The sequence below is a fragment of the Salmo salar genome, chromosome 13 (genome assembly GCF_965601325.2).
Source record: "Salmo salar chromosome 13, fSalSal1, whole genome shotgun sequence".
Lineage (NCBI taxonomy): Eukaryota > Metazoa > Chordata > Actinopteri > Salmoniformes > Salmonidae > Salmo > Salmo salar.
Window position 1 is genome coordinate 32,223,017 of NC_138303.1, and position 122,062 is coordinate 32,345,078.

The 122,062-nt window shown below is 41.8% G+C and overlaps 3 protein-coding genes and 2 long non-coding RNA genes across 13 annotated transcripts; 3 read left to right on the forward strand and 2 right to left on the reverse strand.

Annotated features, from left to right (window-relative positions):
* Nucleotides 1-2,837: 2,837 nt before the first annotated feature.
* LOC145859996 (uncharacterized) lies at nt 2,838-4,695 on the reverse strand. The gene is made up of 2 exons (XR_014379932.1): nt 4,025-4,695; nt 2,838-3,719 (listed from the first exon to the last, which is right to left on the reverse strand). It is a non-coding gene; the product is annotated as an uncharacterized LOC145859996 (long non-coding RNA).
* Nucleotides 4,696-19,398: 14,703 nt separating this feature from the next.
* On the forward strand, nt 19,399-24,043 carry LOC106566873 (uncharacterized). 3 transcript variants are annotated; one of them, XR_001319960.3, is made up of 4 exons: nt 19,403-19,916; nt 20,432-20,502; nt 20,648-20,792; nt 21,772-24,043. It is a non-coding gene; the product is annotated as an uncharacterized LOC106566873 (long non-coding RNA). The 3 variants fall into 3 exon arrangements; XR_001319959.3 differs by having other exon boundaries at nt 19,406-19,916; nt 20,659-20,792; XR_001319958.3 differs by having other exon boundaries at nt 19,399-19,916; nt 20,432-20,792.
* Nucleotides 24,044-27,777: 3,734 nt separating this feature from the next.
* Nucleotides 27,778-102,163, forward strand: LOC106566874 (E3 ubiquitin-protein ligase MIB2). 4 transcript variants are annotated; one of them, XM_014135383.3, is made up of 19 exons: nt 27,778-27,935; nt 46,931-47,320; nt 55,171-55,342; nt 67,083-67,189; nt 69,298-69,492; nt 71,202-71,344; nt 71,706-71,813; nt 72,516-72,620; nt 76,815-76,977; nt 77,872-78,005; nt 78,088-78,236; nt 78,991-79,147; nt 83,929-84,083; nt 92,128-92,254; nt 93,622-93,903; nt 95,106-95,284; nt 95,508-95,701; nt 99,048-99,113; nt 99,297-102,163. In XM_014135383.3, the coding sequence occupies exons 2-19, from the start codon at nt 47,098-47,100 to the stop codon at nt 99,536-99,538; spliced, it is 2,901 nt and encodes a 966-aa protein (XP_013990858.3). In that variant the 5' UTR covers nt 27,778-27,935; nt 46,931-47,097; the 3' UTR covers nt 99,539-102,163. The 4 variants fall into 4 exon arrangements, with proteins under 4 accessions (XP_013990858.3, XP_013990859.3, XP_045549084.2 ...); XM_014135384.3 differs by lacking the exon at nt 27,778-27,935 and adding an exon at nt 33,456-33,625; XM_045693128.2 differs by lacking the exon at nt 27,778-27,935 and adding an exon at nt 34,607-34,755.
* Nucleotides 102,164-107,740: 5,577 nt separating this feature from the next.
* LOC106566876 (ubiA prenyltransferase domain-containing protein 1) lies at nt 107,741-110,285 on the reverse strand. 3 transcript variants are annotated; one of them, XM_014135389.3, is made up of 3 exons: nt 110,073-110,285; nt 108,746-109,346; nt 107,741-108,628 (listed from the first exon to the last, which is right to left on the reverse strand). In XM_014135389.3, the coding sequence occupies exons 2-3, from the start codon at nt 109,302-109,304 to the stop codon at nt 108,141-108,143; spliced, it is 1,047 nt and encodes a 348-aa protein (XP_013990864.1). In that variant the 5' UTR covers nt 109,305-109,346; nt 110,073-110,285; the 3' UTR covers nt 107,741-108,140. The 3 variants fall into 3 exon arrangements, with proteins under 3 accessions (XP_013990864.1, XP_013990863.1, XP_013990866.1); XM_014135388.2 differs by lacking the exon at nt 110,073-110,285 and adding an exon at nt 109,849-110,056; XM_014135391.3 differs by lacking the exon at nt 110,073-110,285 and adding an exon at nt 109,849-110,055 and having other exon boundaries at nt 108,746-109,308.
* Nucleotides 110,286-110,929: 644 nt separating this feature from the next.
* LOC106566877 (matrix metalloproteinase-23) lies at nt 110,930-120,387 on the forward strand. Of its 2 annotated transcripts, none has more exons than XM_082959995.1 (8): nt 110,930-111,294; nt 116,515-116,654; nt 116,851-116,990; nt 117,440-117,607; nt 118,038-118,202; nt 118,583-118,693; nt 119,675-119,801; nt 119,897-120,387. In XM_082959995.1, exons 1-8 carry the CDS (start codon nt 111,166-111,168, stop codon nt 120,069-120,071), a joined length of 1,155 nt encoding a protein of 384 aa, XP_082816121.1. In that variant the 5' UTR covers nt 110,930-111,165; the 3' UTR covers nt 120,072-120,387. The 2 variants fall into 2 exon arrangements, with proteins under 2 accessions (XP_082816121.1, XP_013990868.1); XM_014135393.3 differs by having other exon boundaries at nt 110,953-111,294; nt 116,519-116,654.
* The last annotated feature ends 1,675 nt before the right edge of the window (nt 120,388-122,062 follow it).

A 122,062-nucleotide genomic window follows, 5' to 3' on the forward strand; every position in this document is an offset into this window, starting at 1 on the left:
GGTGAATGCACCAATTTGTAAGTCGCTCTGGATAAGAGCGTCTGCTAAATGACTTAAATGTAAATGTAAATGATTAGCTAGCACAACGTGCCATTGGAACACAGGAGTGATGGTTGCTGATAAATGGGTCTCTGTACGCCTATGTAGATATTCCATAAAAAATAAGCCGTTTCCAGCTACAATAGTAATTTACAAAATTAATGTCTACACTGTATTTCTAATCAATTTGTTGTTATTTTAATGGACAAAAAAAATCTGCTTTTCTTTCAAAAACAAGGACATTTCTAAGTGACCCCAAAATATTGAACGGTAGTGTAAATATAAAATAATTTTGGGGTAACAATTAAGTACCTTACTTTCCATTAAAATGGGGGGGGGGGGGCGGGGGTGCGGGGGGGGGGACATTTTGGGGGGCAAAAATAAATTGTTCAAGCAAGATTTGGGCTAGGACTGTCGGACTGGTCTGAGTGGGGAGGGGAAGAATGAAAACTAGCTGTTAAAGGCAGAGAGGTTTGGAACTCTTTGTTATTGGTCTATTAACCAATTTAACGCATGTTGATGTCACCATGGAAAGCCGAAACTCCCACCTATGTAAACCTGCTGATTAGAAAGTCCTGTGTAGATTCTATTTTCAAACAGCAACTACATCTCTGTAAGTTGTTACAGTATGTCTGATATGTCTCAAACATTGTTTCCCCCTGCTGCTGTCTTGGTTGGACCAGGTCTCTCTTGAAAAATAGATTTTTATCTCAATGAGACAAACCTGGATAAATAAAGGTTAAATCAAAAATATATTAAAATCAGGAAATAACACTGATCAAATATGTTTTGTCAACTGTTTTACAGTATGATATAAAACACAGGAAACCTGAATTTTGAATGGACTGGTCCTATAGGTGAAATTAATGGTTGTTTTGTAACCAAGTTACACTACCCAAAATGTACTATATTCGTGGAAAGACTCCTACATTATTTTCAAACAACTTATTTTGACAAATGGTTTCAACAAGTCATTCCATTATACTCACTAATAATTATATGACAGTAAAATGCATGTGAATGATTATATTCTATTATTCCAAGACATGCCTGTTTCCTGTCATAGTGACAGGTAGACACTTGGTAGGTGTGAGACCACCTTCTGCCTTAAGTCCTGGTGACCTACCTCTTGATGAACATGACCTGTGCCCTGGAAGAGAAACAAGTCCAGCCATCTCCTGTTCCCCAGGAAAACAAAGAAAACACCACCATGCTCCACCCAGAAACAACTACTTCTGATATGCAACCTCATATGTCAATTTCAAACTCTCCAAAAACTCCAAAGACTGCATACACTTACTTAGCCTACTTGGTAACAGGATCTAAGCAAGAGCTAAAGAAAGAAGGCTTGGGGGGGAAGAGAGAATTTGGCAGCTGTGATGGGTGTTGAGAAGAATGCACCAGCGTTATCACTGTGGGTTATGCAAGAACAGCTTGGTGGAAACCTTTGCCTGGTACAGCGCTGGGTCCCAGCCTCCACGCGGCCAAGGAATCCTGCCCTGAAGAATTCCTAATTGCCCTTCCTGAACGGGAGGCTGTCAGAAAAGTCAGACTCACCCAGGGTCTACTGCCTGGGTTATCACACTTGCTTCACGGGCCTCCCTTTTTTCCCAACATTACTATTTTTAGATTTCATGTTTAAGGCTTTATTTTTATTTTTGACAACTGCGGGCATTAGGTGTATGGGAGGCATGAGGATGGACTCCATCATTGTACTGTATAGCATGAGCCAAAAACCCTTAAAAGCATTTACAGTTAGATAGAGACTTTCCCTCCCCCTGAACTGCAGTGCGTTGCCATTTAATATAATATAAACCGCATGATCACTTTCGTTGTATATATAATTCCTTCTCGCATCTACACTCTCTCCTCCTCGCCTTTTCCCTTCTCGTGTGGACTTCAGTGCACAATACAACAGCTGTCTGTGACCAGATGAAAAAACCTTTCCAAGCCAAACGCTACACACAGTCTACATCTATTTTCACCATATTAATGTCATAGTCAACATAGCTACTAGAACTAACACGTTAGTAAATCATGCAGTACAGTGTACAGCAAGCAGTTTAGCAGTTACACCGGCGGGCCCCGGTGCCAATACATTTATAAAATCAAAAGCTTACTTTGACTTGGAAGAGTTCCAGTGTTGGATAGTCATAGCCAGCTAGCTAACATAGCATCCCTTTGTTTGAGCTGAGTGTTTGAGTAAGCTAAACTAGCTAGCTGCATTCACTAGTAAGTAAGTGAAATGTAAAATATATGTACACTACCATTCAAAAGTTTGGGGTCACTTAGAAATGTACTTGTTTTGAAAGAAAAGCACTTTTTTTGTCCATTAAAATAACATAAAATCAGAAATACAGTGTGGACATCGTTAATGTTGTAAATTACTTTTTTATGGAATATCTACATAGACGTACAGAGGCCCATTATCAGCAACCATCACTCCTGTGTTCCAACGGCACGTTGTGTTAGCTAATCCAAGTTGATCACTTTAAAAGGCTAATTGATCATTAGAAAATCATTTTGCAATTATGTTAGCACAGCTGAAAGCTGATGTCCTGTTTAAAGAAGCAATAAAACTGGCCTTCTTTAGACTAGTTGAGTATCTGGAGCATCAGCATTTGTGGGTTCGATTACAGGCTCAAAATGGCCAGAAACAAAGTCCTTTCATCTGAAACTCAGTCCATTCTTGTTCTGAGAAATGAAGGCTATTCCAAGCGATAAACTGCCAAGAAACTGAAGATCTCGTACAACGCTGTAACGTCCATCGTTCAAGGTAGACCAAGGCGCAGAGTGAGTTGAGTTCATCATCTTTTATTTTAAAGGTGAACCAGCAAAAAACAATAAACAACACAACGAACGAAAAGCTTCGTAGTGCAAAATACATGCAACCAAACAAAGACAAGATCCCACAACTAACTGTGGGAAAATGGGCTGCCTAAGTATGATTCCCAATCAGAGACAACGATAGACAGCTGCCTCTGATTGGAAACCATACTAGGCCAATCAAAGGAAAAAACAACAGAATTACAACACATAGAATGCCCACCCCATGGCACACCCTGACCTAACCAAACAGAGAAAAACTGGCTCTCTCAGGTCAGGGCGTGACAAACGCTGTGTACTACTCAATGTAATTTATTTATAAAGCCCTTCTTACATCAGCTGATGTCACAAAATGCTGTACAGAAACCCAGCCTAAAACCCCAAACATCAAGCAATGCAGGTGTAGAAGCACGATGTCTAGGAAAAACTCCCTAGAAAGGCCAGAACCTAGGAAGAAACCTAGAGAGGAATCAGGCAACGAGGGATGGCCAGTCCTCTTCTGGCTGTGCCGGGTGGAGATTTGAACATCTTGGCTATTTTATGTTATAATGTTCATAGATGACCAGCAGTGTCAAATAATAATCATCACAGTGGTTGTTGATGGTGCAACAGGTCAGCATCTCAGGAGTAAATGTCAGTTGGCTTTTCATAGCCGATCATTCAGAGTATCTCTACCGCTCCCGCTGTCTCTAGAGAATTGAAAATAGCAGGTCTGGGAAAGGTAGCAACAGGTCAGGGTTCCATAGCCGCAGGCAGAACAGTTGAAACTGGAGCAGCAGCACGACCAGGTGGACTGGGGACAGCAAGGAGTCATCAGGCCAGGTAGTCCTGAGGTATGGTCCAAGGGCTCAGGTCTTCCGAGAGAGAGGAAGAAAAAAGAGAGAAAGAAAAAAGAGAGCGAATTAGAGTGAGCATACTTAAATTAACACAGGTCACCAGATAAGACAGGAGAAATACTCCAGATATAAGACTGACCCTAGCCCCCCGACACACATCTGCAGCACAAATTATGGAGGCTGAAACAGGAGGGGTCGGGAGACACTGTGGCCCCGTCCGACGATACGCCCGGACAGGGCCAAACAGGCAGGATATAACCCCACCCACTTTGCCAAGCACAGCCCCCACACCACTAGAGGGATATATTCAACCACCAACTTACCATCCTGAGACAAGTCCGGGTATAGCCCACAAAGATCTCCCCCACGGCACAACCCATTGGGGGGGGTCGCCAACCCGGACAGGAAGCTCACGTCAGTGACTCAAACCACTCAAGTGACGCACCCCTCCTAGGGACGGCATGGAAGAACACCAGTAAGCCAGTGACTCAGCCCCTGAAATAGGATTAGAGGCAGAGAATCCCAGTGGAGAAAGGGGAGCCGGCCAGGCAGAGACAGCAAGGGCGGTTCGTTGCTCCAGTGCCTTTCCGTTCACCTTCACACTCCTGGGCCAGACTACACTCAATCATAGGACCTACTGAAGAGATGAGTCTTCAATAAAGACTTAAAGGTTGAGACCGAGTCTGCGTATCTTACATGGATAGGCTGACCATTCCATAACAATGGAGCTCTATAGGAGAAAGCCCTTCCTTCAGCTGTTTGCTTAGAAATTCTAGGGACAGTAAGGAGGCCTGTGTCTTGTGACCATAGCGTATGTGTAGGTATGTACGGCAGGACCAAATCGGAAAGATAGGTAGGAGCAAGCCCATGTAATGCTTTGTAGGTTAGCAGTAAAACCTTGACATCAGCCCTTGCCTTAACAGGAAGCCAGTGTAGGGAGGCTAGCACTGGAGTAATATGATCAAATGTTTTGGTTCTAGTCAAGATTCTAGCAGCCGTGTTTAGCACTAAGTAAAGTTTATTTAGTGCTTTATCCGGGTATTCGGAAAGTAGGGCATTGCAGTAGTCTAACCTAGAAGTAACAAAAGCATGGATTAATTTTTCTGCATCATTTTTGGACAGAAAGTTTCTGATTTTTGCAATGTTACATAGATGGAAAAAAGCGGTCCTTCAAACAGTCTTGATATGTTTGTCAAAAGAGAGATCAGGGTCCAGAATAACGCCGAGGTCCTTCACAGTTTTATTTGAGACGACTATACAACCATCAAGATTAATTGTCATATTCAACAGAAGATCTCCTTGTTTCTTGGAACCTATTACAAGCATCTCTGTTTTCTCCGAGTTTAAAAGTTTTAATTCTGAGAGGAATGGGGGAATCGATATTGTCCGATAGGTTTTTATATTTTCTGGGTCAAGGTTTGGCTTTTTCAAAAGAGGCTTTATTACTGCCACTTTTAGTGAGTTTGGTACACATCCGGTGGATAGAGAGCCGTTTATTATGTTCAACATAGGAGGGCCAAGCACAGGAAGCAGCTTTTTAAATAGTTTAGTTGGAATAGGGTCCAGTATGCAGCTTGAAGGTTTAGAGGCCATGATTATTTTCATCAATATGTCGAGAGACATAGTACTAAAAAACTTGAGTGTCTCCCTTGATCCTAGGTCCTGGCAGAGTTGTGCAGACTCAGGACAACTGAGCTTTGGAGGAATACGCAGCTTTAAAGAGGAGTCTGTAATTTGCTTTCTAATGATCATGATCTTTTCCTCAAAGAAGTTCATGCATTTATCACTGCTGAAGTGAAAGCCATCCTCTCTTGGGGAATGCTGCTTTTTAGTTAGCTTTGCGACAGTATCAAAAAGAAATGTTGGATTGTTCTTATTTTCCTCAATTAAGTTGGAAAAATAGGATGATCGAGCAGCAGTGAGGGCTCTTCGATACTGCACGGTACTGTCTTTCCAAGCTAGTCGGAAGACTTCCAGTTTGGTGTAGCACCATTTCCGTTCCAATTTTCTGGAAGCTTGCTTCAGAGCTCGGGTATTTTCTGTATACCAGGGAGCTAGTTTCTTATGACAAATTACTTTTGTTTTTAGGGATGCGACTGCATCTAGGGTATTGCACAAGGTTAAATTGAGTTCCTCAGTTAGGTGGTTAATTGATTTTTGTACTCTGACGTCCTTGGGTAGGTGGAGGGAGTCTGGAAGGGCCTCTAGGAATCTTTGGGTTGTCCGAGAATTTATAGCACGACTTTTGATGATCCTTGGTTGGGGTCTGAGCAGATTATTTGTTGCGATTGCAAATGTAATAAAATGGTGGTCCGGTTTCTTTTTATTGGCCAGTCTGAGATATGGCTTTTTCTTTGCAACTCTGCCTAAATGGCCAGCATCCCGGAGTCGCCTCTTCATTGTTGACGTTGAGACTGGTGTTTTGCGGGTACTATTTAATGAAGGTGCCAGGTGAGGACCTGTGAGGCGTCTGTTTTTCAAACTAGACACTAATGTACTTGTCCTCTTGCTCAGTTATGCACCGGGGCCTCCCACTCCTCTTTCTATTCTGGTTAGAGCCAGTTTACGCTGTTCTGTGAAGGGAGTAGTACACAGCGTTGTACCAGATCTTCAGTTTCTTGGCAATTTCTCGCATGGAATAGCCTTCATTTCTCAGAACAAGAATAGACTGACGAGTTTCAGAAGAAAGGACTTTGTTTCTGGCCATTTTGAGCCTGTAATCGAACCCACAAATGCTGATGCTCTGATTGGGTGGACAACATGCCAGTTCATGCTGCGAGAGCTCTGATAGGTTGGAGGACATCCTCCGAAAGTTGTCATAATTAAGGCTGTTGCGGTGACCGTATTATCGCCTGTTACAGGTTTAGATTTTTCCATTTATGTTTTGAGGTTGAACTTTAGCATGTATAGCTCGTTAGTGAGTAGGGCGCACCGATTGGTGTCACCTCGTTAGTGGGAAGATGTTTTACCTGTACTGGCTCAGGTGTTATTTAAGAGCAGCTGGCCCAGTGCTCAAGTTGTCTTGAGAGATGTGGAGGGTCAACACCTTTAGTTGGCGCTTCCTATTTGAGTTCAATAAAAAAAATATTTGATTTGGCTCTACCTTTTTGGTTTGCTTCCTGTCTTTAAGTTTGGTGTGGGCGTTTCTTTTGCTTTCCTCTTTGGCAAATTTAGTGGCTGCTCATAATTGGTGTCTTTAGGTTCCAGTTGTTGTTGCTAGTTAACTTTCAGTGGACACCCACATGAGTGTCTTTCAGAACCCACCCGTTTCGTTTTGGTTGTTGGTCAGTGACTCTTTGTTAGTTCCCCCTTCTGTTTGAGAGACAGGGGGGGGGGGGGGGGGGGGGGGGTTGCTGGAGAATGTAACACCGGCAGTCATGACTCATGACCGCAGTAAAATTGTACATGGCCGTTGAGTCATGGTAATCTCCTTTATTGCACTCTGGGCATGCATTATATGTAGCCTACCCAATTCTAACGATCATCAGGTCGCTAATGGCCTGGGACTCAGGGCTCTATTGTCCCTCTAACATCAATGCAAAAGCATTCGAAAATCACATCAAACACTTTCCAAAACAGTATGTGCTTTTAAAACTCATCTCATTGTGATTAATCAATTTGAAGACAGAAGTTCAACAATATAGGTTGAAACTGAATGGAAAACATGGTCGTTGTGGATGTTGTTTCAAAGCCTAACACAACGAAATGGACAGCGCTTTCTAAGGCGATGATTAATTCAAAACACTATGCTTATGCGTATTAGTTTAAGCATAAGCATAGGCCTATATGAGTCCAAGCGAGACAAAAAATACAGAATAAAAATAATGATTGTCCCGCATTTTACACATGCCAGAATAACATTCATGAGTCTAGTACAACAACATTTTCCCCCTCATAATGAATTATAGACTGACACATTACCTATATGTAACAGTGTAGGTTCCGTCCCTCTCTTCGCCCCAACCTGGGCTCGAACCAGGGACCCTTGCACACATCAACAACTGACACCCCACGAAGCATCGTTACCCATCGCGCCACAAAAGCCGCGGCCCTTGCAACGCAAGGGGCAACCCTACTTCAAGTCTCAGAGCGAGTGACGTCACCGATTGAAACGCTATTAGCGCGCACCACCGCTAACTAACTAGCCATTTCACATCGGTTACACTCACCCCCCCCTTTGACCTCCTCCTTTTTCCGCAGCAACCAATGATCCGGGTCACGGCACCAATGTAACAGTGTAGGTTCCGTCCCTCTCTTCGCCCCAACCTGGGCTCGAACCAGGGACCCTTGCACACATCAACAACTGACACCCCACGAAGCATCGTTACCCATCGCGCCACAAAAGCCGCGGCCCTTGCAACGCAAGGGGCAACCCTACTTCAAGTCTCAGAGCGAGTGACGTCACCGATTGAAACGCTATTAGCGCGCACCACCGCTAACTAACTAGCCATTTCACATCGGTTACATATAGCTACAGAATATTTCACCACCGTGAGTTTACATATCCTTCATTCCTTTCTCCAGCGCGCAGAGAGTGGCTGTCAACAGTTTAAATTAATAGGCTAGGGTTTCGTTGTGAAAACATGTTACTATCGATGTTCCCGAACAGATTTCACTTGGTTTCCCAAATTAAGCACTGGGGTAGCTACAGGAACAGGGTTGGAGTGCCCATGGCATACAGATTTTTTGGCGGAATATCACCTGTGGCACAGCGAAATTACCGTGTTACTACAGACCTTGGTTCGATCCCGGGCTGTATCACAACCGGCCGTGATCGGGAGTCCCATAGGGCAGCGCACAATTGGCCTAGCGTCGTCCGGGTTAGGGGAGGGTTTGACCGGGGTAGGCAGTCATTGTAAGAATGTGTTCTTAATTAACTGACTAAATAAAGGTTCAATTTAAAAAAAATACCAGCGGAAAAGTGGGCTCCATTCGCTATTCACCTGTTCTTGCCCATTTGATGATGGGCCATTCTAAATCGAAACTTATTTCACATATTAGTAAAAACAAGATTAAATTGAGAATAGTCTGACCAGTGGAAATATGATCAATTGATGAGAGAACAGCGTGTGCAGCCTGAGGCAAGGAACAGAGCGCTATTTTTTGTTGTTGGGACTTTCACAAATCAAGAGCCTATTGTCGCATCATGCAGCCCATATATCTTGTGATTTCTAAGACATTCTAAGGTTTGTATCATTCACAACTAAAGTTGCCAAATAACTCTAAATCTAGCATATATGACCTGTTTCAACGTAGCCACTTCATATGCGCCCACCCTCACTCGGGAATGGGAAAAATATCCATTATATTTTATTAAGCTAAATTCAAATATATTATTCTTACGATAACGTCATAAAATAATGGCACGGGACGTATAAGCATATCTTGTGTACAAGTCTACAGCCTATGGCATGATGCATAGCCAGATAACATACAGTAGCATAACTCATATTCTGTTCTTCTGAAATACATTTTCTTAATATAATAATGTTCCTGTAGACATGTGATGGTGTAAATTCAATTGATTTGTTATAGTTCTTTAAATGTAGATGTTCCAAACGTGTGCATCAGAGGCTTGTATGCTGCTTGTACGAGTGGAGCCTGTAGATACTAAACATGTTTATTTTAATTAGTCTTAGTCATAGTTACTGTGGAAGTTTATGGAAGGGGGTGAGAAGCATGAGCCTCCTAGGTTTTGTATTGAAGTCAGTGTACCCAGAGGAGAACAGACAATAGCTGTCCTCCAACTACACCATGGTGCTACGCTACAGAGTGCTGCTGAGGCTACTGTACACCTTCATTGCATAACTGTGTTTTAATCAATTATTTGGTGACTTGTGAATATATTTAGTATAGTTTTATCTATACTGTACACAAATAAATGCAACTTGCAACATTTTAAAAGATTTTACTGAGTTACGGTTCATATAAGAAAACAGTCAACTGAAATAAATAAATGAGGCCCTAATCTATAGATTTCACATGACTAGGAATAAAAATATGCATCTGTTGGTCACAGATACCTTTTAAAAAAGAGGAGCGTGGTTCAGAAAACCAGTCAGTATCTGGAGTGACCACTATTTGCTTCATGCAGCGCGACTCATCTCCTTCTCATAGAGTTGATCAGGCTGTTGATTGTGGCCAGTGGAATGTTGTCCCACTCATCTTCAATGGCTGTGCGAAGTTTCTGGATATTGGCGGGAACTGGAACAGATCCTTGCGGCATGGGGCCGTGCATTATCATGCTGAAACATGAGGTGATGGCGGTGGATGAATGGCACGACAATGGGCCTCAGGATCTCGTCAAGGTATCTCTGTGCATTCAAATTGACATCGATAAAATGTAATTGTGTTCGTTGTCTGTAGTTTATGCATGCCCATACCATAACCCCACGTCCACCACCTGGCACTCTGTTCACAATGTTGGCATCAGCAAACGGCTCGCACAAACAACGCCATACACGTGGTCTGCGGTTGTGAGGCGGGTTGGACGTACTGCCACGTCTGGTTGGACATACTGCACATTTTAGAGTGGCCTTTTATTGTCCCCTTGCCTGTGTAATGATCATGCTGTTTAATCAGCTTCTTGATATGCCACACCTGTCAGGTGGATGGATTATCTTGGCAAAGGATAAATGTTCACTAATATTTATCTGGGATCTTTCATTTCAGCTCATGAAAAATGGGACCAACACTTTACATGTTGCGTTTATATTTTTGTTCAGGATAAAAAGGATCACTTTTTTAATGTTTCACTTTCTTTCTTCTGAAATTCACTGAGGAGGATAGTCTTCCCTTCCTCCTCTGGGGAGCCCGGCAGAAATCCTGACCCCCCCCCCCTCAATCTACACACAATAGCCCATAGTGACAATGCAAAATGTATTAAAAATACAGAACTGAAATATCACATTTACATAATTATTCAGACCCTTTACTCAGTACTTCATTGAAGCACCTTTGGCAGCGATTACAGCCTCGAGTCTTCTTAGGTATGAAGCTACAAAATTGGCACACCTGTATTTGGGGAGTTTCTCCCATTATTCTCTGCAGATCCTCACAGGCTCGGTCAGGTTGGATGGGGAGCGTCGCTACACAGCCATTTTCAGGTCTCTCCAGAGATGTTCGTGCTCTGGCTAGGTCACTCAAGGACATTCAGAGACGTGTCCCAAGCCACTCCTGCGTTGTCTTGGCTATGTGCTTAGGGTCATTGTCCTGTTGGAAGGTGAACCTTCACCCCACTCTGAGGTCCTGAGCTCTTTGGAGGTTTTCAAGGATCTCTCTGTACTTTGCTCCGTTCATCTTTCCCTCGATCATGACTAGTCTCCCAGTCCCTACAGTTGAAAAACATCCCCACAGCATGATGCTGCCACCACCATGTTTCACCGTAGGGATGGTGCCAGGTTTCCTCCAGACGTGATGCTTAGCATTCAGGCCAAAGGGTTCAATCTTGGTTTCATCAGACCAGAGAATCTCATTTCTCATGGTCTGAGAGTCCTTCAGGTGCGTTTTGGCAAACTCCAAGCGGGCTGTCATGTGCCTTTTACTGAGGAGTGGCCACTGTACCATTAAGGCCTGATTGGTGGAATGCCTTAGAGATGGTTGTCCTTTTGGAAGATTCTGTCAGAGTGACCATAGGGTTCTTGGTCACCTCCCTAACCAAGGCCCTTCTCCCCCGATTACTCAGTTTGTCCAGGCAGCCAGCTCTAGGAAGTGTCTTGGTGGTTCCAAACGTCTTCCGTTTAAGAATGATGGAGGCCACTGTGTTCTTGGGGACATTCAATGCTGGAAACATTTTTTGATACCCTTCCCCAGATCTGTGCCTCGACACAATCCTGTCTTGGAGCTCTACGGCCAATTCCTTCAACCTCATTGCTTGGTTTTGACAGTGCTCTGACATGCACTGTCAACTGTGGGACCTTATATGGACAGGTGTGTGCCTCTCCAAATCATGTCCAATCAATTTAATTTACCGCAGGTGGACTCCAATCAAGTTGTAGAAGCAACTCAAGGATGATCAATGGAAACAGGATGGACCTGAGCTCAATTTCAAGTCTCATAGCAAAGAGTCTGAATACTTATGTAAATAAGGTATTTCAGTCTTTTATTTCAATAAATTAGCAACATTTTCCTAAACTGTTTTTGCTTTTTCATTATGGGGTATTGTGTGTAGATTGATGTGGATTTTTCTTAATTTAATCCATTTTAGAATAAGGCTGTAACATAAAATGTGGAAAAAGTCATGGGGTCTGAATACTTTCCGAATGCACTGTATCATGAACCGGCTCATAGCCCATAACAAAAAGGGAGACAATGTGGAGATCAAGGAATAACAAAAATATATTTATTAATTAACTAAAGTAAATTATAAACAAGTAACAATGGGGTGTGTGTGTGTAGTCAGTAGTGTAAGTGAGTGGTTGCGTGTATAGATGTGATAATGAGGGGTGTTGAGAGGTGCAAAACAAAACAGCCACAACACAGCCACAACCAAAATCCAACCGTTTGTCTGCGTGGAGAGTCTCTCCAATGAATAGGGGAAAGGTGTATTTATCCCCAGGACACACCCGAGCCCAGGTGTGTCGCATTTAGCTGATGACCCTCCGGGCTCCGCCCACTGACATCCTATTAAGGAAAACAAGAACAAAGAGAAAAAATTCGGAAGACAGAGTGGGAGAGTTGTCACAACTGTATATACAGATTTTTACACAAACCGGTTTTCTATTTCTTTGCCATCAAATCTTGATATCTAGCTTCATGCAACATTATTTAGGTATACTCTTGCCTTGGATGGTGTGTGTGATAGCAAGTAACACCAGCAACATGAATTATTTGTGGCCAACTGCATATTAAAAATGGAGTTTACAGGATGCAGTGTAGTAGTAACTTTGAGCCCAGGGACATATACCTTTTTTTGCAGTGACAATGGGGTGAGTAAAGTGGCAATCAAATGTACAGATGAAAGGTGGCATGTAGATTTAAGGCTTTTTGTCTTTGGTCGTTCAAAGGAAGCAGCTGCCGACTGCACAGAGCCTGGGCCTATTCATGTGGTGGTGGGGCACAGACACTTTAAAGGAAGAGAGAGGTGTGTGTATACTTGCGTGCGTATACGTGCGTGTGTGTGTGTGCGGCAGATTCAGGACTTTGAAAATCAGACAATTCTAAGGATTGGAAGGAATGTAATTTAATGTATCATACACCACAGCCAGAATATTGAGTCTAGTACTGTGGCTAAAATAACCACGTATTTAACAATGACATCATGCATCCCCTCATGGTTCAAGAATAGTGTGAATCCAAATGTTTGAAAAACAACCAAGGATAAGCCCATAGAATATGAAAAACCCTTTCCATTGTTGAGATTAAAATGTGTCCCAGTCTTCTGTATCGTGCTGCCTGCAGCTTGAGCCTCCATGCCAAGCACAACAGTTGGCATTTGCATCCGAGGCAAATCTGTCTCTGTCCACAGAGAAAGTCTGGTATACTTCCTGTGCAATTATGGGTGTGGAACTGTGGATAGTGTATAGGGCTTCACATATAGGCCGACAGAGGGAAGACTAAGCAGACATACAATTATCTGAAAACATGGTACAATGAGCATAATGTATATTTAATCTTTTGAGTAGTAATTAAAGTTGACTGTAAATGAGGTTGGACAGTACTATAATAAAATGGGTTGGAGGGTGTATAACCCACAATCTAAGATTTACTTATCAATAAATACATCGATCAGATAATGATTTTGTGCAGAGACACATTTTCAACTCTTTCTTGTAGAATAGGTTAGTATTGGTCTCGCAAACCAAGAGATCCAGGTTCGGTTAGTACTAAATAGTTATGTTAACTTCAATGTCGAAGAGATCCAAAAGTAATATATGCCTAGCTAACTTTCCAGCCTTCAAAGACTACACTTACATTTTCCTATGCAAATAGCTTTGCATTAGTTGAGCGGATGCTGTGCTGGGTTAGGAGACAAGGGTGCTCTGTACCACCCTGTCCCTGCCCCAGTAAAAACCAAACCAAGATGCAAAGCAACCTTCCACAGGGCCCTTAGTCAACACTCACCCTCCATTAGGGCTCAAACATAGGATATCAACAGATAACGACAAATTCTAGGTCCGTTTCTGTGCCATGGGTCTTGCACTAACTAAGCACATGGGTCTTGCACTGACACCAGGGTTGGGAAATAACTGATTACAGGAATTTCACCCTGGCTCTGCCACGGCATATAGTCGTTAATATATCCACAACATTACGTTTTTATCATAAAAATCACAATGATCCAAACCACAAGCTAGAACTCTCACATTTTAATTTCACTGGTAGAATCTGGAAGTTTCGCCTCCCTGTGTATTTGTCTGCTCAGTGAACCACAAGGTCCGGTATTCATAGCGAATGCTGATATGCCCGCTAGGTAGAGGGGACGTGCTCACAAACTTGAATGATGGCGTTGTTTACTTCGAACGACCACCACATAGGTGCGCATACCTGCCAACGCCCCGCGCAGAGGTGAAATGTGTGATAAAGAATAGAAAATAGTGGAATCAAAGAATGGAAAAAAATGAGCAAAATTTGTGGTAGAGTCGGGTGAAGGAGGTCGAGGTGTCAAGGATCAGGGCTGTGCATCGGATCTCCTATGTGGAGGTGGTGAAGAAAGTCGAAGGGGCAAGAGCCAACAGTGTTGAAAATAATGGCAGTGGATGCATTGCAACCAGTTGCTAGTGTTTTAAGTCAATGGGTAATCTGGATGCACTCATTGTAAAGAAGGTGGATTTTGTGGCATTTATTGCCACAGTGATTAATTGTACAGCACAAGTGTCTAAGAAGTCAAAGAAGCTGGATATCACTATCGTATCCAAGATGGCGTAGCAGTCGGACATGTGCTTGTTTTGTCCCGTGTTAATTAGTCTGTAAATAGTGTGTTTTCGTATATATTTTAATCTCACTTTCCATCTACAAACTAAACATACTTTCCTGCAACCCGCCTCACCCAATGTGGTACGGATCTGCTATTTTTTCATACCTTATAACTGGAACCTCCATCAGAAGCTAGCCAGCAAACTAGCTATTAGCTACTGGTCATTGTTTGCCCCTGCTAGCGGTCTTCACCTTTTAGCTCGGACACTAGCCAGCTTTAGCTCAGACAATTACCTGCCAGTCTGCACAGCGCGATATCAACCCAGAGCATATCGGACTGCTTTTCTCTACCACATCACCGGATTCCTGCTGCAAGCTCTGGACCATTACACCGGATCATCGCAGCTAGCTAGCTGCAACCGAGTGGCTACTGTTGGCTAACGCCTCTGTCCCGAAGCAAGCACCAGTTAGCCTTGAGCTAGCCTTGAGGTTGACCCATCTCCCGGCCAGCCGACCGAGTATACCAGCTAATTCTTGGGCTATTGGCCTGGACCCTTTATTGTCAACATGGAGCCCCGCCGATCCATCACGACTGGTCTGCCGATGTAATCATCCGATGTGGTTTCAACAGGCTTTTCCGTTGCGATGTCGCCAAAGACCCATTTGCTAGCCCCGGCCCGCTAGCTTTCTGAACACTGTGTCTCCCATTCGCCTAGTGTAATAGCAACTACCGAACGGCTCCCTGACTCACCTATTACTGCTCATTGGACCCTATGATCACTCGGCTACACAGCTGATGCCTGCTGGTCTGTTCATTAACACTGTACCTCATTTTGTTTATCTGTCGGTCCCAGCCTCAAACTCAGGTCCTGTGTGTACCTAACTGACCCTCTCTGCCCATTCATCGCCATTTACCCGTTGTCTTAGCTCTCCCGACCAACACCCGTGATTGCTTTATCCCAATCTCTAATGTTAATATGCCTTGTCTACTGCTGTTTCAGTTAGTTATTATTGTTTTATTTCACTGTAGAGTCCCCAGTCCCGATCAACATGCCTTAGATAGCTCTTTTGTCCCACCCCCCACGCATGCGGAGACCTCACCTGGCCTAACTGGTGCCTCCAGAGACGCAACCTCATCGTCACTCAATGCCTAGGTTTACCTCCACTGTACCCACATCCTACCATACCCTTGTCTGTACATTATGCCATGAATCTATTCTATCACGCCCAGAAATCTGCTACTTTTATTCTCTGTTCCCAACGCACTAGAAGACCAGTTCTTATAGCCTTTAGCCGTACCCTTATCCTATTCCTCCTCTGTTCCTCTGGTGATGGAGAGGTTAACTCAGGCCCTGTAGCCCCTAGTCCTACACTTATTCCCCAGGTGCTCTCATTTGTTGACTTCTGTAACCGTAAAAGCCTTGGTTCCATGCATGTTAACATCAGAAGCCTCCTCCCTAAGTTTGTTTTATTCACTGCTTTAGCACACTCCGCCAACCCTGATGTCCTAGCCTTGTCTGAATCCTGGCTTAGGAAGGCCACCAGAAATTTCCATCCCCAACTACATCCTTTTCCGTCAAGATAGAACTGCCAAAGGGGGCGGAGTTAGCCTGCAGAGTTCTGTCTTACTATCCCCAAACAGTTTAAGGTTCTACTTTTAAAAATCCACCTTTCCAGAAATAAGTCTCTCACTGTTGCTGCTTGTTATAGACCCCCCCTCAGCCCCTAGCTGTGCCCTGGACACCATATGTGAATTGATTGCCGCCCATCCATCTTCAGAGTTCGTACTGTTAGGTGACCTAAACTGGGATATGCTTAACACCCCGGCTGTCCTACAATCTAAGCTAGATGCCCTCAATCTCACGCCAAGGAACCTACCTGGTACAACTCTAAATCCGTAAAAATGGGCACCCTCATAGATATCATCCTGACCAACTTTCCCTCCAAATACACCTCTGCTGTCTTCAACCAGGATCTCAGCGATCACTGCCTCATTGCCTGCGTCCGTAATCGGTCCGTGGTCAAACGACCACCCCTCATCACTGTCAAACGCTCCGTAAAATACTTCAGCGAGCAGGCCTTTCTATTCGACCTGGCCCAGTATCCTGGAAGGATATTGACCTCATCCCGTCAGTAGAGGATGCCTGGTTGTTCTTTAAAAGTGATTTTTCTCACCATCTCAAATAAGCATGCCCCATTAAAAAAAATGTAGAACTAAGAACAGATATAGCTCCTGGTTCACTCCTGACTTACATTTACATTTAAGTCATTTAGCAGACGCTCTTATCCAGAGCGACTTACAAATTGGTGCATTCACCTTATGATATCCAGTGGAACAACCACTTTACAATAGTGCATCTAAATCTTTTAAGGGGGGGGGGGGGGGGGGGGTTAGAAGGATTACTTTATCCTATCCAAGGTATTACTTAAAGAGGTGGGGTTTCAGGTGTCTCCGGAAGGTGGTGATTGACTCCGCTGTCCTGGCGTCGTGAGGGAGCTTGTTCCACCATTGGGGTGCCAGAGCAGCGAACAGTTTGGACTGGGCTGAGCGGGAACCGTGCTTCCTCAGAGGTAGGGGGGCCAGCAGGCCAGAGGTGGATGAACGCAGTGCCCTTGTTTGGGTGTAGGGCCTGATCAGAGCCTGAAGGTATGGAGGTGCCGTTCCCCTCACAGCTCCGTAGGCAAGCACCATGGTCTTGTAGCGGATGCGAGCTTCAACTGGAAGCCAGTAGAGAGAGCGGAGGAGCGGGGTGACGTGAGAGAACTTGGGAAGGTTGAACACCAGACGGGCTGCGGCGTTCTGGATGAGTTGTAGGGGTTTAATGGCACAGGCAGGGAGCCCAGCCAACAGCGAGTTGCAGTAATCCAGACGGGAGATGACAAGTGCCTGGATTAGGACCTGCGCCGCTTCCTGTGTGAGGCAGGGTCGTACTCTGCGAATGTTGTAGAGCATGAACCTACAGGATCGGGTCACCGCCTTGATGTTAGTGGAGAACGACAGGGTGTTGTCCAGGTTCACGCCAAGGTTCTTAGCACTCTGGGAGGTGGACACAAGGGAGTTGTCAACCGTGATGGCGAGATCATGGAACGGGCAGTCCTTCCCCGGGAGGAAGAGCAGCTCCGTCTTGCCGAGGTTCAGCTTGAGCTGGTGATCCGTCATCCACACTGATATGTCTGACAGACATGCAGAGATGCGATTCGCCGCCTGGTTATCAGAAGGGGGAAAGGAGAAGATTAATTGTGTGTCGTCTGCATAGCAATGATAGGAGAGACCATGTGAGGATATGACAGAGCCAAGTGACTTGGTGTATAGCGAGAATAGGAGAGGGCCTAGAACAGAGCCCTGGGGGACACCAGTGGTGAGAGTGCGTGGTGCGGAGACAGATTCTCGCCACGCCACCTGGTAGGAGCGACCTGTCAGGTAGGACGCAATCCAAGCGTGGGCCGCGCCGGAGATGCCCAACTCGGAGAGGGTGGAGAGGAGGATCTGATGGTTCACAGTATCAAAGGCAGCAGATAGGTCTAGAAGGATGAGAGCAGAGGAGAGAGAGTTAGCTTTAGCAGTGCGGAGAGCCTCCATGACACAGAGAAGAGCAGTCTCAGTTGAATGCCCAGTCTTGAAACCTGACTGATTAGGATCAAGAAGGTCATTCTGAGAGAGATAGCAGGAGAGCTGGCCAAGGACGGCACGTTCAAGACTTGACTGCCCTTGACCAGCACAAAACATCCTGTGGCATACTGCATTAGCATCGAATAGCCCCGCAATATGCAACTTTTCAGGGAAGTCAGGAACCAATATACACAGTCAGTTAGGAAAGCAAAGACTAGCTTTTTCAAACAGAAATTTGCATCCTGTAGCACTAATTCCAAAAAGTTTTGGGACACTGTACAGTCCATGGAGAATAAGAGCACCTCCTCCCAGCTGCCCACTGCACTGAGGCTAGGAAACACTGCCACCACCGATAAATCTACGATAATCGAGAATTTCAATAAGAATTTTTCTACGGCCGGCCATGCTTTCCACCTGGCTACCCCTACCCCAGCCAACAGCTCTGCGGTGAGATCTCTATACAAAAAAACTGTCCAACCGCTAGAGCCAGGATTCTTACAGTGTTAAAGTTCAGTGTCTAATTTAACTGATTAATGCTTAATATATGCTATAACGACAACTTACACTGTCATAAATGCTAGGACAGAAAAGTAATGTTTTACGTCACACAATTTTGGACAAATCCATCAAGACACCAACCATGAGAAAGGGTTAAACAGGTTTTAAATCAACTGCTGAATTTTATTGAACATAGCTTTTAATGTAATGACATGAGAAAAAAATCTGATTATTATAAATGACAAGCTGTAACAAGTTGTCCAGTGTAGGAAATCCTCACTGGTACACTAGTTTATAGAAAGACCCACACAAGTTATAATTTGTACTTCCAAGTTTCAGACAACATTCAGCAGCAGCATCTAGACAATACACATAAACTGTATAGGCATAATGCCTGTGATTTTTCAACAATCAACCAGCATTAGTTTCAGTGATGTCTGATCAATGTCAATAAATGAAAAAACAGCTTAAATGTATACTACACTAGAAGGGTCACTCAAACAAACCCATGAGGCATAGCTCAAGCATAGGGGTACATAGGATAAATTTTTGAGTAACAGAGTATATTATCACATATCCTGTATGGTTGGATAGACAGTGATAACCTCATTGTCCCAAAACAGAACTAATTAAAATAAAATAAAAGTTGCGGCCGATAAGTTTTTGGGGCTCCAAGACAGAAGCACTACAATGATGTTTGTCGCTAGGAAATGTCCCGCCCTCACAGGAGGCTTCTGAGCCTGTGTTGGGACCTGATTAGAATTAGGGTTTTACAGAAAAGCAGATTGATTTTGTTTGGTTAATTAATTTTTTGAGTAGTTAGTATGATATTTTATTTTTACCCAAATGTTAAATTGGCTATCATTATCCACTCGCATTGTAGCTGGCGGAATGCACATTTAATTGTTGCGAACGCCATTATACCATAGAAGAAGATCACCACACAGTTTTTTTTTTTTATATCGTGTCCGTGTGGTGTTATGTGGCTGGCTGTACTAATTACAAACAAGTGCAAAAATGTGTTACCTTTTTTACCGTTCTACCTACCAGAGATTCTACAAGTAGTTGCGGTTATCAAGAATAACGTGACCAACGATTATCCGCGGGGGTTTTCAGGCTGAATTGATGGGTAATGCATTTCGACGACAGCTGAGAAGTGATGTGATACTATCGATATACTTTCCTTCACAACAAAATGGAAGATTCTCAATTAGAATTAACCTAACGTTAGCTAGCCTAGTTGGAATAGCTGGGTAAGTTAGCTAGCTAACGTTACAGTCCTATTGAACTCTGAAAGCCATCAGCTAACGTTAAATCATATCGCTAAGTTATCTTTTAGTGTACACTGTCAATCAATTATGCTTATGGTTGCCATGGTAATCACTGCTAGACTGGTAGCTAGCTAAGTTACCTTTAGCAGGGTGAACATGTTTGTTCATTCTGATGCTAGCTAATGTTACTCTTATTTGGTATTTCAATTTGGTAGCGACCCATTCACCCTTGTGTTGTAAACACTATGTTATTAAAAATAGAATTGTCGATATAGCTAACTCACGCTCTGTTCGTGTGTTGGTATTAATGATGAATGTGTATAAACCGTCTATAGTTGGCTAACAATCGTGGTGCCAATTTAGTGACGCTAGTTAGCTAACAGCAAACTGACAATATTGAAATGTCCATGTTCGGTATGCTTAGTTAGCCAGTCTAATAGAGATCAATACAATTGTTGGGATGGTTAAGTTGTGTATTGTTCTATATTTTGTTGCAGGTGGTATAGAATCTTCCACCATGATGCGCGCTAACTCAGCACAAGGTGAAGGCAAGTTAGGTCAATTCACAGTAAGTATGGTATTAACATGAATTGGGTAGTGTTTGTGTTATGGGTTTAGAGGTAGCTTCAGGACCACAGAGTACCTTCCTGACCATAGTTTACCCCTCCTCTCTTTTTACCTTTTTCTTTTTGGAAAACTCTGGTTATCTGGAGTCATTCCACAGTGTCCTGCTGTTAAAATACCCCAATGCACGGGCATTTTGGGAACACAAGCATGAGGGAGTGGACACACCTTGCCGTTATGGAGCACAACAAGATTGTGGGACAGAAACCAGCAAGGGACACTGAAACTACAACAGTAATGACAGAACCACCTCATTCTTCTCTCTGCAGAAAACACAATAAATACAAAGACATGTCTACAAAATTCCCATGCAAAGGGCTACTATTGACAAGAATAATTTGTCAAAGTCAATGGGCTGGGGGGTGTTTACAGAGAGTATTTTGAGATGAGGAAAGGGATTTTGGTTCTGCTTAGACAGTAAATATATTGTTAGTGGTGGAAAAATGACCCAATTGTCATACTTGAGTAAAGGTAAAAATACCTTAATAGAAAATGACTCAAAAGTGAAAGTCACCCAGTACAATACTACCTGAGTAAAAGTCTAAAAGTGTTTTGGTTTTAGATATACTTAAGTATCAAAAGTTAAAGTATAAATCATTTCAAATTCATTATATTAAGAAACCCAGACGGCACCATTTTTATTTACGGTTAGCCAGGGGCACGTTCCAACACTCAGACAACATTTACAAATGAAGCATGTGTTTGAGTCTGCCAGATCAGAGGCATTAGGGATGACCAGGGATGTTCTCTTGATGTGTGTGAATTGGACCATTTTCCTGTTCTGCTAAGCATTCGAAATGTAACAAATACTTTTGGGTGTAGGACATTTTTGGAGTAAGAGGTACATTACTTTCTTTAGAAATGTAGTGGAGTAAAAGCTGTCAAAAATATAAATAGTAAAGTACAGATACCCCTAAAAACTACTTAAGTACTTTACACCATTGTGTATGAGAGCGATTAAGGTAACATTTCTCCTCAATCTCCCATACACAACAATTCATACTGTGTAAGGACTTCCTTTCAAAGACTTTTCACACTTCCTTGAGCCCGCCCCAGCCCATTCACTTTCCTCTCAAAAGCAGCTCTCAATGTTCCCTAAACAATACGCTAGCTGGTCCCATTCGGTTGATGCCTTTGCCACCAAAGGCGTGTTGCCCTACATCCCTTCCACAAAAAGTGTAAAATGCTAACACCACAACCATGTCTTTTCCAGGAGATGTGCAGTACCAGGAAATATTCTGCAAGAGGACCAAACAGTTGGTGGTTAAGAAGCCCTACACCACTTTCGGCAGAGTTTTATCCAACTGGCCATTCACCGCAGACAGGATAAGCCCATCGCCATTGCACAAAGAGTCTCCACTTCCCCAGTGCACCATGCCAAACACAATTGCCAGTGTACCGAAGCCAGATAAAGGACTATTGCTGCATTTACACAGGCAGCCCAATTCTGATATTTTTTTCACTAATGGGTCTTTTGATCAATCAGATCTGAAAAAGATCTGTTGTGAAACAATATTAGAATTGGGCTGTCTGTGTAAACGCAGACAGTGTGGCTCAGCATAAGATCATGTAGAACACACTGGAGGATGGCTCATAATAATGGCCAGGACGGCGCAAATGGAATGGTATCAAACACATTGAAACTATGTGTTTGATGTATTTGATATCGTTCCACTCTAGCCATTACCACGAGCCCGTCATCCCCAATTAAGGTGCCTCCAATCCTGTTCCTGGAGAACTACCCTCCTGTAGGTTTATGCTCCTACCCTAGTTGTAACTAACCTAGTTCAGTTTATCAACCAGCTAATTATTAGAATCAGGTGTGCTAGGTGAGGGTTGGAGTGAACCTACAGGATGGTAGCTCTCCAGGAATAGGGTTGGAGAGCCCTGATTTAGAACCACCATCAAATAAATATAGATATTTTCTATTAGTCTTTTAAATTTGTCTGCCCTTACGAATTCACAGAAGACATATATATTAAAACTGTACAGGGCTCTGTAGCATCAAACAGATGCTAGACATTCAGATATCCTCTGTAGACTCTCTACAGATGGGACTTATTCACCATAGTAACCACCTTAACCAAGCCTCAGAGCGTCAGGGACTGACTGGGCCAACCCAACAGCAGGTCCCTCACAATGAGGGGTGGGCTTCAGCTTAGCACACAATTCCAAAACCACATGAGTGGGCTTGGGCTATATGGAGATTAGCATAAGTGCTATGTACTGGTTGTGCATCCCACCTAAACTTATCTGTAATTACTGTATTGGGCTGTAGTTCTGCTCTTGTTTTTAGTGTATTTTTTAAAAATACTGCATTTTTGGTGTCCTGTTGTGCATATAAAATATGCCATAAAGCAATGATGCGCAAATATTTGGAACTCATTGTACAAGATGAGATGTTATATTTTACGTAATTTATTTAAATATATATATATATATATATGCATAATAATATGTGCAGTAGAGTGGGAAAGCATGGATGAGAATAAAGACTCAGAAGTTGTGGCACCCCTTTGGGTGGGTCATAGTGCAAAAACATTTTGGGGACCATGGCCACAAGCAACACATACTCCCTCTGTTGGACTCCTGTGATAAAGCACTTGCATCACTCAGTTACTGTTGCTGAAAGAACATTGTTTGAACATCATTGCATTGTTCGTAATAACGTTGAAAACGACTAATTCTCTCTCAGTTGTAAAGTACCTGTAGATTAACTATAGACAGACCGAATCAACAAAGTGGTAATGAATAGTATAGTGATCTGGATGCACCTTTTTTAAATAAACAGATTTGGTGTAACATGACAAGGGAATGGAATGGAGTACAACTTGTATGGAGTCATTTGATGGCACAAAAAAAACGAATGATTTTTTAAAAATGTCCAGAACACATGGTCTGTTTTTCTGCCACCATCAGAGAGCGCTATTTCCACTTTAACCTCAACTAGCCTGGACCGCCACTCTTCGCAATTTGATGTGTTTATTTTGTTAGTTGTGAGAACGACGCTTCAATGGCACTTTTGTTTTGAAGAGAGAAGTCAAGCGAAAGGTTGATGCAGCGTTTAGCTAGTTACCTACGGAGGTTGACTAGCTAGGTGGCTTGCTTAGTTGCTGCCTCAAGCTGAAGTATACTGAACAAAACTAAAAACGCAACATGCAACAATTTCAAAGAATTTACTGAGTTACAGATCATATAAGGAAAGCAGTCAATTTAAATCAATAAATTGGGCCTTAATCTATGGATTTCACATGACTCGGCAGGGGTGCAGCCATGAATGGTCCTTGGAGGGCACACATCTAGTAAAAATGTTGGATTACATAATGAATAGTGCTGAACAATTTGTGCTTTTTGAAGTCGTTTATGTTCAATTATTAAAATAATCACTGTTTGCAATTTCAATAATTTTGTAGACAGTAAATGCACTATGCATTTTGTGGGTTGAATGCTATAACACAAAATAAAAGAAAAGTAGTGTCTGCCCATTACTGCTTATCACTTATTAACCATAATTTATTCACATTAATATTTGTTTTATTTGATACATTTATTTTTTCATTCCAAGTCATCTCATCTCTATAGAGCTGCTGCCTATGCTGTCTGACAAATTCACTATTTTAGTAGTTCTTCAAAGTAAAAAAGGCATGCTTTTATATGACTGCTGAATGCCAAAGTATCAAACACTTATATAATGTATTTTCAGGTAGCGATACCAGTGGTGTAAAGTACTTAAGTAAAAAGTACTACTCAAGTAGTTTTCTGGGGGTATTTGTACTTTACTATTTATATTTTTGACAGCTTTTACTCCACTACATTCCGAAAGTGTCTTGCAAAAGTATTCACCCCCTTGGCGTTTTTCCTATTTTGTTGCATTACAACCTGTAATTTAAATGGATTTTTATTTGGATTTCGTGTAATGGACATACACAATATAGACCAAACTGGTGAAGTGAAATAAAAAAAATGTCTTGTTTCAAAAAATTATAAAAGGAAAAGTGGTGCGTGCATATGTATTCACCCCCTTTGCTATGAAGCCCCTAAATAAGATCTGGTGCAACCAATTACCTTCAGAAGTCACATAATTAGTTAAATAAAGTCCACCTGTGTGCAATCTAAGTGTCACATGATCTGTCACATGATCTCAGTATATATACACCTGTTCTGAAAGGCCCCCAGAGTCTGCAACACCACTAAGCAAGCAGCACCATGAAGACCAAGGAGGTCTCAAAACAGGTCAGGGACAAAGTTGTGGAGAAGTACAGATCAGGGTTGGGTTATAAAAAAATATCTGAAACTTTGAACATCCCACTGAGCACCATTAAATCCATTATTAAAGAATGGAAAGGATATGGCACCACAACAAACCTGCCAAGAGAGGGCTGCCCACCAAAACTCACGGACCAGGCAAGGAGGGCATTAATCAGAGAGGCAACAAAGAGACCAAAGATAACCCTGAAGGAGCTGCAAAGCTCCATAGCTGAGATTGGAGTATCTGTCCATAGGACCACTTTAAGCCGTACACTCCACAGAGCTGGGCTTTACGGAAGCATGGCCAGAAAAAAAGCCATTGCTTAAAGAAAAAAATAAGCAAACACGTTTAGTGTTCTCCAAAAGGCACGTGGGAGACTCCCAAAACATATGAAAGAAGGTACTCTGGTCAGATGAGACTAAAATTGAGTTTTTTGGCCATCAAGGAAAACGCTATGTCTGGGGCAAACACAACACCTCACATCACCCCGAGAATATCATCCCCACAGTGAAGCATGGTAGAGGCAGCATCATGCTGTGGGGGTGTTTTTCATCGGCAGGGACTGGGAAACTGGTCAGAATTGAAGGAATGATGAATGGCGCTAAATACAGGGAAATTCTTGAGGGAAAGCTATTTACGTCTTCCAGAGATTTGAGACTGGGACGGAGGTTCACCTTCCAGCAGAACAATGACCCTAAGCATACTGCTAAAGCAACACTCGAGTGGTTTAAGGGGAAACATTTTAAAAGTCTTGGAGTGGCCTAGTCAAAGTCCAGACCTCAATCCAATTGAAAATCTGTGGTATGGCTTAAAGATTGCTGTACACCAGCGGAACCTGATGTACAGGTTCCGCTGCCTTGAAGAATGGGCAAAAATCCCAGTGGCTAGATGTGCCCAGCTTATAGAGCCATACCCCAAGAGACTTGCAGCTGTAATTGCTGCAAAAGGTGCCTCTACAAAGTATTGATTTTGCATCTTCAAAGTGGTAGGCATGTTGTGTAAATCAACAAACCCCCCCAAAAATAAATTTTAATTCTAGGTTGTAAGGCAACAAAATAGGAAAAATACCAAGGGGGTGAATACTTTTGCAAGCCACTGTATATAAAATGATGTACTTTTTACTCCATACATTTTCCCTGACACCCAAAAGTACTCGTTACATTTCGAATGCTTAGCAGGACAGGAAAATTGTCCAATTCACACATCAAGAGAACATCTCTGGTCATCCCTACTGCCTCTTATCTGGCAGACTCACTAAACACAAATGCTTCATTTGTAAATTATGTCTGAGTGTTTGAGTGCCCCTGGCTATCCGTAAATGAATCAAAACTAGAAAATTGGGCCGTCTGCTTTGCTTAATATAAGGAATGTAAAATTATACTTTTACTTTTGATACTTAAGTATATTTTAGCAATTACATTTGCTTTTGATACTTAAGTATTTAAAACCGAAAACTTTGATAAATTAGTATTTTATTGGGTGACTCACTTTTACTTGAGTCATTTTCTACTAAGGTATTTTTACTTTTACTCAAGTATGACAATGATGTACTTTTTCCACCACTGAGTGATACCATGCAAAGCAACTGCTTTCTGTCCCTCACGCGTTCTCTCTTCTCTGTCTGCTCCACACAGATCCGACAGTAAGTGAGCAGGCAATGGATTATGGTCATTGTAGTGAATTACCACGTTTTCTGTGCTAAACTATGTAGAATATTGGCCTGTTTGAAACTTCAACTCCCTACTACATGGCACGGTTTGATCAGATTTATCTTTACAGAAACTAGCATCAAGCTCACAGAAAAAAAACCTACGAAATAGAGTTCAAATAATTTCACCAATGTAGGTCAATTAGTTATTTAAAACCCCCAAAATAACAGACATTTCGGTTAATCATTCAGCACTAATGTTGAAAAAATTTGACTGCAGAATTTATTACCCAGCATTGAATCAATGATGCTGTCGGTCTGATCAAGAAGTCAATCTGCTAGTTAAATTACGTTACTAGATAGGTGACAAACTATGTTCCTCTGAGCAGGCTATTGTTATTGAATGTTTACAGGAAACATGTGTACATGCAATACATGAATAGATACATTTTATGCAGGGGTTAGCCAACCATAAATTTCTGTGCATGAGAAATCAAGAACTGACGCACTGTATTTCCTCCACAATTCATTGTATGGGCACAGATAGAACAATGAGCCAGATGTTTCACCGGATGTGTAAATCTGAAGCATCCAGTTGGCTTTTTCACTCACCACCAAATATGATGATAAGAGGAAACCCAGTGGCTGGCGGTGGGAGAAGATGGAGCACAAATTAGAAAACCCGTTGCCAAATGACAATTGAAAATATTTTGTTTTCCACTGAGACAGCTTTTAAACAAATTAAAACAGAACTGAAAAGGAGAAGAACAATCTAAACGAAACATGTCCATATTTAGTCCATTTAATTTTTAAATAAATATATATAATAAAAATTAAAAAAAAATCATAAATGGAACAAAGCCAGAGAATGCAAACACATTTATGTATCTCTTGAAAGCGAAAAGTATCAGTGAGCTTTGGTTTTAAAGCTTTAAAGTTGATCATGTTTTAAAAAAACATTAAAAAGGAGAGGATTTTGGCCAACGTTCTGCTTATTTTCTCATCTATGAAACATTTGATCTCAGTACAGTTTTCTGTTCCCCAAACTAGACTCTGTTACGGACAGTGGACTAAGTTTAGTAGACTTTACCCTTTGCCAAAGTTTTTAAAATTGCTTGTTTAGAAGGAGTTCAAGGGCAAATTGAGTTAATGCACACGCCCACTTTAGAGTTCCCTAACCGAAATATGCAAATAGATGCTAGAACGCGCCAATAGGATCACGCTAGCTAGTGCCTGGCTCGGCCCACCTCCTTGGTTGTTCTGCCCACTATGGTTCATTTGCCCCCATTGGAAACGACAGGCTGTGGTCTATCTTGGGTTAGTTCTAAGAAATCTTTGGTATGGGCGTGTGGCTGACTGGCTAGGTTGCTACTTGCTAGTTAGCCAATCAACTTCCGTCCTGAGCACAGCAGACGTCAACCATGACCATAGACACCCATATGGAGTTACACGTTAACACCGATTAAATATTTGAAGTCGGGTAAGGAAAGCACGACAAAACATTTTTTTCGAACTAGTAGCTTAGCTAAAATGTTAGCTAGAAGTTTTTAGAGTTAGCTAGCTAAATGTGTGCTAGCTAGCTAACGTTAGCTTATCAGGACTACCAGCTGTACCAATGAATGTAGCTAACGTAATGCATATCAGGGGTGTAACTGATCCATTAAGGCGATTCTGTTGCAAAACGTTTCGTCTGTTCGTAAACGTTTTGTAACAGAAACCGTTGACTCCAAACGGAAAACGTTTCTATTGGATAAATGCAGGTAGGTCCCGCCCCGTTTCGTTCAGGATGGTTCTGTTTGGATCTTAAACGGTAAACGTTTTCACGACGTAATCAATAAACCTCAGTCCATGCATGGCAGCTGTTGTCGCCTAATGTCATTATGGCCATTGAAAAGGATAGAATTACGGCATTTTAAGCAGCTATGTGGATTGCACTTTAATGTATATCCACTTACTTTCACACATTTAAAACCCACGTGGGTCTAACGTTACACCTATACCTCCTGAAATTCAGGAGTTGCCAAAGTGTTTACATTGTGTGTCAGTCAAGTAGTTTATGTTCATTTGGTGCAACGTTCATTACATTTTTGTAGGCTGATTGGCTAAACTAGCAACATTAGACCTGCTGCCAAAGAATAGCCTCAAAGCCTCAATATGGTTGTATTGCATAAATGAAGTCAGCTACATAATAAGTAGGCCTATGCCTTTAGTTAGCCCAAAGCCTTTATCAGGGGTGGCAGGTAGCCTAGTGGTTAGAGCTTTGGACAAGTAACTGAAAGGTTGCAAGATCGAATCCCTGAGTTGACAAGGTAAAAATCTGTCATTCTTCCCCTGAACAAGGCAGTTAGGCCATCATTGAAAATAAGAATTAGTTTTTAACTGACTTTCCTAGTTAAATAAAGGTTAAAAAAAATATACATGAAAATCTCTGTTTAGCCTAACATCGCACCATAAGGACAATTATGTGACCTTACCCCTCTTACCTTACACACTATGTTTGGTTTCAATAGCAGGTGTGAGCCTGCTTCTTCACTGGTATCAGAAGTGTCATAACTTAAAGATAAACTCCAGATTTTGATGATAACATTGCCCAATGCCCCTGATTTGCAATGACCCCTCTCTGGGGTGACCCATTGATTTGCATACTCCTCAGCCAGAAGAAATATGACTTGTGTGTGGGTCTTTCTATAAACTAGGGTACCAGTGAGGATTTCCTACACTGGACAACTTGTTACAGCTGCTCATAAGTCATTTATAATAATCAGATTTTTTTCTCATGTCATTACATTAAGATTTATTCATAGCTATATTCAATCAAATTCACCAGTTGATTTAAAACCTGTTTAACCCTTTCTCATGGTTGGTGTCTTGATGGATTTGTCCAAAATTGTGTGACATAAAACATTACTTTTCTGTCCTAGCATTTATGACAGTGTAAGTTGTCGTTATAGCATATATTAAGCATTAATCAGTTAAATTAGACACTGAACTTTAACACTGTAAGAATCCTGGCTCTAGCGGTTGGACAGTTTTTTTGTATAGAGATCTCAGAAATGAAGTATAACTACATTTCGTGTCTCCTTATGTGATGGGGTGAAAACAGTTTTCATGGGCACACAAATCCCCCAAAATGTACATTACCAGTCAAAAGTTTGGACACACCTACTCATTCAATGGTTTTTCTTTATTTTTACTATTTTATACATTGTATAATAATAGTGAAGACATCAAAACTATGAAATAACACATGGAATCATGTACAGTTGAAGTTGGAAGTTTACATACACCTTAGCCAAATAAATTTAAATGCAGTTTTTCACAATTCCTGACATTTTATCCTAGTAAAAAATCCCTGTCTTAGGTCAGTTAGGATCACCACTTTATTTAAGAATGTGAAATGTCAGAATTATAGTAGAGAATGATTTATTTCAGTTTTTATTTCTTTCATCACATCCCCAGTGAGTCAGAAGTTTACATGCACTCAATTAGTATTTGGTAGCATTGCCTTTAAATTGTTTAACTTGGGTCAAATGTTTCGGGTGGCCTTCCACAAGCTTCCCACAATAAGTTGGGTGCATTTTGGCCCATTCCTCCTGACAGAGCTGGTGTAACTGAGTCAGGTTTGTAGGCCTCCTTGCTCGCATACGCTTTTTCAGTTCTGCCCACAAATTTTCTATAGGATTGAGGTCACTGATGGCCACTCCAATACCTTGACTTTGTTGTCGTTAAGCCATTTTGCCACAACTTTGGAAGCATGCTTGGGGTCATTGTCCATTTGGAAGACCCATTTGCGACCAAGCTTTAACTTCCTGACTGATGTCTTGAGATGTTGCTTCAATATATCCACATAATTTTCCCTTCTCATGATGCCATCTATTTTATGAAGTGCACCAGTCCCTCCTGCAGCAAAGCACCCCCACAACATGATGCTGCCACCCCCGTGCTTCACGGTTGGGATGGTGTTCTTCGGCTTGCAAGCCTCCCCCTTTTTCCTCCAAACATAACAATGGTCATTATGGCCAAACAGTTCTATTTTTGTTACATCAGACCAGAGGACATTTCTCCAAAAAGTATGATCTTTGTCCCCATGTTCAGTTGCACACCGTAGTCTGGCTTTTTTATGGCGGTTTTGGAGCAGTGGCTTCTTCCTTGCTGAGCGGCCTTTCAGGTTATGTCGATATAGGACTCGTTTTTACTGTGGATATCAATACTTTTGTACCGGTTTCCTTGACAAGGTCCTTTGCTGTTGTTCTGTAATTGATTTGCACTTTTCGCACCAAAGTACGTTCATTTCTAGGAGACAGAACGCGTCTCCTTCCTGAGCGCTATAACGGCTGCGTGGTCCCATGGTGTTTATACTTGCATACTATTGTTTGTTCAGATGAACGTGGTACCTTCAGGCATTTGGAAATTGCTCCCAAGGATGAACCAGACTTGTGGAGGACTACAATAGTTTTTCTGAGGTCTTGGCTGATTTCTTTAGATTTTCCCATGATGTCAAGCAAAGAGGCGCTGAGTTTGACGGTAGGCCTTGAAATACATCCACAGGTACACGTCCAATTGACGCGAATGATGTCAATTAGCCTATCAGAAGCTTCTAAAGCCGTGACAATATTTTCTGGAATTTTCCAAGCTGTTTAAAAGCACAGTCAACTTAGTGTATGTAAACTTCTGACCCACTGGAATTGTTATACAGTGTATTATAAGTGAAATAATCTGTCTGTAAGGAATTGTTGGAAAAATTACTTGTGTCATGCACAAAGTAGATGTCCTAACCGACTTGCCAAAACTATAGTTTGTTAACAGGAAATTTGTGGAGTGGTTAAAAACTAGTTTAAATGACTCCAACCTAAGTGTATGTAAACTTACGACTTCAACCATACATACATACATGCATACATGCATACATGCATGCATACATACATACAGTGCCTTCAGAAACTATTCATACCATTTTGACTTATTCCACATTTTGATGTTACAGCCTGTATCTCACCCATCTCCACACAATACCTCATAATGACAAAGTGAAAACATGTTTTTAGAAATGTTTGCAAATGTATTCCAAATGAAATATATATATCTCGTTTACATAAATATCAACACCATTGAGTCAATACTTTGTAGATTCATATTTGGCCCTTCTATTGCAGCTGTGAGTCTTTCTGGGTAAGTCTCTAAGTGCTTTCCACACCTGGATTGTGCAACATTTTGCCCATTATTCTGAAAGGACATCCAGCCAACTTGAAAAAGTCTGCGGGAAGCATTGGCGTAAACATGGGCCTGCATCCCTGTGGAACACTTTCAACACCTTAAAGAGTTGAGGCTGTTCGGAGGGAAAAGGTATATTTTGATCTCTTTTTTTTCTGTGTGAAAAACACCGAATTCTGCATTAACGAGACCCCTGGGGTGTGTCTATTTGAAGGGACTTTTATCCGGAGGTATCCGGCTAGTAACTGACTAAGGTTCAGGGCAGGGCACTGGGCGGAGGCCGGCTAGTGGTGACTATTTAACACACTGATGGCCTGGAGATAAACAGCTTCAATCAGTCTCCCGGTCCCAGCTTTGAAGCACCTTTACTGTCTCCTTCTTCTACATGGTAGCGGGGTGGCTGAGGTCCTTGATTATCTTCTTTGCCTTCATGTGACACGGGACTGTTTAAGTTCTGGAGGGCAGGCAGTGTGCCCTCATGCATTCGGCTGACCGCACCACCCTCTGGAGAGCCCTGCGGTTTGCGGAAGGTGCAATTGCCATACCAAGCGGTGATACAGCCAGACAGGATGCTCTCAATGGTGCATCTGTAGAAGTTTGATGGTCTTAGGGGCCAAGCCAAATTTTTTCAGTCTCCTGAATTTGAAGAGGCACTGTTGCGCCTTCTTCACCACACTGTCTGTGTGAAGGGACCATTTCAGGTCGTCAGTGATGTGCACGCTGAGGAACTTGAAGCTTTTGACCCTCTCCACTGTGGCCCCGTCAATCTCAATCTGCTGTGTGGCGCACCACAACCCCCTGTTCCTCCTTTTCATTGGCTAGTTGGCAGTAGGAATGCCAGCTGCATATTAGGTAGCTTGTTCATGAGCCAGTGACTGTTAGTAGAATGGCTGGCTGCAAAATGCACTGTCCGGTCCATGCCCTCCACAGCTGTGCCCATTACTGTATTACTGTGCTGTTCAAGGCTGTGAGAACACACACTATCCCCATTCCTCTTCCACTTCCCTTGCTATACCTCAACACACACACACAAACACACTCAGGTCTACTCACAGTCCGTGATTGAAAATTGGAACCAGTGCCAGGTGCTCATCCTTCAAGTCCCCATCCATCCTGCCCCTTTTCTAACACAGAAAAGCACAGCCTTTCTCCAAACACACTGCCCCTCCCTTCCCCCTGCTCTCGCTGCCCCTCCCCCTCATCTCGGTTCTCCGGCCGTCTGTTCACTGGCAGCAGAAAGAGAGAGAGAGGTGTCCCTGGGTATGGAATGGAAGCTGTGCAGCGCAGTGTGTAAAATACGCACACAGGCATAGTGTGTTGATGAGGGAGACAACGCATACCCGTGTGTGTCACTGGTGTTCGACAGTAACAACGGATTTAGCAGCTGAAGAGAATCCTGTCCGCCTGTGTGTGAGAGTGGGTGTGTACGTGTGCATGCATACACGCCAACCCGAATGGCCTGCCTGGGCAGCTAATTTCCTCACTGCCCTCCTCTGATAATCCCTGCTGACACTGCACACAAAGGACTAAACGCTGGCCGCATCCTCCAGAAAGACCCTCTTCACTCAGCTTCTCTGCCTGTCTCGTTCCGGTTCCCCACACCCAGGCTGGCTACAGGGAGGATGCTGCTGCCGTAACGCTGTATGCCTGCTGCTACATCACCTCTTGTTACTGGGCTGCTACCTCCTCCTTCACCTTCTCCTCTGCTGGTCCATTCTGCTGGTCCATTCTGCTGGTCCAGTCCCCCTCCACCACAGCACAGCGCTCTAGCCCCAGGATCCTCCCCCCTCTCAATCTCTCGCACTGGAGGTGTTCCTAGGCAGCTGGTGGAACCGCTGCATGGTCTCTTTCTCCTCACCATCTTGCGCTGATCTGAGGAGGCTGTCGCCGCTGCCTCCTCTCCTCCTCCCCCGTTTTTTTGTCTCTCGCTGACTGTGTCGCACGCGTCTATTCCAACAGGTAAACCTGTGAACCGAGCCACAATTTGTAGCCGTGACACAATATTTCACAAAATTGGCGCTAGTTTCAGGGCGACATGAGAATGATATTTGGAAATTCTGACAGTAATGTTTTGCCTTATCACATTTCTGGTAATGCAGTGCATGTATTGCTTTTAATGTTGCTATAGCTATTTAATTGTTTCGGTTTGAAGGATCACTAAAATTAGGGGAGTGTCTTTTGAAAACATGGCTGTAACCTGGAAACGTTTGTGTATTTATTTTATTCTGAAATGGAGCATGGACCATCTTATTAGATTTTTTTTCTTTATCGATAAATAGGACAGGACTGTCTTTTTTCCAGTAGGGCACAATGAAAGGTGGACCAGTGAAATATTTTAATATTATATATTATTAATAATAATATTTTATTGTTTGGAGAGGTGGCAAATCTCGGAAAACTGTTTATACATTTTGAGTTAGACAAATTTCTCACGTGAAAGGTATGCTATTTGATCATTTATTTTATTTAACTAGGCAAGTCAGTTAAGAACAAATTCTTATTTTCAATGACGGCCTAGGAACAGTGGGTTAACTGCCTTGTTCAGGGGCAGAACGACAGATTTTTACCTTGTCAGCTCGGGGATTCGATCTTGCAACTTTTCGGTTACTAGTCCAATGCTCTAACCACTAGGCTACCTGCCATCCAGCTATGAAAATAATTTTACACGTGTAATTTAATTCCCTCAATGTGGGTTGATCTAAGGGCCTACTCTAAATATTCAAAGCTATCATCAGTAGGCCTACTTCTGTAACTCATCAGTGATATGAATGCAGTTAGTGATACAGGACTACCATGGGTCTATTGCTACAACCCTTTGACAGACTTTCTTTACCTTGTTTTTTGTCACAGATAGTGAGTCCAGCATGTTCTGTTCCAAAAACAAAGAGCAAACTTCACCTCAAAGCAAATACTGTAGGACAGAAACTGCTTGAACATGTTTATTCCTCTAATAGCAGGATGACTGGTCCATAGTGCTAAGACAGTCACATTCACAAGGCAGTGACACAGCACAAAGCTGCTCATGGTGTCCTGCGACTCTGGAATAGAGCTCTTTGAGATGTTCAGGAGTGGGATGAAGGTCATGGGGAGTGAGTTTACTTCTCTCTTTTTACCAACTAGTGGATATGCTGACTCAATGTTGCATTATTTGGAGCAATGATATAATACAGAAATAGAATACTCAGTAGGATTGGGTACTGTTCAGGCTTCTGTTTAGATATTGTGTTTAGGATTGTTATGTGGTTTGTGATAATGGTTCAGAGGCTCTGGGATGCAAAAATGGCTTCTTTCTCAGCCACAGGGCGTCCAGTGAGAGTACATTGAGTTTTTGCCACATTCTGGCAATTTTCAATATGACTTAAATCTAAATACACACCAAATTATAAAAAAAAATAAAATAAATATATATATATACACTGCTTTACTCCAGTTGGCATATACTGATACAATGTAAACAGTCAATAATTACCTTGTACAGCAAGCTACATTAAATCAAAACCAGGGAAGTCACGAGCCTGAAATGGAAAACGGCAAATGAAGTTGGTCCAGTGTTTTAGCCAGGGTGAGCTAGGTGATGTAATCTTGCCAGATGGGTTGTTTATCCAGTATCCTTATTAATTTTCAGAAAACCCTGTGTCACCAGATGTTTCTGACATGCGTCAGTTCCATCAAGATTCCACCAAGTTTCTAGCCTAATTCTAGCAATACACACAGCCTATATACAAAGGCCTACCTACTTCAAAATGTGTGTATGCCTAGCCCTAGCATAGGCCTATATGATTTAAATAAATGATTATCCATATAGAATGTAAATAAAGCACATTATTACAGCGGTCTAGATGTAGATGGGCATCAGATGTTAGTGTGATAGAATATGATAACATGGCCGTGTGGGCACTCAATCCTACCTTTACCAGTGCTTCACATTATCACACTGTTGAAATTTAGTCAAGTCAATCAAATGTTCACAGTAAAGCATTGGACAGATATAGCATTTTTCTTCCGATATTTGTTGTTACAGACGGGCAAAGAATCCGAAAAATGTCATTTATGCTTGGGTAACTTTGAATATTTCGCTATTGATAAATCTGTGTCAACTTGCATTCAGTCCATGCACCTTGCCTCATATATAATGCTTAGAATTGTGGCAAAGGGCCACTCTCTTTGAAAATAGTGATTTCATTAGTAATGTTTTTTATTAATCCACCTATACAGGGTTGGAGACTTGGGTAGGCTATGTGTCTTGTGCACTGTTATCAGAAAATGCCCTTTAATTTACACTCTTATTATGCACCTAGAGAGTATTACCTTGGAGGTATGCTATTTCTGTCTCTGTCCGAGCGTCAGTGTGTGTGTGTGTGTGTGTGTGTTGGTGACGTCAGCTTCACAAGGCTAACATCCCAGAGTCGTCTCTTCACGTTTGATGTTGAGACTGGTGTTTTGCGGGTACTGTTTAATGAAGCTGCCAGTTGAGGACTTGTGAGGCGTCTGTTTCTCGAACTAGACACTAATGTACTTGTCCTCTTGCTCAGTTATGCACCGGGGCCTCTCACTCCTCTTTCTATTCTGGTTAGACACAGTTTGTGCTGTTCTGTGAGGGGAGTACTACACAGCGTTGTACTAGATCTTCAGTTTCTTGGAAATTTCATGGAATAGCCTTCATTTCTCAGAACAAGAATAGACTGACGAGTTTCAGAAGAAAGGACTTTGTTTCTGGCCATTTTGAGCCTGTAATCGAACCCACAAATGCTGATGCTCCAGATACTCAACCAGTCTAAAGAAGGCCAATTTTATTGCTTCTTTAATTAGCACAACAGTTTTCAGCTGTGCTAACATAATTGAAAAGGGTTTTCTAATGATCAATTAGACTTTTAAAGTGATAAACTTGGATTAGCTAACACAACGTACCATTGGAACACAGGAGTGATAGTTGCTGATAATGGGCCTATGTAGATATTCCATAAAAAATCTGCCATTTCCAGCTACAATAGTAATTTACAACATTAACAATGTCTACACTGTATTTCTGATCAATTTGATGTTATTTTAATGGACAAAAAATGTGCTTTTCTTTCAAAAACAAGGACATTTCTAAGTGACCCCAAATTTTGAACGGTAGTGTACATTTCTCATTACCGCAACACAATCTTTTCTGAATATTTGTTTTTGTCATAATTACTTGTGTATAGCCTACATGTTATTTTTATGGGCACATATTTGGATAAAGAACAAAAGGCACACTTTCAGATTAAGTCAAAATTACTAAAGTATACATTTTATTTTTCCTAATATTTCCTAAATATTGGTGCATTACGGTAATGATTGGCAGGTTTTGGAAATGAGAATGTATGTTTTGGTAGTTTGCCATTGAAAAACTGTAGTGAGCTCTTAGAGATTTAGTAACCCATCCATTGAAAAACTGTACTGAGCTCTTAGAGATTTAGTAACCCATCCATCATCAAACTGTGTCATTTGTTAATCCCAAATGACTTGCATAATTCTAAAATCACTGATTTTAATGCAATTGACTAAAATACCTTATTTTAGAATAGGTACTCTAATTACTTGCATGTACTTTCAAAAGTGAACTTAAGCATGAAGTTACTTTTTTAGAAAAAGTAATTTCTCCAAGGTCTTTACAGGTAATTTTGGTGTATTAGGATGTGGATATTTGTAGTTCTAAGGTATGTTAGATGTATTTTTAAATTGAATGGGATCCTATGGGCAAATTGCATAATATGATATGCCTATAAAGTATCTAAATACAGTACCAGTCAAAAGTTTGGAAACACCTACTCATTCAAGGGTTTTTCTTTAGTTGTACTATTTTCTACTTTGTAGAATAATAGTGAAGACATCAAAACTATGAAATAACACATATGGAATGATGTAGTAACCAAACAAGTGTTAAACAAATCAAAATATATTTTTGATTTTCGATTCTATCAGCAAGGCCCTTTGCCTTGCTGATAGCTTTGCATACTCTTGGCATTCTCTGAACCAGCTTCACCTGAAATGCTTTTCCAACAGTCTTGAAGGAGTTCCCACATATGCTGAGAACTTGTTGGCTGCTTTTCCTTCACTCTGTGGTCCAACTCATCCCAAACCATCTCAATTGGGTTGAGGTCGGGTGATGGTGGAGGCCAGGTTATCTAATGCAGCACTCCATCAATCTCCTTCTTGGTCAAATAGCCCTTGCACAGCCTGGAGGTGTGTTGAGTCATTATCCTGTTGAAAAACAAATGATAGTCCCACTAAGCGCAAACCAGATGGTATGGTGTAAATAAATTACTCTCCGACAGTGTCACCAGCAAAGCACCCCCACACAATCACACCACCTCCTCCAGACTTCACGATGGGAATCACACATGTGGAGATAATCCGTTCACCTACTCTACATCTCACAAAAACACAGCGGTTGGAACCAAAAATCTCACATTTGGACTCAGCAGACCAAAGGACAAATTTCCACCGGTCTAAGAAAGTCTCTTCTTCTCATTGGTGTCCTTTAGTAATGGTTTCTTTGCAGCAATTCGACCATGAAGGCCTGATTCACGCACTCTCCTCTGAACAGTTGATGTTGAGATGTGTCTGTTACTTGAACTCTGTGAAGCATGTATTTGGGCTACAATTTCTGAGGCTGGTAACTCTAATGAACTTATCCTCTGCAGCAGAGGTAATTCTGGGTCTTCCTTTCCTGTGGCGGTCCTCATGAGAGCCATTTTCATCATAGCGCTTGATGGTTTTTGTAACTGCACTTGAAGAAATGTTCAAAGTTCTTGAAATTTTCCGGTTTGACTGACCTTCATGTCTTAGTAATGATGGACTGTCGTTTCTCGTTGCTTATTTGAGCTGTTCTTGCCATAATATGGACTTGGTCTTTTATCAAATAGCCCTATCTTCTGTATACCACCCCTACCTTGTCACAACACAACTGATTGGCTCAAACGCATTATGAATGAAAGAAATTCCACAAATTAACAAGGCACACCTGTTAATTGAAATCCATTACAGGTGACTACCTCATGAAGCTGGTTGAGAGAATGCCAAGATTGTGCAAAGCTGTCATCAAGGCAAAGGGTGGCTACTTCGAAGAATATAAAATATTATTTGATTTGTTTAACACTTTTTTTGGATACTACTACATGTTATTTAATAGTTTTGATGTCTTCACTATTATTTTACAATGTAGAAAATAGTAAAATTAAAGAAAAACCCTTGAATGAGTAGGTGTGTTCAAACTTTTGACTGGTATTGTATGTGGGGTATGGACCAAAAACACACATGTCAAAATGAAGGATATCCTCCTTTTAGTGCTAAAATGCAAACTCCAGATTGTGGCTTTAAGTACATTTAAAATGGGGTTTATACACCCATATTTCCTGACAACCCCTACTTAATCAAATAACTGATGTTTCACAAAAAATATATACTATAGGTATAAGTAGTGGTCCTAGTAAATCATTCAAGTTACCAGCACAGCACACCCATTGACTATACATTAAAATTAGCTTATTATCCTTACTGAAATTAAGGTTCTCATTACCGAAATGGACCCCAAATATTATGTGTTTGTGAAAAATGTGTGTTTCGGTAATGAAAGACCCTGAGCTGCAAGTAATAGCAGACAACCATTATGAGTCAGCAAACAATTGACCACATCAATAAACCCTATTCATCCTTCCATGTTGGTAAGGTAATGGTTCTCTAAGATTTCCCAATTTGAGCTTTTTAGTAATTTCGGTAATGAGAAGGTCAGGTGTCGTAAAGGGGGTGTTTAAGAAGAATCCTCATTCTGAAGGCATATAAGTGAAGTAATTAAATGAACTTGTGCTCATCTAAAGACTACTCCTCTAGATGATGCATCATGGTTGAATAATAATATTTAGAAATAAAATATTGGGGTTTTTACAGCAACTTGAAAAAGTGTTGCGGTACTGAGAAACATGGCCACAGATGCAGTGTTTTTACGTAATAAATATTATAGTTTAATGTAGACTTCAAGTAGTATAACATTTGTATGAATTATGGACAAACTACAGCAACAAATTTTGTTTTATTCAAAAAAATTATATTTTTCTAAAGTAACATTTTATAAGTGACCCAAGAATTTAAACTGGGCGCATTTCGGTAATGACGACAATTTTGGGATGAAAATGTACAAAGTTCTAGGGAAATTTTGAAAACATTTAAGACTGCCATAAACTAAGCATCTTAGTCTTCAGAATGATAGTTGATTGTGGCAGATGCATCATGGTTTTCTAATGATTTGTTACTGCAATGGCTAAAACTGGTTTCATGCGAATCACCCAACCACAGGCCCCTGTAGGGCCCACAACATAATATGGACCTTTGCTGTGTTGGTGTTGTTGGTTTTTGGCTTGCTTGCGCTCTTGCTTGCCCATTCTGCCATAGGCCTTACAGTAATTATAGGTGGGTACAATTTGGTGGCTGAGAATCCTTTTGAATAACCTGGTTGTCCTTTATGGCAGTCCTACTCCTTTTTCATGTTGATTTATTGATTAGGTCCTAAACGTGGTCCACCCAGAAGTCTGCTGCACACCTTTGTGGGAAGATCCGTTTAGCATGCCACAAATGTAACCCATTGATTGTGAATATCGATTCCCAGTTTTTCTTCTTTGGTCCGATGTCAGCCAACTAGCCACTGTATCCTACTGGGTTGAGCTAAGCTCCCACTGTGGAACAGTGTTCTTCTAAAGCCAGGATAAGGGCTTGTTGTGTAGGTAGTCACCCCCAGATTCATCCATGCTGGGAGTGTACTTGGCACAGTCAGTCCTAGTCCAATTTAATTCTGATTAGATATCAGTATGCTCTGGCAGGCCGGTGAAATCCCTGCCTGATCAAGATGCACAAGCATGGAGGGAGATTGGTAGGCAAATGTCTCCTTTCCCTAATCTCCATAGATCTCTCCATCCAAAGGATGCATCTCAGTCATTTCAATTATCCCAACCTTTTCTGTTCCGGGGACCAACAAATCACTGTCAATCTCTTTAGGACAACCAGTCAATTTTATCAGTGAATATAACAGATTAAAGGTTTTATTATTATTATTATAAACTATTTGCTTTGTGAAAAGTAATGTAAAATTGCTTATAATTCCATTAGTCTAATACTCCCATGTCCCAACTGTGAGGCCTATTCTTTTTGGAAGAAACATATGTTAAAAACATTCGGACCACCTGCAGTAGAAAGCAACTGGCCTAGACGATCTCTTTCTCCTAGTTTATTTTCCTGTATCAAGGGTGATCTGAAAGAACTGCTAGGATTTCTAATTTATTGCTTTCACCTCACCGGTAGATCAGAGCAAAAGGAGAAGAGTAGCCAAGGACAGGAAGCTACTTTAGACTATCGATACTCACCCTGAGGCTCCCCTTTAACACAGTGTCAGATGACTGGCCAGAGCTATTAATCCAGTGAAGGCAGGCTAAACTGTGATTTTAGGGCTGGAGAAAGTGAGTATGAACCCCCCACTCCACATGTTTTCACGCTTAAGCAGATACCTTTAATACACAGTAATCCCTGTAAACATACAAATATAATCTCAAATTTAGTATAATAATTTTGTTCGGCCTATTGCTGCTGGATTAAGATGGATTAGGCCTATACTAAACCAAGTATCTGAATACTTATCATGGGATTAAGACTGAATTAGGCACCAACAAAAAAGGCATTTGGTCTACACTGTCAGTTGTATCACCCAGGGTGAATAAATGTCGTTTGTAAGCATAAAGCTTCATAGGTAGTGTTGTATGCATGGGTAGATAATGGTTGCAGGTTCTCTCTGTTATTGGAAGCTGTGAGTGTGAAATAGTCTTTCCAGTGAGATGTGACAATTTAAAGGGAGAGCTGTCAAAAGTTCAGAACTTCTGTAGATTAGGCTACATGTTTGGTTTTAACAAGGGAATATGTCAAATTTGAGTGTGTTTCACTTTCCGATCCATTTGTGACAGGCCTGTTTTTCTTGGATTCGTCTCTGCTTTTTTTCTTGTCCTCACACAAATGCACAAACAAAATTCTGTAGGCCGTTACGTAAAGGCTGCAAGCCCACAGTAGGCAGCCCAGGCAGGCAGATGAGGAGGATGCAGAGAGACAGGCTGATCTAGTGTGCTCCACATCTACAGGCGGCTGGACTGCCTGCCTCTATCTATGCAGTCGCACCCCCTCGATTCCCCTGTGTACTGTAGACACAGACCGAAGCAGCATCCAGGAATGCCATCACCAACATGATCAACCAAAGCCAAGCATTTGTTGGCCGAGGGACAACCGAGGTAGGCCTCCCCCGCCTTAACAACGGTAGGGAAACTGGTTCAATACCATTGCTAAATAGCATTGTAAATTCATTGACCGTGGTTAACTCAGCGGTTTAAAAAAGGTGACTGTGCTTTAGCCTCTTGTTGTGGCTGTGTAGACAGACAGTGTTTCAACAACCTGTCAGCTGAGACATTCCTCCTAGTGGTTAAGAGCATTGGGCCAGTAACCAAAAGGTCGCTGGTTTGAATCTCCAAGGTGGAAAAATCTGCCATTCTGTCCTTAAGCAAGGCAGTTAACCCCCAACAACAACTTCTCCCCGGTTCCCGATGACGTCGATTAAGGCCGGACCTCTCTAATTCAGAGGGGTTGAGTTAAAAGCAAAAGACACATTTTGGTTGAATCCATTCCGTTATGAATGGATTCAACTGACTACACTACATGACCAAAAGTATGTAGACGTGCTCGTCGAACATCTCTTTCCATAATCATGGGCATTAATATAGACTTGATCCTCCCTTTGCTGCTATAACAGCCTCCACTCTTCTGGGAAGCCTTTCCACTAGATGTTGGAGCATTGCTGCGGGGACTTGCTTCCATTCAGCCACAAGAGCATTAGTGAGATCGGACACTGATGTTGGGCGATTAGGCCTGTCTCTCAGTCGGCGTTCCAATTCATCCCAAAGATGTTCGAAGGGTTAAAGGTCAGGGCTCTGTACAGGCCAGTAGAGTTCTTCCACACCAATCTTAACAAACCATTTCTGTATGGACCTCACTTTGTGCACGGGGGCATTGTCATGCTGAAACAGGAAAGGCCTTACCCAAACTGTTGCCACAAAGTTGGAAGCACAGAATCGTCTAGAATGTCATTGTATTCTGTAGCGTTAAGATTCCCCTTCACTGGATCTAAGGGGCCTAGCCCGAACCATGAAAACACTCCCAGACCACTATTCCTCCTCCACCAAACTTTACAGTTGGCACTACGCATTCGGGCAGGTAGTGTTCCCCTGGCATCCGCCAAACCCAGATTCGTCCATCGGACTGCCAGTTGGTAAGCGTGATTCATCACTCCAGAGAACACGTTTCCACTGCTCCGGAGTCCAATGGCGGTGAGCTTTACACCACTCCAGCTGACGCATTGCACGTGGTGATCTTAGACGCTTGGCATTGCGCAGGGTGATCTTAGGCTTGTATGCGCCTGCTCGGCCATGGAAACCCATTTCATGAAGCTCCCGACGAATAGTTCTTGTGCTGACGTTGCTTCCAGAGGCAGTTTGGAACTCGGTAGTGAGTGTTGCAACTGAGGAAAGACGTTTTTTATGCGCTTCAGCACTCTGGTCCCCTACTGGGAGCTTGTGTGGCGTACCACTTCGTGGATAATCTGTTGTTGCTCCTTGATATTGCCACTTCACAATAACAGCACTTACAGTTGACTGGGGCAGCTCTAGCAGGGCAGAAATTTGATGAACTGACTTATTGGAAAGGTGGCATTCTATGACGGTGCCACTTTGAAAGTCACTGAGCTCTTCAGTAAGGCCATTCTACTGCCAATGTTTGTCTATGTCGATTGCATGGCTGTGTACTCGATTTTATACACCTGTCAGCAATGGGTGTGTGGCTGAAATAGCCGAATCCACAAATTTGAAGGGTGTCCACATTCTTTTGTATGTATAGTTTAGATATCCCCTTTCCCTATTCAAGACAGAGCTAAAGTAGGCCATGTATGCAGCCTGACCGGCTGGCTGTCTGACTAGTGGGCTGTCTGATTGGCATACCTCTCTTATTTGTGAAGGTTCATGCCATTCTGCCGACTCAGTCCTCCACATGAATAAGCACTTCTTTCCTGCGTTTGTTGGGTTTCAAGTGGCTGCCGGGCGCTAATGCTACATGCCATAGTGTCATTATGAGGGCATGACTGTGTGGCAGACTGTGGCTGCTGTGTCATGTCAGGGGTACAGAGGAAAGCAGTTAGGGGAGTCTAATGTCCAGCTGCTCCTCTCTGAGTCAGCCCATGTCACACAGCATGGGGCTCAGTGAATGTTGAAGAAGGGACAGGATAAAATCACAGGGCTTCAGTACATGGGTTAATGAGACAAAAGGCATGCTGCTGCAGTGTCACTGACAGTATCTCTGCGAATGGTGTAAAGCTCTCTGAGTATTGAGACCATGGCAGCCATATTGGTCAGGGAGAAATCCAAACGAACTTCATTGGAATGAATGGCAGTAGAGGCATAATTGGGATTTTATTTACGCAGGAAAATTTAAGTAAGGCATGTGATCTATCAGAAAATGTGTAATAGAATTATTTTTATCCAATAATATTGTCATATAATTATAAATACGGCTTATATGGGTTTTAAACAATTGTTCTGTGATATATACAGTGGCAAGAAAAAGTATGTAAACCCTTTGGAATTACCTGGATTTCTGCATAAATTTGTCATAAAATTTGATCTGATCTTTGTCTTAGTCACAACAATGTGCGGGGGGGGGGGGGGGGGGCAATATGTGTTGGACCGCAGAGTGAAGGAAAAGCAGCCAACAAGTGCTCAGCATATGTGGGAACTCCCTCAAGATGGTTGGAAAAGCATTCCAGGTGAAGCTGGTTGAGAGAATGCCAAGAGTGTGTGCAAAGCTGTCTACTTTGAAGAATCTCATATCAAATATATTTTGATTTGTTTAACACTTTTTTGGTTACTACATGATTCCATATGTGTTATTTCATAGTTTAGATGTCTTCACTACTATTCTACAATGTAGAATATAGTCAAAATAAAGAAAAACCCTTGAATGACTAGGTGTGCCCAAACTTTTGACTGGTACTGTGTGTATATATAGCCTCTAAAATATATGTAAAAAGACCATACAGTTCAACATTTTTGTTTTCTTGAAAAGCTATTATATGATACAGTACTTGTTGCATTTACAACGCGTCAAAGTCCAATCAACTGATTTCAGCCAATGAATGGCTCTGGATTGACTGCATTGTTTGAATGGAGTGTTAGCATATTGACAGTTAATTTGGAAAAATGATGGAATCATAACTGTCTGGCTAGCTAGCTAACAAACAGAGTGCAGATTAAAGGTGCGTTTCGTAAATTCACTCCGGCCATCTACTCCAATTTCAGAGCGCTCTCATCTGAGTGTGCCAGAGCACAGACTAACTGATGAATTTATGAACGCTCAACACCTGTTGAATATACATTTACATTTTAGTCATTTAGCAGACACTCTTATCCAGAGCGACCTACAGTAGTGAATGCATACATTTCATTTCATGCATTATTTTTTTGTCTTTTTTTTTTTTTTTTTACTGTCCCCCCGTGGGAATCGAACCCACAACCCTGGCGTTGCACACACCATGCTGGCGTTGCAAACACCATGCTCTACCAACTGAGCCACAGGGAATATGGCCGGTGTCGGTAAACGTCAGCAAAAAAACATTATTAAATTGTTACCAGCAGCACAGTTACAGTCACCAATGCTCTGGATAACATGAAAACAGCCTAACCAGCTCTGCAAGGGCGAGGAAAATGGTCAGTGAGTTGTTTTTTCATTTGTGTCTGGAAGTAGCTAGCCAACGTTAGCCAGTTAGCTCAGGTGCTCGACTGTCGTAGTGAGGTCAGAACGCTTGGATCAACCCTACTCCGAGAGCGTCCAGTGTGCGCTCTGAATGTTCCGAGAACAAAACGCTCTGAATTTAAGAACAGACAATCTGACAATGCTCTGAATTTACAAACGCCCAGAGCGCACTCTGGCACGCCAAAATGAATTTACTAACACAACCAAATTCTTAATTCATTATTTATTTATCTTATCAATAGAAATAGAATGGAATTCAAGTCAATGATTGCATAATGGATAGCCTCCTGAGTGGCGCAGCGGTCTAAGACACTGCATCAGTACAGAGCCGGGAGACCCATGAGGCGGCGGACAATTGGCCCAGCGTCGTCCAGGTTAGGGGAGGGTTTAGACGGCCGAGATGTCCTTGTCCTATTGCGCTTTAGCGACTTCTTGTGGCGGGCCGGGAAGGAGTGCTGGGTCGTTTTTTGGAGGACACATGGCTCTCGACCTTCGCCTCTCACGAGTCCGTATGGGAGTTGCAGCGATGGGATATTCAATTTGGATATCATGAAATTGCGGAGAAAAAGGGGTAAAAATATGGCATAACGGGTGGACTGGAGGCCAAGATTACAAGGTTAAGACAACGTGGTTATAATTTCCCATAACTCTTTGCAATTTCATGGGACTTGCGTTGCTAGTTAGCAACGGCGTTAATAGTTATCAATGGCACTGGTCCCATTAATTTGTTTATTTAGAGCGCTTTCGCATGGAATTATTACATTGTCTTAACCTTTTGTTTTTTTTTACCTAGAAGAAAAGCCGGATGTAAAAGCAGGAAAGGGAACCCATCAATCTGGAATGTGATTTGTTGAATCAACTCAACTGACATTACAAAAAAATACATTCCATTGCGTGAGCCACATCAGTTAGCATCATTTGAATGAACATTCGACATTACCATGGAAATTATTGCATCACAATACCAGGCAGACATTGCGAGTGTACCCATGAGTTTACCAGTCATATTGCCAGGGTTAGAGGTTCCAAGCCCATTCTATTTCTATGATCTTATCACAGCACTGGCAAACCATGTTTTACCAATTCCCTGACAAACATGGCTGACATTTTTCCCATCATAAGACGGTCCATGTCCATTCTAGTGTTCTAATTCTATGATTGAGACCATTGTTTTAGGGCTTAGGCTGACTTCTTTTTAAAAAAATTGTCAAGATCATGAAATTGTTTACCAATGAAGAAGTGGTGGTGAATGGCCAATCTGAGCTAGCCTATTTACGGAAAAAGATGCTTGGCTGCAATAACTATTTGTCACAAAATGAAAACTCAAATGCCGGTTCTCATTCACATCTCTGCTAGTAGACGGCGCCCCAATTGATTAGACATCTTTTTCTTTCTCTCTCCTTCTCCCGTCAGTCACCCCTGATCTAGTCCCGGAGCCCCTGGTGCTACCCGTGGTGCCCTCCCTGCCCTCTGTGCGGGTCCGGCCTGCCCTTCACAGGCCCCGGAGGCGCAACAACAGCAGCAGCGGAAGCGACCCCACCAGGCCGCGGCCCTTGGGCCCGGCTGGCCCGAGAGGCAGCATGGAGGTGGGCATGCGCGTGGTGCGCGGCCTGGACTGGAAGTGGGGGAACCAGGACGACAGTGAGGGTCACGTGGGCACAGTGGTGGAGATCGGGCGGCAAGGAAGCACCACCACGCCCGATAAGACGGTGGTGGTGCAGTGGGACAGCGGCACGCGTACCAACTACCGCACAGGATACCAAGGCTCCTACGACCTGCTGCTCTACGACAATGCCCAGATTGGTGAGCATAGCACCCCACCTCAGCTGTTTACACACATACTGGCTATGTACTTACAGTGAATTTGGAAAGTATTCAGACCCCTTCACATTTTGTTACATTACAGCCTCACTCTAAAAATGACTAAATTGTTTACGTCATCAATCTACACACAATACCCCATAATGACAAAGTGAAAATGGGTTTTTACAATTTTTTGCAAATGTATTAAAAATAAAAAATATAAATATAAGTATTCAGACCCTTTGCTATGAGAATCGAAATTGAGCTCAGGTGCATCCTGTTTCCATTGATCATCCTTGATTGGAGTCCACCTGTGGTAAATTCAATTGATTGGACATGATTTGGAAAGGCACACACCTGTCTATATAAGTTCCCACAGTTGACAGTGCATGTCAGAACAAAAACCAAGCTATGAAGTCAAAGGAATTGTCTGTAGAGCTCCGAGACAGGATTGTGTCGAGGTACGGATCTGGGGAAGGATACCAAAAAATGTCTGCAGCATTGAAGGTCCCCAAGAACAGAGTGGCCTCCATTCTTAAATGGGAGAAGTTTGGAACCACCAAGACTCTTTCTAGAGCTGGCCGCCCGGCCAATTTGAGCAATCGGGGGAGAAAGGCCTTGGTCATGGAGGTGACCAAGAACCCGATGGTCACTCTGACAGCGCTCCAGAGTTTCTTCTGTGGAGATGGGAGAACCTTCTAGCAGGACAACCATCTCTGGAGCACTCCACCAATCAGGCCTTTGCCTGACGGAAGCCACTCCTCAGTAAAAGGCACGACAGCCCGCTTGGAGTTTGCCAAAAGGCACCTAAAGGGCTCTGACCATGAGAAACAAGATTCTCTGGTCTGATGAAACCAACATTGAACTCTTTGGCCTGAATGCCAAGCGTCACGTCTGGAGGAAACCTGGCACCATCCCTACGGTGAAGCATGGTGGTGGCAGCATCGTGCTGTGGGGATGTTTTTCAGCGGCAGGAACTGGGAGACTAGTCAGGATCAAGGGAAAGATTAGCTAAGCAAAGTACAGAGAGATCAATGATGAAAACCTGCTCCAGAGCGCTCAGGACCTCAGACTGGGGCGAAGCTTCACCTTCCAACAGGACAATGACCCTAAGCAAACAACCAATACGATGCAGGAGTGGCTTTGGGACAAGTCTCTGAATGTCCTTGAGAGGCCCAGCCAGAGCCTGGACTTGAACCCGATCGAACACCTGAAAATAGCTGTGCAGCAGCACTCCCCATCCAACCTGACAGAGCTTGAGACGATCTGCAGAAAAGATTGGGAGAAACTCCCCAAATACAGGTGTGCCAAGCTTGTAGCATTATACCCAAGAAGACTTGAGGCTGTAATTGCTGCCAAAGGTGCTTCAACAAAGTACTGAGTAAAGGGTCTGAATACTTATGTAAATGTCATATACATTTAAAAAAAAAAATTTTTATATACATTTGCAGAAATGTCTAAAAACCTGTTTTTGCTTTGTCATTATGGGGTATTGTGTGAAGATTGATGAGGGGGAAAAAATGGTTTAATACATTTTAGAATAAGGTTGTAACATAGCAAAATGTGGAAAAAGTCAAGGGGTCTGAATGCTTTCTGAATGCAGTGTATATACTGTACAGTGCCTTCAGAATGTATTCACACCCCTTGACTTTTTCCACATTTTGCTGTGTTACAGCCTGCATTTAAAATTGATAAAATTGCCATTTTTTTGGCACTGGCCTACACACTATACCCATAATGTCAAAGTGGAATTTTGTGACATTTTTACAAATTAATAAAAAATGAAAAGCTGAAATGTCTTGCGTTAATAATTATTCAACCCCTTTGTTATGGCAAGCTTACCGTAAATTCCGGACTATAAGCCGTAACTTTTTTCCCAGGCTTTGAACCTCGCGGCTTAAACAATGACGCGGCTAATATATGGATTTTTCCCGCTTTAAATTTTTTTTTCTCCAAAAAAACACATTCTGTGATGTGTTCAGTTTTTTGCCGGCATGAAGCTTTCATTAGACCAATGAAATTGCCGAACGGGTTAAGGTCAAACAACTTTTTTGTTTACTGTTTAGATTAAATTGAGCGCTCTCAAACTTCCCATCATTCTGATTACGGTAGTCATTTTGTCACCCTCATCATGGCAAACACACGGAGAAATGCATATGATGCAGCTTTCAAGTTGAAGGCGATTGATCTGGCTGTTGGAAAAGGAAATAGAGCTGCTGCACGGGAGCTTGGTCTTAATGAGTCGATGATAAGACTTTGGAAACAGCAGCGTGAGGAATTGACTCAGTGCAAAAAGACAACTAAAGCTTACTGCTAATTTTTTATTTTGTGTTACAAGCTGTGTTTCGATAAAGCCTATTTATTTTTGTTACAAGCCGTGTTTCGTTAAAGCCTATTTATTTTTGTTACAAGCCGTGTTTCGTTAAAGCCTGTGTAATGTTCATTTGTTTCAATGTACCGGTAGGCACCTGCGGCTTATAGACATGTGCGGCTTATTTATGTTGAAAATAAAAAATTTAATTCAGTGGGTGCGGCTTATATTCAGGTGTGCTTAATAGTCCGGAAATTACGGTACATAAGTTCAGGAGTTAAAATGTGCGTAACAAGTCACATAATAAGTTGCATGGACTCACAAAGAAGGGCACCTATTGGTCGATGGGTAAATATACACTGAACAAAAATATATACGCAACTTGCAAGAATTCAAAGACTGTACGGAGTTAATGTTCATATAAGGAAATCCGTCAATTGAAATAAATTAATTAGGCCTAATTTATGGATTTCACATGACTGGGAATACAGATGCATCTGTTGGTCACAGATAACTTTGTTTTAAAGGTTGGGACATGGATAAAAAAAAACAGTCAGTTTCTGGTGTGACCACCATTTGCCTCATGCAGCGCGACATCTCCTTTGCATAGAGTTGATCAGGCTGTTGATTATGACCTGTGGATTGTTGTCCCACTCCTCTTCAATGGTTGTGCGAAGTTGCTGGATATTGTTGTGAACTGGAACATGCTGTCTTACACATCGATCCAGAGCATCCCGAACATGCTCAATCGGTGACATGTCTGGTGAGTATGCAGGCCATGGAAAAACTGGGACATTTTCAGCTTCCCGGAATTGTGTACATATTCTTGCAATATGGGGCTGTGCATTATCATGCTGAAACATAAAGTGATGGCAGCAGATGGATAGCACGACAATGGGCCACAGGATCTCGTCAAGGTATCCCTGTGCATTAAAATTGCCATTGATAAAATGCAATTTTGTTCATTGTCCGTAGCTTATGCCTGTCCATATCATAACCCCACCGCCACCATGGGGCACTCTGTTCACAGCATTGACGTCAGCAAACCGCTCGCCCACACGACGCCATACACGCCATCTGCCCGGTACAGTTGAAACTGGGATTCATCCATGAAGAGCACACTTCTCCAGCGTACCAGTGGCCATCGAAGGTGAGTATTTGCTCCCTGAAGTCAGTTATGACGCCAAACTGCAGTCAGGTCAAGACCCTGGTGAGGACGATGAGCACGCAGATGAGCTTCCCTGAGAGGGTTTTTGACAGTTTGTGCAGAAATTCTTCGATTGTGCAAACCCACAGTTTCATCAGGTGGCTGGTCTCAGACGATCCCGCAGGTGAAGAAGCCGGATGTGGAGGTCCTGGGCTGGCGTGGTTGCACGTGGTCTGCGGTTCTGAGGCCGGTTGGACGTACTGCCAAATTTTCCAAAACCTGTGTAATGATCATGCTGTTTAATCAGCTTCTTGATATGCCACACCTGTCCAGTGGCTGGATTATCTTGGCAAAGGAGAAATGCTCACTAACGGGTATAAACACATTTGTGTACAATATTTGCGAGAAATACGCTTTTTGTGTCTATGGAACATTTCTGGAATCTTTTATTTCAGCTCATGAAACATGGGACCAACACTTTACATGTTGCGTTTATATTTTTGTTCAGTGTAAAAAAAGACAGACCATTGAATATCCCTTTGAGAATGGTTAAGTTATTAATTACACTTAATTACACAGTCCCTACAAAAATACAGGCATCCTAATTGCAGCATTACCGCAAAAATGGAAGATGCAATTGGAAGGGGGGAAAAAGTAAGGAACTTGTCTGTCGACCCTGCATTAAAGACCAAAATTGGTTAAAGAAAATGGAGATAAATAAAAATGTATACCAGTTTCATTTAAGGACCAAAACATTGACAGCTGTGCCATATAGATTGCAAAATAGTTGGGAATAGATTTTCGATGTACCGATTTCATGGCACGTGGTTTATGAGCTGATACACAAAACGATGCCGGATTGAAAACTTCGAATTTTCCAATTTAAATGATACCAAAATTATACCAAATTCTTGCAACCAATAGAATGTTTTTTAAATATATTTATATATTACAGTTACATACAGTTGAAGTCGGAAATTTACATACACCTTAGCCAAATGCATTTAAACTCAGTTTTTCACAATTCCTGACATTTAATCCTAGTAAAAATTCCCTGTTTTAGGTCAGTTAGGATCACCACTTTATTTTAAGAATGTGAAATGTCAGAATAATAGTAGAGAGAATTATTTATTTCAGCTTTTATTTCTTTCATAACATTCCCAGTGGGTCAGAAGTTTACATACACTCAATTAGTATTTGGTAGCATTGCCTTTAAATTGTTTAACTGGGGTCAAATGTTTCTGGTAGCCTTCCACAAGCTTCCCACAATAAGTTGGGTGCATTTTTGGCCCATTCCTCCTGACAGAGCTGGTGTAACTGAGTCAGGTTTGTAGGCCTCCTTGCTCGCACACGCTTTTTCAGTTCTGCCCACAAATTTTCTATAGGATTGAGGTCAGGGCTTTGTGATGGCCACTCAAATACCTTGACTGTGTTGTCCTTAAGCCATTTTGCCATAACTTTGGAAGTATGCTTGGGGTCATTGTCCATTTGGAAGACCCATTTGTAACCAAGCTTTAACTTCCTGACTGATATCTTGAGATGTTGTTCAATATATCCACATAATTTTCCTCCCTCATGATGCCATTTATTTTGTGAAGTGTACCAGTCCCTCCTGCAGCAAAGCACCCCGACAACATGATGCTGCCACCCCCGTGCTTCACGGTTGGGATGGTGTTCTTCGGCTTGCATGCCTCCCTCTTTTTCCTCCAAACATAACGATGTTTATTATGGCCAAACAGTTCTATTTTTGTTTCATCAGACCAGAGGACATTACTCCAAAAAGTACGATCTTTGTCCCCATGTGCAGTTGCAAACCGTAGTCTGGCTTTTTTATGGCGGTTTTAGAGCAGTGGCTTCTTCCTTTCTGAGTGGCCTTTGTTTGTCGATATATGACTAATTTTACTGTGGATATAGATACTTTTGTACCTGTTTCCTCCAGCATTCTTCACAAGGTCCTTTGCTGTTGTTCTGGGATTTATTAGCACATTTCACACCAAAATACGTTCATCTCTAGGACACAGAACGCGCCTCCTTCCTGAGCGGTATGACGGCTCCGTGGTCCCATGGTGTTTATACTTGCGTACTACTGTTTGTACAGATGAACGTGGTACCTTCAGGCATTTGGAAATTGTTCCCAAGAATGAACCAGACTTGTGGAGGTCTGTAATTCTTGTTCTGAGGTCTTGGCTGATTTATTTTGATTTTCCCATGATGTCAAGCAAAGAGGCACTGAATTTGAAGGTAGGCCTTGAAATACATCAACTGGTATACCTACAATTGATTCAAATGATGTCAATTAGCCTATCAGAAGCTTCTAAAGCCATGACATAATTTTCTGGACTTTTCCAAGCTGATTAAAGGCACAGTCAACTTAGTGTATGTAAACTTTTGACCCACTGGAATTGTGATACAGTGAATTATAAGTGAAATAATCTGTCTGTAAACAATTGTTGGAAAAATTACTTGTCGTGCACAAAGTAGATCTCCTAACCAACTTGCCAAAACTATACATTTGTAGAGTGGTTGAAAAACGAGTTTTAATGACTCCAGTGTATGTAAACTTCCGACTTCAACGGGGTGTGTGTGTGTGTGTGTGTGTGTGTGTGTGTGTGTGTGTGTGGTGTGTGTATATATATATATGTGTGTATATATATGTGTGTATATATATATAATATATGTATATATAATATATGTATGTATATATGTATATATATATATATATATAATATATGTATGTATATATGTATATATATATATATATATATAATGTATGTATATATAATATATATATATATATATATATATATAGATATAGTATATATATATATATATATGTATATATATATATATATATATATATATATATATATATATATATATATATATATATATATATATATATATATATATATATATATATATATATATATATGGGGGATACAACCATCCCAGCTCTGCAGATTTTGCTACGAAGAGACAGAATCATGAGATAATTTGTTTGGTAATGTCCACATGTAGCTTGTTTTTGGTCGCAGGTTCAGGAATGGCTGAAGAATTGCAACATTTACCTGGAGCTAACTCTGTAAATAGCACTGCTGGGTGATTTGAAAAGTTTATAGTCAATCGATCAATAATATAATACTTTTAGAGAAAAAAAAATCTTTAATTTACAATCTGTAGAAACTATGAGAATAGAAAGGTTCAGAACTTCTGTGAAACATCATAGCAGATTAGAAAAATATATGGGAAATGGAAATCAAAACTGGATGGTGTTAATAGGAGATAGATTGGAAGCGTTGAGTGGAGCTGAAGGGGGAGACTAAAAACAACAAGATAACTAATGTAAAATATACTGGGTCCGTAAAATGTTTATAGGTTCAGAACTTTTGTGAAACAGCACAGTTAAAAAATATATTGCAAATAGAAATCAAAACTGGATGGTCTTCAGAGATAAATGGGAGGGGTTGAGGGTAGCTGACAGAGGGGATCAAAATAAAATAAAAAGTGAACTATTGTCAAATACATTGTGTCCGTAAAATGTATATTGTATGACTAAGCTGGAAGTAGAAGCCTAAGTGTTGTTGTCCATTGGTTTACTCCAATTAGGGGAGGGGTGGTAGGATTAGGGGAACGTAATACAGCAACATATAAAAACAGGAAACAGGATGCATCTGAGCTTAATTTGGAGTGTCATAAGAAATTTCTGAATATTTACGTAAATAGGGTATTTCTGTTTTTTTATTTTTTATAAATGTGCAAAAATGTCTAAACCTGTTTTCTCTTTGTCATTATGGGGTATTGTATGTAGATTGATGAATGAAAAAATGAATTTAATAATTTTTAGAATAAGACTGTAATGTAACAAAATGTGGAAAAAGGGAAGGGGTCTGAATACTTTCCAAATGCACTGTATCTAATGTATTGTTTGTATATCATTTGTTATTTTTAGGTATTGGTCTCATCTTTGTGTCTCAAGCAAGGTTCCTCAAGCTCATGTTTACTCAGCAACGCAGAGCAAAGGGCATCTCTCTCCATCTCCATTTCTCTCGACTCAAGCAGGAGACAGGCAATACAGCCCTGTTTTAGAATCGGCTGTATTAGATTCGAATGCCAAGTGCTAATGCAGGATTCATCTGCATTTTGCTCCATTAAAACAGAATTCTTCTGCCTCAGAAGTCAATAAGGCTTCAATTAATGGAGCGAAAGCAAAGAGAAGGAGAAAGAGAGTGAGGAGGGGGAGGAAGATCAGCATTTCTCGTCATCTCTGTCATCAGTCAATTCTTCTCATTTGCTGTACTTTTAACTAATTCTGGACTGGCTTGTCTTAACCTCCTTCAACCTCGCTCTGACTTTCTCGCTCTCTCTCTCTCTCTCCCCTTTTCTCTGTCTCAGGTGTGCGCCACTCCAACATCATCTGCGACAGCTGCAAGAAGCATGGCATCATGGGGATGCGCTGGAAGTGCAAGGTGTGCTTTGACTACGACTTGTGCACGCAGTGCTACATGAACAACAAACACGACCTGGGCCACGCATTTGAGCGCTATGAGACAGCCCATTCCCAACCGTGAGTACCATGCCCCCCCCCCCAAACTCTCCATTCCTTCAAAACCCTGTCTCCAGATTCACTTGGGTTGATTTCTATTAAAATTCGCTTCAAAATACAGTTTGTGATTTGCTGAATTTGATTACAATTTGTTTTACTTTTCAAATAATAACTTGTGCCAGATTAACTTGAGAGGGACCGTTCTAATTGTCCCTGTGTCTCCGACTCCCCTAAGTTGATTCCCATTGTCTCCTCTGCCCGCCTTCTCTAATTAAGTGATCATGCCAGAGATTTGCCGATCTTTGGAGGATATATTGGCATGGCTGTTGTTAGGCCCAAGACGATGTCGAGGGCCGGAAAACCGTGCCAATATATCCTCCAAACAATGGCTTCGAGGGCATTATCACTTTTATACAAGTACGTGAATTATCCCCTCCTCTCTCCCCATCCAGTCCATACTTATCAGTTCACAGTAAAGCTCCCAGCCCCTACAGGCACTGTCTGAATGTCAGCTGGGTGGACAGTTCCTTTTATAATATTGGGTGATACTCATGGCACACTGAATTTAAAATGGGGCACAGAATTCTTCTACTAGTCCACCAGTGAAGAGCCAGCTCAAACCCCTGTATTCCTTTGTGCTCGCTGGTGAGTGTGTTTCTGGGCTTTTTGAAGCTTGAGACTGAATTTCTCAAGAATTCTCCATTCATGTAGTATAATACACTTAGTATTACACAGACATGGGCTGATCATCTGGCCAGGAGCTAAAACTCAAAATGGGAGAACGACACTTAAGCGAATGTGTTCAGTGATGCCAAGCAGAATACTGTTGGCCAATAGTACAGTAATTCCTTATGTGGAACCGATTCCCTCTTATCTGTGATCGGCACACATTTCATTGCATAATTAGTTTCCTCAAATGAGTGACGCCTTTTGGAGATCATAGACATTGCGAAAGACATTAGGTGAAGATAGAGGAACTGTGTCAGAGAACAAGCTTACCAACCCTTCAATGGCTGTATGCCCCTGCTGCTTAGGTTTATGGCTATTCATTTAAAACTGGTTGTCCTGTTCTTAGGGTTAGAGTAGCCTGAACTACTGAAAAGCCTGTATGAATTAGTCTTCATCTTGAAATTCAAACAAACCCAATAAGCAGATAGTAGGACCCCCCCAGTTTACATTTTTCTCTCATAACGAGAGAATAGATCAAATGTATTTGACACTGACGGCCAGCTCTCATATTCTGTATCAGGGTTCAATACTGCAACTAAAACAGTCGCATTTGCAACTGTTTGACTTGGCAGTGCAACACACATTTTTATTTGGTCGCAAGGGTTCCAGCAAAAACGTTTTTTTTACCTGGTCATGTTCGTTTTTGGATCACAATTTGCTCTCTTTATCATGTTTTATTCAAACAGTAATGTGCAATTCACCAAAAATAAACCCAACTGTATGAAGCGTCAGAGATCGACTTACAGGGGAGGTCGATCATCCCCATCAGTGGGCCACTTGGGCCAGTGAAAGAAATATTGTAATAATGCTATTTTTAACCTAGGCTATATAATTGAGCAACTCAACGAAGAACGACAGCGGTAGGAAAGATGTTCCAAGTTATGAGGCAAGAATGGGTATGCAAACCAGATATTTAAAAAGTTATAAGTCTTGGTTGAATATTTGCGATGTGCAATTCAGTCATCATGGAATGGCGTACCTTGAAAATCTTGGCTATTTGGTCTTTTGAAAAGTCATTGAAGTTATGGTAGCTGATTTAGAAGTTCTACTGCTCCAATATAATTATTCCATGATTTCATTTCTGATCCGTTTTAATGAGAGATGAAGGCACTTTCTTTTGTTTCCCGCTGTTTCAATTGAAGGGTGTTTTTTCTGTAGGCTATTACAACAAATATACAATCTTGGTCCTTGAAAAATACAATTAAGTGCTTGAAAATGTCCTTGAATTTGACCCTGTAAAGGCTACTTGCTCAGCCTGTAAATGAAAGGTAATATATTCTTAAATCTATGAAAGCATAATTTGCTTTCCTGTCAGCTCTTGACCCGGGCCAGTATTTTTTTCATTCGAGCCAGTAGCTTTAAGTTGGCACTGGCCCGGTGTGACACTGGCAAATTTACCTGAATGTCGAGCCCTGATGTGTGCAGTGCGCGTAGGGCCTATATGGCTACCACTTTGTGTAGCTGTTAGCGATGCTAATGATAACAGTTTTCAGGCAGATTGAAAGGCAATTAAAAGGTAACTACAAAATAGCCTATGTCTACCTGGCATAATCATAATTATTTGCGTCAATCCAGTGACCATTTTCTTTTGAAAATTCCATCACAAGTGTGCTACAGAAACACTGCTGGCCAAACACAACTGTCTGGCTGGTGCACACCTGAATTAAAGGGTAACTACAAAACAACAAAGAATATGGTTAAAGCATTGTTATGGACTTCGAACATCCCATTTTGAGAGCGAAAACCTGTAAAAACTGGGGGAAATATATATATATTTTTTGTGTTATCGTTTTGGTATCAAGTATCGTTTTCCAATTCTGCCCTCTGCAGGATTTCGCAGGAAAGAACACATGGCACTTTGAAATCGGCAATAAATACATTTTGCACTTTATTTTAACAGTCTCTTTTCTTTGCTGTCATAGTAAATATATCAAAATCAATGTAAGAACACAAGGGCATGCTAATTTAAAAGATGGCAAAAATAGTTGGTGCCACCAGTGTAAAAGGTTAGTGTAGAACCCTGTGTACAGTACAGCAGTGGTTCCCAACCAGGGGTACTAGGACCTCTGGGTGTACTTGACCTATCCACAGGGGGTACTTGAGAAGACTCATGAGACCATCGGCCTACTGGTAAAATGCACATGAGGGGGTACTTCTGGGGGCAGAGCAAAATTCAGTTGGTGGTACAATAACCAAACAATTTTGGGAACTACTGCAGTACAATACAGTCTGACAGAGACTCCTTCCCCTCTCACTTCGACTCCCACCTCAGTTTCTCTACGGTATTGATTAAACATTGGGCATGTATGCTGTTTGGCTCAGCAACGTCCTTCATTAGAAGAGAGCCCTTCAGACATTCCTCAGGATGGATGGCTCTGCTGTTCCTGGAGACTTCAGGCCAAGAACAGTGGCCAGTGCTTTCTTAGTGGAAGGCAGGGATTCATCCCACTCACTTGAATGAGTAAAGATTCATTTTGTAGATTCAGTGACGGGATGCTTGCCATTTACTCATTTCTCCTATTGTGGTAAATGTGATTTGATTAAGGTTGTTTGGTTTTTAAAATGTTCAAGGTTGTTTGATTTAAACTTAAAGGTAATTACCTTGCGTTATCACATAAAGAGATGGGCTAAGTCTGGAGTGAAAAAGTTATAAGGTCGGATTTATACTTAACTCTTTATTTGAAACAAAGTAGTTAAGTCTGGACTTGAGGGCCGGAAAGCTGTCCAGAGAGGTAACACAAGGCCAAATGTTTTATTTCTGTCCTTTGAAAACACTAGCGGACAGCAGTGTTTCCCATAAGACCACTAAGATCTAATCGTCTTATTGGTCTTGTTATTTGCAGGTTGTTTACAAACTACTCAACCCCAGAGTAGGACTTACGCTAGCTACCTGATGAGACTGCAAATCTCTACCTTTTTCAAATATATATCCTCTGCTTATTACAAGTAAGAAGATTGATACATATGGTGGGTGTGGTGATGGGATAGTAGTAAACACACAGACCACCACACTGCCACTTTGTGGTGAGGGAAATAAAAGCCTATTATTTAGTTAGTTCACTATTGATGAAATTACTCCCACACACACACATTAACTTAAGACACGTAAAGGCAAATGCAGGATTAGATATCGCAGTAGTTGAGTCCTGTGCATGAATGATAATGGAGGTTTTGAAATGGGGGGATTTGACCCAAAATGGCTGATGGTCAACACACGTTTAGTGCGTGCGGTCCATGCAGGAATTGATCTGCACTCACAAAAAACAGAGGGAATGGTTTGAATATGAAGTGGTTCTTTGGAGGGATCTCTGTCACCCCAATACTAACACATTATGAATCTCAGAGCCATCTCTCTGAGACATCTTTAAGTAATGGAGTATTTAGTCTTAAGTGGAATGAAAGAATGTGACTCAGCTAAAGTCAGTTGCCCTGCAGTGATGTGATGGACCCTTTAGACTTCTCTGGCCTTGGCTAGAGAGGACATACAGTAACGTGATGAATGGAGTGCAGACGTGACGAGGAAAACCATTGAGTGAACAGACGGGCTCTTACGCAACCCTCATCCCGACAGAACATTCATTTAGATGAATCTGTTTATTTAGATGAATAATGTTTTCCCGCCATTACCACTGAGGATTTGGAGAAACTAATCTCACGTGGACAGTTTTACTTCTTGGTAACAGATTAGAAGAAATGGATGATACAAAGAGCCATTGATGGTCTTTCTCAGTTCTGTTTAGGCCTCGCTACTTAGCCTAATTCAGACACTTATGCCTTTTGTAGTCACACAGCTCATGTGGTAGAGCAGACGTCTTTAGAGAAACCCACTGAATCGTAATTAGTTTATTTGAACTATGAATCCCATTGGCGTTGTTTTGAATTCGCTAGATTGGTGTCAAGCAGGAGGCTGAGTCGGTTTCAGTTCTCCTTTGACCAAATATGCCATATGCACGAAATATAGCCAGTCATTTATATTTCTACACCTCATCATACCAAAACTCATCCATACTTCATTAGATCACATCATTAGCATTTTAGACATACTTACACACACAACATTCCATATTTACCGTACAAGATTACGAAACATTGCACTCGTTCGTTGCAAAAAGCGTATCCGTATAAGGTTTCATTATGAATTCAACAGTTTATTGATCAGCCTGGTCTCATAGTAAATCCGGGACACTCAAGTTAGTATGATATGTCACGTTTGGTATGGTTATAAAAGACCGAAGGTTAATTAAGGCAAAAACAAAAGGAGGGTGGTTTGTCGGGGTGTATGTATAATGCGAACGTATAGCAACAATTTTAGCTAACCCTTCCCCTAACTTTAACCTAACTCCTAACCCCTAGCTAACGTTAGCCAGCTAGTTAACGTTAGCAACCTAGCCACATAGCTAACGTTAGCCACAACAAATTGGAATTCGTAACATATCATACGTTTTGTAAATTCGTAACATATTGTAAGTTGTGCAAGTTTGCAAATGCAGTGCATTCGGAAAGTATTCAGACCCCTTCACTTTTTCCACATTTTTTTTACGTTACAGCCTTATTCTAGGAGATACAGGAGTAGATCAAGGTAGGGAAATGGTGAATAAATTAGTCAAAGTTTATATCCAACCATTTGATCACAGTTCTGGTTTAGATGTATTTGTGATGTCATTCATTACACACAGTGAAGATAAATTCAACAGAACACTGACTGTTGCTGCTCCAAGACCCAGCTCTAAAGCAAAGGGGAAAAACATCATATGAAAGTCACGCCCGCAACCCCTCGTTCTTCTTCATGCTTGTTGTGCATGGGGCAAAACACAACAGAGCCCCTCTATACAGAGCCTTCAGAAAGTACTCACACCCTTAACTTTTTCCACATGTTGTTGTGTTACAGCCTGAATTTAAAATTGATTAAATTGAGATTTCTTGTCACTGGCCTACACGTAATAACCCATAATGTCAAAGTGGACTTATGTTTTAAATTGTTTTTACAAATTAATTAAAAGCTGAAATGTCTTGAGTCAATAAGTATTCAACCCCTTTGTTATGGCAAGCCTAAATAAGTTCAGGAGTAAAAGTTTGCTTAACAATAATAACATAATAAGTTGCATGATAATCACATAATAAGTTGCATGGACTCACTCTGTGTGCAATAATAGTGTTTAACATGATTTTTGAATGATTACTTCATCTCTGTACCCCACACATACAATTATCTGTAAGGTCCCTCAGTCGAGCAGTGAATTTCAAACACTGATTCAACCACAAAGACCAGTGAGTATACAGTGAATGTTCCTGAGTGGCCTTACAGTTTTGATTTAAATCTACTTGAACATCTATAGCAAGACCTGTTAATGGTTGTCTAGCAATGATCAACAACCAATTTGACAGAGCTTGAAGAATTTTGAAAAGATAAATGGGCAAATGTTGCACAATCCAGGTGTGGAAAGCTCTTAGAGATTTAACCAGAAAGACTCACAGCTGTAATCGCTGCCAAAGGTGATTCTACAAAGTATTGACTCAGGGGTGTGAATACTTAGGTAACTTAGATATTTCTGTATTTCATTTTCAATAAATTTGCCAAGATTTCAAAAAACATGTTTTCCCTTGTTCATTATGGAGTATTTAATCAACTAAAGTCAAATTGTATTTGTTACATGTGACAAATACAATTTGTACAACAATGAAATGCTTACTTACAAGCCCTTAACCAACAATACAGTTTTAAGAATATACAGAAAAAAAGTAAGAGATAAGAATAACAAATAATTAAAGAGTAGCAGTAAATCACAATAGCGGGGCTATATACAGGGGGTACCCGTACAGAGTCAATGTGCGGGGGCATTGGTGTCGAGGTAATATGTACATGTAGGTAGAATCCATTTTGAATTCAGGCTGAAACACATTCAAATGTGGAATAAGTCAAGGGGTATGAATACTTTCTGAAGTGTGTGTGTGTGTGTGTGTGAGTGAGTTAGTTAGTGAGAGAGTCCTCAGTGATGTCATCCAAAGCGCTACAGTCTGTCTCGCATCTCATAAGACCTGGTCCGTCTTAAGAAAATGCAGGCATTCAATCTGTCCCAAATTGATATTGGGGGAGCCGAGAAGTTGGCTGGCTTCTATGATGAGGGAGGCCCTGCTTTATTTTGCTCATCAATTGTGATAGAGGGATTGGATCTGGGCTCAGCAGCACAGCTAATGGGATTAATTTAATGTCGGAGACGGAGAGAGTAGCCGAGCAGGTGGCTCAGCTGAGGGTTTAAAGCAGAGAGAGAGCCACTGTTAGGCACACACTGCCATGGGTTCGGAGGGTTCTTATTGAGTAGTACAGGACCTGCAGTGCCAGAGTTTTGTTGTATTGTAATTAACCCACTTAATAATGGGATTAGCATGTTAGCAAAATGTCATGTAAATTCTAATCAAGCAAGAGAAAAGACTTTCAATTTCTTCAAACAATCAACCTATAATACCGATTTAATTATTGCAATAATGGAGCTGGTCAACGACCACCCGTAGGTGATCATTGGGAGCCCAATAATACAGAAGATGCAAGAGGTTTATATAGAAACCCCAAAACTGCTTAGTCATGGTTGGTTCCACCCCTCCCCAGCAGATCGGGGCATCATAAGCTACTGTGGTTTCTTCTTTGTCTTATGCCTTGTGACCAAGTTACTCAGAAGCAAAGATGATTGGAAACAATACAGGTCTATTCTGTTCCTCAAGTTTATCTCTATCCCATGTCCTTAACTACACGCCCAGACCAGCTGCGGTGAGTGAACGTGGAAGAGAGGAACCATCCCTGAGGCGGGGGAAGTGGTGAAACTATCTTGTAGTTTCAACCCTCCATATGTGCACAGCAATATGCCTTCTTTATTCCTTTAAGCAGAGAGCTCTTTACGATCACTAAGTTCCAATACTAAGATCCTATTATGAAGCTACAGATAATTATATAGGTACCTAATATCTAATAGATCCTGAAAATACATGTTTTTTTCCCTCACAAGTCTCACCTTCCTCATTGAAGTGTGTTGTGAGGTAATTAATAGTGGCTGAGTGTGAATACAGATTTGGAAGTGAGGTGCCAGTGGATGTTCTGTGATTTTCCTTAATACAGGATGTTCATTACCATGTGTGTGCCCAGTCTGTGATCATCTGGATAGAGGCTGGGTCATCTGGATACACTCTAATAATGTAGTGTATGTGTTTTGTAGAGTGTTTTGTCACATGTGTGTATAATAACCAAGTGTTCACAATGACATGTTTGGTCACCGTTGTTCATGGTAAGTGGTGTGTATCGTCTTGACGTGTGTGTGTAGGTTATGGCGTGTTGACGGTGCCCTGTGCAGCATATGGGTGTCCATATGTTTACTGAGGGGGGGGGTGGAAACGCAACAACAACTTTGCGGTTGGCTAATCGTCTCCGGCACACACACATACTCCTCTCTCTCTCTCACACACACACACACACACACACACACACACACACACACACACACACACACACACACACACACACACACACACACACACACACACACACACACACACACACACACACACACAGATGCAGAGGCCCTGTCAAGTAGGCTCAGTTTAATCCTTATCCTGCATATCTGGCAATTCAGCATCTCTCTACCTCCTACTGGTCATGTTTCAGCTCACCACATCCTCTATCTCAGTCTGTATCTCACATCCTCTATCTCAGAGAGACCGTTGGTCAGGCAGGATTACATATTTTGCCCAATGGTATCTGGACCCATAAATTCCTTAAAGTGGTGTTTTTAATCTGGCTAACATCTATTGTTGAAAGCAGCCCATTAACAACCTCCACCCTAATCTACCAATCTACCAACTCAGGAAATCCTGCTGTATAAGCCAGCATTGTTTTATTCAGGTCTTATCCCCACCGCATCATCATCTTTCCATGGAATTCTCTGAAAATCATGTTGCGTACCAACCCTCTCACCGCCTGTGGCCGTACACAGTAAACGCAGTGTCTGCAGCAAAGGCCTATAGTTGAAGTTGGAAGTTTACATACACCTTAGCCAAATACATTTAAACTCAGTTTTTCACAATTCCTGACATTTAATCCTAGTAAAAATTCCCTGACTTAGTTCAGTTAGGATCAACACTTTATTTTAAGAATGTGAAACGTCAGAATAATAGTAGTGATTTTATTTAGGCTTTTATTTCTTTCATCACATTCCCAGTGGGTCAGAAGTTTACATACACTCAATTAGTATTTGGTAGAATTGCCTTTAAATTGTTTAACTTCGGTCAAACATTTTGGGTAGCCTTTCACAAGCTCCCACAATAAGTTGGGTGAATTTTGGCCCATTCCCCCTGACAGAGCTGGTGTAACTGAGTCAGGTTTGAAGGCTTCCTTGCTCGCACACGCTTTTTCAGTTCTGCCCACAAATTTCCTATATGATTGAGGGGTCAGGGCTTTGTGATGGCCACTCAAATACCTTGACTTTGTAGTCCTTAAGCCATTTTGCCACAACTTTGGAAGTATGCTTGGGGTCATTGTCCATTTGGAAGACCCATTTGCAACCAAGCTTTAACTTCCTGACTGATATCTTGAGATGTTGCTTCAATATATCCACATAATTTTCCTCCCTCATGATGCCATTTATTTTGTGAAGTGTACCAGTCCCTCCTGCAGCAAAGCACCCCCACAACATGATGCTGCCACTCCCGTGCTTCATGATTGGAATGGTGTTCTTCGACTTGCAAGCCTCCCCCTTTTTCCTCCAAACATAACGATGGTCATTATGGTCAAACAGTTCTATTTTTGTTTCATCAGACCAGAGGACATTTGTCCAAAAAATACAATCTTTGTCCCCATGTGCAGTTGCAAACCGTAGTCTGGCATTTTATGGCGGTTTTGGAGCAGTGGCTTCTTTCTTGCTGAGCGTCCTTTCAGGTTATGTCGATATAGGACTCGTTTTACTGTGGATATAGATACTTTTGTACTTGTTTCCTCCAGCATCTTCACAAGGTCCTTTTGGTGTTGTTCTGGGATTGATTTGCACTTCTTGCACCAAAGTACGTTCATCTCTAGGAGACAGAATGCATCTCCTTCCTGAGCAGTATGACGGCTGCGTGGTCCCATGGTGTTTATACTTGCGTACTATTGTTTGTACAGATGAACGTGGTACATTCAGGCGTTTGGAAATTACTCCCAAAGATGAACCAGACTTGTGGAGGTCTGCAATTGTTTTTCTGAGGTCTTTGCTGATTTTTGTCATTTTCCCATAATGTCAAGCAAAGAGACACTGAGTTTGAAGGTAGGCCTTGAAATACATCCACAGGTACACCTCCAATTGACTCAAATTATGTCAATTAGCCTATCAGAAGCTTCTAAAGCCATGACATAATTTTCTGGAATTTTCCAAGCTGTTTAAAGGCAAAGTCAACTTAGTGTATGTAAACTTCTGACCCACTGGAATTGTGATACAGTGAATATAAGTGAAATAATCTGTTTGTTAACAATGGTTAGAAAAATTACTTGTGTAATGCACAAAGTAGATTGCCAAAACTAGAAATTTGTGGAGTGGTTGAAAAACGAGTTTTAATAACTCCAACCTAAGTGTATGTAAACTTCAGACTTCAACTGTATATATGTACACCCGTATGTATGCTCACAGGACCATTTGGCACAGAAAGCTTAATAAGGGCCATATGTTATCTCCGTGGTGACGCGGATGTATTTTTGTAACATGCACTATCTTAGCTGTGCTGTCTGACATTGTGCTTCCTGATTGCGCTTCTGTCTAGGGATTAGTCCTCAAATCTCTGATTTTAGACACATGCCACCTCACCCCCCCATTGTCCGTGGCCACACAGCCCACACCAGGATTTACTGTCAGTCTACAGTCAGCCTCCAAGAAGCAAAGGTGCCACCGGCTTCTTCTTCTAAGGCCAACGTGCCTCACAATCTGACCTGATTAGTTCGGAAGATAACCAGGGCTAGCTTCGTTTTTTTCCCCCACGTTTGCATTGGACACCACTCGCAGCCGAAGGGAGAGTGACGCGTAGGTGTAGCAAAGCCTCTCTTCATCCCAGAGGAAGAACACCCACGGGAGGATTGTTTTACTTTGATTATAGTGGATTGAGAGAAATTCAAGTCAAGTATCCAGTCTTTCCCCAAGCTGCATGGCAGAATGAAACCTCAATGCTGACCTCGCAGAGAAAGTATGGGAATAGGCAGTTAATTTGCCCCTTTGAGATCTGACCAAATCTTTACCATAAGGTACGGCTCCTCCTAGACCCCTCCCCCTTTCTGATTTCTGAGGAATTTGATATAACTGCCTGCTTGAACCTGTTAAACAGGTCTGGGTTTTTGGCAGCCATATTCTGCTTGGTCTTGTGGTTGTGATGACATTGATGTCCCCTGTTGAGTAATTTAAGGGTTTTGCAGCATGTGTTTTCAGTTCACACCTCTCAGCCCACACCTCTCAACACCTCTCAGCCCTCAGCGATGCTGAACGACCCATCAAAAACAAAGACCTCTCCTTAATTTGGATGAGCAATCGAGCGCATGTATGCCATCTCCCCTTGGCAAGCATCCACCACAGAATAGACTCCCCTTTGTCTCCCCACCACCCTTACTGATTCAAGTGTCTTCTGAGTGTGTCTCAGTAACATAGCCCCAACATTGCTGTATCTTATAACCCTCTCTGACTTTCAGGCTAGTGTCTGTGACATAGCGTGTCTCTAAGCCAGAGAGCTGTTATATCTGGGCTGTTTGCCTGTGCCACTTAGTTGGACTATAATGTAGGCCAGACGGTTGGCTTACTTATTCGAGATAGCTATACGTTTTAAAGGGTTTTAGCTTCGGTTTTTCTGGAGGCCGATAAGAGAAGCATTTCGAACAAGCTTCTGTCAGTCAGTGGTTATGTTTCTGAAACTGTACAATGTCATTTGGACAGAACATTCTGGATACACTCCATGATGTTGTATCACAAGTCATAATGCTATCTTCTTGCCATAGTGTTTCATTGAGAATGTGGTTTGTACTTTTTGCCTTTCACAGAGTGTGCTTGGCCCCGAGGCAGAATCTCCCACGGATCATCCTCAAAGGAATCTTTCAAGGGGTGAAAGTGGTACGCGGACCTGACTGGGACTGGGGAAACCAAGACGGTGAGGGAGTGAGCGGAGAAATCCATCCATAGTGACCAGGGCCTCTTGTTTACCAGTGTGGCAATGTTGTTGTTTCAACTGTTTCACCATGACCCCTTAACCTCATTCCATTATACTCTAATGTTCTCTAATTACCCTGCAAAGTGACAGTGTGAACTGGTGTGTTTGTGCTTCAAGATTCTTTCCCAACCCAAAAGTGTCTCATTGAGTCTGTTTAACAGTTGTTTCTTAACGATCAGGTTTATTTTTCCTTTCGTACCGTTTCCCCTCTAGTGTAGTTGAATATACCAAGAAGTCACATGAATTCTAATTATAGAATGTGCTGCAACTCCGGGGAGGAAAAAAATTGTCTTTGGGGTTATTTAGTTAATTTTGGGACATGGCCTTTGTGGCTACTGTGCTGTTGGGTTTCTGTGGGTTCGCATAACATTTAGAGTCAAGAGAATTTGTCTCTCAATGGCAAATTATTAGGAAAGAAACAGATTTTCCATACAAGTACTAAATTAACTCTTTGCAGTCTGTGGAAAGTTTGATAATTGTTCCTTTCAATTTCAAAACCCTTGAATATCATTGCCTCTAAGGCTGGAGAAATCTGTCATTAGCTCTTTGTATTACCTCATGTGGGGTCAGAACCGGGAATGGCATTGGGTCCTCTCTGTGCTAAAGCACTGGCGAATGAGTCAAAATGTCCTATGGTGTCTTTGAAAGTGAACCACTGGGGTCTAAGTCAGTCATCATCAATCTTTAAGCAGCATGCGGTAAGTGCATAGGGACATTCTGGGTATGCTTAGAGGAGAGGCTGTCCCTTACCTGAGTCCTGTCCTGAACTGAAGTTACCTGGCAGGCTGTGTAATCCTTGATTACATTATAATCCTTGATGTAACTGTTAACCTGCATAAACTAGGCTATACAATGTCAGGTTCTCTATGTTTGTGGTGGAAACTGAATGTAGTATTTGATGACATTTTACCTTGAAGCAAGTCAGTATGTAATAAAGTAGATGCGTATCGTTGTGGTAGTAAATCAATGTATTTTATTGTATTGCATCTTGTGTCCGGTACAGTAGTTGAGAATGTGAGGGGTGCTAGCCCCAGCCTCTCAGTTTGCTTTGTTTTGTGTTCTTCTTTGTTTGATCTCTCACTTCTAACCAGAGTCAAAGGGATGATTGGAGAAACCTTGTTTGGATTATCCATTTAGATTGGTCTTTGAAAACCTTTTCAGCATCCAGAGCACAGATTGGAGTCATGATCCTACTTGTTGTTTCTTACTTTCAGTATGTGATGTTGAATTAGCCAAGTCTATAATTGACAAGATTCCTGTACCAGAGTATGGTCTTTGTGCAGTGTGTTCCCACAATAAGATTGAACATGTGGATGTGAAACACTGATGGGCACCATCTCCTGTTTAAACATTGGGTGTGTTTGTAAATTCATCCTGGCTATCTACTCTGATTTCAGAGCACTCTTGTCAGTGAGCGCAGAATAACTGATTAATTTATGAACTCGCAACACCCATTGAATATGACTGGTGTCAGTAAATGTCAGCCAAAAATATAACTCAATTGTTGCCTTCAGCACAGTTACAGTCACCAACCCTCTGGATAACATGAAAACAGCCTAACCAGCTCTGCTAGGACCAGTAAAATGGTCAGAGTGAGGTGTTCTCTCATTTGTGTCTGGAACTAGTTAGCAAGCTAGCCAGTTAGCTTGGGTGCTTTACTGCTGTTGAGGTCAAAACGCTCGGATCAACCCTACCCCTCTGCCGGAGTGTCCAGTGTGCGCTCTGAACGCTCAGAGAGCGAAACACTCTGAATTTACTTACGGACAGTCTGACAACGCTCTGAATTTACAAACACCCAAAGCGCACTCTGATCACAGTCTGGCACTCCAAAATGCATTTACGAACATACCTATTGTGTCTTTGAAGGGGTAATGTCCTACCTATGCACGTAATCAAACTACACAAAATATAATTGTTTCCATTGTGCTTGATATATTCACCCTAACTATCTTCTCATTATTCTTAATTTTTCCCCAATAAGCCTATTTTACTTGCTCTCTTCGGTTTTTCACTTCTCTCATACTCCTACACCGCGTGTGCGTGTGCAGGAGGAGAGGGTAAGGTTGGAAAGGTGGTGGACATCCGTGGCTGGGACACAGAGTCTGGTCGCAGTGTGGCTAGTGTCACCTGGTCCAATGGCACCACCAACGTCTACCGATTGGGTCACAAGGGCAAGGTAGACCTCAAATACGTGTCGGACGTCCAGGGAGGCTTCTACTACAAAGACCACCTACCAAAGCTTGGTATGAACCAAGGGGGATAGACTTTAAGTTTCTGCCTGTTGTTAAAGAAGCATGCTTGTTTTCGTAATTCATCAAATTGTATACACTACCGAACAAAAGTTTTAGAACACCTACTCATTCAAGGGTTTTTCTTTATTTTTTACAAATTTTCTACATTATAGAAAAATAGTGAAGACATCAAAACTGGGAAATAACACATATGGAATCATGTAGTAACCAAAAAAGTGTTAAACAAATGAAAATGTATTTTATATTTGAGATTCTTTAAATAGCCACCCTTTGCCTTGATGACAGCTTTGCACACTCTTTGCATTCTCTCAACCAGCTTCATGAGGTAGTCATCTGGAATGCATTTCAATTAACAGGTGTGCCTTCTTAAAAGTACATTTTTAAAATCTATTTCATTCTTAATGTGTTTGAGACAGTCAGACAATCTGTTGTGACAAGGTAGGGGGGTTATACAGAAGATAGCCCTATCTGAAAAGACCAAGTCCATATTATGGCAAGAACAGCTCAAATAAGCAAAGAGAAACGACAGTCCGTCATTACTTTAAGACATGAAGGTCAGTGAATACGGAACATTTCTAGAACTTTGAACATTTATTCAAGTGCAGTCGCAAAAACCATCAAGTGCTATGATGAAACTGGCTCTCATGAGGACCGCCACAGGGATGGAAGACCCAGAGTTACCTCTGCTCCAGACTATAAGTTCATTAGAGTTACCAGCCTCAGAAATTGGAGCAAAAATAAATGCTTCACAGAGTTCAAGTAACAGACACATCTCAACACCAAATGTTCAGAAGAGGCCGTGTGAATCAGGCCTTCATGGTCAAATTGTTGCAAAGAAACCACTACTAAATGACACCAATGAGAAGAAGAGACTTGCTTGGGCCAAGAAACACAAGATTTTTGGTTACAACCGCCCTGTCTTTGTGAGACGCGGTGTGGGTGAACGGATGATCTCCGCATGTGTATTTCCCACCGTAAAGCATGGAGGAGGAGGTGTTATGGTGTGGGGGTGCCTTGCTGGTGACACTGTCAGTGATTTATTTAGAATTCAAGGCACACTTAACCAGCATGGCTACCACAGAATTCTGCAGTGATACGCCATCCCATCTGGTTTGGGCTTAGTGGGATTATCACTTGTTTTTCAACAGGACAATGACCCAACACACCCCCAGGCTGTGTAAGGGCTATTTTACCAAGAAGGAGAGTCATGGAGTGCTGCATCAGATGACCTGGCCTCCACAATCCCGACCTCAACCAAATTGAGATGGTTGGGATGAGTCGGACTGCAGAGTGAAGGAAAAGCAGCCAGCAAGTACTCAGCATATGTGGCAACTCCTTCAAGACTGTTGGAAAACTATTCCAGGTGAAGCTGATTGAGAGAATGCCAAAAGTGTGCAAAGCTGTCATCAAGGAAAAGAGTAGCTATTTGAAGAATCTAAAATCTAAAATATATTTTGATTTGTTTAATACTTTTTTTGGTTACTACATGATTCCATGTGTGTTATTTCATAGTTTTGATGTCTTCACTATTATTCTACAATGTAGAATATAGTAAAAATAAAGAAACTCTTGAATGAGTAGGTGTTCTAAAACTTTTGACCGGTAGTGTATGTATCCTACAGATCAATATGAAAGCCCTGCAGTAGAGTATGTTGTCACGTGTGTGTGTGTGTTTTTATCTATGGTTTGTGTGTACACAGGTGAGCATGCAGAACTGCAGAGGCAGGAGAGTGCAGAAGGCCACACCTTCAACCAGGGGGACAAGGTGAAGTGTCTCCTGGAAGTAGACATCCTCAGACAGATGCAAGAGGGCCACGGAGGGTGGAACCCCAAAATGGCAGAGGTACTAAACTAAACTCTCTCCAAGTCAATTGGTGGAATTTCTCTGACATAATCTTATCAAAAGAGTCTTACCTCATTCCAAGCTTTCTCCAGTCGTAGAACTACTTTGAAGTGTATGCCACGTTGTCACTGCATGTGCTATGTTAGGCAAGTACTGGTTCAAATTCTGAGTACCGTATCCCCATTTTGAACCTTTGAACCCAGGTTTATGTAACGTTGCCGGCGTGAATGGTCTCTGGTGTGCAATAAAACAAAATCAACAAGCACGTATTACTTTCAAATCAATTGAGCCAGCGAAATGACAATGCCAAGGCCGGCCACAATCGGCGACTGCAAATCAAATCTGATTTGTGTGTTTACAGTACATCTGCAAAATCGGGACGGTACACAGAATCACTGACCGGGGAGATGTCAGAGTCCAGTACAGCAACAACATCCGCTGGACTTTCCACCCAGGTGCCCTGACCAAGGTACTCTAGTTCTACCAGTGAGAAATGAATACAGGCTCACAGCATGGTCTTATACTGGCATTAGCTAGCGATGTGATGCTAATCAAATCAAATTGTATTGGTCACATACACATATTTAGCAGATGTTATAATGGGTGTAGCGAAATGCTTGTGTTTCTAGCTCCAACAGTGCAGTAGTATCTAACAATTTACAACAATACACGCAAATCTAAAAGTAAAAGTATCGAATTAAGAAATATATAAATATTAGGACGAGCAATGACTATGACTATTAGGACGAGGGGCATTGACTAAAATACAAAAATAGAATACATTATGTACATATGAAAAGAGTAAATCAGTATGTAAACATTATTAAAGTGACTAGTGTTCCATTATTAAAGTGGCCAGTGATTCCATGTCTAAGGTGCAGGGTTGAGTAACCGGGTGGTAGCCGGCTAGTGATGGCTATTTAACAGTCTGATGGCCTTGAGTTAGAAGTTGTTTTTCAGTCTCTCAGTCCCAGCTTTGATGCACCTGAACTGACCTCACCTTCTGGATGGCAGCGGGGTGAACAGGCCGTGGCTCGGGTGGTTGATGTCCTTGATGATCTTTTTGGCCTTCCTCTGACATCGGGTGCTGTAGGTGTCCTGGATGCTGACAGATTAGCATTAGCATCACATCGCTAACAATTCGCTGTCTTCATCCCCTTTCTTGCCGTAGGTCAACACGTTTGGTGTGGGCGAGCTGGTGCGAGTACTAGAAGACATTGACAGTGTAAAGAGGCTTCAGGCTGGCCACGGAGAATGGACAGACAGCATGACACCAGTACGTTGACATAGGCTGAGGCTAACTACAGTGGGGGGAAAAAGTATTTGATCCCCTGCTGATTTTGTACATTTGCCCACTTACAAAGAAATGATCAGTCTATAATTTTAATGGTAGGTTTATTTCAACAGTGAGAGACAGAATAACAACAAAACAATCCAGAAAAACACATGTCAAAAATGTTATAAAATTATTTGCATTTTAATGAGGGAAATAAGTATTTGACCCCTCTGCAAAACATGACTTAGTACTTGGTGGCAAAACCCTTGTTGGCAATCACAGAGGTCTGACGTTTCTTGTAGTTGGCCACCAGGTTTGCACACATCTCAGGAGGGATTTTGTCCCACTCCTCTTTGCAGATCTTCTCCAAGTCATTAAGGTTTCGAGGCTGACGTTTGGCAACTCGAACCTTCAGCTCCCTCCACAGATTTTCTATGGGATTAAGGTCTGGAGACTGGCTAGGCCACTCCAGGACCTTAATGTGCTTCTTCTTGAGCCACTCCTTTGTTGCCTTGGCCGTGTGTTTTGGGTCATTGTCATGCTGGTGTCGTGTCTTTGGCTATGCCGGATTAAGTGATATGACATGCTAACCTATAAAATTCTTTCTCTGTAATTAATATTACCTGATTAAGCTAATCATGTAAATGTAATTAACTAGAAAGTCGTTATCTTCCGAATAAACTCTTAAAATACTTAGTAAAATTTTACATCGATAGCAGTCAATATTAACCCTTATCTTATTTTCAGTCTCATAATGAAAGTTGTAAATTCTTGGCTATCTTCACGAACCCTGGCTAACAAGTTGAATCAGCAATACAAAATTGGGTTTAATTATTTATTTACTAAATACCTAAACTAATCACACAGAATTACAAATACACAGGATACAAATGATGTCATACAGAAAACATCCCTGGTGGACGGAACCTGTATGATGGCTGGTTACACAAAGGAAAGGGGGTTGGGCTTGAATGAAAGAGCGGGAAGACTTAGGAACAACGAAACAGCAGCTATGCTATCGTAAATACATTATCTTATGCATTACTAAATTACCGCCCATTTGGAAAAGGAAAATGCAATAAATATTTACTCTGAGCTGCGCTTCGGTAGATTGGTCGTAGATGTTGGCCGGGTTGGCCAACAGATCTTCCTGTCCTCGGAAGAATGTCTCTGGTGGTAAATTGGATACGTGGTGGTATCTTCGTCTGTTTGTTAGACTGGATCCGTTGTCCGTCCTTTCCTAGTCCACGTCTACAGCGGCTGCTGCTAACTCAACGGCTAGGAAGTATCACTTCTGTAGTGAATAAGCTCAAAGTTCATACCATTCGCCACCAAAGCTCACGCCGAGGTTGGCTTAGTTCTGTACTTGACGTGTTTCCTTCTAACGTAGAGGCTGCAGACCTCACGTACTGGAACATGTGGTTATCTTTTCGTCAAAGGCTTAGATAGTGGAGAGGGGGAAGGATATGTTTCATCGTTTATAACCCCTGTCTCTTCACAGGGGTGGGCCACTGATCAAGCAGGGCACTTTCCTTATGAAAACCCAATTCTCTCATTTGGAAGCTAAAATTACATTTAATCTCCTAACAAACAATTTCAATATCAAACATTTCAATTGCATAACAATTCCATGTGACTGATAACTAGAGGGTGTATACTTTCCCAGGTACAGTTTATGTCGTCCTGTCATCAGTCATAATGTCTCAGATGACAACCGAACTGACATCCATACTCATTACGTTCCAAAGCATATTTCCAACTGGTTTTATTACCAAAATATGGTTCCTTTCCCCATTTGTTTGATGTTCCCAGACTCTCTATATTTAACAGGACAGCAGTCCTTCAGGACAGCAGTCCTTCGGTAGGGTCAAAAAGAGAGGGGAAGGGAGAAAGGTATTTATGGGGGGGTCATAAACCTTACCCACAGGCCAACGTCATGACACTGGAATACCCATCCACGACCCATTTTCAATGCCCTGGCTGAGGGAAGGAGGTTCTCACCCAAGATTTGACGGTACATGGCCCCGTCCATCGTCCCTTTGATGCGGTGAAGTTGTCCTGTCCCCTTAGCAGAAAAACACCCCCAAAGCATAATGTTTCCACCTCCATGTTTGACGGTGGAGATGTTGTTCTTGGGGTCATAGGCAGCATTCCTCCTCCTCCAAACACGGCGAGTTGAGTTGATGCCAAAGAGCTCCATTTTGGTCTCATCTGACCACAACACTTTCACCAGTTGTCCTCCGAGTCATTCAGATGTTCATTGGCAAACTTCAGATGGGCATGTATATGTATTCTTGAGCAGGGGGACCTTGCGGGGGCTGCAGGATTTCAGTCCTTCACGGCGTAGTGTGTTACCAATTGTTTTCTTGGTGACTATGGTCCCAGCTGCCTTGAGATCATTGACAAGATCCTCCCGTGTAGTTGTGTGCTGATTCCTCACCGTTCTCATGATCATTGCAACTCCACGAGGTGAGATCTTGCATGGAGCCCCAGGCCGAGGGATATTGACAGTTATTTTGTGTTTCTTCCATTTGCGAATAATCGCACCAAATGTTGTCACCTTCTCACCAAGCTGCTTGGCTATGGTCTTGTAGCCCATTCCAGCCTTGTGTAGGTCTACAATCTTGTCCCTGACATCCTTGGAGAGCTCTTTGGTCTTGGTCATGGTGGAGAGTTTGGAATCTGATTGATTGATTGCTTCTGTGGACAGGTGTCTTTTATACAGGTAACAAACTGAGATTAGGAGCACTCCCTTTAAGAGTGTGCTCCTAATCTCAGCTCGTTACCTGTATAAATGACACCTGGGAGCCAGAAATCTTTCTGATTGAGAGGGGGTCAAATACTTATTTCCCTCATTAAAATGCAAATCAATTTATAACATTTTTGACATGCGTTTTTCAGGATTTTTTTGTTGTTATTCTGTCTCTCACTGTTCAAATAAACCTACCATTAAAATTATAGACTGATCATTTCTTTGTCAATGGGCAAACGTACAAAATCAGCAGGGGATCAAATACTTTTTTCCCACACTGTATCTGTAGCCTGACGCTAACTTCCTGTAGCCTGAGTGGGGAGATGGAAACTGAAAACTAGCTGTTATTGGCAGAGAGGTTTCGAACTCTCTTTCTTATTAAGACATCAGCATGCTTCAGTTAAGCAGGTACCTAGCCGAACTCGGCTAGCCGAACTGAACGAGTGTGCTCGCATACTCCCTTAAAAGACCTCTTCACTTGAAAAAAGCAGCAATAGTTACTGTTTGTCCATTTTGAGATGCCATAGCCAGTATACACTTCCTCAAAATAGTCAGAATTAATCTAAGATTACTCAAGAAATCTCATAAATGTTGACGTTTTTGCAGAAGAGATCTTAGTCAATCTTAGCAATTTTACATCAAAGATGTTTGGTGCAGTATTTCTTTATGAAGAAATGTGCATGAAAACGAATCATCTCTTGTTGAATGACAACAAAGAAATTGTCATTACCCTCACCGAAGTCCAAAACGAACAAAAACGTCACAAAATGTCATCATAATATATGCACAAACTCTACCGAACTGTTTCGGCTGGAAGCATGCAGATGCCTTTAGTCTATTAACTAATTTACCGCCTGGTGTATCTCATCCCACCAAAACAGGCTAACATTTCAGCCGGTCTTTTCAAACAGCTCTTACACTAAAGGGGCATTATCATTTTCACAATTTCACAGTATTTTTCCAACCTCATAGTGTGGGAATATATAGTATAAAACACAGGAAAAGCTAGTTTTCACTTCACTGGGCCTTTAAGGCTTCTGCGAAAACAAAGCATCATGATTATTTACCTATAAATAAAAGCCCTGAGAATTTCCCTGAGTGGCATGGGTAACTGAAAAGAGTGCATTTGAGATGGCAAGATGAATCATAGTTTGATGGAGGTTCTTTGAAACGCTCCTTCTCCTCTCATTCTTGGCCAGTGATAAGTGTTTATACCTAAAATCTTGTCATATCAGTGGTCGTGATGGAAAGGCAACAAAGTGAGAAAAGTGTAATGGGAAAGAATCCATAGGCCTGCTTACCTATCTGGTGTCCTAACACTGTCAATACCACTGTCTTTTCACTCTCCCCCCTCTCCTTCCTTATCTCCCTCTCTCTCCTCTGCCCTCCCACCCTTCTTCCTCCTCCTGTTTTTTACACCCCCTCCTTTCTCCTCCGATCAGGCCCTGGGGCAGATGGGCAAGGTGCTGAAGGTGTACGCAGATGGGGACCTGCGAGTGGCCTTCGGCGGCCAGACGTGGACCTTTAACCCGGCGTGCCTCTCAGCCCAAACCATGGAGATGGATGCCAACCTCATGACTGCTGAAAACCCCAATGAATCCGGAAGTAAGGACTACTTAGACCTCGCAAACAGGAGGAAGGGGGCCTCTTATCCAACAGTCATCCAGCGACCTCTGCTTTTTGTCCTTCCTTCCCCTTATTCCCCCTCTCCACACCTCCCTCTTCTTCCAGCACTCTTGCTGCAAGCCATGCATGTACTACTGGCCAAGGATTGTGACAGTGGCTGTCTGTTGCATAGACAGCCAATCATAACGCTGTTTCTCCTGGTCACTGTCTCCGCATGCATGGCCAACGGGTTTAATTTGCATGTCTCTGAAATGTCTGGTTTCTCTCTCCGTATCATGTCCCTGCATGTTGTAAATAAGAATTTGTTCTTAACTGACTTTCCTAGTTAAATAAAGGTTAAATATTTTTTTTTTAAATAAAACAAATGTTGGAGGGAAGCTCCACAGGCCTCAACAGCATATGTGCCTCTACTGCTCCTCATGTGTGTATAGGAATGTGTGGTTCTCCTACCAGTCTTGAGTGCCCTGACTCAATCCCCCCTCTTTCTGTGTCCGTCATATTCATAATGATGGCACAGAAAGTGGGGACGAGAGGCTCATAATGCTGGGTTAGGGTGCACGAGGACATTTTGACTCATTCCAATGATTGTACTTTGACTTGACTTTACAAACCGTCTTGGTAACTCTGTGTGTATGTATGTGCTTTCTGGGTTTAGAGGGGCCTGGAGGGCAACGTAGCACAAACTGTTTCCTACGCTCTCGAATCCATCACTAACATGTCACACACTCTCTCTTCTTTCTCCTTCCCTTGCTCTTCATTCCTCTACATTGTCTTTTTTCACTCTCCCTCTGCCCCTTTTTTCTTTGGCCTCTATTCCTGACCTTCTCTCCTTCTCTCTCTCTCTCTCTCTCTCTTTCTTTCTTTCATCTCCAGACACAGTCATTTCAGTCCTGGAAAAGCTGCTGTCTCAGTCTACAGAGCAGGACAACCCCAGCCGGCTGGTCATCGAGGCAGCGCATGGCAGTGCCAACAAAGTCAGAGAGCTAGTGCAGAAATACCCTGACAAGGTGCGCTCACTCCCCACCTCCCACCGCAGACTGTGTGTGTGTTACATCTCTTAATGTGATTGTGTGTGATACATCTCTCCAGGTGGATATAAAGAACCAGGGCAAGACGGCGCTGCAGGTGGCAGCCCACCAGGGCCACATGGAGGTGGTCCTGGCTCTGCTGCAGGCCAACAGCTCCATCAAGGTGAAGGATGAGGACGGAGATACCGCCCTGCACTACACAGCCTTTGGGTGAGAGGAGCACACACAGACACAGGCCATCTGAAGGTGGCCGTCTAAACCCTGTATTCACATTGTGAGCAAACAGGTTATGGGGAGGGGTTATCCGGATTTAATTGGATTTGGGCTTGTCCATTTCTCCAGCTGGGGTGCATTGGGTTCAGTAAAATCACTCCACACACACACACAGAAACAGACACAGACAGGCATTACTTTTGTCCCTAATCCTCCACACGACAGAGAACAGGGATTAGATAGGCAGCTTTAGATTCCATCTATGAGAAAATGAGCCATCGATGGGATTTACAAGTATCCCTTGGGTCTCTCAGTGGTTACATGGCATGTAAACAAGCATCAGCTTTGGGATGGATCCTTTATGAGCCTCGTGCAGAGGGTTTGTTATTCAGGCCTGCGTGTTTTAGTGGTTCGCTCTCCGTTTTCAATTCAGTCCAATCCAGTGAGGCTTTATTGGTGTGGAACTCATTGGTAAATATTGCCAGAGCTGAAATTCATTATCAGAATGAGTAAATAAATAAAAAACACAACAATTAGATGAAAATGCATTGAGTAATGCATATTGAAATTAATATGCTAACTAGATATGAAATATTATTATGCTTAGGCCTAAGTGTGTGTGTGTGTGTGTGTGTGTGTGTGTGTGTGTGTGTGTGTGTGTGTGTGTGTGTGTGTGTGTGTGTGTGTGTGTGTGTGTGTGTGTGTGTGTGTGTGTGTGTGTGTGTGTGTGTGTGTGTGTGTGTGTGTGCAGGAACCAGGCGGAGATTGCGCGGCTGCTGCTGAGCAAAGGGGCCAACGTGAACCTACTGAACAACTCCATGTGCACAGCGCTGCACATAGCCGTCAACAAGGGCTTCACCGACGTGGTGCGCGTGCTGTCAGAACACTTGGCCGACATCAACCTACAGGTCAGTACCGACTAATAAGATTACCTGTGCCTGAAATGGCATCCTTTTCCCTATATAATTCACTACTTTTGTTCATGCTTTCACCTGTCATGCTCACTGCCCATACATACAAAACACACACGTTCACGCACAAACACACTCTCACAAGCATAGAGAGTGCAATGGCAGACAGATTTATTTTACCAAGGCAAAAACAGATCCTTTTTACCTTCTGCTATGGAGCTTTTTAACAAACACTTTATATATACTACCGTTCAAAAGTTTGGGGTCACTTAGAAATGTCCTTGTTTTTTAAAGAAAAGCTCGTTTTTTGTCCATTAAAATAACATAAAATTGATCAGAAATACAGTGTTGACATTGTTAATGAGGTAAATGACTATTGTAGCTGGAAACGGCAGATTTTTTATGAAATATCTACATAGGCGTACAGAGGCCCATTATCAGCAACCATCACTCCTGTGTTCCAATGGCACGTTGTGTTAGCTAATCCAAGTTTATAATTTTAAAAGGCGAATTGATCATTAGAAAACCCTTTTGCAATTATGTTAGCACAGCTGAAAATTGTTGTTCTGACACTCTAATGTACTTGTCCTCTTGCTCAGTTGTTCACTGGGGCCTCCCATTCATCTTTCTATTCTGGTTGAGCCAGTTTGCGCTGTTCTGTGAAGAGAGTAGAACACCGCATTGTACGAGATCTTCAGTTTTTTTGCAATTTCTCTCTTGGAATAGCCGTAATTTCTCAGAATAAGAATATACTGAAGAGGTTCAGAAGAAAGTTCTTTGTTTCTGGCCATGTTGAGCATGTAATTGAACCCACAAATGTTGATGCTCCAGATACTCAACTAGTCTAAAGAAGGCCAGTTTTATTGCTTCTTTTAACAGAACAACAGTTTTCAGCTCTGCTAACATAATTGCAAAAGGGTTTTCTAATGATCAATTAGCCTTTTAAAATGATAAACTTGGAATAGCTAACACAACGTGCCATTGGAACACAGGAGTGATGGTTGCTGATAATGGGCCTCTGTACGCTGTTGGATTCTGGGTAAACTTTGAACATTACTATACTAGAGACATGATAGATCAGAAGTAATACTATAGTATCTGCGGGGTGATAGAGCATGGTTGTTACATCAGAAGTTAATGGTAATCTGTAGGAGACAGATGGCTTTGGAATGTGCTGGGTGGACGGGAACAAGTCATGGGAGTGCAGTAGGTGATACGGGTGGAGAGCTTTGGATTAGACATCAAGGGGCTTGAGGTCAGGTCACCTTAAGGGAGACAGAACAGTTTATTACTCTATCACTTCGTCTTCCTGTCAGACCATAAAAAATAAGGATTGGAGAGAAGGAGTGTCTAAATTGGAGTGCTGGAAACCTGATGTCTGAATGCAGCTGTATCAACCCTTTGGGAAGAATTACACTTGGTTAAGCTTTTCTAGTGTCCGTCGAGTTATTTACTCTAAAAATAAGAACCTAACAACACCATGTAGATATTCCATAAAAAATCTGCAGTTTCCAGCTACAATAGAAATTTACAACATTAACAATATCTACACTGTATTTCTGATCAATTTGATGTTATTTTAATGGACAAAATTTTTGCTTTACTTTCAAAAACAAGGACATTTCTAAGTGACCCCAAACTTTTGAACGGTAGTGTGTGTGTGTGTGTGTGTGTGTGTGTGTGTGTGTGTGTGTGTGTGCGTGCGTGCGTGCGTGCGTACGTACGTACACACACACACACACACACTACCGTTCAAAATACATACATACCATACATACATACATACATACATACATACATACGTATGTGTGTGTATATGTATATGTATGTATATATGTATATATATGTGTGTGTGTGTGCCTTTGGGAAGTATTCAGACCACTTGACTTTTTCAATATTTTGTTACGTTAGAGCCTTATTCTAAAATGTATTAAATTGTTTTTTCCCCCTCATCAATCTACACACAATACCCCATAATGACAAAGCAAAAACAGTTTTTTTTAAAGAATTAGCTAATTTATTAAAAATAAAGAACTGAAATATACATTTACATAAGTATTCAGACCCTTTACTCTGTACTTTGTTGAAGCACCTTTGACAGCGATTACAGCCTTGTCTTCTTGGGTATGACGCTACAAGCTTGACACACCTGTATTTGGGGAGTTTCTCCCATTCTCCTCTGCAGATCTTCTCAAGTGCTGTCAGGTTGGATAGGGAGCATTGCTGCGCATCTATTTTCAGGTTTATCCAGAGTTGTTAGATCGGGTTCAAGTCCAGGCTCTGGCTGGGCCACTCAAGGACATTCAGAGACTTGTCCCAAAGCCACTCCTTCGTTGTCTTGGCTGTGTTCTTAGGGTCATTGTCCTGTTAGAAGGTGAACCTTTGCCTCAGTCTGAGGTCCTGGGGGCTCTGGAGCAGGTTTTCATCAAGGATCTCTCTGTACTTTGCTCCGTTCATCTTTCCCTTGATCCTGACTAGTCTCCCAGTCACTGCCGCTGAAAAACATTCCCACAGCATGATACTGCCAACACCATGCGGGGCGGCAGGTAGCCTGGCGGGTAGGAGCGTTGGGCCAGTAACCGAAAGGTTGCTGGATCGAATCCTCAAGCCGACAAGGTAAAAATCTGTCATTCTGCCCCTGAGCAAGGCAGTTAACCCACTGTTCCCCGGGCACCGATGACATGGATGTCAATTAAGGCAGCCCCCCGCACATCTCTGATTTAGAGGGGTTGGATTAAATGCAGAAGACACGTTTCAGTTGAATGCATTCAGTTGTGCAACTGACTAGGTATCCCCCTTTCCCTTTCTCCCATGCTTCACCATAGGGATGGTGCCAGGTTTCCTCCAGACGTGACGCTTGGCATTCAGGCCAAAGGGTTCAATCTTGGTTTCGTCAGACCAGAGAATCTTTTTTCTCATGGTCAGAGCCCTTTAGGTGCCTTTTTGGCAAACTCCAAGCGGGCTGTCGTGTGCCTTTTACTGAGGAGTGGCTTCCGTCTGGCCACTCCACCATAAAGGCCTGATTGGTGGAGTGCTGCAGAGGTTCTCTCATCTCTACAGAGGAACCATTGGGTTCTTGGTCACCTCCCTGACCAAGGACTTTCTCCCCCAGTTGCTCAGTTTGGCTTGGCAGCCAGCTCTAGGAAGAGTCTTGGTGGTTCCAAACTTCTTCCATGTAAGAAGGATGGAGGCCACTGTGTTCTTGGGGACCTTCAACGCTGCAGAAATGTTTGTACCCTTCCCCAGATCTGTGCCTCAACACAATCCTGTCTCGGAGCTCTATGGACAATTCCTTCGACCTCATGGCTTGGTTTTTGCTCTGACATGCACTGTCAACTGTGGGACCTTATGTAGACAGGTGTGTGCCTTTCCAAATCATGTCCAATCAATTGAATTTACCACATGTGGACTCCAATCAAGTTGTAGAAACATCTCAAGGATGGTCAATTGAAACAGGATGCACCAGAGCTCAATTTCGAGTCTCATAGCAAAGGGTCTGAATACTTATGTAAATAAGATATTTATGTTTTTATTTTTAATACATTTGCAAAAAATTCTAAAAACCTGTTGTCACTTTGTCATTATGGGGTATTTTGTGTATATTGAGAATTATTATTATTTTAATACATTTTAGAATAAGGCTGTAATGTAACAAAAAGTGGAAGAAGTCAAGGGGTCTGAATACTTTCTGAATTATGTGCTGCTTTTAGTGTCTTTGTCATTTGTTGTGTTTTTACTGTGTATTTATTGTTGGTATATCTATTGGCCTGTACAATTACATTTTCCCTTTGTGTGATTAATAAAGTACTATGTTATCTAAGATGGACACATTCACTCCCAGCCTGATTCATTTTTCTATAAGGGCTGTGTGATTTTTCTGCTCACTTGGGTCCAGTTGTTGAGCTCATTAAAGACATTTAGACGTCTCTCCAGCTCTCTGTCTGGGCTTTCCTCAAACGGCCACACCTCGAAACAGCTCCTTATGCCTCACAACAAGTCTCTGGTTTTGGGTACGGCTCGGGATATTTAATTTTTCCGCTTGTGCTCAGTTGGAGTGGAATGGCTGCCTGGAGTTGTGTGTTATGTCTTGTTCGGGTAGTAGGATACTGGGTGTTGTCGGCATAAATGTGCAACATGTTTGAGGTGTTGGCAGCTGCATTGGCTATTCTCGTGGAGCAGTGGTGACGTACTCTCTCTTTCCATCGCCGTTGTAATCTACTGGGAAGCCAGAATGTTCCCAACTGGAGATTTAAACGATAATGGAGAATCCTCCTGGTTTATCGACCCCACCACTCGCCATTGTACAGAACGAGTTCCTGTCTGCGCCTCACAAAAGGACAATTTGAAATGCGCCAATTAAGATTTGAATTTAGATTACAACATGCGCATAGGCTCTAGTTCTTTTAACCGAATAAGCCAGAAATGGTTTTTTTTCAGCTCAGATTTACTCGAGGCATACAACGCAGCGTATGCATAGCCTATAAGCCTAGTGTTCTTATTTGTTATATATATATATTTTTTAAATCAATTTGGGTTCACAGTGCTGACTGAACCGAGGTCCCTGTACCGGATGGTTTTGTATGAATATGTGTACCGTTACAGCCATATTCCATATCTCACTTCCCTCCAGGACTGCTATTAGGACAAGATGCTGTACAGATTTAGGATCAGCTCTCCCTGCCCAAGTTATAACCCTCTCCTTTAGGGGCTACCATCCTCTAAACTGACCACATATCATTTATTATAGGGCTAACTTCTTTCTCCTGCTATCCCACCAGGACTCATATGGAGACACACCACTGCACGATGCCATCGCCAAAGACTTCCGGAACATCATTGAGATCCTGGCGGTGGTGCCCAACATCGACTTCACCCAGCAGAACAACCGCGGCTTCAACCTGCTGCACCACGCAGCCCTCAAAGGCAACAAGCTGTGAGTACCTCACTACTGCTGTACACTACACACTACCCCATACACACTACACACACCACGCCACCCTTAAAGGCAACAAGCTGTGAGTACAATCAACACTACTACTACTAGACTATACACTACACACACATACTACTAGACTATACACTACACACACATACTACTAGACTATACACTACACACACATACTACTAGACTATACACTACACACACATACTACTAGACTATACACTACACACACATACTACTAGACTATACACTACACACACATACTACTAGACTATACACTACACACACATACTACTAGACTATACACTACACACACATACTACTAGACTATACACTACACACACATACTACTAGACTATACACTACACACACATACTACTAGACTATACACCACACACAAACTAGGGCTGGGCGATATGGCCAAAATATTATATCACGGTATTTAAAAAAAAGTTGGACGGTATTTGATGGTATTTTTCGTTTTTGAATAATAAAAGTTGTACATTTGCTTTATGAGTAGTGAGTGATCCTAGGATGGCAACACATACATTCTAAGTGATTTCAATGAGTCTTTCTCCATTCTGATTGTTTTATACTGTTCAATTCAACTTCAACCAAAACAAATCTCAGCACTTTTATAATTTCTGCATTTCCTGCACTCAATTGCAGTGGTGGAAAAAGTACCCAATTGTCATACTTGAGTAAAAGTAAAGGTAGTGCTAATAGAAAATGATTCAACTAAAAGTGAAAGTCACCCAGTAAAATACTACTTTAGTAGAAGTCTAAAAGTATTTGGTTTTAAATATACTTAAGTATCAAAAGTAAATGTAATTAAGTATCAAAAGTAAAAGTATAAATCATTTCAAATTCCTTATATTAAGCAAACCATTTTCTTGTTTTTATTTATTTATGTATAGCCAGGGGCACACTCCAACACTCAGACATAATTTACAAACAAAGCATGTGTTTAGTGAGTCCTCCAGATCAGAGGCAGTAGATGACCAGGGATGTTTTCTTGACAAGTGTGTGAATTGGACCATTTTCCTGTCCTGCTAAGCATTCAAAATGTATCAAGTACTTTTAGGTGTCAGGGAAAATGTATGGAGTAAAAAGTACAGTATTTTCTTAAGGAATGTAGTGAAGTAAAAGTAAAAGCTGTCAAAAATAAAAAAGAGTAAAGTAAAGATACCAAAAAAATGACTTAAGTAGTACTTGAAAGTATTTTTACTTACCGGTAAGTACTTTACACCACTGCTCAATTGAGATAATTTACACACTGCCACGTAGGGCTGCACAATATGGGCAAATAATCTAGGACTAATCTTTAACCAAATGTTGCAATTGCGATTTGACTTGCCAATTAGAGCAAAACTGTTGGAATCATGGAAATAGAATGACTTCTAACGAATTAAAATGCCAGAGAGGAGTTTTTGTGACAGGGTAGGAACTAAAGTGCTGATAAGTGTTTCTTAGGGGACCCTATTTGGCTACATTGCAATTTTCTCTTACCTACTTCATGTAGCTAACATATTCTTGCTTTGCATATTCCTCATTGATTTAGAAGATACTGTTGCACAAACAACATGCTGATTTAGGTCTACACCATCACTGGTATTATCAGGCTGTATTAGCTAGCTACGTTTGCTCTTACTCAGTACATTTATTTGCTAGGTAGCTAGCTATTAGCATTAGCGGCTAACAATTAGCATCTCACAAGATTTAGGGCAACTTGCTATAAGGAAAGAAGAAATAGCTGTTTGCTGATGTAAGCGAAACAAACTAATAGTGTCATTATAGAATGCTAGTGGATTTATATTAAGAAGCAAAGTGAAAACAGCATTATTGTCATCAACAGTGTTGCATGTGCTGCATTGACCAGGCAGACTGAACGCAAGTGTCTCGTGGTTCAGGAACATCAAATGCGCACCTTGAGTGACAGGGGGCGTGGCTAGGTCTGTGTGGAAAGTGGCACGGAGAGAAAGGGCAGAGAGTGAATGAAACATTAAAATACCGGTATAGAAGGTAAAGTAAAAACCCAAACCGGTCCCTGCATCAATATACCGTATACCGTCCAGCCCTACACACACACACACACACACACACACACACACCAGGCTGAGATGGGAAGCTCCCACACAGCTTCTGTTCCCATGAGCCTCAGCACTGAGAACAGCCAGGCTCTCCTGTCTCTTGCCCTCCTTCCCTTCCCACCAGCACAATTAACACAGAGAGAGAAGACACTCAAGACGTCCCACACACATTCATGGCTAGGCTACATTCTTTGTCCATCCAGTTTGTGATGATGAACAGGTAGTTTGTGCTCAAACAATCAGGGTAGCGGTGTTGCATTGAGTAAGTACATACTAGATACAGACAGAAGGCGCAGCTCTCACTTCAGATACAAAAAACCCTAGTGTTGGCAAAGAGTCCACACTGACTTTGATCTGAAATCAGTTTAGTTACCAAAGCCAGGGTGAAATACTTTTGTTTCGGCAATGACTAGAATACCCAGCCCAACAGTGTTTAAAAATGTAACATTGCTTTCAGTTTCGCTCTTCATCAGGCCTTTAAACCACAGAGTCTAGTGAAAAGCTTGAGCTGGCGCACACCCCAAAAAAGTTAGTAAAGGTGCTGACAAACAGTGAAAACTAGGCTATAAAAAATAAAGAGTTGCACACTCTATACAAGCTCCCAGTAAATGTATTGGGTAAACCACCAACGTATGGGCATCACGGTGCCTTGTTCAGGGTGATAGGACTGAATAATAGGACTGAACAAATGCTTATAGACCCAAAAAGTGATTGAAGTACATCAGAACGCTACTGTTAGACATTCTATTGGCATCAGAACAGTCTGTTAGTCATGGCTTAACCAGTGGTTCCCAACTCCAGTCCTCAAGTACCCCCAACAGTACACATTTCTATTGTAACCCTAGACAAGCACACCTGATTCAAGATGTCAACTATTCAATCAGGTGTGCTTGTCTGGGGCTACAACATAAATGTGTGCTGTTGGGGGTACTGGAGGACTGGAGTTGGGAACCACTGGTCTAGAGCAACTGGCTTTGCTTAACCCAACACCATATAGCAAGACACTTGTGTTACTGTTAAAGGTATAGTTCACCCAAATTACATATTGGTTTCCTTACCCTGTAAGCAGTCTATGGACAAGGTTTGGCAGCAAACATGTCCAAAGCATCCAAAAGCTTCTACAGTTGATTGTGAAGCTCAACAAAGTCACATACAGATGATTTGAACCTGAAGCACGAAAAATTATATTATCAGTATGGGATTTGTGCCACAAGCCAGGACCCTCCTCCCCAAATCAAATCAAATGTTATTGGTCACATACACATATTTAGCAGATGTTATTGCTACTAGTAGTTATGACCCAGGTTCTCTCATCACATTGGCACAGCTCACTCCCGCAGCTCTGGGGGGACTAAATAACAACTACACCCCCGAGCCTAAACTCCACAGTAAACACACACACATCTGCCCTATACTGCTTGTATCTCTATTCCATAAATGTACACATACATGTATGTATGTATGTATGTATGTATGTATGTATGTATGTATGTATGTATGTATGTATGTATGTATGTATGTATGTATGTATGTATGTATGTATGTATGTATGCTGAGGTATAGAGGAGATTTAGAAACACTTTTTAATTTTTTTATGATATGTTTATTATTTTCCAATAAAACATTTATTAAAAAAGACAGCAATACAAACATTGACATTCATTGTACTTTTGAATGGTATGGCCAATTTAGAGGACAAAACTAAACTTAACTCACACATACACAAAATAAAACAAAATCCTATTACGTGGTACATGTATAAGACAGCATATAGTCATTACAAGCACTGTAGTTAAGCCAAAAATAAATATTGAGTGGAGCACAGCACAGAGTAGCAGCAGATAATCAACCCAGTTATGAAGCAGGACTAGACCATTTATCCAGTATCGGCTGCCATATTTTGTAAAACATTGGACTTCTATTGGAGGTACTGTATCGTATCTTTTCCATATGTACTACATTCCCTAAATCCCATAACCACATTTCAATGGTAGGTACAGTCTCCAATTTCCAAAATTGCAATATGAACCTTTTGGCTAATAGAGTACAAAGAGAGACAGCCTTCCCCTCCTGGTTATTCCCATCAACTGTAACCAAACACAGCGATCAATGGATCGGGGGCTAGAACTCTATCGAAGGCTTTAGATAAGTCATCAGAAATGAGAGCCCAGTAAGCATGTAACTTAGGACATGTCCAAAATAAGTGGGTCAACGTCCCCTCATCCTGCTTGCTCCTCTCACACAGTGGTGAGGTGTCCAGGAATATTTTATACAGTTTTACTTCTGAGTAATGTAACCTGTGTATCACCTTAAACTGAACAAGGTTGTGTCTGGCATTCACTGAACTGTGGTTTATATTCCTGAGAGCTTCTACCCAGTCCTCATCTGAGATTTCTGAACCAAGTTCTTGTTCCCAAGCCCTTTTAACAGTGTCTGTGGATACCTCTATGTGGGCCTGTAGCACATCATACAGTTTAGAGACCGACCCTTTTGAATGGGGTTTGACAAGGATCAGGCTATCTAATGTAGGGTTATTTGGCTTAATGCCATACTGTGGGATATGTGTCCTTAAGACATTCCTGATTTGGAGGTATCTGAAAAAATGTGTTGTTGGCATAATTGAACTTTCCCTGTAATTGTTGAAATTAAGCTAACTGGCCATCCATGTATAAATTACCAATTGTTGTGAGCCCCTTCTCCCTCCACTGTGAAAACACCGTATCATCCAATGCAGGGTGGAAAGCATGATTCAGGCAAATCATTTACAAACACTTGGAGAACAACGGAATACATATTTTTTTTTAAAGTATATTTATTGCTAAAAGTAGAACCAACTCGCTTTGGCTTTTGGCCTTTTAGGGTTTTTTGCTGAAAGATGCCCAAGTGTCTGTGTTTCTTTCATTGTTTAGTTATTTGGGTTTGTTTTACATTTACATTTTAGTCATTTAGCAGACGCTCTTATCCAGAGCGACTTACAGTAGTGAATGCATACATTTCATACATTTCATTTCATTTTACCCCAAAGTAGCAACCTTAAAGCGGTTAGAGTTTAGTCATAATTCTAACATTTTTCTCTCGCTCCTCTCCGGTGTTTTTGTCAATAGAAATGTGCGTTTGTTTATTTGAGTGAAGGTATTTATTTAGTTTATCTGAGGAAATGGAAAAAGAGCCTAGTTCTAAAAGGATCCTCGGAAGGCAGAGGCAGGCAGCCAGAGGAGTACTGGAGCTCCCCAGACACAGGCAGACAATGAGACAGAGAGCCTCATAGAGGCCCTTTCTCTCTCTTTCCCTCTCTCGCTCGCCGCTGTCTTTTCTCACCCTCCCTCCCTCTCTCCAATCTTCCTCAATCTCTCTCTTCATCTCTCTATCTGGTGACCTGGGGTCTCAGTGCTCCTTCCCGAGTCCCCAGCCAGGCTCCCAGCCAAAGGCCAGTCCATCTGTCCCCACGCACCCCAGCTAGGCCTTATCCGTCACACACAGTCCAACCACAGCAACATTAAACATCTGAGATGACTTCCTCTGTCCCTCTAACTACATCACATAATTACTCAGCAAATGAACACACATTTCTTTTCACCTCCTCAAATCAATGTCACTTAAAAGCAATGTTTATTTCCCCAATGAGCCCACGATTAATACCAAACGATGAGAACCCAAAAATACATTTGCTCTGTAGTGAAGTCATTATCATAGCGTTGGAATGCTCTCAAGTTGTGCTGTATGAGCTCATGTTAAGACAGTAATGGCTCGTAGATATGGGAATATTCATGAATGTGCAGGGGTTATTATGGAAATGATGCAGAAATCTAAACCGAGGGGCTGCGAGGTAAGATGCGACGGAGTGATTGGGCAAAAATCCAATCAGAAACACTCCAAGGGCTGCAAGGGGAGGGGGCGGGACTATGAGCTTGTGAAGTGGGGAGGGGTAGGGGGGATCTGAGAGATGCGGTTTTGATGGAGGAGTGAGGGAGGCAGCCGTGATAACCTCCCTATCCACCCTCCATCCTGCCTCCCCCTCCTCCCTATGTGATCCGCACTGCAGGTACAAATGACCTGGATGTCCCCCCCCACCAGTAGTACAGTATGTGGTGAGCTGCTTCTAGCAACGCTGGCTGACCATGCCCATCTGCTGGTTGTTTCCTAGGGATGGGGAGGGAATCTATACAGTTACATATCGCAACATTATTTTGGATGATATTATATTGATTTGTAAACATTTTTTAAAATTGCTGTACCTGCGCCAAAACTCTGGTATTTTTCATCGTATATCTTGTTCTCCATCTTTTTTTAAATAGTGAGCCATCATGTTTTCAGCACTTTTATTTCCATGACTGATCAAGCTTTTATCATGCTCTCTTGTCTCTATGCAGCAGACATAGTGAGCAATATGTATGGAACATCAAATCGCAATGAAATCTCGGTATCGAATCGCAATACATGTAGAGCCATGAGAATCGCATTACATATCATGTCGGCAACTAAGTATCATGAGAAACGCATTACATATCGTGTCGGCACCTAAGCATCATGATAATATCTTTTCGTGAGGTCCCTGGCAATTCCCAGCCCTTTTGTTTCGTCCCAGCCAGCTCTGCTGGTCGTGTACAGTAATGCGTCTGAAACAGATGAGCGTGTGTTAATGAGGGCTGCAATTAGCAGCACTTTGTTGCTGTCATAAATAATGCTGCATTAAACCTCCTTATTGCACTCCGCAGCAGAAATAATTTGACTATGCATCCTCTGACCGTTCTTTTTACGGTTCACTACTGTAATTACTTACACTAAACGGTTACCCAGTCAAGAGTCGACACTCAAATGTCTACTCTGCTGTTTAGTAGTGGTCATTTCAATTTTTCTTGAAGAATATAATTCATAGATGCCTCATGACATTTCAAATTATTTAACAGTAACTTGGAGATGCAAACACTTCATGTTGACATTAGATTATTAAAAATGAGATGCAAGTTAAAAACAACTGACTATACGGGAAAGAGCCTGCCTGTCTGCAGTGGCCCGAGAACTGAATAATACTGTAAAGGCCAGGGCTAAGGGACTGGGGCACTGACTAACTAAGGTCTGTTGAGTTCAATTTCACACGCCATAAAGCAGCCGGCGCAGAGGATGGACACGGACAGCCCTGCTTTACAGCCAGCCAGCCCCTCGACGTACTGCAATATCAAAACCCAGTGCTTGAATAACAAAGCAGGATTATTCAATACACCCGTCCTATTCGTCCTCAAAGCCCCAGATCAGTCTCTCCACCACGTCTCATTTTGCACACTATGGAGATTGCCGAAAGTCTGTGGAAGTAGTTATAGAAAACATTTTGTGGCACGAATATGTGGTGTGGATTAGAGTGAATTATGATAAGTGCTTGAGGAAGATTTATCTGAGTGTGGGAATGGTGGAGGAAGTGACTGATGGTAGAGTGAGAAGTATGATGGGGGAGGAGGAGGGTGTTAGGAATGAGCAACGGCAATCCTTTAATGCAAGTTCAGCCGAGAGCTGGAGGTCAATGCTGTTCAGAGCTGCTGCTCCTTAGTAAAACGCTTAACACTGCCTAATGGAAATGCCTGACCCATGTTGGGGCTCGCTGGCTGTGTCGTTTCCTTTCCTTCTTATGACTGCTTAGTTCTAGATACTGAAACAGCTGTCTGTGCCATCATCCAAATGCCCCTTAAGCTACCGATGTGACACATTGACCTACGTCACAACACAGTCTCTCTGATTCCAGGGTTTGTGTGTGTGTGTGTGTGTGTGTGTGTGTGTGTGTGTGTGTGTGTGTGTGTGTGTGTGTGTGTGTGTGTGTGTGTGTGTGTGTGTGTGTGTGTGTGTGTGATTATAATCCATAAAGCACTCTTCTGTCCCCAAGGCACGAAACATGTACATTATATGAGTAGTGCACAATATACTCCATCTGAACCCAAGGACATTTGTTTCCACAGGGCCACGGAGAAGATCTTGGCTCGGGCGCGTCAGCTGGTGGACGTCAAGAAGGAGGACGGCTTCTCAGCTCTGCACCTGGCCGCCCTCAACAACCACCGAGACGTGGCCGAGATCCTTGTAAAAGAAGTAAGGAACGGGGCTAAAAAGGGGTTTCCCCCAGCCTGTATATCTCTGTATCTTTCTGTCTCTCCTTTGCTCTCTGCTCCCCAGAGTTATGAAGGAGACCTCCTCCTGGTGGCTGTTAACAGATATGACATGTTTGGATGTGGAACAGCTAGAAGAGTTGTTTCCATGCAACACTTTCAACGACTTGTTGGCTTAAAATGAACTTTCCAAGAACCTTTCCTTAATTCTGCATTGACAGCATCCTTTGAAACTGGGACAGAAATGCCAGACTAAACATTACAAGTACTAGAACAATTGTGCTGTTGGAAAAAAATCCCTCCTTGCAAACCAAACAGCCAATAATATAGGCCTACACATATGCTAGGCCTACTGTCAATTAAAGTCGCATAAACGTTACTTTAAGTTAAACCGACAATATTATAAATATTAGTTTAAGTGCTCTCGCAGCAGCACTTACAATAATCAGGAACAAAAAAATTAATTAATGATGAGTCTGTATTTTCAATAGCTTAAAAATTTGGCATTTATATAAAAGTCAACAACAATCAGATAAAACAAATTATTATTTAGCTTATAACATTCTTTATAACACTTAAATGAACATTGGGCTAAAAACGAATAGGCCCATTATCCTTAGGCATTGCCTTTTGCCTATCGAACTGTAAAAATCCTAGATATACAATCAGATAAAACTAAATTATTATTTGGAACTTTCTTTATAACACTTAAAAACGAATGAACATTGGCTTATCCAAAAGAAACAAATAGGCCTATTAGGATATGCCTTTTTCCTATCTAACTATACAAATCTTAAATAAAGAACTACAAGTAACAAAGTAAATAAAGTAGCCTAAACAAAATAATATATTTTAGCCTATCCTATAGGCTATGTCTTTTGAATAAGATGAATCTGGATTTGAATATATTCTCCATTTAAAATTAGATTAAAAAGTGCTATGAGGAACCATTAGGTCTAGTTGTTTTTTACCATATCTTAGGCCTAAAGGTTTCTGACAAGAAACACCAGCATATTCACCTTTTTCTGCCCCAGAAAAGCGAACTCAGCCATTTGTCCTTAATATTGTATTCTTCCAGCCAATTGACCCCTCCGTGCACAATGTTAGTACAGTACAGCATAATAGGAACACATCAGCACAGTAAAATACTTACAGATACCAGGCAGTCACAGGACAGTGACATAAAAAGCAAACGCATACAATCTAACATTTGTACCTTCTTAGCCTTCCAAAATTGTTTAAATGACAGCAATACCTAAAGATGATCACAAAGTTATATTAAATCAACGTGTACCTTTACGCTTCAGAACGAGCACACAAACTAAGTTTCCCTGACCCACCCTCTCTCAGGGCCGCTGCGACATCAACATCCGCAACAACCGCAACCAGACGCCGTTGCAGCTGGCGGTGACGCAGGGCCACGGGGACTTGGTGCAGCTGCTAGTGGCCGAGGGCGCCGACGTCAACGTGGAGGACGAGGACGGGGACACGGCCATGCACGTGGCCCTTAGCCGCCCGCAGCTGGCCAATGCCAATGCCAAGCTCACCCCGGCCACCTCCAGCACCACAACCACCACGCAGGAGAGAGGAGAGGGGGGCCCGGGCTCATCATCGTCCTCGCTCTACTGTCAGGTAGGACTGTGAGGAGGGGTGTGATCCTTCTTGATTAGTCAGGAATTCCTGCTTTTCTAGCATTGTCCTCCATTCATATACATTTGAAACTGACCTATCCCCTAGCCAAAATCTTGCTTTTCCTAGAATGGTGAACACAGCGATCAGACTAGTTCCAACAGGCTAGTTTTTCTATGTTGTCCTGATCACATCCTTAACCGGGTAGCCTGGTCCCAGATGTGCTTTAGCCAAACTCCTCTGACTATTGTTCACAATGGTAGTCAATGGAGTTGGCTAAAGCACATAAAGATGGAGACCAGGTCAGGAGAAGGGCGGTGTGAGAGATCTTCTCCCCCAGCTTCATATAGGCACAATCACTCCTCACCTATATTCAAAAAAATGTGTTCCTTCTATTACCTAGGTAGGTTATTGGGAATTAATTATCTTTTACAATATGGACAAGGTAACAACAGAGCCTTATATGACTACACCCCCAGGTAGGTGCAACAGATTGTTGGTGGAAGGAATTAGTTACCCCCCAATAACTGCACAATTACAACATAAAGCGATGTTATTTTGAGAAGAGCTTTATGTAAATGAAAATCATCAGCATTGTGTTCTAGCTGCCACTGCCGAAGGGCATCCTCTCATATCGGCACGACCCCAAACACTGCAGCGCTCAAACAATGCTGGCCAACCGCCAAGCCTTTTTTGGGGCTTGGTGGATGGATGGGGTAAACAAACACAAATACACACATACACTGGCCATCTCAAGGTGGCCAGTCTTAGTACCCTGTATTCACATTGTCAGCAAAGGAGAGGGGGGGGTTCTGGATTTGTCCAGCTGGGGTGCATTGGGTTTAGTGACAACACACCCTTGCGGTACTCTTGTCTGTGTATGAGGACCAGACATGCCCTTTGAATTTAGTAAACAGGTGTGCAGCTTGCATCTCTGACATGCCACTGATTACTATAATTAATAGAAGATTATTGATGAATTTATACTAATGATCAATTACTAGCTTTAGTATAATCTTATGTCCCCAGTAATCTTGTGGTTGTTGTGCACTGTACTGTCTGTCTCTCTCTGCTATATCTTATGTGTGCGGCTTTCAAGCTCACGTTTGTGATTCCTTTAATTTACCAGATAATTGAGTTCTGATGAGCCTTTAATCTTTCTTCTTCCCCTCCTTCCCCCCCCCCTCTTCATGTCTCCTGTGTAGCTGAGTAGCTCGGGGCTGATGGGTAACACGGAGCTGAGCGTGGGTGCGGCCATCGCCTGTTTCCTGGCACAGGAGGGCGCCGACATCAACTATGCGAACCACAAGGGCAAGAGCCCCCTGGACTTGGTGGCGGATACAGCCGTGCTGCAGCTCATCAAGAGCTTCTCCGAGAAGTACCGGTACATACAGCAGCCAGTGACTATTATAACAACACCTCTCACACTCCTCACTCCGATGGCTCAGCTTGGAGATTAAAGCCCCAATCAGACATAAATGGCCTTTAAATAAGTGATAAAGAAAAGACCAGAACAAATAACTAACCAAAAGAAAGAAGATAGGATTTGTCCTCTAATCATACAGTATGTGTACCAAATCAGTCTTCTATCCATCCGTTCCTTTTAGGTTGCAGCGGCTGCAGGCCATCACGTGTGGCACGTCACTGAGCAGCACCAGCCTGCGGCGGGTCCACACAACGCCCAACACCATGACCAACCTGGCCATGCCCGCCCTGCCGGGGCCCAGCGAGTGCCTCATCTGCTCCGAGCTGGCCCTGCTCGTCCTCTTCTGCCCCTGCCAGCACATTGTTGCCTGCGAAGGTAGATGGATAGTGTACAGAGCTCGACATTAAGGCTTGTCCGGGGCAATAAAAATAAAAAAAGTCGGACAACCAGAATATAGATTTCAGTTGTCTAAATGGACAAGTAAAAAATTACAATATCAAACAATTAGTCCAATCAGAATTGGATAAGGCCGCGGCGATGCTGCAGTGCACAGCAGGGCGTTCATGGTTGACATTCTCAGTAAATTGCCTATATCCAATACTCCAGTGTCTTATTGTTGTAGGATCCCAAATGTTCTATTTTCTCTCCATTTGACATGAATATGGCTTGGCCTATTAAGTCACTCTTTCAGTTTAATGCATGTTAGATCTGTCCTGCCCTGCAATTTCATGATCAAAGAATGAATTAGTCATCTCAGAAAGTTTTACATTGTTTAACCTCTTACATCTAGATGTTCCGCTAGCAGAACGCCTCGCCAATATCCAATGATAGAGCGTGGCGCGATTTACAAACTCCTCAAAAATCCCAAAACTTCAATTTTTCAAACATATGACTATTTTACACCATTTTAAAGACAAGACTCTCCTTTATCTAACCACATTGTCCGATTTCAAAAAGGCTTTACAACAAAAGCAAAACATTAGATTATGTCAAGAGAGTACCCAGCCAGAAATAATCACACACCCATTTTTCAAGCTAGCATATAATGTCACAAAAACCAAAACCACAGCTAAATGCAGCACTAACCTTTGATGATCTTCATCAGATGACACTCCTAGGACATTATGTTATACAATACATGCATGTTTTGTTCAATCAAGTTCATATTTATATCAAAAACCAGCTTTTTACATTAGCATGTGACGTTCAGAACTAGCATACCCACCGAAAACTTCCGGTGAATTTACTAAATTACTCACGATAAACGTTCACAAAACACATAACAATTATTTTAAGAATTATAGATACAGAACTCCTTTATGCAATCACGGTGTCCGATTTTAAAATAGCTTTTCGGTGAAAGCACATTTTGCAATATTCTGAGTAGATAGCCCGGCCATCATGGCTAGCTATTTTGACACCCACCAAGTTTGGCACTCACCAAACTCAGATTTACTATAAGAAAAATTGGATTACCTTTGCTGTTCTTCGTCAGAATGCACTCCCAGGACTTCTACTTCAACACCCAATGTTGTTTTGGTTCCAAATAATCCATAGTTATATCCAAATAGCTGCGTTCTGTTCTTGCGTTCAAGACACTATCCGAAGGGGGACGCGCTGGTGCGTATCGTGACAAAAATGTTCTAAATATTCCATTACCGTACTTCGAAGCATGTCAAACGCTGTTTAAAATCATTTTTCTCGTAAAATAGCGATAATATTCCGACCGGGAGACGTTGTATCCGTTCAAAGACTGAAAGAAGTAAAATGGAGTCGTCACATGCACGCGCGCACTCGTGTCATTGTTCCCAGATCGACCACTTTCCAAATCCCCTACTGTTTTTCGCCCAGGGACTGCAGAGTCATCATTCCCCGTTCTGGCGCCTTCTGAGAGCCTATGGGAGCCTTAGAAAATGTCACGTTACAGCAGAGATCCTCTATTTTCCATGAAGAGGCTATAGAAGGCCAAGAAATGGTCAGAGAGGGCAATTCCTGTATGGAATCTTCTCAGGTTTTGGCCTGCCATATGAGTTCTGTTATACTCACAGACACCATTCAAACAGTTTTAGAAACTTTAGGGTGTTTTCTATCCAAATAAAATAATTATATGCATATTCTAGTTTCTGGGCAGGAGTAATAACCAGATTAAATCGGGTACGTTTTTTATCCGGACGTGAAAATACTGCCCCCTATCCTAAACAGGTTAAGGTGAGGCCTAAGGTAATAATGAGAGCGAGAAGAATCAATAGATATAAAGATCAAATTACAAATTTGAACAAATGTTACAGTTGCGAGGCCAGAAAAAAAATCCTTCCTTGCCATTGCGACCCAATGACCAAAAGCCTAATCCTACTAACTGAAATATCATAAAAGCATTAAGACAAATTAAAGTTATGAATAGTATTTTCAAAAATATTCCAATAAAGTGTTTAATGTCCTAAAGTTGCAGCTTTTAAATGGGAATAATTACGAACGTCGGAGTCTATGCTATTCACATTCACAGATTTATTTTAAATGACAAATATTTTAGGCCACAAGAAGTAAAATTGAGCAAACAATACCAAAATGGAAAAATCTAATGAGGAATCAAAAGAAATAGGCTACAGCTGAGGAAAGCTTATGAAAGAAATTCCTAGTTGGCCTAGGCCTATTGTCATATTATTCTAGCAATGTGCAACCTACCTACAACACAGAGTAGCCTAGGCCTAATAAGAAAGGAGGAGGAGGCAAAAATGCAAATCCGTTTATAATATAATCCAGTTCTGAGGACAGCAGAGTTGCTCTGCAGCCCATGACAAGACGCACAGCCAGCGAGGCTCGTTGACCGTGTCACTCGTTCCATCTGCACGCTTTGGCACACACGGATAGCCAGATAGGCCTAGGCTACTACACGTCTCTTTCGTTCCACAGCTACACCAGAGTGGAATTGGCTTTTCGAAAAGATTTGGCTCCACTAAATATATTTGGTCATTGTCATGATTGCTCTCGTCCCTCCAGTAGCATGCCAGCCAAATGTGTAGCGGTCTTCTTTCTTTTTATCTTTTTTTTAATGTAGATTATTTTGGATGTTCGCTAGGGGGCAATAATATTGTCTATGGCAGGGGTGTCAAACTCATTCCATGGAGTGCCAAGTGTCTGCTAGTTTTTGGTTTTATCTTTCAATAAAGACCTAGACAACCAGGTGAGGGGAGCTCCTTACTAATCAGTGACTTTTATTCAATCAATTAATTACAAGGGAGAAGCAAAAACCCGCAGACACTCGGCCCTCCATGGAACGACTTTGACATGTGGTCTATGGGCAAGCTTAGAAAATTATTTCAGATTCCTCCTATGTACTTCACTCATTTTCAGTCACCCTTTTGGCCGATGGTGTTAGGGACCTTTTTTATTTGTTGGGACAAGTGACTTCAGCTTTCGGACAAGTAAAAAATATCAGTCGTACTTGTCAGAAGGGTAAGTGGCAAAAAAAAATTATGTCAAGCTCTGGTGTGGGTGGCCTGTGATGGTGTGTGGGGGGGGGCATCTGGAGCATTAAGGATAGTCCTGGACTAAAATGCATCCATTGAAAGTGGTTTTAGTCCAGGACTAGGTTTAGTCTGTGTCTGGGGAAACTGGCCTTTGATGTTCCCACAATTGTACTCTGAACCTTATTTTAGGTTTGAGGTCTTGATGTTTGGGATCTGAGGTAACTCTCTTGTGCTTCTCCCTAATCTCTCCACAGAGTGTGCTCATCGAATGAAGAAATGCATCAAATGCCAGGTCACAATCACCAAGAAAATAAGACAAGGTAATGATACCACAGATGAGTAGAAGGCCTGTCTTGTTTTCAGATTTTTATTGATGTGTGTCGGTGAGGAGCATTGGTAGAAATTGATAAATAGAAGATGTCCGGGTCATACTAATACTAGTACAGATCACAATACTCTGTGATGTTGAAGTGAATGATGTGCATCTCCTTCCTCTCCTCCAGACCAGACAGAGGTGGACTGCAGCCCGGGCTCAGAGAACTCCGAGCAGCACAACCTGCTGGAGCAGCTGCAGTCACGCTACCGCCAGATGGAGGAGCGCATCACCTGCCCCATCTGCATTGACAACCATATCAAGCTGGTTTTCCAGTGCGGCCATGCCTCCTGCATCGACTGCAGCGCCGCCCTCAAGACCTGCCCCATCTGCAGGCAGACCATCCGGGAGCGCATCCAGCTCTTCGTCTGAACCAGGCCCTCCTCCTTTCTTCCTCTCTTCCCCTCCCCCTCGAGGAGTGGCCCAGTCAGTCTGCTCCTCAGTCCTTTGGGATTAGCCACTTGATCGTCCATCCTTCCTCAGCTGCTGTGCTTTGTTGTGTTCCGTTGCGTGATGTTCCACCAGGGTTCCCAGCAGTGTCAACGAGCTGGATATGGTTGTACTGACTTGATTTTTTTGTTTTGTTGTTGCCTGTTTCTTCATGGAAAAAATCCAGTCATGGCCCCTGAAATGCTCTGCAATACTTTGTCCGTGGTTCTCAGTGTGTAGCAGCTGCAGCGGGTTGCGTCAGGAGGAGGCAGTAGCGCTGCAAGCTCCATTCCCATTGGTCCACAAGGAGGACATCCCTACGAACCAGGGAGGAAGTCCCTCTGAATAGTCCCTCACCTGTGCTGCTCTAAGAGGATGTCTGTTACTCCCTGTTAGATTGCATCCCACCCTGTTCCCCCTGTTTGCCTGTCTTGCCTCCCCTGTTTACAAGGCTGCAGAGAACTGGCTGATGTCTCCCTGTCTTGATTCCGGTGTATTATGTTTGCTCTCCTTCGTATGAAGCTCTTTGTTATCAGTGTTAGTCTCCTGAGGGTGATGGTATAACTAAAGGCTCCTCTGTATAGCCCCTCCCGCTTGCCGTACGTACGCAAGGGGAAAATACACACTTTATATATGCATGAGTATATGCATATTCTAAGCTGAAGACTGTGTTGTGGGTTTGGTTAGATGTGTGGTTTTAAGAGTACCAGTAATTAGTACTGAGTTATTTATGTCTAAAGGTGTTTCTATTTAGCTAAAGTCATATTATTTTTGGTGTTTGCTCAGTAAAAAAAGGATTTCTGCTGAAATTTCACCCAAGCCTATGTCCTTCTCTACTCAGGGTCCTGATTCATTGAAACACTTCTAGTATCAAAAAGGTTACGGAATGTTTTTTTTTGTCAACCCTTTTTACGTTGGAGCCATCTGACAATTTGGTGTGTGTTCATTAAGGGACTTGTAGTTGATGTCTGGTAACACAACAGCTAGAACCTTTATAGCAGAATAGACCTGTGGATAACTTCACTTCGGTCCAACATACCTTTCCTGCTTTAGGTATGAAATTTATGTTTAAATTACACCATCGTAGAGAGTGGTTTGCGTGCTGCTTTAAAGGAAAGACTTTGTCAGATGACGCAGTGCAACTAATTTTCATTATACCATCACCCAGATACCCATCGGCTTTGTTCTTTATAGATCTGTATCAAAAGCATAATCGAAGCCTGTGTCTGTTGTTCATCTGAACCTGAGCGTCTGTCCTACTCCTCAGTGTGTAGTATTGTACTACACAGCGAGTGCATTAGCCGCCCACAGACCCGCTTGCTAGCATCATCACACTCAGCCTCAGACAGGGCTCAGCCCATTTGGTGGTGCAGAGAGGTTTGTCATTATGTTTAGGTCAACTTTGGACTCTTTTTGGACAGAATGACTTTTGACTTCTGGAGGCCTTTGTGTCCTCTAAATAGAGGAAGAACAATGATACTGTACACGATGATGAATCAATCCTCCAATACAGAACAGGAAGGATTAATGATCAAGCGAGGTGTGTGAACTTCTACCAAAGCTGAGCCAGAAAAATAATGAGCATGTATTTGCTTTTTCTTTCTTATTTCGTCACAATGTGGATTTTTGGCAGCCTTTGGACTCTGTTTTCTTGTCATGTATCTTTTTTCTCTCAAACAGATGTCTTTGTAAACATTTAATAATTGTTAATTTTGCATCTGTAGTGCACCTGTTTAACATCATAGTCATCCTACCTAGAAGAAACCCTCCCCAATCTGTGTTTGGCAAAGCATTTTGGATTGTACTTTATCGTTAATCATCCTTTGTAATGTTTGGTTTGTTTTCCGAAGGGCTTATGCATTAAAAAAAATTGATATATTTTAATCTTCTATTTCATTTTTCTATTGTAAACTTCCAGTGACAGGGGTTTTGTAACATTAGATCCCAACTTTGGGAGAGCCAATTAAGATGTACATTTGAATGTCATAAAAATGTAATCTGTCTTACTCTGCCTTGTAAAGCTGCGTGGGAGAGAGGGAAAGTAAGGTTTACTCAGAAGTACTACTAACGTTACACCAGTGCCAAATCTTCAAAAGGATGTGCGTGGCTCTGGTAAAAGGTGGTGCACTACATAGGGAATAGGATGTCATTTCAGACGGCGCTTCTGATTAACAACTGATATTAAAGAATTCTGATCCAAAGTATATCAATCAAAAAAATGTGGAGCCCAAACATTTTTTTGTTTGTTGTCATGATGAGTATAGCGAGCATTTCTGATTGAATGAATTAGATCATCAAAGATTGTCATCTAGGGTCATGTGAGTAGTCTCTGTGCACAGGTAAAGGTAATAATACTTTAGAAGAGCCAGGAGGTTTGGAAATATACCACTAGAGGTTTGCTATGAGAAGTACATACATAATATTTAGCAACAAATGTTACTATTGGTGTGTGTGTGTACAGCACTTGGAGTTCTGATGTTGGCCTTACTGTCCATTCTTATGTTCATGTTTTTTTCAGTTGTATTCTGTACAAAAATATTTTGCAATAAATATGGAACTGTTTTATAAGGATTGTGTTCTGTGCTTAATCAGTCACTGTCTCCTCCCAACATGTAATTGGCATGTCACCCATCTAACTTGAAATATGTTTATCCAACTCAAATAGCATATTCATGTTTTCTCAAATTTAGTTTACTCACAATAAGTGTAAATTGGGGTAATTTGAGTTGGGTAAAGGTATTATTTTGAGTTGGATAAACTGATTGATTGACTTGATGGTTTATCATACTTTAATATTTGGATATGTCATGTGCTGGAGCTCGAATCCACCTGGCTCTCCCTTGGGCCCAAGGTGCAGGAGCCCCGCTCCAGGTAACTCTGGCTCAATTTAACCACGGTTTGTGACTGAAGTTTCATGCTCGTTGAATGACAACATTTAATTGTTTACCTTGAACACATCAGTAGTAGTGTGTTCAGCTAAATGCTGCGGTGTGCCAGTTCTTAGGCCTAATTGTCTACACTGCCACCTGGTGAGGTTAGCATAGGGCTAACGTGTGCCAGGTTATTTGATGGGACCAGCTACAATGTAGCGTTCTATCACGTGCGAGTAAATCAACAATTTTAATTGGCTGATGCTTATTTTGAGACTGAGGTCCAGGTTAAATTGTAACTTTTTCTAAAAATCCACAAGCGGCTCCCGGCATTATACCTAAAGCGGACATTGCCATTGGCTGAACGGAAATCCCTTGTAACCTTGTTTACAAGTTCGAACGCTGGAATGTGAGATGTAATCTACACCTCAATTAAACTGATATAATCCTCAATTTAATAATTTTCCATTTGAACGTCATTTCTATATAGCCTAGACTGGTTATTGCTCGATCCGATTGAATTTAGGCCTTCCTTATCACCTCCGTAAGTAATTGAGGAAGAATAATTGAGAAAGATCCCTGGAATTCTGCCCAAATGAGTTTTCCTCATTCAGGCCAGGATTCAATCCATATAGTGTCTTTTAAAAAAAACATTTTTGTTCATGTGGTCAAGATCAGATAACTACGACTACATTTACACCGGCAGCCTAATCTTTTTTTTCTCCATTAATTGGTCTTTTGACTAATCAGATCAAATATTTTGCCAATAATTGGGCAATAGATCACAATTGAGCTGCCTGTTTAAACAGCCTTCAATATGAAGCACTTTATGTACTTCTGAGCACCTCCAGGACTTGATACCTACTAATGATTTAGTTACTATAGACAGAAACAAAAGTAGGGTTAAAGAGGGTGGTTCGGCGTAATCGGCGATCTTCTAGCAATCTAAAGGTTGCATGTTCGAGGTTCGTCTGGGACAACTTTAGCTAACCTTTGCCCTTATTCTAAGTTTAGGTCAATTCACCTAATCGGCTACGTAAATTCACCTAACCTTTGTGATTTTAGTTCTAACCTTTTCAAATAATCCTAACTTTTGTTGTTAGTTCCACTAACCACCAACGTAAATTCTCCCCGTAATTCTTTGTTGTTACAGCACAACAAGAAACCTGGTCTCGTCTTCCAAGATGTATGGTAAGTTACCCCATCCAATTCGTATGTTATTTTACGTCCAGGTAAGATGTATGATATTGTACGACCGCTATTCCATTCATAATGTAACCTAATATATCATACTAAATGGAGTGTCAGAGATTTACGTACAGAATAAGACGAAATGCCCCGAGACCACGTTAGTGTAAACGCAGCCTATCTGTTTAAGCTTTTCCATGTCAACACATGGTAATGTCTCCACATTGGGACAATATTTCCTGGTCCCTACCTATGTGTATGAAAATTATTTGAGAGGAAGTGTTTCAAAATTATAATTTTCATTTGATGTTAAGACAAATATTGATGTCGAGTCAATGGTGTCACCTGTCAACAAGGGTGGAAAGAGTACTGAAATATCCTACTCAAGTAGAAATACTGTTACTTAAATGACATTTTACTCAAGAAGTAGAATTACAAAAAAAAGTACAAGAAAAGCTACTCAATAACAGTAACAAGAGTAGTTGTAATTTATTACTTTAGACCTCTGCTTATTAATAATTTCAGAGAGAGGTGTAATGAAATGACGGGACACCATTATCCAATAGTAGAGTTGAATAATGGTGTAATAAGCAACGGTAGAAATCCAGACAAAACATTGCGCGAGCGCGTCACTATTCCCATCTCAGCGTCTGTGCTTTTAATGGGTCAATTATCTCGCTCTGCTGCAGAGCACACTGATGAGGCTAGACATCCTGTTCTTAGCAAGGCCTGTATCATAAACCATCTCTGTCCTTAGCCGAACATAACCTCATGCCCTCTTCATCATGAACACATATGGTACAAACACAAAATTGACTTGCATATGACAAACTGCTCATGAGTGGATGATGACAGAGCCACATGAGAGCAGGGGCTTAACTTAGGTGTTGGAAGCATTCTGAGTGGTGCAGATAGAAATGTAATGAAATAGAGGAGACATGATGATTCTCTTATCATGGAGTTTAGATCATTTTTTTCAAGGAGAGTATAATCATTTTTTTGAGATGGAATAGATATTCTTGAACCAGCCCCAGCCTAACCAGATCAATAATTGTCTCAAGGAAGAAAGGAAAGATGGATGAAAGAGCATTTGGTCCAGTGTGGCTCAGTTTATAAGAGTTTGGCGCTAGCAATGACAAGGTGGAGGGTTCAATTCCTGCAGGGATCACATACTGGTATGCACTCATTAAACTTTGCTTTGGATACAAGCATCTGCTGAGTGGCATATTTATGTATTTGTAAAGTTGTTGTTTATTATTAAATACAACTTCAGTTGTAAAGCATTGAAATGGTGGATGGCTGTTATGCACCTGGTGAGGCTGAAGCATTAGAACTGCAAAAGGTTGTCTGTGGTTTGGTTGACCAAATAAAAAATGTTCTCCCTTTGTACCTTTTATTCAGATAGGCGATAAGTAGAGGGGGTTCTATACTAAATGGTAGTTCCATACTAAAGTTCTATACTAAATGGTAGGGTGGGACGATAAATAGCCTTTTAAAGAGGCAATCTGCAGTTGAAACAAAAACAAAGCTCATCCCCGCCCCTGTTTTGGTAAAAGGTTGAGGGATGGGGTTGGAGAAATGTAACCACTCTCAAATTAATAGACAGAGCTATGGATGCAAGGGCTGACCATCCATGTTTTCAACATTAGTTTTACCCGTGTAGTGAAGGTATACACAGTGTACAAAACATTAAGAACACCTTCCTAATATCGAGTTGCACGGGAAACAGTTGAGCGTGAAAAACCCAGCAGCGTTGCAGTTCTTGACACAAACCGGTGCACCTGGCACCTACTACCATACCCCGTTCAAAGGCACTTAAATATTTTTTCTTTCCCATTCACCCTATGAATGGCACACACACAATTAATGTCTCAAGGCCTTAATTGTCTCAAGGCTTTAAAATCCTTCTTTAACCTGTCCCATCCCCTTCATCTACACTGATTAAAGTGAATTTAACAAGTGTCATCAATAAGGGATCATAACTTTCCCCTCGTCAGTCTGTCATGGAAAGAGCTGGTGTTCATGTTTTGTACACTCAGTGTATAGTGTTGGTTTACATTGACTTTATTTACAAACATTGGTTTATGTTGGCTTCTGATGGGGTACAACAATTGAACTAAGCTCATGAGGCATTTCTAAGTTATATTCTTCAAGAATCAATGGGTACAATATTAATTTATTAATTATTTGTTTTAAAACATTTATGTAGCAACTACAGATTGCTCTTTTAAGTTATACCGGTATGGCTTTTGACAACACCGTCTATAAAGGCATTTCTACATTTAGTAAGTTAACATGATGCAAATTCTTACCATCAGACTGAGTAGTTTGGCTGACAAGTCCAACTGTCATGTCCCAGTCCTGTTCCATATAAAACACAAGTTATTTACAAATGGATACAAGTCAATCAATCAAATGTATTTATAAAACCCTTTTTACATCAGCAGATGTCACAAAGTGTTATACAGAAACCCTGCCTAAAACCCCTAACAGCAAGCAATGCAGATGTAGAAGCACGGTGGCTAGGAAAAACTCCCTAGAAAGGAAGGAACCTAGGAAGAACCCTAGAGAGGAACCAGGCTCTGATGGCTGGCCAGTCCTGTTCTGGCTGTGCCGAGTGGAGATTATAAGAGTACATGGCCATTAAGGTCAGATTGTTCTTCAAGATGTTCAAACGTTCATAGATGACCAGCAGGGTCAAATAATAATTATAGTGGTTTTAGAGGGTGCAACAGGTCAGTACCTCAGGAGGAAATGTCACTTGGCTTTTCATAGCCGGGCATTCAGAGGTCGAGACAGCAGGTGCAGTAGAGAGTCGAAAATAGCAGGTCCGGGACAAGGTAGCACGTCCGGTGAATATGTCAGGGTTCCATAGCAACAGGCAGAACAGTTGAAACTGAAGCAGCAGCACGACCAGGTGGACTGGGGACTGCCAGGAGTCATCGGGCCAGGTAGTCCTGAGGCATGATCGTAGGGCTCCGGTCCTCCGGGACGGGAGGGAGAATTAGAGGCAGCATACTTAAATTCACACAGGACACCAGATAAGACAGGAGAATTACACCAGATATAAAAGACTGACCTAGCCCCCCGGCACATAGAGTATTACAGCATAGATACTGGAGACTGAGACAGGGTGGGTCGGGGGACAGTGGCCCCATCCGACAATACCCCCACCCACTTTGCCAAAGCACAGTTCCCACACCACTAGAGAGACAAACAGACCACCAACATACTACCCTGAGACAAGGCTGAGTATATCCCACGAAGATCTCCTCCAACGCACAAGCCCGAGGGGGAGCAAAACCTCCTGGCTTCCAGAGGATTAACACTGTGGGCTTGCATATCTAATGATAAGCACTGGCTCCAATATGTGAATTGAGGTCTTATTCAAACCTGAAGTTTGGAGCTCAACAGAAAGCTGTGGCAGAGTATGGGCACTGGCCCTATTTACATTGCATATTTCAAAACCTTTAATAAAATGTAAAACTATAGTCTTCTCTGAAATAGTCAAAATTATTTCTATATCAAATTCTGACAGCAAGAACCTGAAGTAAATAAAAACATTACATTTTTTTGCATTTTTTTCTCTTATGACAACCCAATTTGAAATGTCATTATGTGAGGAACAAGAAAGACAAAGACAATAGATGTCATTTCTTAATGAATCCATAACTTCCCAAACCATACATTTAATAGTAAAATCCTAAAAGATCACTAACTGGTCCGATGCAAATCAGGCTGAGATTTGGACCATTTGGGGGCATTTCCATGTACGTTCATTTGTATTTGTTTATAGACTGAATCAATTAATGGTTGCAGTCCTCTGTCTAACAAAATAAAATGGAAATTCCCAAACCTTGACTGCAAAACCTGATAATTACAAGGCCCCCCAAATAAAAGTCTGAGATGAGGCATCAGGACTTGAAATGTCCTCTGTACTGTAGTCTTATACCAAATGAGTCTGAACACAAATAAAAACATTATTGCAATTCATAATTTTAACCTCAAACCCTGACTAATAAATCAGGCTATTGTCCTAACATAACCAAAGAAAACTGACATTTAATTTCAATTTACAGAGATTAAATGGTTTAGATTTGGTTTATTGACATTTTGAAGAATTGCATCACCGGTAGCAAGTCTGAGGGCCCGCCGCAACCCATGGCAACCGTTTCTTCAACGTCTGTCCTCATTTTGAGGCATCAGGACTTGAAATGTCCTCTGTACTGTAGTCTTATACCAAATGAGTCTGAACACATCTCAGACTTCAATCGATACACAAAACTATGCAAAATACTGGACCAGTTACGCATCTGGTTATATCTGTCAGTATTAAAGAAGAGTAACTAAACTGTTTCTCTGGACGTATAAATTAGACAATACATTAAAGCCTTTGAACTCAAGTAAACAATTACAAATACAAAGATGTACATAAACTAGTCTGCATTTCAACAACAAAAAAAGCTATAAAAGAAGCTACAATTCAATCACAGTAGCGGTAAGCTGCCTTGAGGTGCCAGAATGATCCCAAAGACATAGAAAAGTCCCATCAGGAGGTTGAGCTTGGCTGTCTTTTGGGGAATCTTGGAATAGCACTGGCTGCGGAACTGCCTCTCTAGGGGGAAGGCCATAGGCAACGTGAGCAGGGGCAGGGCCATGCTGATGGTGTAGTGGGTGGCCAGGATGCAGAAGAGCACATAAGGGACAAACAGCAGGAGGTTGAAGAGGATGTAGGACAACGTTGGCCCGATGAGAATGGCCAGAGTGACGATGCCCGCCTGTTTGTCAGAGTCCATGTCTCTGGTATTGTTGCTGTGTAGGATAGCCTCTGTGTTGAGGGCCAGGGGAACGGCGTAGACCAGAGGCAGGACAGACAGGTAGCCCACCTGCACAGCATGGGCAAACATGACCGCCAGGGGGCCAAACGTGATCAGGATCACCACGTCCCCCAGGGCCACGTACTTAAGACCAATGCCTGAAAACAGGACAAGAAAGGTATCGTAAGAATCTGGATATTAGTGTGTGTGTACTTGTAAATAAAGTGAGGGAAATAATGTCAGTACATTTTGAAACAGGTTAATGCCAAGCTCACCTCCCGTGTACAGAAAAGAGCTGGAGAGCCCTCCAAAATAAATAAGGGCCAGATGCTCCATCCTCAACGTGGAGAGAAAGTAGAGCAGGGTGGCACACAAGCAGCCCAGAGAGTAGAGCAGCGCTCCGAACATGACCACGTCCTGCGGCGCCAGGATCTCATCCACCAGAGTCCTATCGTCGCTCTTCTTGTGGTCGATCCCTTTGGAGAAGTCATAGTAAGTGTTAACCAGATTCCCTGCCCCGTGCACCACCAGCACTGCCACGGCACACACCATGAGGATGACCAAGTCCACAGAGCCCTCCAGCTTGTAGGCCAGGGCACTGCCCAGAGCCACCGGTGTGAGGGAGGCGCTGAAACTCCACGGCCGCAGGGCCAGCACATAAGCAGCACACTTGTACCTCATGTCAGACGCGACTCTGGCCCTCCCCGAGCTCTGGTGGTCGGCGGTGTGATTCTGCACAGTGTCATTCAAACCGGTGTGACTTGTCTCTCCATGTCCATTCAATCCAGCCAAAACAAATGTCTCTGCACTGCTTGGTTTCTGCCCCACAGCCATACCTCTGCCAGTGTCCACAAAACAAAGAAACAGAAGGTAAACCTGTAACAGAATTACAGAGGTCACACACAGAATGTCATTTATGTACAATGAACATCTCATTTAATGAAGAAGAGCATCAGAATGTAGGCTCTTTAAGTTATTGAAAACCAGTATGGGGTAGTTATTGTATTGTCCGTCATAATTGAAGGGTTGCAAGAGCGTGAGACCAGAATGTTTTGTTGTTGTTGAGCAGGATTAAAGCGTGCTACTACATGCTAAGACGTAGGTAGCAAACGAGTCTGTTTATTTCCAGTAGTTCCCGAGTAGCTAGAAATATGCTAGTTGGATCACCTGAATTTCAATGCACCATGTTGTGAATTGTACAACACACCTGTTGGATGGCCACATTGTTTGCTCCCTACAACCTCGCAAAATTGCCATTTACAGCATTGCACTGCTGGATAGTCAACTACATAGATTAAAAGATTAAAGCTAACTATCCAGTGTGCTATTAGCAAGCCAAACGCCAGGGCCAAATTAAATGTCCGAAACAAGACTTTACCTGTTTTATGCATCCGTTATCCGATAAACTATTTCACGCCATGTAACAACATATTTATGTGACCGCTACCTAACCACAGGGCTGACCCTACTCCCTTGGTAAACTTGCTACGTGTCAATTTCGAGAATATTTCACTGGCTGATCACGGTTAACCCCGACGGACGACATTTCGTCCAACCCTCTTGAGTGAGTGCAGACGTAAATAGGCGCCGTTAGAAACTTACTTCAATGTGATCTGCGTTCCGGGTGTTGTTGATGACATGTGCAAGAAGAAGCCATTCCTCAATAAGAACATTTAAATAAAATAAGAAAAATAACTGGAAAAAATTGGGATTTAAAATATCGCTTATTTTGTACACTCGCAACAACGGATGTATTAGAAATACTAAGGCAGGCCAGGAAGTTATTGGTTCTCTGGTGGTGGTTCAGTGCGATCTCTCACTATCCCACACAGATTCGTAAACGGGGGAAAACGTTCAACTAAATTCGGGGCAAATACCATACTTTAAAAAAAAAACACTTGTGAAGCAATTTGTTTTCCAATTATTTTCGAACGTTGCTGAATACGAATGCAGCCCAGACTCAAATTGCGTGTTTTGGGCCTTCACAAACGCACGAGTTTTACAAAGACCTGCATACATTTTCACAATTAATTTGATGTAGGTAATTTACTCCAATTAAAATACAATTTGAGAAATATTTGTTGCTTGCATCACGCCTGTCACAGATATACTATTTTCCTATGCAATTAGAACAAAAAATATGGAATTTTTAATTAAGAGTCCGAAAATATTGAAATAAGGTTCAATATAAATCAAAGTCAACCTATTGCCCTATGCGTATTCCTCAGCTAAAATGAGAGACCCACACATAGGTATTTGAGCAGGCCTACATTTTTTAAATCCATGATCAAATCTCTGTAATGAACTTCTAGATTAATAAGCATGCAAAAATAATAGTTATATCAAAATAGTTTTACGATTGTCGACTACGTGCAGCTGGTTTCCTTTCCATTTAAACTTGTCAAACTCTGACCTCCATTTAAAGTAATGTGAAACCATTTGGCAGACTGCGGAATAGCGCTGCGGCCGAAGGTTGTACAGAAAGCTGCAAAGTTTGATGCAGCCTGGAGCTGGCGGCGGGTGACCAAGGATTCCAGCCTTAACACCGTTATCCTCCGTTATCCTCAATTTAAAATTCATTTGTCAAATAAAAGGATGCATTGGATGGCCATTGATATCCATGCGGATCGATGGTGGTGAAACTGACTAGTCTGTCTTTGTTTAGGGAATTTTTCTGGAAGGCGATATCGCAACGATGGTGTGTCAGACGTTCAGAAGTTTACAAAGAGGCGACTTCAGTGCTCTTCTGCTGGCTGTGGCGTTGCTTGGGGTTCTGTTTGAAGGGATGCAAGAAACCACGGCATTTCCCACCTGGAGAATAGAGGTATGGTGTGAAAATTCCACTTTCTAACTTGATACCTCCTTTAATTGCACTGCTGAATACTTCATTCAGTTTCTATACTGGACAGGTTATGCTGGAATAAGTTAAGATAAAGATTTTGGATGATTAAACCCGTTTAGGGCAACAATATTTTCATTTTATTTCAACTTGTTTTTTTCAGTGTCTACCAAGACATCTGCTTGGTGACAAATTAGCAAATAATAAATAAATAAAATGTAATTGTAATATGAATCACATTTTTGGTTAAACTTCATCAGACAGAAATTCCTTCATATAATCAGTAATTATACATGTAATTTATAATTTAGCCTATTCATATTATATAATTTGGAGGAATTCTTTAGTTTTGATGGTGCATGCAATGAATATAATTGTAAGCCTTTACAATAGGCTACCTATCCAATAGCCTACAGTTAGTATAGAATAAGGGACAAAAATCCATTATGACATTTTCTTTGATTGAGACATATCATCACAAGAGCCAGACTTGCTTGTATGATATGCAATCTCTGTAGAATAATTAAGAATTTGGTTGGTTTTGCCCTGATTCTTGTCCCAGTTGAGGAAAAAACAACTATTCTTATTGCATTGTAGCCACAATAAAAATGTTTTGATCTGGCTGGATGAAGTCTTAACCCTCACTTATACCAAGTTAGCTATTCTAAAAGTATCTTATATTGTTCATTAATTCACACTAAGTCAAATGCAGACTTCTCAGAATCCTTGATTAATAAAGCAGGGGCAAACAGTTTGGGAATCTTCAAAGGAGAGCACAGTAAGAGGAGCTTAGCATGTTGGTTGAGCACTGAATGAGCAGGTTCTAAAGGTTATCTCCAGTGCGCTTGTTTTGGAACATTTTCAGTTGTTTTCCATAGGAAGAAATGGTGTAGCAAATGGTACAGCTTAGAACAACATGTAGTTTATAGAAATCATGGACTGTTCTCACATTGCTCCAGCTTCTAGGCTATGTCCTCTTCTTTTGTAGTGTGTTTCCTTGACTCTGTTATAAGTGTGGCAGGAAGACTTCAGTCTTCTGCAGGGCTCCTCTGGTGTTCGTCTGGGTGTCTAGGCCTCAGCTCTTGGCAAAGCCCTTGTTTTCCTGAGGATTGAGGAACATTAAAAAAGGAATGCATATGTAGCACATGGGGATGTGTGAAACTTACTTCTCAGCCTGAAGTGTCCCCACTTGTGCCAGCGAATATCTAGCTTTTTCCAACTGGTAGGACACTTCAGGAGGGCGGTCACGTGTGCTAGCATGGCAGAGGTCCCGAGTTAGCGCCAGGTATGGGCAGAATCAGCTGCGTGGCGTCCTTTACATATAGTGTCCACATTATTTCTCTGAGAAAAAATATTACATTTTCATACAGATATTTTAATAGTATAAATTCATATTTTTAGAAAAAGCTTTTTTGGGGGGTTGTATTTCCACTGTATTTGTATGTAAATGTTGAACTTGGTCAGGTCATGTTGGTCCAATCCCTTATTGTTGACGATAAGGACTGTGGAGTAGATCTGTGGATAGGCTAAATTAGCTTATTCACTTGTCATAAAAGTCCCCGATAACAAAGTCACCTAAAGTTATTGGATAATCAGTCAAAGTGTAAACTACCATTCAAAAGTTTGGGGTCACTTAGAAATGTCCTTATTTTTGAAAGAAAAGCAATTTCTTTTGTCCATTAAAATAACATCAAATTGATCAGAAATACAATGTAGACATTGTTAATGTTGTAAATGACAATTGTAGCTGGAAACAGCCGATTTCTTATGGAATATCTACATAGGCGTACAGAGGCCCATTATCAGCAACCATCACTCCTGTGTTCCAATGGTACGTTGTGTTAGCTAATCCAAGTTTATCATTTTAAAAGGCTAATTGATCATTAGAAAACCCTTTTGCAATTATGTTAGCACAGCTGAAAACTGTTGTTCTGATTAAAGAAGCAATAAAACTGTCCTTCTTTAGACTAGTTGAGTATCTGGAGCATCAGAATTTGTGGGTTCGATTACAGGCTCAAAATGGCCAGAAACAAAGTCCTTTCTTCTGAAACTTGTCAGTTTATTCTTGTTCTGAGAAATGAAGGCTATTCCATGCGAGAAATTGCCAAGAAACTGAAGATCTCGTACAAGGCTGTGTACTACTTTCTTCACAGAACAGTGCAAACTGACTCTAACCAGAATAGAAAGAGGAGTGGGTGGCCCCGGTGCACAACTGAGCAAGAGGACAAGTTCATTAGAGTGTCTATTTGAGAAACAGACGCCTCACAAGTCCTCAACTAGCAGCTTCATTAAATAGTACCTGCAAAACACAAGTCTCAACGTCAACAGTGAAGAGGCGACTCCGGGATACTGGCCTTCTAGACAGAGTTGCAAAGAGTTGAGACTGGTGTTTAGATTGACGAGTTTCAGAAGAAAGTTCTTTGTTTCTGGCCATTTTGAGCCTGTAATTGAACCCTCAAATGCTGATGCTCCAGATACTCAACTAGTCTGAAGGCCAGTTTTATTGCTTCTTTAATCAGAACAACAGATTTCAGTTGTGCTAACATAATTAGCACAGCTTTTAGCCTTTAAAAATGATAAGCTTAGATTAGCTAATACAACGTGCCATTGGAACACAGGAGTGATGGTTGCTGATAATGGGCCTCTGTACGCCTATGTAGATATTCCATAAGAAATCTGCCGTTTCCAGCTACAATAGTCATTTACAACATAAACAATGTCTACACTGTATTTCTGATCAATTTGATGTTATTTTAAATGGACAAAAAAACGTGTTTTTCTTTCAAAAATAAGGACATTTCTAAGTGACCCCAAACTTTTGAACGGTAGTGTATACTGTAACTGTATATTTTACATTCTATTAGTATTATATAAAAACAAAGTCACAACATATTTCTAAACACTCTTAAACAGTAAGCACCTATAGCTGGCCTTTCACAGCTGTAAAACAAGAATAGAATCCTGGTGTTATTATTTGGAGAGTCTCATTTGCCCCTCCCCAAAGGGCCATCAGACATATTGTATCTGCAAAATGTATCATACTTAAAGTTTGGAAAGCAGTTTTACTGCTGACCACTTCCTTTTTCTACAAAATGGAATGCCCTTGCATGAAAATGTAACATGTAACATTCACATGCAAGGCATTGGGATAATAGCCTCTAGAAACAGCAGAATTACAATCGAGTTGAGTATCCTAAGCTGGTCTCATCAAACCAGAACCCTTGTAGCATGGAACTGTTGATTGTTTAGATTTTGAACATTATAACTATAAACACTGTATAAATTAACACCATGAATCACAACTGTCAGTTCAACTAACAGTGTAAGTAGATTACAGTACAACATTAACTCTGTGCTGCTCTCAGCCTGCTACTTGAAGTGTGTCAGAGGGTTGGGTACTGTGGCAGTAAAAAAACAAATGACGTTAAATAAATGTGTTATACATTTTTTAATGAATGATACTGCAGACACAATGACTAGTATAAAGGTATTATGCATGCTTTATGTATACCCCCTTCAAGTAAAGTGTTACAATTTTTACTTTTTAATTCTTAGGGATCTCCACCGTTTTTGTCCAGTTTCTCAAGTTCCTTCCATGAATACTTTTGTTCTTCCATCTCATGTTGTTAGCAATATTCTCCTGGTGCTTGGTTCTTTGGTCTGGTTCAGACACTGGATCAAGTCAGTCATATCATAATAATCTGTCAGTCAGCCACAAAGACAGGAACACTAACAGTGCTAAAATACTAAGCACTAGCTATGTGTAGTTCATAAACACAAAGGCAAACACTAGGTTAATTATCTACTGAACAAAAATCTAAACGCTCCATGCAACAATTTCAAAGATTTTACTTGGTTACAGTTCAAATAAGGAAATCAGTCAATTGCACTAAATTAATTTGGTCCTAATCTATGGAGTTCACATGACTGGGAATACAGATATGCATCTGTTGGTCACCGATACCTTTAAAAACAAAAGTAGGGGTGTGGATCAGAAAACCAAATCAGTCTCTGGTGTGATCACCATTTGCCTCAAGCAGCGAGACATATCTCCTTCACATAGAGTTGATCAGGCTGTTGATTGTGGCCTGTTGTCCCACTCTTCTTCAATGACTGTGCAAAGTTTCTGGATATTGGTGGAAACTGGAAAACATTGTCGTACAAGTTGATCTGGAAAACGCTGTTGTACACGTCGATCAAGAGCATTCCAAACATGCTCAATGAGTGACATGTCTGGCGAGTATGCAGACCATGGAAATGTTCAACTTCCAGGAATTGTTTACAGACCCTTGTGACATGGGGCCGTGCATTATCATGCTGAAACATGAGGTGATGGCGGCGGATGAATGGCACGACAATGGGCCTCAGGATCTTGTCACAGTATCTTTGTGCATTCAAATTGACATAGATAAAATGCAATTGTATTCATTGTCTGTAGCTTATGCCTGCCCATACCATAACTCCGCTGCCGCCATGGGACACTCAGTTCACAACGTTGACACCAGCAAACTGCTCACCCACACGACGCCATACACGTGGTCTGCGGTTGTGAGGCCAGTTGGACTTTCTGTCAAATTCTCTAAAACGATGTTGGAGGAAGATAAATTAACATTCATTTTTCTGGCAACATGTGTGGCATTGTGTTGTGTGACAAAACTTCACACTTTAGAATGGCCTTTTATTGTCCCCTGCACAAGGTGCACCTGTGTAATGATCGTGCTGTTTAATCAGCTTCTTGATATGCCACACCTGTCAAGTGGATGGATTATCTTGGCAAAGGAGAAATGCTCACTAACAGGGATGTAAACAAATTTGTGCACAACATTTTAGAGAAATAAGCTTTTTGTGTGTATGGAACATTTCTGGGATCTTTTATTTCAGCTTATGAAACATGGGACTAATAATTTACATGTTGCGTTTATATTTATGTTCAGTATACATTTTTTTAAAAGAGTCACTTAAGGCCAACCCAGTGAACCCAGAATTTATCTGTAACGTTTCCTAAAGGTTATCTTTTGACAAATAACTGTCACACAAAGTTCTGGAAACCAACATTTGTTTGCTGGGAATCCAGATCCCGATCATAAATATAAATGACATCTGGATGTTGAGGTGACATGTGTCCAGTAGGTTGAAACTCCTCTCCTCGCTCCTAACTGGTCACGCCAAATCTCAGGCGGTTAATCTACAATTTTTTTGTCCAAGGAAGAAGTTCACACCTCTGGTGTGTTAATGATTGGGATTCGCAAAGATGCCCGCACGCAGGTTCTCCACCTCTCCAGGAACAAGCGCTACACCCTCACCCCTGAGAAACTCAAATGGGACAAGTTCAAGCTCACTTACAAGTTTGGAGATTTTATTTCACCCTCCTTTCTTACCAAACATTTACTGTCTAAAAAGAAATGCTGTTTGAATTGACTTCAGCCATATTTACGAGGGACAGCTGTCAGAGCTTTATGATAGCGCCAATTGCTTTTACTGATTTCTGCTGTTGTAATATGCTATGTGGGTTCCCCAGATAATGGCATTGTGTCTGTGCAGGCTGCTCTCTTTCCCAAGGAGCCTGATGAATGCCAGTGACACGCGCCGGGGCATTGCCAAAGCCTTCACTATGTGGAGTGATGTCTCGCCCTTCAGCTTTAGAGAGGTGCCCGCTGACCAGGAGGCAGACATCAAGATAGGTATATGTTGTTGTGCCCCCACCTAAAGTATATCAGGCATGATGACTGGCATATAATCTAGCAGAAGGCCTATACAGTGACATGTGTCTGAAATGCCCTCAGCATTTGAAATGAACAAATCTCCCTCTACTGTCTAGTTATCTAATGTTCAGCATGATTCATGGCTCTATTTGTTTGATAAAGAGTCCTGTACACCTTCCAAGCATGTGTAATCATTTTAAAATGATCTAAATCATGCCGAAGCCATCAGAGTGGGAGCACCATGATCTGGGAGTCTTGTTCCAGCATAAATACTTGATGCAAGTGTGAAAAATGACAGTCATCCTCAGTGGTGTTAAGAAGTTTGAAATCCATCATCTTCTAGACTCTATTGTATGTAGAATGAGAGAGTCTGGAGTTTCCCCTCTTGGTTGCGCTGTCTGAGGCACAGCTCTGTCTCTTTTTGGCAGGCTTCTACCCCATCAACCACACAGACTGTCTGCAGTCCTACTTGCACCACTGTTTCGACGGCATCACTGGCGAACTGGCACATGCTTTCTTCCCTCCGACGGGCGAGATCCACTTTGACGACCATGAGTATTGGATTCTGGGAAACATGCGCTTCAGCTGGAAAAAAGGCAGGCACCTTGGGTGATCTCTTTCCTGATTTTTGTAAGCTGCTGTTGTGCACTCAGCACCACAAATACTTGCTGGATGTCCAGTTGAATTAATCAGATGCACAGGGTTGAAAAGTGAAAATGGTGGACACTGTAGTTGGTAATTATGTCTTGAAGCTGGAATAGTCCACAGTGTAATACTGTGCCTAAATGTGTAATGGTTGGAAGATACTGAACTTAGAAGCGTAGTTAGATTTTGCCGTTGTTGTTAGATCAACTGTGTCTCAGTAGCAGGTATAGGTGAAAGCCATATGTTGTTATGCCACTCGGAACTAGCTTTCATGTGTATAGTTCAGTGGATGAGGGAAAGGACTTTAGCTACTTTCGACTATTATGATGCACCCCAATTACTAAGACAGAATGAACAGTTTTGTGTTGTTGGTTTGTGCAGGGGTATGGCTGACAGACTTGGTCCATGTAGCGGCTCACGAGATTGGCCACGTCCTGGGCCTCATGCACTCCCTGAACCCCAAGGCCATCATGCACCTGAACGCAACTCTAACGGGGCGCAAGCTCATCACACAAGACGAGGTGTGGGGCCTGCACCGACTCTATGGTAAAGCTAAGCACCCACAATCAAAAAGCCCTGGAGAACAGACAGAATAAACAGTGTCATATTGTTTTGTAGCACAAAACAAATCACCAGTAGCATATCTTTCAAATGAAATAAATCCTTATTTAAAATAATGGTCCCACTTTAAACAACCAATTTATACAGGCTTTATAGACTATTCATGATATCTTCCTAAGCACTATATAGATGCTTCACAAATAATTGATTTACTACCTGCTGCAAGTAAACATGGCCTTAATGACTATTGTTGAACCTGTAATACAGTGAGTGAGTCATAAATGTGAAGGCAGATTGTCATCCCAAATTCCTTTCTGTAGACTGAAATTAGCACTCTCATCCCTCTCTTTCCTCCTCCCCTGTAGGATGTTTGGATAGATTATTTATCTGTCCAGCCTGGGCGCGAAAAGGCTATTGCGACAGCAAGCGCAAGCTCATGCAGAAGCACTGCCCCTCCAGCTGTGATTTCTGTTATGGTAAGAGCAGCACTGCAAAGGAAAAAAAGATTACTCCCAATCTACTGGTGCATGGAATCGCATCTGTACCATTTGCCAATGCATCGTAACGCAGCCAACAAAACCATGATGAGGGTTTGCAGCCCTTCTGATTTAAAGTTAGATTAGATACTTGCCACTGGATGTGACTCATTCAGAAATAATTACCTCTGGATGTATTTTGGTCTGCTTTATAGTAAGCGAGCAGAGCATCTTAGTGAAGCACCTCAACAGCTTAAATTCACATAACCTCCGCAACCGGTCTCACCAGGGCCGAGGCCTCCGGTTGCACAACAGGATATGACTCCTCCTCGCCACGGCAGCCATAGATTGTGGGTTTGTCCGATTTATATGTGTAACAAGGGAGAATGTGGAGAGGAGAAAGGATACCATTCCTGGCTCCTAATCTGTTCCTCATTGTTGATTGGGAGACATTGTACGGCTGTGGAAAATTCCAGTATGACTCCAAACCACTGGAATTTCAGACTGTGGCTTGAGTGTTAGAGACGCGGAAGGTCAATTTGGGAATTCTGCGGCCCAAACTAGTGGCTGCCTTTTAAACAGACTTTCAACTGATCATGAGGCACAACATCGTGTTTACACTCATCGAATGGCCGTAGCACTTGGGTAAATTAACTAGATAGAGAATGTCCTTAAACATCTACAATGGAGTTGCCATGAAGTTTTTTGATACACATGTAGGCAGATAGTTTGAGTGTGTAAGTCTTGGGGGATAATTTTAAGTATGATCCTAAATTCCTACTCAGATCAGATTAAACATTTACTAAGAAGACATATTCTGGGCGCTTTGTTTACTTTTTGGAGTAAACATTTCATGAAAAGACATTAACATCCTTTTGTGAAATTAAAGCCATACCACACTGAGTCATGTCTGGTTAATACTAAGACTATACAGAAGTGGATACCCCAGCCTTTAACCTTGTGTTCCCTAACTTTCTTCAGAGTTCCCCTTCCCCACCGTGGCCCCCACCCCCACCCCCCAACGGACCAAACACAAGCTGGTGGCTGAGGGGAAGAAGCTCACCTTCCGATGTGGGAAGAAAATTGCAGCAAAGGCAGGCAAAGTATAGTGAGTGTCTTATTTAGCCCAATATCACTTCTAATGAATCATGATATCATACCAACAATGGACTGAATTTAAATGTATTTGTACTGTTTCTGTAGCTGGTACAAGGACGGAGAGATTTTGGAGTACTCCCACCCTGGCTACATCTCCCTAAAAGACGACCACATCAGTATCGTGGCCAACGCCATCAACGAGGGCACATACACCTGCATCGTGAGGAAAAAGAACAAGGTCCTCACCAACTACTCCTGGAGGGTACGAGTGCGCTTCTGAGGGTGATGCCCCCATCCACACATAGAAGCACTGGTTATTAGCACAGAGAACACAACCATAGAAACAGAATGACCAGAAGAGGAAAAGCCCTTAGACAACTGCATTTTCACACATTGACTTGAATGGGATGTCTGTTCTAGGAATTATATTTCAAAGCGCACCTTCACTCAAACATTGCTTGTTCAAAACAGGGACCTCACTCGGGCACATATTTTAATGTACATTGTCTAAACAATACCCTCAAAACAATCATGTTTTAGGTCTGTTTTTTTGTAATGCATTTTCATATGTGCACAATAAACCCTTTTGTTCTGTGGTAAGTAGTATATTGAATCTAGATGTAAAACTACATTGTGTCCAAGTGAGTATTAGATACACTACTGGCATTGTTTCTGTTATGTATTATGTGAACAATAATGTTCATTGAAGTTAGAGCTCACTGACACTTACAGGGTAGCTAGTAGCCTCAAACTTTTCTAAATATTGTACAGGAATTTCAAATAAATGTAACTAGCCTGGCAACTTTATGCCATGGGTAATGCATTCTAAAAGCTACTCCATCAATGCATGACACCTACAGTACACAAAAACATAATGTTGGTTTCATGAGCTGAAATAAAAGATCAAAGAAAAGTTCCATATGCATAAAAAGCTCATTTCTCTCAATTTGGGCACACATTAATTTACATCCCTGTTAGATTATCTTAGCAAAGGAGAAATGCTCACTATCCACCTGACAGGTGTGGAATATCAAGAAGCTGATTAAACAGCATGATCATTAAAACAGACGCACCTTGTGCTGGGGACAATAAAAGCCCACTAAAATGAGCAGTTGTGTTTCACACACACATGCCACAGATGTCTCAAGTTGAGGGAGCGTAAAATTGGCATGCTGACTGCAGGAATGTCCACCAGAACTGTTAATTTCTCTACGATAAGCCGCCTCCGATGTCATTTATTCGAATTTGGTAGTACGTTTAACCGGCCTCACAACCGCAGATCACTTATAACCATGCCAGCCCAGGACATCCACATCCGGCTTCTTCACCTGGGGATCATCAGACCGGACAGCTAATGAAATTGGGGGTTTGCTCAACCGGAAACTTTTAGCACAAACTGTCAGAAACTGTCTCAGGGAAGCTCATCGTCCTCACCAGGGTCTAAACCTGACTGCAGTTCGGCGTCGTAACTGACTTCAGTGGGCAAATGCTCACCTTCGATGGCCACTGGAGAAGTGTGCTCTTCACGAAAGAATCCCGGTTTGAACTTTACCGGGCAGATGCAAACAGCGTGTATGGCGCTGTGTGGGAGAGCGGTTTGCTGATGTCAACGTTGTGAACAGAGTACCCCATGGTGGCGGTGGGGTTATTGTATGGACAGGCATAAGCTACAGACAACAAACACAATTACATTTTATCGATGGCAATTTGAATGCACAAAGATACCGTGATGAGATCCTGAGGCCCACTGTCGTGCCATTCATCCGCCGCCATCACCTCATGTTTCAGCATGATAATGCACGGCCCCATGTCGCAAGAATCTGTACACAATTCCTGGAAGCTGAAAATGTCCCAGTTCTTCCATGGCCTACATACTCACCAGACACGTCACCATATTTGGGATGCTCTGGATCAAAGTTGCGTAAACCAAAAACATTGTTTGCAGTCATATGAACTGTTTCGACCTTTATTCAGATATGAAACACCTAAGACATCCAGCTAGCTTAGTTATCCTTTAGGTGGCCCCAATGCTTTGCCTGCTCATTTGACACATCAGGTGTAATACTCCACAGAAGGGCTTAGAGGGGACTCGCAGATAAACTGATTAATGCATGTCCATTTCTGCTGATTCTAAGGAGTACCCATACGAGGGAAGGTTTTTCAACTGTTCCAGTCCAAGCAGCCAGCCGTATCCCAAGAATGAGAATGTACGGTTTATTTTCCTCTAGCTAGAAATCAAATAACTTGATGGTTTAGTCCTAAAAATCACGA

Excerpts from the sequence above, each read along its gene's own strand:
- LOC106566874 (XM_045693128.2), top strand. The coding sequence starts at position 34,689 with ATGGTGTCCTGCGACTCTGGAATAGAGCTCTTTGAGATGTTCAGGAGT. Across the intron at positions 55,343-67,082 it reads GAGACAGCCCATTCCCAACC|AGTGTGCTTGGCCCCGAGGC; the intron begins GTGAGTACCATG and ends TGCCTTTCACAG. Across the intron at positions 67,190-69,297 it reads GGACTGGGGAAACCAAGACG|GAGGAGAGGGTAAGGTTGGA; the intron begins GTGAGGGAGTGA and ends GTGCGTGTGCAG.
- LOC106566876 (XM_014135389.3), bottom strand. The coding sequence starts at position 109,304 with ATGGCTGTGGGGCAGAAACCAAGCAGTGCAGAGACATTTGTTTTGGCT. Across the intron at positions 108,629-108,745 it reads CTCTTTTCTGTACACGGGAG|GCATTGGTCTTAAGTACGTG; the intron begins GTGAGCTTGGCA and ends TCCTGTTTTCAG.
- LOC106566877 (XM_082959995.1), top strand. The coding sequence starts at position 111,166 with ATGGTGTGTCAGACGTTCAGAAGTTTACAAAGAGGCGACTTCAGTGCT. Across the intron at positions 116,655-116,850 it reads AAGTTCAAGCTCACTTACAA|GCTGCTCTCTTTCCCAAGGA; the intron begins GTTTGGAGATTT and ends GTGTCTGTGCAG. Across the intron at positions 119,802-119,896 it reads GCAAAGGCAGGCAAAGTATA|CTGGTACAAGGACGGAGAGA; the intron begins GTGAGTGTCTTA and ends CTGTTTCTGTAG.